The sequence below is a fragment of the Heloderma suspectum genome, chromosome 10 (assembly GCF_057233095.1).
Source record: "Heloderma suspectum isolate Gila_16-S chromosome 10, 16-S_ref, whole genome shotgun sequence".
Taxonomy (NCBI): Eukaryota; Metazoa; Chordata; class Lepidosauria; order Squamata; family Helodermatidae; genus Heloderma; species Heloderma suspectum.
Window position 1 is genome coordinate 37,568,438 of NC_139467.1, and position 123,579 is coordinate 37,692,016.

At 44.4% G+C, this 123,579-nt stretch overlaps 4 protein-coding genes across 12 annotated transcripts; 2 read left to right on the forward strand and 2 right to left on the reverse strand.

Moving 5' to 3' along the window:
* The first annotated feature begins 2,891 nt into the window (after window positions 1-2,891).
* On the forward strand, window positions 2,892-10,999 carry LOC146338148 (interferon alpha-inducible protein 27-like protein 2B). 3 transcript variants are annotated; one of them, XM_084816000.1, is made up of 5 exons: window positions 2,892-2,959; window positions 7,782-7,843; window positions 9,423-9,452; window positions 9,989-10,150; window positions 10,240-10,999. In XM_084816000.1, the coding sequence occupies exons 2-5, from the start codon at window positions 7,840-7,842 to the stop codon at window positions 10,323-10,325; spliced, it is 282 nt and encodes a 93-aa protein (XP_084672126.1). In that variant the 5' UTR covers window positions 2,892-2,959; window positions 7,782-7,839; the 3' UTR covers window positions 10,326-10,999. The 3 variants fall into 3 exon arrangements, with proteins under 3 accessions (XP_084672126.1, XP_084672125.1, XP_084672127.1); XM_084815999.1 differs by lacking the exon at window positions 2,892-2,959 and adding an exon at window positions 4,465-4,507; XM_084816001.1 differs by lacking the exon at window positions 2,892-2,959 and adding an exon at window positions 4,465-4,502 and having other exon boundaries at window positions 7,781-7,843.
* On the reverse strand, window positions 10,317-71,628 carry ZMYM4 (zinc finger MYM-type containing 4). 5 transcript variants are annotated; one of them, XM_084815996.1, is made up of 29 exons: window positions 71,612-71,628; window positions 53,090-53,135; window positions 51,921-52,448; window positions 50,425-50,492; window positions 49,157-49,327; window positions 48,641-48,719; window positions 47,969-48,221; window positions 46,041-46,215; window positions 39,290-39,502; window positions 38,249-38,399; window positions 38,018-38,133; window positions 36,214-36,489; window positions 35,432-35,582; window positions 34,295-34,467; window positions 33,102-33,294; window positions 31,836-31,979; window positions 31,545-31,582; window positions 30,597-30,741; window positions 26,403-26,524; window positions 25,345-25,513; window positions 24,397-24,450; window positions 23,677-23,856; window positions 23,381-23,475; window positions 21,896-22,067; window positions 21,173-21,324; window positions 19,571-19,682; window positions 18,613-18,861; window positions 17,482-17,608; window positions 10,317-15,616 (listed from the first exon to the last, which is right to left on the reverse strand). In XM_084815996.1, exons 3-29 carry the CDS (start codon window positions 52,423-52,425, stop codon window positions 15,409-15,411), a joined length of 4,491 nt encoding a protein of 1,496 aa, XP_084672122.1. In that variant the 5' UTR covers window positions 52,426-52,448; window positions 53,090-53,135; window positions 71,612-71,628; the 3' UTR covers window positions 10,317-15,408. The 5 variants fall into 5 exon arrangements, with proteins under 5 accessions (XP_084672122.1, XP_084672121.1, XP_084672119.1 ...); XM_084815995.1 differs by lacking the exon at window positions 71,612-71,628 and adding an exon at window positions 71,223-71,592; XM_084815993.1 differs by lacking the exon at window positions 71,612-71,628 and adding an exon at window positions 61,023-63,444.
* A 20,000-nt stretch (window positions 71,629-91,628) lies between these two features.
* Window positions 91,629-104,164, reverse strand: LOC146338150 (uncharacterized). The gene is made up of 4 exons (XM_084816014.1): window positions 103,896-104,164; window positions 97,392-97,609; window positions 93,584-93,713; window positions 91,629-92,878 (listed from the first exon to the last, which is right to left on the reverse strand). The coding sequence occupies exons 1-4, from the start codon at window positions 104,116-104,118 to the stop codon at window positions 92,808-92,810; spliced, it is 642 nt and encodes a 213-aa protein (XP_084672140.1). The 5' UTR covers window positions 104,119-104,164; the 3' UTR covers window positions 91,629-92,807.
* Window positions 102,753-121,141, forward strand: SFPQ (splicing factor proline and glutamine rich). 3 transcript variants are annotated; one of them, XM_084816012.1, is made up of 13 exons: window positions 102,785-103,594; window positions 106,024-106,212; window positions 106,338-106,639; window positions 106,753-106,848; window positions 108,032-108,228; window positions 108,798-108,882; window positions 109,285-109,402; window positions 109,652-109,700; window positions 109,790-109,911; window positions 118,616-118,663; window positions 118,817-118,883; window positions 120,046-120,113; window positions 121,022-121,141. In XM_084816012.1, the coding sequence occupies exons 1-10, from the start codon at window positions 102,878-102,880 to the stop codon at window positions 118,637-118,639; spliced, it is 1,899 nt and encodes a 632-aa protein (XP_084672138.1). In that variant the 5' UTR covers window positions 102,785-102,877; the 3' UTR covers window positions 118,640-118,663; window positions 118,817-118,883; window positions 120,046-120,113; window positions 121,022-121,141. The 3 variants fall into 3 exon arrangements, with proteins under 3 accessions (XP_084672139.1, XP_084672137.1, XP_084672138.1); XM_084816013.1 differs by lacking the exon at window positions 118,817-118,883 and having other exon boundaries at window positions 102,753-103,594; window positions 112,740-118,663; XM_084816011.1 differs by lacking the exon at window positions 118,817-118,883 and having other exon boundaries at window positions 102,775-103,594.
* The last annotated feature ends 2,438 nt before the right edge of the window (window positions 121,142-123,579 follow it).

A 123,579-nucleotide genomic window follows, 5' to 3' on the forward strand; every position in this document is an offset into this window, starting at 1 on the left:
TGTCTGGGTTGGGAGTTGGAGGCACTGCACTGCAGTGGTTCCGCTCCAACTTGGATGGCCAATTCCAGAAGGTGGTGCTGGGGGATTATTGCTCTGTGCCATTAGCAATTACATCATGGGGTTCCACAGGGCCCATGCTGTTTAACATTTACATGAAACCACTGGGAGAGGTTATCCAGAGGTGTGGGCTGAGGTGCCATCAATATGCGGATGACACCCAGCTCTACCTCTCTTTCTCATCAAACCCAGGTGAGGCAGTGGCTGTTCTGAATCAGTGCCTGGGCATGGTAATGGACTGGATGAGGGCCAATAAACTGAAACTCAATCCAGACAAGACGGAGGTACTGTTAGTCGTTGGTTCGTCTGCCCGGCTAGGTGATATTCAACCTGTTCTGGAGGGGGTTGCACTCCCTCTGAAGGATCACGTTCGTAGTTTGGGGGTGTTCTTGGATCCAGAACTGTCACTTGAGGCACAGGTGAACTCAGTGGCATGGAGCACTTTTTATCAGCTTAGGCTGGTATACCAACTATGCCCTTATCTGGACAGAGGTAGCCTAGCTACAGTTATCCATGCTCTGGTAACTTCTCGTCTCATTACTGCAATGCGTTATACTTGCGCTGCCTTTGAAAATGGTCTGGAAACTTCAGCTGGTCCAAAATAGGGCAGCAAGATTGTTAACAGGGACTGGCCAACGAGCTGATACTACGCCAGTACTTTTCTAGCTGCACTGGCTGCCAGTCCATTTCCGAGCCCAATTCAAAGTGCTGGTATTAACATTCAAAGCCCTTAACGGCTTGGGGCCAGGTGATCTGAAGGATCACCTCCTCCCATGTGTGCCTGCCTGGACCTTAAGATCATCCTCAACGGCCCTTCTCCGTGAGCCCCTGCCAAAGGAAGTGAGGCAAGTGGCTACTAGGAGCATGGCTTTTTCTGCTGTGACACCCTGGCTGTGAAATGAGCTCCCTAGAGAGGTTTGCCTGGACATTTTATTCTTTCCAGTGCCAGGTGAAGACCTTTTTATTTTCCCAGGCATTATAGCATTTTAGCTTTCTAGACTTTTAGCTTTGGTGTTTTAAACCTGTATTTTAAATCCCTGTATCGCTGCTAGGTTTTATTCTGGTTGTATTGTTATACTGTGGTTTTAATGTTTTATATATTTTATATTGTTTTATTGTGTGCTCTTTGGTTTTAATTTTTTGTGAACTGCCCAGAGAGCTTCAACTATTGGGAGGTATAAAAATGAAACAAACAAACAAATAAATATTCCTCCCAGTCCCACTTCCTTGCTCTTTCTCTCCCTCTCACCCCTCTCTTTCATACTGTTTCTTGCTCCTCCCAGCTCCCCATGCCCCATATAGCATCTTGAACGCCAGGTGGGGAACAGAGGAGGAAAGGTAGGGAAAATGTTTTCTGTCGTTTGTGGGCTAGGGGCATTTTCCTTTCTTTAAGGGCTGGGGAAAGTGTGTGGGGGTGGGGGTAAGATGAGCAGAGCAATCCTAGGCCTCCTCAGGAGTAATCCCCACTGTTCCATGTAAGCATGCATAGGCTTGCAACCTTTAATAGGTATTTGGTTGTGCTTCTGTGGGGTCAAATGTGCAGATTGGCTTTGGGCTACAGACCCTTCTTCTACTTGTAGTGTTCTTGGGTGAATTACTTGTCTTTTGACTTGCCAGGCCTGCATAGCAGCCATGATGTGACTAGCTACATCCTCCATGGTAGTCATTTTGTGGTGGTGCCCACAACAGTTTCTCAAATTCCCAAATGTGCCCATGGCTCCAAAAAGATGAAACCCCCTGATCTAAAGGGTTGACACACAGAAGAGGGCCGCAACCTGTTCTCTGTCATCCAAGACTGTAGGGACACGAAATAATGAGCTTAAGTTACAGGAAGGCAGATTTCTTTTGAACATCAAGAGAACTTCGTAGTGGTCAGAGCAGTCAGACAATGGAACTAACTGCTGGAGGGGCGGCTGGGCTCTCCGCTGCTGGAGGTATTCAAGCAGAGACTGGACCACCAACTGTCAGGGATGCTTTAAACTGGATTCCTGCATGGAGCAGGGGTTGGACCCATGGCCTAAATGGCCCCTTCCAGCTCTATGAATGGTGTCAGAAAACCAAATGCTTAGCTGAAGCTAAGCAGATGTGGATCCCAGCAAGCTGTAGTTAGGAGACCCCTGGGCCACCCTTGTAAACCACCTGAAGCTTCGTCAAAGACAGAAGGAAAAAGGAAGAAAACCAGGGCTGCCAGATGATAGATTCAGAACCCAAGTCTTTCTCACAGCTGGATCCAGACTTAGTCATAATTACAGTTTACCCACTGCCATCAATGGGACTTAAGTTATGGGACTAAATCTGGATGCAACCCTCAAGCTTTTGTTCCACAGATGTTTGTTTATACTTATTTATTTGGACATTTATATTTTGCCTCTCTGTGACAAAATCAAACTCAAGGCAGCTTCCAATGAAAATACATCAATCACATCAAACTTTAAAAACAAATAAACCTAACCAAACTATACGTAGCAGTAAAACTGTCTATCATGAAAACCATATCAACAGCAACAGGCCAGCAGTGTGATCCTGTCCAGGTCTACTGAGAAGAAAGGCCCAAGGTGTAATGACCTTGAGCTCAGTGTATTACATAACTAGTGTGATGCTTTAGGTAAGTGCCATTTTCTTGACGTAAGGCAGCCACGTACTGCTGAGATGGCATAAGTCATGTACTGCTGATCTAGCATAAGGGAGAGGGAAGGAAGGAGCAGAGAGATAAGTGGAAGACATTGTGTCATAAGAGAATGGAATGTGCGACCGATGCCAACTGTATAATGCCCTTTGTGGGCTGTGAGGCGGGGCCCTCTGGTGTGAGGAACCGCTGCAGCGTGCGCGCCTCTGTTTCCTTGAATAAAAGCATTGCGAGCGCATGAGGTGGTAGTGTGGTCCCTGAAATTCCAGCACAAAGGTAAGGTCCCAGGTAAGCAGGCATGCGAGTGGTGCCTAAAAGTCAGAGCAGAGGCTCAACTAAAGAAGCGTTGGTTGTATGGAGTCCTTTCGATCATCGTCTGTGGGCTAGAATTGCGCCAGACTGACAGAGAGTACGCAGAGTCACGGCAAATATCTAACGGCACGTCTCTTCCTGCATGAACCTGCTCTGACCCTTTGGTCATCTTCAGGAGCCCTCCTCTGGCTGCCCCTGCCAAAGGAAGCTAGGTGGGGCGGCTACAAGAGAGAGGGCCTTCTCAACAGTGGCACCCCACTTGTGGAATTCCCCAAAGAGGTTCGCCTGGCACCTACGTTGTTGTCTTTTTAGCACCAGGCAAAGAGCTTCTTTTTTTCTTTTCTCCAGGGCACTTTAGGGACCTCGTTCTGAGTTGTTACGGCTGTTCCATCGATTCCGGTGCTGTTGGTTGCTGTGCTTTGCATTGTATTTTATTCCTTTAAACATTTGTATTTTCTATTTTTAACTGTGTTGTAAAATGGCATTTTAGCTTTTTTAAAGTAGTTATCAGGCAGATTAGACCTGTATTAAATAAATAAATAAATTTTAGAAGAGAGAAACGAAACTGAGGTCGGGCGTCACCGTTTCTTGCCTTTCCATATACTGTAGTAGCAATGTAGAGGGTCAGACTAAGTAGCCTCATGCCTCATGTTTTTGCTGAGCTCCTTCTCCCTCGAATACATTTTGCAAGCTAAAGAGACGCAGGAATTTCTTATCTTGTCAACAGGGCTAAAGTCAGAGTTACCATGTTCTCTGCTTATCATGCCCTATAACCCATTTCCTGGACTATAAACAATGGTGCTAGAAGAGAAAATGCTGAATACTGCAAGACCACACAGAGGGGGGGCGGAGGAGCTTTTTCATATGTGTCATAATGTCTATAAAAACAATTTGCTGATGTACCTCAGGGCTTTTGGCACTTTGGAAGTGATTCCAGCCATAAAGCCCGCGCGTTAATAAAGAACTATTTTTCCTTCTCTCCGTGGTCTCTCTGACTCTTATTTCTGCAACTATCTATCTATCTATCTATCTATCTATCTATCTCCATATATATATATATCCATACATATATATATCCATATATATCCATACATATATATATCCATATATATCCATATATATATATATCCATATCTATCTATATATATATATCTGTCTGTCTGTCTGTCTGTGTCTGTGTCTCTGTCTGTCTCTCTCTCTCTCTCTCATGTACGTATATAGGGAAAGGCAAGAAAAGGTGACGCCCGACCTCAGTTTCGTTTCTCCCTTCCGCCGCGCCGCCGCGGGGAAGCGAGAGCGACCGCGACCGCGGCCCTTGACGCGGCCCAGCCGCAGCCGGGGGCGTCTGCCCGCTCCCCGTCCATTGGCGGAGGCGGCTGCCCGTTACGCGCTCCTCCCGCCCTCCTTCCAGGTCTTCACAAACCACGCCCCCCTCCTGCCTAAAACAAAGATCGCCTCTGGCCAGCTGCGGGTCGGTCGCTGCTTGCAGAAGAGAAACCCAGAGCCCGGAAAGTAAGGGGGGGGGGCGCGCGCATTTGGCAAACGGGGTGGCTTGCTGCCCCTTCTTTCCAGCCCCCCACCTGGCCCCAGGTTCCTTTGTTTCCACGGGGCTGTCCGGGATGGGGATGGGGATGGGGATGGGGGCGGCGGCGGGGGCGGCGGCGGGGCTTGGAAGCCAGACTTGAGCTGGAGGCGATTGTTCGCCTGTAAGAGAAGGGCAAGCGGCGTTGCTTCCCATCTCTCGTTACCCCGGAAGCCAGCTTTCTGTAGCCTGGTTCCCTCTAGGTGGGTTGGGTTGCAACACCCATCATTCCGAGCCAGCGGTGCTGTTTTGGGAATGATGGGCATTGCAGGCTGACACATCTGGAGGGCGCCCAGTTGGGGGAGGGTGCTGTGAGAGGTGAGGTGGTGGCAGAGCAGCCCTGAGCCACTTTTAGGGCCAAACATCTGGAGGGCCACAGCGCCCATCATCTGCAGCCGTTGGCTATGTTGGCTACGGATGATGGGTGTTGTGGCCCTCCCGGTGTTTTCCCCTACAACAACCATCAGCCCTCATCATTGGGGTTTTTTTTTATGAGAATTGTAGCCTAAAACATCTGGGTGGCCAGAAGTTGCCCAGCTGTGTGGTGGAGGAACTGTCTTCCTTGCCCGTTGCTCTCTTCCCTATCCCCCCATCTTGTCTTCAGTGGTGTAGCTCTGGGGGTCCCCGGTCAGCAGCCAAAGGGCACAAGGTGATGAGGGCAGCAGAAGCAAACTCCATTTTATTCCTGTAATCATGATGGTGCCATGATTTGAGGGAGTTTAAAATGCAGAACTACACAGGCTCAGACTGATTTTTTTAAAAATCTGCGTAGGCAAAGGTTTTGTTGTTACTGTTCTCTAACGGATGAGGAGTGTAGAAGGAGCTATGAAGCATGGAGTGTTGGTTGGAGGGTGAGGACAAATATTGATTGTGTGGTTCACAACTGAAACAATACACACAGCCATCTGAAAGGCCCCCCACCCCCCGTAAGACTATTGCATCCAGGGTCTAAAATGACTTAGCTGCACTACTGCTTGTCCTGCCTACTGGCTGAAATCTGGACCTGAAGGCAAACTGAGCATTTATGGTTCTGGAACAACCCATTTTGCTTAGTCAAATGATTGGCACTCAGAACCTTTGAACAGCTGGTTTGATCGATTGTTTTCTGTGTTTCATGTTGGTGGGGTGTCTCTTCTCTTTGGATTTTAGCTTGATCTTGGCCAAAAGGCCAAGAAGCAAATGTTAACATTGGCAACTGCTGTTTAAAGGCAAGCCTCTCCTAGCGCTGCATACACATACAGTATCTACCAGCTTACAGCCAGGTGGTTTCTGTGATGGTTCCCCCATAAAGGGGGTTGGGGGGACTTGCAGTTTAGCAGCAGCAGCTGGAGATGAGCGGGGGCAGGGGGGTGTCTTCTAGATGTCCTCATCTTCTGCTTGTAACCCTCTGGTGTGGTGTTTTCCCACTGCTTTGTCTGGATACCTCCACACAAGGGGGTCCTAGCGCTAATAGAAGGTGTTGTGTGGTTCCTCCAAGTTTTCTTCCTTAACGGATTTTCCACCGCAAGAAAAAAAGATGGAAGAAGCGGTGGGAAAACATGGGTTATGAGTGGAAGACCATGGCAGCTGGACTCCTGCTAAAATTCTGCGAATGAGGCAGGGCTATTGCATGAGAAAAGCTTCATCTGGAAGCACCCTCTTTTTTTTCTTCCCACAGTAAATCCATTCAGTAGGGAAAGACAGAATAGGTGCCTAGCGCCTTTTGATTGGTAGTGCTAGGAGCAGTCCGCCATCTTTATTCATGAGGTGGAAAATATGTTGAAGAAGTTGGAAGAGCTAAACAATGCCTTCTGGCTGTTAGCAGCAAGACCAAGAACTACCACACAATTAAGTAAATAATTGGAATCTTAATTATGGCTTTGATCCTAAAAATGCATAGTTGTCTGTAAACCCTATTGGAGTCAGTGTTGCTGACTTGTAAGTAAACACGTTGAGGAACAAAGGGTTGGATGCAAACTAAGTCATACGTAGAGCAGACCCATTAAAACTGATGGGACTTTAGTCATGCACAGAGCACATGGTAGAAACTGCTTCCCGTGCGTATATTCTGAGTAAAGGTAAAGGTGTCCCCAACCAGTCGTGTCCGACTCTAGGGTGCGGTGCTCATCCCCGTTTCTAAGCCGAAGAGCCAGCGCTGTCCGAAGACGCTTCCGTGGTCATGTGGCCGGCATGACTGAACACCGAGGTGCACGGAACGCTGTTGCCTTTCCCACCGAGGCGGTGCCTATTTATCTACTTGCAATTTCTTGCTTTCGAACTGCTAGGTTGGCAGGAGCTGGGACTGAAGACGGGAGCTCACTCCGTCACGCGGCACTCGGATCTCGAACTGCTGTCCTGCCGACCTTCCGGTCTGCAGTTCAGCATCTTAACCACTAAGCCACCAAGCCACCGCAGCCCCTAATATTCTGAGTAGGGACAGATATTTCCAGGAATATCCTAAAAAATGGATGTTGCCTCCAGAGTTGAGAGCCCCCAAACAGCCACCTTGGAAGCTGTGAAGGATAAGTGGAGTATGGGAACAGGAAAACCTCAGGCTTTCAAATGTCATAATCAAGGATCCCTTTCTACATCCATTGAGCGTGGAACCCCTGGAAACGCATCCTCGACCCTTCCCTGCAGATGCGCTTTGTACAGCAAGCTGACCTCATTCCCCCCTAGAAGCCTCCTCCAAGTCATGCTTTGGAAAGTGCCATTATGCAATTGCCAACACTAGGAGGTGTAGTTGGAAGAGTGAGCTCTGGATGCAGCGAGTGGCTGTGCCTGGAATGTTAAGCCAATCCGTTGTAAATAAAGCTCGAGTTTCTTGTATCTATACACAGGTCACTGAAGTTAGAGGTGGCCATCTCTCCATTTGTCATTTGCTCATCCTTCCCTGGAAATCCCGCAGAGAAAACTTGGGTTATTTCCTGGAGTTCTGTTCTGGCACGTGCATGTGCCAAGTGCCAATGATCAATGAACCAATGACCTAGGGAGGCGGTGGGCTCTCCCACACTGGAGGCATTCAAGATGAGGCTGGACAGCCATCTGTCAGGGATGCTCTGACCTGGATTCCTGCGTTGAGCAGGGGGTTGGACTCGATGGACCCCTTCCAACCCTACTATTCTATGATTCTATGTGGACATGATGGTGCCTTGTGCATGTGCATTGCTGCATGTCCCTTGGGAGCTGTAGCCTGCTTTATAAAATGAATTATTATATATGCAGGACTGCACACACGAGGCGAAAAAGGAGACCACGAAGGTGACAGAGTGAAAAGTGAATCATGGGTGAGTTCTTTTTCTGTCTTTTCCCCCCTGCCCCCACATCTCGTTGTGGGGACTTTGCTGCTTTCCCCTGCAGTTCACATCCTTTTATACTGTGGGTTGGGTCAAGGATAGTTTGTTAGTTATCCCCCACTCCCCACCAAAATCACTGTGATATTTATGATTTGTTTATATTGCACGGGGATCATGGTCCTTCAGGGAGGTCCCCCCCCCCCCCGATGTGTGCATTCATTTCTTTCTCTACCACTTCCCTACCCACTGTGGGTTAGGTACTTCAGTGCAGCCTGCTGTTCCCAGGCCCCTTAAGGGGCAGGTTTGCATCCAACAGCAGTATGAAATTGTGACTCTACCCAGCACTGCTTGGCCAATGTATTTACAGTAGCAGCCCTCAGCTTTGGTGCGAATGGGGGTGTTGGGGCCCATACCAGCTTCTCCCACAGATGGGCGGGACAGGGATGCCTACCTGCCCCCAAAGCATCAGCTGCTAGAGAGAATTCCAGTCCCCAACCAGTACGTAGGAAGCCGTCTCGTACCAAGTCAGAGCACCGCTCAGTATTGTCTTCTGGACTGAGCAGCACCTCTCCAAGTTCTAGGCAGGAATCTTCCCCAAGCTTACCTAGAGATTCCAGGTACGGGAAGTTGTATGTTCTGCATGCAAAACGTGCGCTCTACCATTTGCCTAGACTGACAGGTCCATTGTCAGAATCAGGTTATTCGAAGTGGTAACCACAAAATGTGATTATGGCAGCAATGAACTGAGACACAGACTCTCTTTCTCTCTCTCAGCAAGGACAGTACTAGAAATAGGATATTTGCACCACCAAAAGTTGGTGTTGGGAGCTAAGAAATGCTTGGAACTGGATAGTCTCTTAGCAGCTCCTGAACAACTTAAGTCTGTAGAACTATGCAAAAGTTTTGGCCCCCTGGTTTCTTGCTTAAGCTTCTGGACTTCTTGATCAAGAAGAACGTGTGGTATCTTGTGGGCACCCTCTGAAGCCTCAAAAATCCAAGGTAGCCTGAGATGGATCTTCCAGTAACTATGGGGCTCAATTTTTTTTTACAACTCTAAATGGTCCCAGTCTCGATCACCCATGCCTCCTTCCACTTGAACCTCACAAATGATGGGGGACATCTTGCCCTTTTTCCATTTGGTGGACAAAATTTGCAACATCCAGTCATTTCCAAGGTGGACTCATCTGAATTTCCTGCCATTAGACAGAGCTGCCATATACAGTAACTCTGCTTGTTTTGGGCTTGCTGCCTTGTGGAAATGCAGAAAGGGTCACTCTTACTCCCGAGAGTGCTTTTAAAAAGTAAACCATTTTGCACAGGGGTGGGCAACGTGTGGCCCTCCAGATTTTGTGGAACTGCAACTCCCATCAGCCTTAGCCAGCACAGCCAGTAGCAAAGGGTGATGGCAGTTGCAGTCCAACACCTAGAGGGGTACAAGTTGCCAACCCCTGGCTTTTGAGGGTCAGAGCAATAGCTTCCACATTTCCCTTGGGGTCATAGCTGTGTCGGACCTGCTAGGACTTTTGCTATTTGGAACGTCTTATTAACACAGAGTTCTCTCTTCTGTTAGACACCATAATTGGAGCTGCAGTTGGCTTGGGTAAGTTGCTCATTCCTGCCTCTAAATGGTCTAGGAATTCACGTAGTCATATCATTGTTAATGAGATTACCAACTGGACAGTTCCTGGATTTTTATGGCCTTCATGAATTTGTGTGCAGAGAGATACTCCAGGACAAGCGAGACTTGGCAAGCTGACCTCCCCTGGCAGTCCAGATTGCAACCAAGGGTAGCACTGCCATAACTCAGAGGATTGCCCTGTGCAACCAGCCATTTTAAGGAGGTTCGGGGTCTTAGCACATACTGCTTAGAGGCAAGAAGGGAGTCGAAGCTAGGCCCAACTAATGTTCCAGCAGTAGTAGGAATGTTTGAGATGAGACGTGAGATGTTGCTCAGCAGCATGTGAGGAGTGCATGATGCAGGCTTGTAAAACGACTGGTAGGAACAGTCTCCAGGTGAGCAGGAGTTTGCCAAAAGGGCTTTAGGCTACAAAGTAATAGTACAGCTATGAACTTTGGACTTTCCCCCCAAGATTGCCATATCAGCATGCAGCTAAGTTTGCTGTTCCTGTTTTGCAGGGGTTGCTGTGGTTGGTATCCCTGCAGCAGCTGGAGCCCTGGGTTTCACTGCAGCTGGAATTGCTGCTGGATCAGTGGCTGCCAAGATGATGTCAGCAGCTGCCATTGCCGGTGGTGGAGGAGTGACGGCCGGGGGTGTTGTTGCCACAATGCAGTCAATCGGTATGTCTCCCGCTCCTGGAGAGCCAATCATATCATGGATGCAGACTTGCATCTCAGTAACAGTCTCCTCTCACCTCTTTTCATCCCAGGTGCTGCAGGGGTGTCAGCTACAGCAACAGGTGCTGTGACAGCTGGAGGAGCACTGCTAGGTGCTGCGGCTGACCTCTTGAAGTGAAAGATCAAGGCAGCGTTTTGTTTCAGTTTCAAGAGGAGCTGGACACTTCCATGTTTTCCCACTAAGCTAAGAGAATAAAAGAAAGTTGTGCTCTTCTCCGTTGACAGTAGATGCCCTCCAGATGTTCTGGGCCACAGCTCCCATCCACATGGCTAATGGTCAGGGGTTATGGGAGTTGTAGACTGAAACAGCTGGAGGGCCATAAGCTGCCCCCTTCTGTTTTAAGTACATCCAGTTACAACATGAACATGTATAGCAAATACTATACAGCAGAGGCAGGCTGGCCACAAAGCACTCGGCTAGGGAAACCGTCTGCTTATCCCATGTAACAGCTATATCCTGAACCACTGCTCTTCCCAACAAGCAGAATAAACACTATATTGTTTACACTGGTATACAAGTCACTAGCTAGATGGTCATAGTGACATGCACCCTGTCCTCATGGGTATAATAAATTACAAAAGCCACGACGAGCTGTGGTGTGTTGACTGGATCCAGTCATATGTCCCTGGACACCACTGTAAAATCATCCCTACACTGATTTGTTTTGTCATCATATTGTAAGCATTACACCCGCTATAAGAATCACCTTGAATGCTAAGCAGTCGTATTGCTTCTCTACCTACAGGATTTATTGTAACTTGTTTCAATAAAGCATTAGTCTTACCAGTTGATCAGGTTTTCCATGAGCCTATCATATTCCTATGCCTTGACTAGGTCTTTATCTCCCCTCTACTCTTCCCCCTCTCCACTGTATATGTCCAGAAATCAACATATTTGCTGAGCATTAATGGCAGCAACATTAGCTGTTAATGAGAAAAGGGCTTGGTGACCTTTTGCACCCAAAATGTACAGTACATAATATCCAGCAATGAGAAATCCACCCTACCGGCTCTTTTATCTCCTCCCTCCCGTCTCCACCCATAACAAGCAATTTAAGTTATTTTCAAAAGGATGTGTTCATGGGAACTTCTCTTGCTGTCAGCTCAGTAGCTTGGCACCAGTATGGGAGGAGTTCTGCCCTCTCCAAATAAGACAGGGTTTGGTAATGTTGACCTTCATGATAGCAGCACCTGTGATCAACTGAACCAGGAGTGGGCAACTTTTGGGAACATACTCTTGCCTGTGCCATGCTGCTGATATCCAGCAGCATCGAGGAAATCTAGACTAGGCGCAATTCTGGAGGTGCAATTCCTCCAGAACCGTTTCTGAGCATCCTGGCATTCGATAGCAGCCTAGTCTAAAAGCCCACAGTACAGCTTGCCAGAGTTTTGCTTTAAAATAACCTCCTTGCGCCTCCAATACATTTCAGTGCTGTTGCACTCATGTCCTGCTTGTGGGTTTCCCATGGGCAGCTGGTTGGCCACTGTGTGAACAGAATGCTGGACGAGATGGACCCTTGGTCTGATCCAGCACAGCTCTTATGTTCTCAGCGACAAACTGCCCAAGACTATTTTTCCTCACTGATGCTGCACCACCAAATTTCAGCAGCAAATTGATGGCATAGCAGGGGCAATGGATAAGTTGCAAAAATGGCCAGGGAGGGCTGCATGTTGCCCACCATGGAATGAAACCAAATGCAGCTTCCCAGCCATGTATGTTTGGTCTGCCTGCAGTGTGTTTTGCTACAAAAAGATAAATAAAAATAGGGCTATCCTCCCCCATGGGTGTGTCTACCAATGGTCACTAGACATGATGGCTGACAAGAGCCTCCATGGGCAGTTGCACTATAGCTGCCTCCTACAGCCTAGTGCCCTCCAACTGTTTGAGAGTAGAACTCCCATCATCCCTAAGGTGCTGGGAACTGAGATCCAGCACATTTGGAGGGCACCAGGTAGGGGAAGGCTGGCCTAGGCTTTGCTGGTGAGTGGCTCTTGGCAGCACAGAAGAAGCTGGATCCCCCACAGAACAATCTCTACCTTGGGCACTACCTGAGTAGGGCAGCCTCAGGAGTGCCACTGCCCAGCCATTCTATGTCCCTGCCACGCTGCCGGGAATCTTCTACTTGGTGTGGCTGGGGGATACTGGGCTTTGTACTCCAACAAAAAATGAGGATGAAAAAGACAGCTGTAAAAGCCAAACAACAGCAGCACAGCTGCAAGGTTGGATATCCAATAGATTTGTATGCCGACACTTTGAGAGATTTCTCTTCATCAAGGGTGGGGACCCTTTTCAAAGCTTCCAAATGATATTCGGAACTCTTTGCTTATGGGCTTCCCAATGGTGAGTTAGAAGGAAGAGCTCTGGAGTACCATTTCGAAGCCTTGAAGAATTTAATGACACCTGAGAGAAGCCTCTCGAAACATCAGCCCACAAATATATTGGAAATTAAACATTGCAGCTGTCTGTTTTTGTTTTGTGAGTTGAAAGGCTACACCACAGCTTTGGATATTGTGGGCTGGACCCCAAGAGGAAAGGGTGATTGTCCCCATGTGGTGGTTGTGAGGTTACCTGAAGCTTCTGGCTGGATGGAGCAGGAGCGCGCACTTCATAAGGAGAAGGTCCACTATCCCACTGCTCTAAAAAAGGATCCTGCCCATGCAGAGGAGTCCTATTCTTACCCTGGCACCTTTGGTTAAACCCCCCCATCCCCAGCGCACAAAACAAGAATTCCTCCTGGGTGCTTCGGAGGCAGAAAGAAAACTTGAACTCATCCATCATATACAAATATACTGTTTTTATTCTAAGGGAATTTTTCGGTTAACTTCTATCAAGGGAAAAATCTGGGGAAATATGTTTTTTCTTAAGAAATCAAAGATGGTTTAGATATTTCCCTTGCTGCTTATTATTCCCTGAAGGAAATAAAATTCACACAATTTCTAAGGGGAAAAACAAACAAAACAGTTTCTGACAGACATAAATAGCTGCACTTCTGAGGACTTCCCACCTACTGTGGGCTTCTCAATTACAGATTAGTAGGAGGACGCTGGGCAGACTTACATGCAACCAAGACACCACTTAATTTTTTTTCTTTACAGAGCCATACAGTAAATGGATTGTGTCTGTTAAGAAACCAAAAAAGCTCAATATTTAAAAAAAATGTGAGGGAGTTTATTATTTTTTTTAAGTTCCAGAAAAACGTATTTGCTGTCGAAACCCATAACAGTGTATCTGCTATTCAACTACTTATTCATACAGCTACAGCAGGGAGGGAGGGGAAGAGAGAATTGGGGGGAAATTAGCATTTTAAAACACCTAGAAAAATTCATGTACTTCAAACTGGGCAATTTACTGGAAAGGTCATAGCCCAGTAACAACTTTTCCTCCCCTCTGCTTTCTAATTTTTACCTCAGGATATAAAATGAAATGTGGGATCTCTCTCTGATCAGCAATGACAAATGTGGGTGGGGGGAAAGGAAATTAGATTGTACAGAAAAGTGGGGGTAGGTGCTTTAAAACAAACGTATTTCACACAATTTTCTGTATTTCAAAAATACACCAGTGAACTCCATTACAGGCAGGGGACGGACGATCAAGTACACAACAGCAAAAATGAGAGACTACTTTCTGATTTTATTGTTGTTACCTTCCTTACTGTTAAAAAGAATACCACAAACACACACACACACACACACACACAAGGAGGTTTTGTTCAGCACTGGAGAGATCAACCAGCGGGTTTAAAAAAGAAAAGAAGCCAGAACTCAGCTTTAGAAATTTGGTGACTGGACAAAACGGCCAATAAAAAGATACAATTTTTCTGCTTTTAAAAATAGTTTGGATTTCCAAAGTAAGCTGCAAGACTGAGAAAAAGTCTTAAATTTGAGGGGCATGGTGAAATGGGTTTGACCTAGTTAGGGATAAGCACCCTGCATTTTGGATAAAGTAGAAGGAGGATCCATTTGGGGGGGGAGATACAGGCAACAGGCAAGCCACCCAAACTTCTCTTTCAAATTTGGACCTTATTTTTACATGACTATTTGAATGGAAGTGGCAAAGTAAATAGACAGACAAATAATCCTACTCAAGCATTATGATGTAGTTGGGCTTAAAAAAAAAAAGTGGGAAAATTAAAAACAATCATTTTTGTAAGGCCCCCAAAGGCCCATCCCTCCAGAACGTATAAAAAACAAGAGTTACAGTAGGGAGATGGAGGTGGAGGGGAAGCTGCCACTGAGACAGGTTTAAGAAAAAAAACAGAAGAGTGGGGATGGAGGTGCAATTCCTCCAGAACCGTTTCTGAGCATCCTGGCATTCGATAGCAGCCTAGTGGCTTGGGCAGGAGAAAGGGGCAATTCTGTTCCAAACCCTGTTTGTCTGAGTTGGGAGTGCACGCGTGTGCGTGTCCACGAACACTCTGGAATTACTTGTCTCGTCATAAAGCATTTGTGAGGAGTCTGGGCTTACTCTGCTGCCCAGTGAGGGAAGCAACAGAGTCAGTGTTTCAAAGGAGAGGAAGTTTCACAGCGCCCCACCAGGCTTTCCTGTCCGATGGCGGAGTCCTTTGCCCCAACGTGTGGTGGAATCGGACTTATCAAACGTCCAATCCAAGTTTTAAAAAAAAATTATAAAAGGGCCAAGGGAGGGGAACAGGTGTGTATGTTACAGATGGCGTTTCCACTTGTTTCCACCTTACTACGCTCTGCTTTGCATCCTATGGCAAGTGTTAGGAAACCCCACGTATCTGTGGGCAGCAGCTACATTGCAAAAGCACCCAGGGGTTTAATCTAGCTTTCTTGGCTTCCATGGTTAGGAGGGAAAAATATACGCAACAGGTTTCCTTTCAAGAAAAAACAACAACAGTCCATAATTGGTCTTTATCCCACTACAAGCACCACTTTGGGGTGGGGGTAGAGAAACAGGTCTCAAGTTCATTCTGAGAGAGTGTTTTCGGGATCCATCGCAGCCACCGAGCCCTCCATTTTCCTGCAGCTTCTGTCATTTTGCGTCCTTCAATTCTCATTTTGCAATCTGTTGCAGCGCACGCTGTGCCTTCCGAGGGTTTGTGTGACACAAAAGAGAAGATTTTCCAAAGGCTGGATGCATTCACAGTTTGGTGCTTTTGCAAGGTGTATTGGAAAGGGAAGGAAACAAACAAAAAAACAAAAACAAAAAAAAGAGATAACACCCCCTTTGCCCAACTTTAGTCTGAAAGCTCAGGATCAGAGTCTTCCGGTTTGACTTTGGCAAGTTCTTCGTGCACCTCCCTTACCATAAGGATACGCGTTAACATGATGTCCAAAGTCCCAGGATCTATTGGCATAGTGGAATACCACATGGGGCTATTGGGGACGCACGAACGCTCCGGCTGGAGGTAAAAGACGTCACTTCTCTGCTTCACACTTTCGGAACTGTTTGTGGGAACAAATAGGGGCTTATGTAAGGCACCAGTGTTAAGACAGCTCACAAGAATACAGATTAAAGGAAGTATTTTGGATGTTAACCTAGGCAACAGAGTACTCAGTGTGAGAACTGCTAGCAGAGCAAGAAGGTCAAGAACAGGAAGAGATGCAAGAATGAGAGGGTAGCCAATGACATTAGCAAGTGAATAAAGTAACCATTTCTTCCTCTTCCCACAGCTGACCCAGCAATTCCTTCCATAGTAATAGCATTTGCATTGTGTTTTGGAGTTCCTAAAGTGTTTCCTATACTTTAGAAAACCTTTCAACAAGCCTGCAGTGTTAAGACCTCTTCATATGAAATGTTCGTTGTGCATACATTCAGTGTGCAGACATGTGTTTACTTGAATGCTCGTTGGGTGATTTTCACTGTTCAGTGTATTTGCGCCCATTTTATTTGTTCACACATCCAATTATGCAAGTAGGCGAGTTCTCAGATGATATCCCAGTCAGCATCAGAGCAGGAATGAAGTAGGAAATAGGCATACAGGAAACACTCCAAAATGGTTGTGATCAACAATATAAGGTAGACAAATTTCTACATTACTATCTCGACGGTTTGGAAGACGACTAAGTGCATTGATATGCACTTCTTACACATTCAACAGTTCACACTACTGTATGGGTATACAATGAATGCATGTACAAGTGAGTCCACAATTGCCACCCTGGATTTATTGTGTGTGCATGCGTGCGTGTGTGTGTGTACACTTTGTGCATGAATGAGCACAAAATTCATGTACATTCTTATGACTATTTGTACACACAAACACTCGGCATGAACACACTCAGAATGTAACACTGCGACTGGGGGACTATTGTGATCCATTTACAACATATGCGGGGAGAGGGGAGCTGAAGCTGAAGCTGAGAGGACAGTGGCTTCCTAAAGGCCATCTGCAGAGTTTATGAATGAGCGGAGATTTGGACAGAGGGCTTCTTGGTTCATAGCTCCTCCACTATATTAAGTCTCAAGGGAGGAAGGGCTGGTGGGAGCTCAACAGAAGAGACTAGCCTAGGCAGCTTGATCTGGCATTCAAAGACTTCAGTTAAAAATTTCTTGATATAATTAGGATAGGATGCTTGCTATAATTTTTTTCTGTTTGTATAGGATTTGATAGTTTTGCACTGGGTTTTTTTTTTTAACAATGAATTTTAATTTAATTACTAATTTATTCATTCCATTTTTGTACTGCCAATAGCCGAAGCTCTCTGGGTGGTTCTGGAACTGCTCGTTGGGCGGTTCAGTTTTAATGCACAAAACCACAAAAATACAACAGAAAATACAGTATAAAATATATACTACAGAACTACAGATTAGAACTACAGAATAAAAACGCCAGAGTAAAACCTAGCAGCAGTGCAGATATTTAAAATTCAATAGCAGATTTAAGACAGTGCAGCTAAAAAAAACTGGAATGCTAAAATGCTGAAAATGCCTGGGAAAATAAGAAGGTCTTCACCCGCCCGGCGAACCTATCTAGGGAGTTTGTCCCACACCCAGCTTGGGCTGTAGAAACACGAGGGGACAAGTCCTCTGACAGGCGCGACCAACTGGGCTCAGGGCAACATCTAGTGCTGGGGCACACAAGTGGCTCCCACACCGACTAGTCCATCTGTGTTTGCAATTTGGTTCTTGGACTGCCAAGAGAATTCATGGACACCGTCAAGAGGGACATCTGTAGAGACCTGGGGTGGGAAATGGCCCCCTTTCTTTGTCATCCACTCCAAGCCCTGTCTGCAAGGGAGCCTCTCAGCACCGATCTGTTCGAGAAGGCAAGGGAGGGAAAGTAGCAAAGAAAGGCGACATCACTCACCACTTTGACAAGTAGAATTCATACAGCCGAACTGGGCATCTCAAGGGGTTGTCAGTGTTCTCGACCATCTCCACTGCTGTCGGGACATCTTCGCCCTCGTGGCGTTTTCTTTTGCCTACTAATTTATCTGGAGATGGGGCAGGAAAGGGTGGAAGGAGGAAAGAGGGGAACGGTACAAGGACAAAAATAATTATTCTTCAGCACTGAGAAGTGGTTTGAAGTAGCAGTTCCTTTTGCTATTCTGCCCTGCAAAGCCGTCCTCCTTTGTACAAAAAAAGAGGTCCTGGGAAGAGGCCAACATTCTGCTCCAGAGGACTTGTTCATTAAAACAGCAGATGAAGTGGCAAAACTGGTCCTGGATTGTACCACTTCAGACTGCAGGCGGTGATGGGGAGGCCACATTGCTTCCCCAGTGAAAAACACATTCCCTGTACTATCAAAACTAGCACAGCAGGGAGTAGAAAAGATGCTTTCCCTGACATCTAGTCTTCTACATCCAAGGAGTTTCATTTTTTGATTTACATATGAGAAGTGGTCGATCGTGTGATCTTCCATTGAAGTTTTTCTTTCTATTTCAATCCCACTTGGAACAGTCCAGGAAGGGCTTTATTTTTATTAAATCACAACTGTAGGAACATTAACACCAAGAAACGCCCCCATGGGGAAGGATGGCATACGTAAGCCCTGTACACAGGCAGGACCCAATTTTTTCTGAGCCTCCAGCAAACACATTGCAATCCTGCATACAGTGGGATTTAAGTAACTTAATTATGTGAAGGACGGTAGCCAAGGCCTCTGTATTTCAAAGTTTGCTTAGCCATCATAATGACTAGAAAGAATCCGCAGAACCATGTAGCCACGATGAACCAAAGAGCCCTCTCATTTTTATTTAAAATATGTATGTACTACCTTTCTGTTAATATATCCAAAGAAGTTTACAACAACTTCATATTAAGACACAACAAAACAATTAAAATACCCCGCCACCCCTGGAACAGCATAACATATATATGCTGCCTTATCTGCTAAAAAGCCATCAAGGAGATATACAAAAATTTAAAACAATAAAATCCTGCAAAAATAAAGACAACAATAAAAACAGTAAACCACAAATAATAACAGCCCACCCACCTGATTCTACCTCCTGCTTTTGGAAAGGAGGGAAGAAACGTAAATAAGTCAGCTTGGTGTTGTACTTCAGAGTCCGGGTACGTCGCATGACATGGGCAAAGGACAGCTTCATGTGCTCACTGACATTCTTTAGCTGGAAGTATTTGGTGTTGAAGAAAAGCAGCGTGTTCAGGAGGACGATGGGGGAGTAGGCGCCCAGCTGTTTACACTCCCATAAGTGCTCCTCTTCAATTCTTGAGAACATGTAACCTGGAGATTAGCCGGGGGTGGGGTGAGGGCAGGAAACAGAAACCCATTCAGCCATTTACCACTAGCTAATTACTGGCCAACTTCTATTGCCTAGTAAAACATCTACTGCTAGCTCAAGGAAGTTCTGAATTTTGCTCTGTACAGGTAAAGACACCGTATGTGAGGCCACACAGAGGCCACAAAGAACAGGGAAAGATAAAAATCCAACAAAAATTAACTCAAATTGCATCAGCAGAAGACACATTATCCCTGATCCATCAATTGCTCAGGTGCATAGTAAAGCAGCACATGGTTGGGACTGCGGTGATGTTTCTAGGTGAAGGTGTGCCACAAATGGAGCGTGACCATAGAAACCACCTTGTCCACAATGACTACCTGCCTGACCTCTGGAGACGGGCACCCTAAGCAGACCGCAAAAGCTGATCTGAAGGAACAGACAGGCTTGTCTTGATTAGTAAGAGATCCTGAATATGCATTCTTGCTTTATGAATACAGAATGTGTCAGTGCACCATAGGGAAACTAGTGAAAAAATAATTTTGGTTCTAAAAATATTTGAAACATAAGGTAAAATTATTATGAAAAAGCAGACGAAGCAAGACTGAAGTCAGCCTCACCCCCACCCCAATTTACTAGAAGCCACCATCTCCCCCTAAGGCCTTTCATTATATCCCCAAGCAACAATATGGACAAAACAAATAGCCACTTTACCACTTGGAAGTATTGTAGGCTCCCAGATTTTCAACAGTTTCGTAAGTTCAATCATAAACCTGGAGTAGGGCTCGGTAAAAATGTTATCTATTCTACCATTCTCAAATAGGTACTGCAAGAGAAGAAAGGAAAACAGGACAATGAATCATAACTTGAGGTTTGTGTAGAAGTGTATAGATAAAGCCTGTTGGCTCCAGATTCGGTTCTGTTCTCTTCTCCTAACATGGGGACTTTCTGTATTCTTGGAGGTGGTTCTATTCTTCAGACAGTGGTTGGTTTGGAGGAATGGCCAGAAAATGGGGCTGTTTATGCAAGGGGTTCCAACCTTGTTGGAATTTTGAGAGCATTTTGTGGATGCTCTCATAGAATGGCTGCCATGGGGGGCTTGCCCATTCATAAAAAGTCTGCCGTAGTGGGCACGGCTGGTCACAAAACACTCATTTTGTAGAAGGCAAACTGGTGAAACAAAAAGAAAAATAACTTGCACAAGAACCTCAGTACAAAGCAGAGGTGAGGTCTGAGCTCCAAACACAAAACCACCCTTTTCAACCCAAATTGAGATGGTGCTGGAAGGCAGAGCTTCACTTTATAGCATACTCACCTCCCATTTAAAAATACTTTTAAAACCTTAAGAAACAAGATAAAGGTCAGGAGGGGCAGGGATCGGCACCAAGAGAAGTGTCAGTGGGCCCACTGGTGCCATGGGCACCATGTTGGGAGACCACAGCCTTAGGCAGATAAGATGCCACCATCAGCTGTATTTTACACCATGACCTTGGGTGTGCAGAGGGGTGTCCTCAGTGACTGTTCCTCAACTCTGGAATCCTCTTTCCCTGGAGATCTGCCAAAGCCTGAGCGTGTAGAGCTTCCAGAAGTGATGCGAGAGCTTTTTATTCAAACTGGTTTTGGTGGCCAGGGATAGGTTTGAAGAATGAGCGCAGTTTCCCTCCCTGACTGCTTGAGATGGAGTGTGCAGTAAACCCAATTAAATCAATGACAATGCTTCCCACTCTACGAAAAGGTATCATCAGAACAGACTCAGGAAAAGAACCCTAGCATAACCAAGGTGAAAGGATTTCATGTTACTGTTTTTTATTTGTATAACTTATATCTCGCCACCTATATCAGAATATACTCAGGGTGGCTCACAAAGGTTTAAAATATAACACAACAAAATAACAAAATTCACAGCAGTAAAACAAGAGGAATGATTTAAAAGCAGCAGACAATTCAGAAATCTGGTACGAGCTGGAGCTAAAAAAATAAATAAGAACAAGCCCATCGAAATAAAAATGGGTTTGAAAGCGTGCCTAAAAGCAGGCAAGGAAAAGGCGACATGCGCCAGTTCTGTGCAGGTTCACATGAGGAGAAGCCATTCCTAAGATACTCTGGCCCTAAGCCATTTAGGGCTTTAAAAGATCGAAGCCTGAGCCTTGAATCGAAGCTGGAAACAGACTGAGAATGAGTGAAGTTGACAAGGGACTGGCATAATACAAGCCAATCTGTCTTGACTGCATAAACAAATCGACTTTGCTCACCATCCCACAAAGAACAAATAAAGTAATGTAACATCAGGAAATCTTCCCAAGGAAGAACAATTACCTGCTGAATTCCAAGGCACAGGTATAAGATGCTGTCGGGGTCATACTTCTCACCATTTGGTCGCCGCACCTCCTGGATAAACTGGCACAAGCCAAAACTCAGCTCGGAGAAAGAACAAGAGAGGATGTCCTCTTTGAGCTTCACAGGGCGTACTGCAACAAAGAGAAGCATCTAAAGCAGATCAACCTCTGGTGCAAGTGGAAATAACCAGATACCCAAATCAGTTCTCATGATCAGAGTAACCGACAGCACCATCTCTTTCCCTTTTTTAGTTCCCTGTGCACCTGAACAGCACAACATTAATCATCAATGGAGAAAAGCAAAGGAATGAATGAATGAATATGAAAGGAAGGAAGGAAGGAAGGAAGGAAGGAAGGAAGGAAGGATGGAAGGTTGGTTATAAAACCTAACCTGGACACCAGAAAGCCCAAACGCAACTACTGGAATGATGCGCATTAAACAAACAGATTGTCCCATGTGGACCTTACTACAGCAGCCCACTCAAAAGGACAGAGATTTGGAAGACTTGGGAGCAGGGGAGGATAAGAATTGGACAGCAATTTGATAGAGGATAAGGACACAATGGAAGGTACGGAAGGAAGTATTTGGGGGACAAAATACATACAACTGGCGGGCGTCCTCCTAGAATTATTCTGTGGAAAGACTGAGGACAGTGTTTCTACTTCCATGGTTCAAACCAGATTAAAAACAAGAACACATTACCTCCAAATTTCAGGTCTCCTTGGTCTTCCTGTGCGTTTTTCCATTGGACCCAGTTCTTCCAGGCATTCACCCCGTACATGTACTTGAGACTCATCCCGGAAACGGAACAGCCTGGGTAGGAGCTCTGCACAAGCATCCGGGGTTCCACAGAGACAATGGACTTCTTCCTCCCCTAAGGGAAAGCCAAAGAAAATGCAAGGGCCTCAGCAGAACTGCCCATAAAGGCATCACTAGGCTCGGTCACAGAGGGAGGTGGGTGGCTTGCAGACCAAAACCACCAAAGTCCTCTATCAAACCATCTATATGCAGGATTGGCAAGTGGCTGCTGAATTAGGGCTAGAATCTCTCCATCCCCTGTCCCAAGCTATTAACCCTCGAGTGAGAAGTGTTTGCGCAAAGGAAGCAATGGCTGTGGGACTTGCTGACATTTTGAGGAGTGGTGATTCTGGCCTGCCACTCGCCTTTCTCTCCTCAAAGTGGCTTTCCAATAAAATTAGTTGCTCCCCAGGCATTCATCACAACCCTACTGCCCAATGGCAAAGGGGGCAGGAATACAGGATCTGAAAATGTGATCCAGTGAGTGGTACAGTAAGAATGCACATTCCCTGAAGGCTACATCAGCACCATGGGATTACAGCCAGTGTGGTGTAGTGGCTTGAAGTGTCAGGCTAGGGAGACACAGGTTCAAATCCTCACTTTGCTATGAAGTTCACTGGGTGACCTTGGGCTAACTGCTCTCTCTATCAGCCTAACCTACCTCGAAGGGTTGCTATGAGAACTTAAAGAACGGGGAGTGAAGATCCATGTATGCCACCTTGAGCTCCTTAGAGGGAAGGCAATGTATAAGTGTAATTAATAAATAAACTCCTTCTTGATCACAGAAGGAATTTGGAGGCTTTACCCTAATAGGTTAATGGGAAATGCACATATACCATTTTCCAAGTGTGTGGCAATAATCACCTGGAATGTAATTTTGCAATACTCACCTATCTTATATGGCTGTTAGGATTACTAAGATAATGTGGTGCTCTGACTATTTTAAAATGTCACAGGTGTATACGCATTAGAGTGAGTGCATGTGCATGTGCAACTACTTTTTAATGGATTTTAACAGACTCAAGCACAAGGCAGACGTATATACATGCGTTTCCAACATCCTATTTGTGTTAGACTGAGTGACAAGAAAAAGATGGCAGAGAAATTGGGCAGGGAAAGAGGCAGTGCATCAGATGTAGCTTTGCCTCTTCCTCACTCCCTACCTCAATTGGGACCTGATTTTGTAGTGGGAGATGAAGGATGCTTCTGACCAAAGCCCAGGAGTTTTCTTGAAGTAGGAGCAAATGAAGAGGAAACTTGGGAATCTGACAAGAAGCGAGAGGCACTAGAGGAGGGATGAAGGAGGACCCTACACTCCCAACTGCCATCAATGCCCCAGGCCTTTCTCTAGAAGTAAGAAATAAGCACACAAACCAACAGCATCCTTACCCTTCTTTTTGGCTGTGGAAAACCGTCTCTGTGTCTTCGTCTTGCTCGTGCACGTGAGTGAAGACCTAGCCCTTTGCTGACTGGGTCAAAGGAGTCTAGTTTTGAGAGAAAAGCAGAGATTTAGCAGAAACGTAGCAGCAGCCAGGACAACTGGTATGCAGGATATGAAGCTACTCTCGAAACACTGAGTTGGTTTAAGAGATACTCAGAGCGTGGGTGTAGGGAACACAGGGCCACGGCCCAGGAAAGGCAACACATTCCATACTTGGGCACATTTTCTTCCAACGTTGACAAACCTGAAGGGAAGTCGGCCTCCAGGTCCTGCTCCAGTTCCCCTTTGGAGAACTGCCTTGGTTCGGGCTCAGGCTCGGGCACCGTATTTGAGCGTAAGGCATAGTGGTTCAGCTCATCCTCCCAGCTGTGAGGGGTTGACACTGCTTCAGACTCCAAGTCACCACTGTACGTGCTGCCTTGGTCTGCAAACGAGAGAGGAAACAGATGATGGAGATTGGAGACAGAGAAGGCCAACAGGCACAGACAAAACAAAGCCAGTTAGTAAAACACCAGCTTGTAAGAACCCACATGCCTGGTTGCCCATGGCAAGCACACGTCTCAGAATCACACTCAGAAGGGGCTTTGTAGGCATCTAGTCAGTCCCGCTACTCAATCCAAAAAACCCAGAGCTAGAGCATCCTGAACAGATGGCTGTCCAGCCTCCTGTGAGAAAGAGTCCGCCACTCTTATTATAGGCAGTGGCAAGTTCCAAGGTTGAACTGCTCCTATGATCAAGACGTTTCTCCTAACATTCAACCAATATCTACTCTCCTGTGACTTAAACCCGTTAGATCTTGTTTTGCCCTTTGTGCTGTCTCTGGCTGACCAGGCAGGAAAACATTGTGAAGTCTGGGTGCTTTTTTCTCCCAACAAGTAAGGCAGGGATAGACAGGCAACAGTAAAACCTCTTTGTGGACTATTAACTGTGTGAGCTTATTTGCTATGCTGAGTTGTGTACCAACCTTTTTCAAATATCTTAGGGTCCAGGAACAGCTCATGCTCAGATGTTTGGGAGCCTGAAACAAACAAGGAAGAGAATAAGGATACACCATTGCCACTAAAGGCAAAAGTAAACACCCAATAACAACCCAAAAACATGGTAATTCCATATTGGAATATGAAGCTGACTACTGAGTCAAGATCAGTGGTCTATCTAGGCCACTACTGTCTACTCTGAATGGTGATCGAGCTCTTCCACATCTCCTGCTGCTCAATCCTTTCTAGCTTAGACATGACGGGAATCGAACCTGGGACCTCCTGCATGAAAAACAGGTGCTCCACTACTGAACTATGGTCCCAGACCTGTTCTATCCTGAGCCTATACATCTCGGAGTGTTTGCATATTTATTTAGAATGCTGATTTGTCACCCTTTACCAGTGATTTCAACACAGTTTACATTTAGTTTACTAGTTAAAGGCCTGTGAAATCTCAAGGGGCTCTTGCTCTCCCTCTTTCTCATCACACTTCTACTGCCCTTCTTCCATTCAGTCCATACTGCCCACTTCAGTGGCTCTACTCCCAACATCCTTCAAATAAGTAATCTGTGGAAAAACAGCTTGGCTTGGCTACAGAATTGCTTAAAATCCCCAAACTGGGTGGGGTGAGGAGCTGGGGATGGGTTAGACATGAAGAGCTGTTTTCAAACCTGACCCTTTCTTTGGGAGATTACTACAGCAGCTTTCTGACAAAATAAGAAATAAAAACATGGAATGTATAAATTCACCTATTATTATTATTATTATTATTATTATTATTATTATTATTATTATTATTATTATTATACCCTGCCTTTTCCCCAGTACTTTTCCAGTAAGGTCCTCTCCCCACCACCCTATTGCACATGGTCTCTCTTTCCCTCTCTCCCCCCTTCACCAACTCCTTATGTTTCCTTGAAAGAAAAGCCCTGCACCTCCTTGAGAGTGCTCCTTATCCTTCTCATCCTCGGCAATCATTTCTGCCATCTGTAGGAGATCCGCCTCAAAGGGATTAGCAGAGTTCTTCTCCTTGACATCCGGAATGGTTTCTATTGCCTTGCCAGTATTCTCTGGGGCAGGTGGGATGAACATAGGAACTGGGACCTACACGGGAGGTTTGATGCATGCAGATGGAAAGATTTGGGAGGGAGGGAGGGAGGGAGGGAAAACAACAACATAGTTTATGAGTAGAAAAACACTCCACAAGGCCTTTCCTTTTTTTTGTGAGGAATCTCAGTAACAATACAAGCAACTCCCCTCATTCCTCGCAAGCTTTGCAAAGACACCCATAATCACTCATGTTTCCTTCTTAACCCTCTTCAGGCTAGAACATTTCTTTCTTGCAACAAACCTCTATCAAGATCTGGCCCTTGCAATCTCAAGAGAATCCTATCCCTGATGGGTAACCTTTAAAAATCAAAAACAAAGAATGTTGTGGCACCTTAAAAACTAACAGATTTATTCTGGCATGAGCTTTTGTGAACTCTTGTCCATTCACATGCCTTTTTAAAACAGACATCTTTTAAAAACAGATGCCCTCAGTTACCAACTGACCACTAATTCAACTTCGGCTCACCCCATGATCCCTGGGTGGTGGCCACAGTCTGCTCCCAAAGAAAGGGAGGAGAGAAGGTTTTCAGCTCACCAGTAGACCACTCACGAGTTTCCAGAGGACCATCTAATGCCTGCAAATTGCTGGGATTCCTTCAACAAATGCTGAACAAAGGGAACTTCTTATACTCCTAAGCAAGGGGTACATATTCAGGATCACTCCACAGAAATCAGTTATGCCTTGACTGTTAAAGAGATCTTGAGTACGCTCATCAGTGTGATGCACCAATGCACACTAGGTGTGATGCTCTTCACAAGCATTCACGCTGAGGCACTATTGTTGAGGCTGACCACAACCCAACCCAACATGTTCAACCATCCTTTGGTTATCCCGTCTTTGAAGCCACTATCTTAAAGATAGGGTGCCAAACACATCACTTACAGGTACTGGCATTCCCAATGGAACTGGTGTGTACTGGGTGAAGAGATGAAGAGGGACTGGCACAAACACTGGTACAGGAATAGGCACCATGATGATTTTGGGTGGAATGTCTTCTTCTTTTTCTGCCATGTTAAAAGTAAAAAGCATGATCTTGGAGAAAAGCAGCTGACAGTTCATTCATCTTTCTGAACAGGCTGTGAATTTTTCTTTGCTAACCACAACTGCTGTTCCTAACTCACCATCCCTTTTAATATGGAAAGTGGGTTTGTTTTTTTTACATTTTTTATTTTTAAATATATATTTTTTAATTTTTTAAATTTATTTACAAAATTTATATATTACTCCACACCTAAACAGATTCCAGTGCAGTGAACAATAAGAGATACAATGATAAAAAGAATAAAACACCATATTAAAATTATTCTTTTTAAAAATAGTGCCAGTAAAAACCATGGCTGGTAGGTCAAGGAAGGCTTTTGGAATAGAGCTGTTTTCAGGAGGTGCCGGAAACAACAGCGTATCGATTTGGATGATTGGCAGGGTAAACAACGCAGCGTTGGTTGTTTCCCCTGCCGGTTGCGTGACCGGGATTACCCTGATTACCCACACCATGGGTTGCCATGTTGTCTGAACCCAGCACATTTATTTATTCATTTCATTTCTATACCGCCCAATAGCCGAAGCTCTCTGGGCGGTTCACAAAAATTAAAACCAAACTACACACAATAAAACAATTTAAAATATATAGAACATTAAAACCACAATATAACAATTCAACCACAATAAAACCTAGCAGCAGTGCAGGAGTTTAAAATACAGATTTAAAACAGCAAAGCTAAAAATTTAGAAAGCTAAAATGCCTGGGAAAATAAAAAGGTCTTCACTTGGTGCCGAAAGGAATACAATGTAGGTGCCAGGCGAACCTCACTAGGGAGCTCATTGCAGAGCCGGGGTGCCACAGCAGAAAAAGCCCTCCTCCTAGTAGCCACCCGCCTCACTTCCTTTGGCAGGGGCTCACGGAGAAGGGCCGCTGACGATGATCTTAAGGTCCGGGCAGACACATATGGGAGGAGGCGATCCTTCAGGTAACCTGGCCCCAAGCCGTTAAGGGCTTTGAATGTTAACACCAGCACTTTGAATCGGGTCCAGAAATGGACTAGCAGCCAGTGCAGCTGGAAAAGTACTGGCCTAATAAGAGCTCGCAGGCCAGTCCCTGTTAACAATCTTGCTGCCCTATTTTATCTCACATGGCGAGAGTGTGCTGCATTTTCACCCATCCTACAACCCACGGCTTGCAGTATGAGATGTAGAGTGGGTGAAAATGTACTACGCTCGTGCTGTGTGCTGGGTTCAGACAACACGGCAATCTGCAACGCAGCATGGGTCATTAGGATATTTACTTATTTAAAACATTTGTATCCTGCCTTATATCATTAAGATCTCAGGGCAGCGTACAAATAAAATCCATTTAAACAGTATAAAACAATAAATAGTGTAAACAACTAAAAAACATATTAAACCATTAAAGAAGCTAATACCAATTAAATCTAAAACAATAGAACTGTTAAAAAACAGTGTGCTACTTTAGGGAATGCATTTATCCCTCAAAGGCTTTGGTAAAAAGCCATGTTTTTACTTGGCGCTGAAATGAAACCAATGTACATGCCAATCAGGCCTCCAAGGCGAGGGCATTCCACAACCAGCGTGCCACAGCAGAGTAGGCCCTCTCCCACGTCCCACCATAGTGTATGTCTCGCACTGGTGAGATGCAGAGGAAGGCCCCTCCAACAGATCTCAGTCCTCAGGCAGGCATATATAGGGAGAGGCGCTCCTTCAAATATCGAGCTCTCAAACTGCTTAGAGCTTTAAATGTCATCATCAGAACCTTGAATTCTGACTGGGAGCACATTGGCAGCCAGTGCAATTCCTTTAAAACTGGTGTTATATGATCTTTATGAGATGTTCCGGTCAGCAGTCTAGCTGCTGTATTTTGCACTAGCTGCAACTTCCGAGTCATTTTCAAGGGCAGCCCTATGTAAAGTGCATTGCAGTAGTCTAACTGGGAAGTTACCAGCGCATGTACTACTGTGGCTAGGTTATTCTTGTCCAGGAAAGGCCATAGCTGACAGATCAGCTGAAGCTAGCCCCAAGCACTCTGGGCCACGGAGTCCACCCGGGGCTCTAGTGACAGGAAGGGATCTAGGGGTACTCCCAAGCTATGCACCTGCTCCTTCAGGGGGAGTACAACCCCATCCAGGGCAGGTCGCTTACCCAATTCCTGGACTTGGGAACCACCAATCCACAGAGCTTCCACCTTATCAGGATTTAGTTTCAGTTTACTGGCCCTCATCCAGAGCCAGTGTGCTGTAGTGGTGAGAGCGTTGGACTGGGAGCCAGGAGAACCGGGTTCTAGTCCCCGCTCGGCCATGGAAACTCACTGGGTGACTTTGGGCCAGTCACAGACTCTCGGGCCCAGCCTACCTCATAGGGCTGTTGTTGTGAGGATAAAATGGAGGAGGAGGAGGAGAATGTAAGCCACCTTGTGTTCCTTGCAAGAGGAAAAAAGGCGGGACAGAAATGCAATAAATAAATAATAACCTCCAGGCACTGGTCCAGCACCTTCATCGCCTCAGCCAACTCCAATGACAAGGAGAAATAGAGCTGATTATCATCAGCGTCCCGGTGACACCCCACCCCAAAACTCCTAATGACCTCCTCCAGCAGCTTCATATAGATGTTGAACAGCATGGGGGATAGAATAGAACCCTGTGGCACCCCACAGCTTAACAGCCATGGGGTAGAACAGGAATCCCCCAATACCACTCTTTGGAATCAGCCCTGCAGGTAAGAGCGGAACCACAGCAGCACAGTGCCCCCAACTCTCATCCTACAGAGCCGATCCAGTAAGACACCATGATCAATGGTGTCAAAAGCTGCTGAGAGACCCAGGAAGATCAACAGGGTAGCACTCCCGGTTTTTCACCTGGAGTAAGTCATCAGTCAGAACAACCAAGGCAATTTTAGTGCTGTCTCCTGGCCTGAAACCAGACTGAATAATCCTGGTCATGCGACTGCAATGTGCAGGGGCGGGGAAAACAACCGACGCTGCGTTGTTTTCCCCACTGATCGTCTGAATGAGCCCAGTGTTGGTGCCTGCCTGTCCTCCAGCGGCAGGGAGTTCTCTAGAAAGGGGGCCATCACACTGAAGGCTCTTCAGGTGAACTCCAATCGGGCCAAGTATCCTTATAAATTCCCTATGAGTATCCCTATATGTTCACCAGGACTCATCCATGCATGCAGTTCTTAGATTATTCTAGGCCAGGGAAAACACAACAGATGACCCTATCCCTAGGCCAAGAGACCTCTCTCCTGAAAGGTGGCTCACTGCTGTGCTGGAACTTTTATTTGTTGTAGGAGGCCTTGGAAAGGGCCATAAAAAAAGGTGGAGGGATGAACCAATATTCCACTTGTCTTTGCTAAAGGACTCTGTTGTCTTCTACACTGGGATATGCACTTGCCCACACACTCTACCATACATGAGAAACTCATGCAAAGGATGCAGATGACCTTCTACCACCGCATTATGGGACTTCACCTACTGGGGTAAATATGCCTTCCAGCCACAGGGTAATGCTATCCAAATGGGCTTCTGTAGACTCTTCACTTAGTGCACCAACTAAAATTAATATCCCGCTTTGCTAATGTAAGGATTACAACTTCTTTATTTCTGCTCTGACTTGCAAGGGATCCATGTACTGCAGTTAGCACTGGAGGCAGAAATGAGTAATTGCTAGCTTATATTTTTCCAAAGGGACAACAGCCATTGCTACTTTCCCCCAGTAGCCTTTGGGGCATTACAAGGGCTCCTGTTCATGAAGAGGAACGTTCCTCTTTGGGGGTGGGAATACACTGCAACATCGTGATGTAGGTCCCACTAGTTTATTTTTTTTTAATGATTATGAACAGCAGACTGGAGCTTTTTCATCCCACCCAGCAACATTCCCACCTCCTTCACCACCACTTCATTTGTTTGCTTGCTTAACTTGAAGAAGAGTTCTAATGAACTCCAAAGCCTGCTCAGTACTTTGTGACATTTTAGCTGGTGCTATTAAACGTAAAGGTGAATGATACTTGAGGATTTTTTTCCCCCTAAGGGACCAAAACAGCTACTTGCTATTTCGAAAAATCACATACCTGTTTGGCATTCCTTATGCTGTGTGTGCGGCTTGCAAGAGGTGGCCTTAGTCTGCGTTATGGGCTTGCACAGCAAGGCTTTGTTCTTGAGAAGCCGGGGAGGTTGTGAGGGGGGCAGCTTCAAAGCATCCGTCTGAGTACTTGCCTGGTTTAAAGTCAGAAAACGATATTCAGGAGCTCTTTGCTGCATTTCCTAAAGGAGTGACATCTACACAAACAACACTAACACCAGCTGGTCTTAGGGTGCAATCCTATGCATGTTTAGACAGAAAAAAGTCCTACAACTCCCAGCATGCCCCAGTCAGCATGACTGGCTGGGGCATGCTGGGAATTGTAGGGGCATGCTGGGAATTGTAGGACAGTTGTAGGAACTGAGGTTAACTAATTGATTAGTTAACTAACCCCACTAAACACTCCACCTTTTCCCCTCCCATTACCAGTGTGCGTGTGTTTCTCTCTGCTATAGAGTAGGTTACTAATGAAGTTATGTTCATGGTTTTGCATCTTGCGTCTTCCTATTTAGGAAATGCACTTCTTAGGGAAGCTCCTTCTCTCATGATGTTCAGAAAGCTGGTGATTTTTTTGTAATTGGTTTAGATAAATGCCTGCAGCCTAAGCATAATTTCACTGCTGCTAGCATGGACTGACCTGAGTTAAAACACACAATAAAATCAAAGCACAGCAAAAGCAAAGTGAAACAAAGTATTTGGAAGCTGCCGTGAGTGCCCATTTTTGAATTATGAAGGTGAGATATACTTTTTAAAATCAAGGTATTACCACAAAAAAGTACAAGGAAGCGAGAGAAAGCTCTACATATAGTGCAGAAAACTCAACATATAGTGCAGAAATTTTGAGTATAATATATGAAAAGATGGAATATAAATAAAAATTGATATTCCCATTAAAGGTCTTAAGTAGATGTCTCAGAGGTTTTCCAGGAAAACTTACATCTCCAATGATTTTTGCTGTTACAGTAGGAACTGCACCTGTTAACAGGAAAAAAGTAGGGTATTCGTTTACTTCTCTTCATAATATTGTGATTGGTTCTCTGTGTACATAGAAACAGACACACTTGGAATTACAAAGAGACCACAAATCAGCACTCTTAGATCACTGTCTGCTGTTGCCTTCCACAGCAAAAAAATATTAATTTGCACCCCAAATTTTTTTTAAAAAAACCCAGGACCTAACAGATGAAAGAGAGGAGACATACACATACACTCTTTATAGCTGCCCTACCTTGCAAAACGTTGTTGGAATTGGCTGTGGGCTGAGCGGCGGGAGCACTGGCGAGGGACACCACGTTTGCAATAACTGGGGTGGAATCCTTCCTGAGAGATGGAGGGGGGCCCACTGAGGGAGTTGGTGTCATGGAAAGATTTGCTGGGTAGAGGAAGCAGAAGAAGATTAAGTAGCATGAATGTTAATGACACCAAAGGCCAGTGTTTAATCCATGCACATAACTTAATTACTCTACACCAAATATACCTATGAAACGTCCTGCGGGTTTGAGTGTCACCTACAGTATAGTCCCTGGGTTAACTCACTGTATACTGCTCCAAGTACTCCATTTGAACGGAAAGGCAACCCAAATGTTTGAATAAACAAAATGGTGTTATTGCTTATGGCTTTGGAAGCTATAATGATGATTTAGGTTGAAAAAAAGGCACGTTGAGCAGATATGCAAGACTTGATTTTATGCAGGATAGGCGGCTTTTTCTCTGCAGAAAAAATGCAAACATTAAGGCTGCACTGCTGGATTCTACTCGGGAGTATATCCCACTGAAATCAGTGTGAGTTGCTTCTGAGAAGGTATGCATAAGGACTGTGCTCTAAGCTTATTCCTTCTCTTTGACCTGTCAAGGAAACCACTCCCTTCAGTTTACCTCTTCTCTATTAGTGAAACTAACGTAATTCCTATCTGTCTATTGACTGGATACCAGTCCTGCATCTAAAAGGAGAAAGAGAGCTGGGTGCATGTGTGTGTTTTATTCCAAAATGTTGGATTCCATACCCAACCCTCTATGCATAGCAGTAGCAGGCAACCTTCTGGCAAATAGGTCACAATCCAAAGTGCAAGGTACTGCCACATTATTGCGCACTACTGCACATATGTAGACTCCATCGTCCAATATCCTAGATTGGGTTTGCTTCTAATCTACTGAGTTGGGGACTTACAGCAGTGCATTGTAGAAAACGCAGGCAGGAGTGTAGGCTTGACTATGCTACAGCCAGTTTGGGAGAGGGGGTGGGAGTGTTCCTGCCCCTCTCCAGAGAAACCTCCAACTCACATGGCCTGTGTCACCTGTGCCAAAGATTGGCCGCATTATAGTTCGGTATAAAGAACAGATCCCAGTCCACTCCACTCCACTGCCCAGCACATGGATAGCTGGAGTTTTCAGCAGTCATAGTGCCCATACACACACACACACCTCTCTGCAGCTGGGAACCACTGGAACAGCAACACCCATGGCAACAGCAGCGACATGTTAGACCTTCTTTTACCTGTATTGTTCTGAGGTGGTGGGGGCGGTGGCGGTGGCGGGGGTGGTGGCGGGGGCGGTGGTGGATCTGATGCGCACTGTTGGTTGCAAAACATCAAGATGCAAAGCAAGTTGCAAAAATGCTTGATTTCCCCTCGCCATTTCAGGGACTCACTGAGTTTACCCTGCCTTTTGCACCCATCACATTTAGACATCTATGGAGAAGAAAAAAAGTGGGTTTAGGGAGATTAAAGAAAGAATAAAGGACTGTGTACACAGGTGACTGCTTTCCCCAAACAATTCTTTTGTTGCATTTGGTTTGGTTTTGCAAATGATTTTACTGACACAAATCATGTATGATCATCCTACTAAAAACAGGCAAAAGATAACAAGCAGCCCTGTTGGTACAGAGGGGCATCTGGTTGGTCTCTGTTGCTGACCAAGTGCAGGACCTTTGGTCTAGTCTAGTATGGCAATTCATATGTGGTACTGTGAATTCTATATTCAATACTTCCAGTATACTTTGCAATCTTTACTTTGTGCTCCATGCAAAAAAAGTCATTCACATTATTCGTACTTCCCCCCACCCCAATTTTTAAAGATTTTATTAATTTGCTAAATACAGAGATAAACAAGCAAATATAAAGAAAAGAAAATTACATCAAGTTTAAGTCTAACTGTTGGCAGGTGGTGGTACGGTTAACATATCCACCCACCCTTTACTTTATAAGCAAAAATACGAGTACGATCCATTGACTGCTTCATAACAGCAAATTACATTAAGTCTTTTCCCCCCATAATCTCAGGAAAGGCTTTGACAGATGTTGCTGCACATGTCCCTGGTTTGTGTATGAAATAAAACCATGCCATATTCTATAAAATTAGGTATTTTAACTTTGCCTTGAGCTAATTTAAGTTGTTATGGCATGGTTATGGCAATTTTTCTGGCATGGTTATTCGCCAACACTCCATATACCTACATTTCAATGTTAAAGGTTCTGAAATTTTCCAACTTTTTATCCTATTTACAAGAGGAGGAACTTACGGAGAAGTATTGCTCCAAGACCCACCAACCAGGCTGAAGCAGGCTTTGAAGCCAGATACCCCAGTTCTTCATCCAGTCATCCATACAACAGATGACACAAGACTCCCTGCTGTTGCTTTTCAGAGGGCTAGAATCAAGAAAAGACAGATACGAACCCCAGAGTGGCTTACCTGATAAAACAGAACTGTGAACTTTGACATGCAGTCTTCCGAGCAGAATTCTTCCACCTTGCCCCCAAAGTGATTCTGAACTAGCTTGGGAGATGTCTGCAAACAGTAGCTACACATCTTACAGTGGTTCCCCCAACGTTTGGCTAAGTCGTGCTTATACAGTAGCTTGCAGCCTAGGATAGCACCGGAGAAGAACAAATGACAACCAAGAAAAAAAATCTACCTCTGCTCTTAAAAGTAGTCTTTTAGTCCTCTACTCTTAAAAATCTACTCTTAAAAGTAAGGCAGTATTATTTCAGGAGCAAATTCTCCTGGTAACACAAAGACTAAACAATATTTTTTAAAAGAAAGAAAGCCAGCATCAATGAGCAGCAGCAAAGAAGGGCTTTCGCACTGTATGTGAATGCATAAGAACTTTGTCAACCCATGGACTACTGAATTTCAATGATATTTTAAGGCAAATTTCTAGTCCTCATGGTTTGAGAAATAAGTTTGAGAATCTGAGGGCAAACATGCTCAAGAGCTATAAACAAAGCGTACATTCAGACACTGTTTTCAGCTACTGCCTTCATCCACAGAAGCTGCCCACTCGCATGAGCAATATCACCTATGAGCTTGGAGCTCACAAATCCAAGTCACAGCAGTTTCTGTAAACTCTGAAACCTCAAGTCTCCAAGGTCACAAAATCTGCCATGAGTTCATATATTCTGCTGTTCATACAAGTTAACCACTCCTGCAACCAAGAAGAGGCAAGCAGTAATAGATGACTACGGCCAAAAGAGATCATTACATTTTGCAGTCCTCTTGGTTTGCAATACGGAATGTTTTGCAAGGGTTAACTTAAGAAACAACTAACAAGTGGTGATTTTTCCTTGAATATCATTAACTAGCCCCTGAAAAAGCTGGCTTTATCTATATCTTGAAACAAGGGATTTTACTGCCAAAATCTGCCCTCAAATTCTTGATATCCATTACTGTGCTGTGCTACTCCCTTCCTGAATGATTCTAAATTTTCAATACAGCCTCATTCCTGTGGCAATTGAGTACAGCCTCATACCTCTTGGCCTTCATTTCTACCACAAAATGCCTTAGGATTGGTTTTCAGCAAACATACAATCCAGCCTCATCCTTTCTTACCCTCGCTACAGAATGACTTGTCGATGCCCGAGAACCGCACCGTCTCTTTGATAATCTTCTCAATCTTGCAATATTCACACATGGACATCACACAGTTTATCTTCTTGTAATCGTCACAGCAGGTCTTGCCACAGAACTGGAACATTTTGCCCTGCAATTAAGCAAGAATGGTTTGGTCAAGCTGAAACCTCTGACGCCTGCATGGCTGATTTGGCAGAGGACATGCTACCCCCCACCCTTCTTTAGATGGATGTAACCCACTTCCCACTAAAGAACGGTGGCAAGGCCATGCCAACAACTTGCCAAGACCTATAATTAGGGATGGGTGTAAACTGCCATTCCAGAGGAGTGCAGGTAAAGCCTAAACCGAAAAGTGCCTGGAAAATCTCAGCTTTCTTTAAAAAAGACGAGAGAACCAATGTCTAGGTCCTCAAAATTGTGTGGCCGATGCCTGCTGAAATCTCAGAAACCAGAAAGGTGGCTGAATAAGATTGCCAGTGGCTGGGGAAAAGGAGCAGCTGTGCTTGCCAGTCCCTTGAGTAGAAAGAAAGAAAAAAGAACACCCCCCTCCCAAGAATTGTAGAACAAATTATGCAAATAGGATCAATTTGCATTATTTATACACCTCCAAATTAAGATTTCCTTGGTGCAGATTTTTTTTTTTTAATTAAGCATGGAATACACACAGCCTTGCCTGTCACAGGGCATCTGGTCCACAATTACAGCACTCGTGTGTCCAACTTCAAGGGGTCTGTGAACAACAACAGGCAGGTGCCAATTACCCTGTAGTCGAGCAGTTCAGGCTTGGTTGCAAACAGGCGGTTACAGTGTTGACACTTGAGCTTGACAACAGTGCGGGCGAAGGTGACTTGCTGGGACTGGGCGGCGAGCCTCTGGAGGCCAGCTGCGGCCGAACTGCTGACAGAACTAGGGGAGACCGTTGAGGTAGTGCTGCCCGCTGCCGAAACCGTTGCTCCGGAGGGGATACTGACAATCACTTGGCCCTGCGACAAGGGTACCACAGAGGAGTTCATTCCTGCGGGCTTGTTGAACAGGTTCTGTAGAAGCAGCAAGGAGAGAAGAAAACGCATGTCAGGAGTTTATAAGAATAAGCCTATCCCTGTCCACTCACTGCCGCACTCAGCTTCAAAATTAGCATTCCAGAAATACTAACTGGCTGCAGTGGCCGCATCTGTCTATAGGCCAGAAAAGCGTCACTGCTTACGCACTCTAAGTTGCTTTGAATACTTTTAGCAGAAAAGCAATTAAAAAAATTATACATAGCAAGCAAACAAAAGGAATGGCTAAAGACAGTGAGGGAAGATGTAGAAACATATATCCTTGCTGGATCAGATCAACGGACCATCTTCTAGATCAGCACTCTGTCTCCAGTGCTGGGTGGGCAGATCTTAAGCAGCCCATAATATCTACCCCAGCATCTGGTAATCTAAAATACAACATGGATGAGTTCTCATCTCCCCCTCCATAAACTCATATTTCCTGCCCTGATAGTCCACCTATCAACAATCTCCATGCCTCACCTTTCTTTCAATTGTTCTCAGTCAATGTAAAACAAAATTCTAAATTCTTAGAACACAGACCACACGCTCACACAAAAATGAAAAATCATGCAAAGCAAGCAAAGACTCAGAAGTGTGCATAATGCATAACACGTGCGTGTGTACCGATCCTCTCAAGTTTTTGGTGGGCAGTGCAGACTCCTGGTCATGCATTTGGAACAGGAAGAGAAAGAATCAGTCTTGGCATGGCCTGGGGCAAAGCTCCTCCACAGACAGGCCACAGACCACAAGCCTACCACAGTTCTGCTTCTGCCTTTCCTCTTTTTTTCCAGTTCTCCCCACCCCTTTCATTTCCTTATGGTTGCCACCAGCTCCTGAATATCAGCCACCATGTTGCCTTGTGGTGCAGCCCATCCTCAGTGTAGAAAATGACCACCAAGTGCAATGCGAAGGATACCCTTATGCAGGGGTTCCCAACTTTTTTGGGCCGGTGAGTACATTTGGAATTTGGGGAGTGTTTTGGGTGCTCTCACAAAATGGTTGCCATGGGGGAGGGGCTTGCCCATTTATAAAATGGCTGCCATGGTGGCATGGCCGGTTAAAAAAACTCTCATTGCCCAAAAGGCACACTTTTGAGACTAAAAGAAAAGTTATTTGCCCAAGAACTAAGCGCAAGCCACAGGTGGGGTCTGAGCTTCAAAACCATTCTTTTGAAGTCAAATAAAGATGGCTCTGGAGGGCAGCACTTTGCTTTGCAGCATGTCAGCACACTGGTTAAAAATATTTTTTTTGGAAGTTTAGGAAATAAGTCAGGAGGCCAGGGAGCCAGGCAGGTATCAACAGAGGGGTCTGGAGGCACACTGGGGCCTACAAGCACTTAGGTATCACCTGTGTTTATAACTCTTTATCGCATTCTGTATGCATTCTATCATGATGAAACCTATCAGCTCGGTCACCAGAAGAAAGAGGAAACAGGGAGGCGATACTGGTGAAGGGCCCAAGTCAGAGGATAAGACTGGCCCATCTGACAATTTGATTAAGTAACTGGACTGAAAATAAGACGTACCTGAAAAGCTACCACACAGCTGTAGCTGCAAAAATTGCGTATGCTCCCATCAGACATAGCTAGGTGATACTGAGGGATGGCTGAGGTCTTACAGCTGTTACACTGGACCTGGACACCTGACAGAATAAACAAACACAGACATACAGAAAAGCATAACAGCAAAAAAATTTAATGCATTTCAACCCTTTTGCTTTCAGAACAACATACATGAAAAGGCAAAGTAACGGTTACCTGAAGATGTGACCATTTTAACTCTGTGTGCCGATAGGCAGTTCACGGAACAAAAGAGCTCTGTTTTCCCCACATTATTTGTGCTTTCAATCATCTCAGCTGAAGATCTCAGAGATTTACACATTGCGCAGGGAGTGATTTTTGCTGACTTCTGCAGGAAGAGGAATAATACAGGTTTTTCCCCTCCTCTGGGAGCAGAAACAGTTCATTTAATGTACAAATGGCTATCTTGACAAGTTATGAGGCATGTCACAAAAAGTAAAAACAGCACGCATGGGGAAGGGCTGTGGCTCAGTAGTAGACCGCATGTTCTGCATGCAGAAGGCCCCACATTCGATCCCTGGCATCTCCAGGTAGGGCTGGGGAAAAATTCCTGTCTGAAACCCTGGAGAGCTGCTGCCAGTCAGAGTCAACGATGCCAATCGTCTGACTCAGTATAAGGCAGCTTCCTATGTTCCTATATGTGAAGCTCGCTATGATAGCATGTTCAACAAGAATAGAGTACAGCCCTAATTCTCTCCATGTTATGTGAATGGGGTTAGAACTATACTACTGATTGAGACTCGGATCTCCACTGAACAGCTGGAAAGTGACCGTGCAAGGGGGTGATTTGTTGTGGACAAATGGCAGATGGGATCAGAGTGCATAATTCTTTCCCCACCCTGTAACGCCAGCTCTTTTTCTATGTGATGTGGCAAAGACACACATCTGGAATGCTGGCATGGATAAAAGCAGTTGGCAGGAGGGGTTTGCAGGAGAAAAGTTAAGCTCCCCTTTCCTGCCACAAATCACCCCATCATCCCACCATTTTGTAGCCTTTGGGCAGACATGGAGGTAAAGTCTTGGCCTCTGTTACAGTGCTCCCCCTTATTTGAGCAGTTTCTCCCCACAGATGCAGCTTTAAGACTGCCTCTTTTATTGTTAGAGGGGTACATTTGAGGCTCTCCTCCCCGCTCCTACAATAGCCTAATATGTAAACTCATATTTCAAAGTAATGATTAAAAAAAAAAAAAAGAGCTACCAAAGAAAGAAAGCCCAGACCTGCTTGTATGCAGTGACGCACGCCGAGCTGCAAAACTTTTTGGACTGCCCCTCTATCTGAAGCATGTGGCACTGGCCTGAAGCACTGTAACAGTAACCACCACAGTTTTCACAGCAGTTCATGGTCAAATTGTTTGCTGAGCGGAACTTGGAGAAGCAGGCATCACTGCAGAGCTTGTGCACAACGTTCTGGTAATTCACTTCATGCCGAATCTGAATGCAAAGCAAGAGTACAAGGGCTGTCATAAGGAGAATCCAAGGCTTTTCTTCTCAGAAGGAGACATGCAGAAAAACATCTCACATTGACCATCTCTGCTCTACATTAACGGCTCTCAAATGCTAAGGGACACCATAGGCCTGGTTCAGGTATGCTAAACCCTAGCTTAGTATTAGTAAAATAGCTGGCTTAGACTAATTCTGGTTAGTCTAAAACAGGAATCTTCTTTTCCAGACTATGCTAAGGGAGCAGAGGGAAGGGGCAAGTGCAGGAGCCAGAGGCTTGAGCAGGTCACTCACATAACGCTATGTGATTGTGGTGATTAGGTCAACATTCAAAAGGTTTGGAGACAGAGGAAGCCATCGCTCTATAGAACACTCCTTCAGTTATCTTATGTTAATTGGAAGTAAACAGGGATTCCAGCTTAAAAACAAGGAGATAACAGAGGATGGGACCTGACCTCTCATTCACGCTGCAACTTTTTTTTTTATTTATAAAAGGATTTCTGAGTTCCAAACTCAAAAAGGGCCCCCAGGTCAACTTATAATTAAAAACTTAAAAAGCAATTTAAGGCACAATCCTAAGCATATTTAGACAGAAAAACGTCCTACAACTCACAGCATACAACTCCTAAACATGCATAGGATAGCACCCTTAGAAACTTAGGAAAAGGGAGGGCTGTAGCTCAGTGGTAGAGCAGATGCTTTGCATTCAGAAGGTCCTAGGTTTGATCTCCCGAATCTACAGGCAGGGGAGAAAACATTCCTGCCTGAAATCCTGGAGAGCTGCTGCTGCCAGTTAGTATTGACAATACTGGGCTAGATGGACCAACGGTCTGACTCAGTACAACACAGCTTCCTATGTTCCCAACTTTAAAAAATCACACACAAGAAGGAGAAAAACAATCTTTTAAAAAACAAGAGCAGAATTAATACATTAAAAATCACTCGAAAGCCATGCAGAACAAAGACGTTTTAATACCTCAGCTACACCTAAACAAAGAAGGGGCCAGTCCAACCTCCTTAGGAAGAGAGTTCCACAGATGTGCTGCAGCGAAGGCCCTGTCGCATGTTTCCACCAACCAAGTTTCTCTTGGTGGTGGGACACATAAAACAGCCTCTGAATCAGATCTTAAACTACAGGCAGGCTCATACAGGAGGAGGCAGTTCTTCAGATATCCTGGCCCCCCAAAGTTTAGGGCCTTAAAGGCAAGGACCAGCAGCCTGAATTGTGCTCAGAAACAAACTGGCAGCCAGCTTACCCTATGAAGTTGATTGGTGGGAGATTCAGGACAGATAAAAGGAAGGACGTCTTCACATACCGCATAGTTAAACTATGGAATTCGCTACCACAGGATGTAGTGATGGCCAACAATTTGGATGGCTTTTAAAGGGGGGTGGACAAATTCCTGGAGGAAAAGGCTATCAATGGCTACTAGTCCTGATGGCTGTGTGCTGCCTCCAGTACCAGAGGAATGAACCTGTGTACAACAGTTGCTGGGGAACATGAGCGGGAGGGTGCTGTTGCGCTCATACCCTGCTTGTGGGCTCCCAGTCGACAGCCGGTTGGCTGCTGTGTGAACAGAATGCTGGACTAGATGGACCCTTGGTCTGATCCAGCAGGGCTCTTCTTATGTTCTTAGTAGCTGATGCAAGTCCTGTGTAATATGGGCAACAAAATGTGTACCAGGAAGCAATCTGGCAGCTGCATTTTGCTCTAGCTGCAGTTTCTGAACTTGAGTCAAGGGCAGCCCAACACAGAGCATGTTGCAGGAATCTAAATGGGAGGTGATTAAGGCATGGATCACTGCAGCAGCCAGATCTTCTTTCTCCAGAAAGAGGTGCAACTGGCACACCAAGCTGGGCAAAGGTGTTCCCAGCCTCCTGACCTTCCAGGACCAATGCTGGGTCCAGAAGTACCCCCAATCTGTGTGGTGTAGTGGTTAGAGTGTTGGACTAGGACTCCGGGGATGTGGGTTCTAGTCCCCATTCAGCCATGGAGCTGACTGGGTGACTTTGGGTCAGTCACTGACTCTCAGCCTAACCTATCTAACAGGGTTGTTGTGAGGATAATATGAAGAGGAGGAGGATAACTATGCGAGACGTCTTGGGTACCTTGTGAGAGGAGCAAAGGCAGGATATAAATGCAAGCACCATCATCATCTGATCCTTCCAATGAAGTGCAACACCATTCAAAACAGACTGTACCTCCAAGCCCAGATTAGCTTGTCTAGCGACCAACTGTACCTCCGTCTCTAGATTGAGCCTCAGTTTGTTAATCCACATCCAGTCCATCATCATGTCCAAACAATGGTTCAGGACTGCTTCAGCCTCCTTGGCACCAGTCAACAAAAAGGGATAGAGCTGGATATCATCAGTACCCAAAACTCTGGATGACTTCTCCCAGTAGCATCATGCATATGGGACAAAACAGAGCCTTGAGGAACCTCCCATAGGCCAGTAGTCTCTGGGCTGAGCAACAGTCCCCCTGGGACCACCTTCTGGGAATGCTCAACCAAGTAGGATCAGAACCACTGCAAAATAGTGGCCCCAAGTCCTATACTGGCCAAATGCCCCAGAAGGATACCATCGTCAATGATACTGAATGCTGTTGGGAGGTCCAGGGAAACTAGCATGGATGTACTTCCCGCCTAGTTGCTGGCACAGGTCATCCACCAAGGCAACCAATGCTGTTTCTGTTCCAAAACCCAGTCTGAACCCAGACTGGAAAGGATACAAAGGCACTGAGTCACTTGCTCCGTTCTATCATTTTGAACTAGTAGTCTGAACTGCATGGGACCAGATACCAAAAATAAACAGACAGAAGTAAGAGAGAGGGGAGGAGAAAGAATCCAAGCAGAAACTGGATACATCTCTCCTTTACTTTGACAAAGTTCCTACTTCTTTGTAAGATTGTTTGTATTTCTAATTAAAGGCTAAAGGTTGTACATCAGCTGGCTGAAGAGCCTTTAATAAACAAATGCTCAATGGGCTGGGTCTAGACTTAGGGTGCCTCCCAACAGAGGATTTAGCTTGCAATTGCCACACTTTGTTAACTCACTTTTTACAGGGGGTCAACACGAGGTAGTTATTTAAACAAAAGCATCCTGTGTTTTCTCAGTACCTCTTCTGCCTTTTCTCAGACCTCCAAAAATCTGACTTTTCTTGTAAGGAAGTGCAATCTTCCCAGGTGTAGACAACAAAAAGCACAGTTGACACAGGAGGAGGACTGGTCTACTGATGAAGTGATTTCTGATGCCCCAGCCTTTCCTGTTTGCAATGCCACTCTACAATGTCCATTACTTTTTAATGGCAAATCTGAGGTGCTGCTGAGGGAAGGAGCAGCTGGAAGCTCTTTTAGCAAATGTGAGAACACACAAACCTCTCTCACTGAAGTCGGGGGAGGGAGATTTCCCCCAGGGAATGGAAAGAGCATGCCTATGAGAATGTGCAGATTGCATTTCCCTAATTAGCCACAGTCAGCCCTCCAAGCAATGGGGATTAAGGAGAAAGCTTGCAAGGCAGAGGATAGCTTTAGGAATTAAAAGAGTCTTCCTCCACTTTGCCTAGCAGAGAAGTGAGGCAGAGGGGAGGTTCACATGACTATGGAGGGAAAATAAGCCACAGTGGCTTATTTTCCCACCCTGCACATGCAGGTTGCGGGCCACCTAATTAGCGTAATTACCCACGCCAGGTTGTTGTGATATCTGAACCCAGTGAGGGTGGGTGGCTGGGGTGGTTTACATATCACACTGAAACCCATGGGTTGTTCTAGGGTTTCAGGGTAGTTTGTAAACCACCCCAGCTACCCACCCTCACCAGGTTCAGACATCACCACAACCTGTGCCCAGCAAGGGTAATTATGCTAATTAGGCAGCTTGCAATCAGCATGCATGGGGAGGGAAAATTATTTTCCCTCCATGATTGTGCAAACCCAGTCAGTGATTAATATGGCACTGAACACCCTGCCCTAGGTCAGAGAGGGAAACTCAGTAGAGCCACAAAATCTCACTTCTTAAAAACAGCAACTCTGGACAATTCAAAGCCTTACAGCACATGGAAGCAGGGGGCAGGATTGTGCCCACCCCCACAAGGGGCGATTTGCAATAGAATGACCTGGTTTGCATGATCGCAGGGTGGTTAATAAGCTAAAATGGCTTGCTAACCACCTTGCATGTGCCGGTCTCGTGCCGCGTGGATTAGCATAATTACTCTCAGCAGCACAGCTTGTTGTGTCATGCGAACCCGGCCAGGATGGCTTCTTGGTGTGGGTAACAAGCCACCTAGGGTTCTGGGTGGCTTGTTATCCATGGCAGTAAGCCATCCTGGCTGGGTTCATATAACCTGACAAGTTGTGCTGCCAGGGGTAATTACGTTAATCCCCCCACAGCACACACAGCAGGAGAAATAAGTCATCATGGCTTCTTTTCCAAGCTGTGATCATGCAAACCGGGCCAGTGATTGGCTCAAAACATTTGTCATGGAGGCTGCTGAATTGGAGAAATCACTATCCTGAGGACACTAAATGAAGGCGCTTCCATGCCAAAAATTTGAATTCAATAGGACTTGAGTAAAAATAAACAAGCCCCTTTGTAGCTTTTCAAAATCCTGTGGGAAGCGAGTTTCAGTGATTCCGCTTGGAAAACACGGAGTAGTAGACTCTAGCCCATGAAAACTCATGTCACACGAGTTTAGCCTCTGAGGCGCTACAGAACCCCTGAAAACCTTGCCAACAGTCCTTCATTTTTGTAACAACATGTCTTAGACAGAAAATTAAAATGAGCATCTTACTGGCCAAAGTTCACACTTCCCCCACGTCTTGTGGCTGTACCAGAAAACAGCACTGTACATGTTTAATGTCTGAACACATATAATACATATATTTGTGTATGGGGTGAGAGAACAGTCTCAGAAAGTTGTAAGGGAAAAGAACCCTGAAAGTTGTGAAATTAATATGATGTTAAATTTTTTTTTTTAATTCAACCTACATAAAGCCTGAGTTACACAACTTAAGACAACATCTGTTTTGACAAATCCAGAGCACACTGCAGTAGCCCATTTGTGATGTAACAAAGGCATATGTAACCATATCCAGGTCACTTTTTTCCAGGAATGGGCACAGCTAGCACATCAGCTGACACTGGGCAAAGAACTCCATGCACCTGCCACCACCTGAGGATTCAGAAGTTGCACCAGATCCAGGAGCACCCTTGGCTGCAAACCCAATTTTTCAAGATAAGTGCTACCCTATTCAAAACAGGCTGAACTCTCAGCAGTGGATCAGCCAACATACTGCCTAGGAGTACTTCTGTCTTGTCTGGATTAAGCCATAGTTTGTTTGCCCACATCTAACGATCCCAGATCCACGGTCAAATGGCCTCCTTGGTTCAGGAGGGAAAGGAGAATAAGAACTGAATGTCATTGCATACTGATGACATCAAACGCCAAATCTCCAGACAACACCCCCACCCCCAAAATTTCATGTAGATTTTAAAAGAGCAGAAAGAAGGGGGGAAAGATGGAGCTGCGTGGGACAGCACAAACCAAAGGGCTGAGTAGGAGTCCCCCAGCACCAGCTTCTGGAATTAACCCTCCAGGAAAGACCAGAACCGCTGTAAAACAGGGCCTCTCAGATCCAACCAGAAAAGCAATCCAAAGGGGTTTCCCTTGTGCTGATTTTTTAAAAAGCTGGAGTTATACAGGGGACTCTTTTAGTTGTAAGAAATTTGCTTGCAAAAATTAACACAGCCAAGCAAACTTCACTCTCCCCGACCCAACTTCCAACGAAGCTCAGACATGGAGATTATTCCATGCTGCGTACAACTGTTCTCGTTTCTTTAGCGCTTGTGAATGTACAAAGTGCCTTACAATTCGCTTCTCAGAAACTGACTCATGAGATTAGGCAGGCTTAAGGAGCAATTCTATGGCCACCAGACAATGGATTGCTCCCGAAGTCTGCCTAATTGTCTAGACACTGTCTAGAGGGCCATAGGATTTTGGGGTTTCTGGAACCAGGGTTGGAGCCAGGGAACTGACCTTGGTTACCAGAAACCGCACTCTCTGCCCCCTTGTAGCCGGCACGGTTCTCTCCACTCCAGCTACGTCTCCGCACTCAGAAACAGAGCGCAGAGATGGGGAAAAGGGGGCAGTTCTGGGGGCAGGGCAGGGACCATGGAAGTTGTGTCACAAAACTTCCTCTGTGTTGCGTGGTCTCCCCCCTCCCCCTCCGAAGCTCCCCGGATAGACAGGTGAAATTGCCTGTCTAGCCAAAAATGCAGGGCAGCCAGAGCACACAGGCGAGGATCAACTCCGTGCTTTGGCTGCCCTGCATTGGATAGTCGTCAGCCTCTGAGTTCAGATGCTGACAACTATTTTCACAGGATTGCGCCCTTAGTGACTTGACCAAAGCAATACGAGGAGCTTCGTGGCTGAATGGGCATTGAACGTGGAGTCTCCTACACGCAACGCTACCCACCCCAGCCGCCTGGCCCACCCCCAACTTTCAGAGCAAGGAATGAGTTGCAAATTTCATTACCACTGCATTCTTCTGGCACATGCTGCACTTCGTGGAAATACTGTTTGTATGGATGGTGACAACAGGCTTCCTTTTCAGCTCATACATGGAAAGACATGACTGGCTGCAGAAATCTTTGCTGGAGTTTGTATTGTCAAACTGAGCAGTAATCACATCCTTTGGATTCAGAATGTCCCTAAAGAGAGAGAACCAAAGTATTCAGCATTCACAGCCTCAAAACACCACCCTCCACAGAACACTCAGGTTCTCTGCAACAGCGGTGCACATAGCGGTGATGTTCGCTCTAGACAACCCACTTTACAGATTTGGCAACCAGTGCCAAGAGTGTGACCTGCCCAGTGCCAACCAATAGTGAGTAAGAATCTGCCCTGAGTGCACTAGAATCACAGAAGCAAAGTGAAGATGGCAAGCAGGAAAAGGTCTATATCAGGAGTAGGCAACCTCGTAGCCACCAGATGTATTGGACTACAAGTCCCATAATCCTTGCCCACTAGCCATTTTGGCTGGGGCTTACCAGGCGTATGTAGCCCAAAATACCCAAGGCCACCAGGCTGCCTATCCCTGTTCTAGTTACTTAGTTGGTAATTCTAGGAATGCACAGTCTTCATATTGATGCTTTCACAACTAGCCTGTGTCTTTAAATTTACCAAGAAGCAGATGTCAAAATGCTATTATTTATTTGAAGTATTTTTATACCACCCCTCCATTAGATTCCCAGGGCAGTTTACAACAACAAATCCTTCCTTCCCTTTCCAAATAATAAAACTGATGCAAACGACAGAACAAGAAAACTAAAATTTCCCCAACCTTTGTGCTTACTATCAGTGCCAATAAGTCAACGCAGTAGCCCTCTCTTTTGCAAGCATTTTGTTTCCCTAGATTTGACCATGTGGTCTCAAGCCATTTGCAGGCCAACACTGCCCATTTCTACCCCCTTTCCCAACCTCTTTTTAAACTATTGATATACTTGCCTCCAGACAAACCATATTTGCTAGGTCTTGGTTACATTTGGGCAGGTTCAAAAAGCCATTCACCGTTCACAAATTTTACACGTTTCCTCATCAGAAAGCCCCACGGAGTTTAACGTTTCTTACTCCCCAGTAAGCACACCTAGGGTTGCAGCTACACAGAAGTTCATGGATACAAAAGCTGAGGACTCTTTAGATCTCAAGTTGGCAACACAAAGCTTGTAGGCCTTCCAAGTGGAATTCAAGGTGCTGTCGTGACCCATGTAGCTGTAGGCAGACTGTTCCCTACCTCTTTCCCCTGGAGGTCTACCACATTTATTCCTTTTTATATAAGCAGGCATTTAGTGGCCAATAGTTTTAATTAACATACCACCTGCCCTGAGCCTCCAGGATAGGGTAGCATATTCATTCATTCTGCTTTTTTGTAACAAGATGAAAATGCAGAAGTTGTGCAAATCTCAAAACAGAGCAGTAAAATGGAGGTGCTATTATTGCTGCTGCTGTTTCTATTGTCTATTGTATTTTTAATGTTTTTAATCTTTGTAAACTGCCCAGAGAGCTTCAGCTATTGGAAGGTATAGAAATGTAATAAATAATAATATATCAGAGCAAAACAACCACACAATAAAACTACCAATACCATTGAAAACCAAGCCTAACCTTGAATAATAAAAGCTGGTAATAATGTTGCCTTCTGGGCTCAACCTCAGTGGAAGGCTGGCCCTTTCACCCAACATAGACCATAATGTGAGTTCAGAGGTGGGGAAGACTTGTGAGGAATCCAGTGCTACAGGTTCAGAGTACAAGACAATCTTTGGTCCACAGTCCTCTGCTTACAATGTTTCCCCATCTCTCTCTCCCTCCCCAACTAGACCCATTTGGACCAGCCCATGTTTACGGAGGTGTTTTTTTTTTCATTTATTTAAACTGCAATAGCAGACTCAAAGCCACTGCCCTTACTTTGAGCAGCTGGAACAGGTTTTCTTGGTAGAAGCTGGTGGTCGGGTGGCTGGTACAGTATATCCCGTGAGGCACAATGTGGAACAGAAGAGTTGAGTGGAGCCTTTCCTCTGATAGGCTGTTTGCCCCTTCTGCAGGATCTTCTTACAGCCTGAACAGGAAACCCGAACAGCCGCACTTGGGACTGAAGGAAGCAGTTTGTTCATGCCAGAGGATGGTGCGTTTGGTGGGAAACCTGAAGTCAGCTGAGGAGCTTACCAAAAAGGGAGAAGAAACACACAGTTATTGAGGTTATCTTGAGGTTCTCCTCCATCTGAGGAAAGGCAGATGGTAACTAGAGAGAGGGCTTTTATCAGTCTTTGGCATTTCCTCCTCAGAAACGTATGTGTAGTGCCAACATTACTATCTTTTCAGCACCAGACAACGACATTTTAAATCTCCCCCAGTTTTTTTTTTAACTGTACTGCTATTTTAATCATATAATTTATTATATTTTGTTTCAATTTTTGCATTTCATCTTGCTTTTGTAAACTACCCTTGAATCATTGCTGAAGGGCAGCAAACGTATATTTTAAATTCATTAAATATTGCCATGCGAAAGGGAAAAGCATGTCCCCCTTCCCAACACAAGCAGTTTCTCCATTCTCATCCACCCCAAATCCTGCTCCTTACCAAGAGGGCTGCCACTGACTGAAAACACAGCACTGATCTTCAGTTCGCCTTCCTGAGTTTTTGGCTGCTGGCCATATTCCTGAAACAAACAGCTGCAGGTGAAATTCCAGTTACTGCAATCAGTGGTACTCAACCCACCTTAGATCCTGGGCTGAGTTTGGAATACTCACACCCTAATTCCAGTGCAAGCAGGGGGGTGAAAGCTCCTGACTTACAAATCCTCCCCAGTATTGGATGCCATGACAGGCGCCTTTCCCTGTGTAATGTGATGCTGTCTGCCACGTTTGATAAGAGTGGCTCAACACACTCTCTGACAGCTTTAACCTTTTGCCCACATTCACATGTATCCACCTGGAAAACTGTGCTGAGCGACCCAGAATGCAACAACAACAGCCACAAAAGAGAGCCAAAACGACTGGCGTACCCCTTACAGCCTCTTCACCATACAGTTTTAACCCAGCAGCCAATGCAAGACCAGGATACAGGACAAGGCTAGGCAGTTTAGGTCCATCTTACCTCAGTATTATCTGGTTCATCCTTAATTTTGTTCAGCAGCCCTTGCTGAGGTGCCATAGCTTTATCATAATCATTGTCCAAGGGCTCTTCCTTAATTCTAATATTTGGTGTGTACGAATTCCCTAGCTCTTGACCAACAGATTCCTTATTAGCAAACAGGTAGCTAGACTCCTAGCACACAAGAACAACAAAGAATTTCATTAGCATACACATTTGGGAGACCATTTCTCCAAATACCTCAGAACTTGGCTCTATGCTCTTCAAATATTTTCTAAGATGTTCCAGAGGGACATCTACTTTTGCTCACACAGAAAATCAAAAGAAAAAACCTTATTTCAGGAGTAGGCAACCTGATGCCCTCCTTATGTTTTGAGCTACAACTCAGCCCCAGTTGGTATGGCCAATGGTCAGGGATTATGGGAGCTGTAGTCCAAAACATCTGAAGCGGACTTGGTTGCCTGCCTGCCTACCCCTGGGTTATTTCATTAGCTTCCACTTTTCAGTAGTTATGGTTGATCTTTAGAATGGAATCCTTCCTCTATGAAGTTTTGAATTTCCCTCTTGAAAAGTTTAAAAAGGGGGGAAATGGCATATATTTTACCTGTTGCAGGCCTGTTTCACACATTGGCGGCTCTGCTATTCTAGTTCTTTCTCCCAAATTTTATTCTTTCTTCCAACTCTTTCCTTGACCTTTGTTTTCTCTTTGGCACCAAATTAAACATTCCTCTCCCCCCGTGCATTTTAATATTTTTAAATTAAATTTTTCATTATGATTCTGTTTCGTTTGCTGATTGCTACTGTTTTAAATTGACTTTTAAAGTGTAATCGTATGGTTTTTATATTGGATTTGCTTGTTTTTAATATTGCGTATACTGCCCTGGGATCCCTCGAGGATGGTGGGTGGTTTGTATAATTTAGAAATAAATTAAACAATTTACTCTGGGCCACTCCCATGTTCCAACTCTCCAGTCCTAGGAACTCCATCCACCCGCCTTCCCCTGCCCCAATTTCCATCTTGGGCACCTGCTTCTTCATTCTTCCCTAGGTCCTTCTGCCTTCCCCAACTCCTCCTTAAGATCAGAGTAGTTCAGCCAATGGCAGCCAGGGACCTTCTACTTGCCCCACCCTTCTATGACACTAGGGCGACTTGATCAAACACTATCAGAGGGGTTGCCAACAGCATAATAAAACTCCTACAGTAATCTTACTCCAAAAAAATACACCTTAATATGCAATAAATTAAAATAAATGCCAGGCCCATAACTTACCCTGAAGTTAGTTTCTGGAGTTTGTGGTGCTAACTGTGTCCGCAATGTTTCTTCTACTTGATTAGTAACTGAGGAAAACACAGATTCAGTTAGCAACATTTTGGAGAGAAATTCCCTAGAAGCTATATGGACTAATGAACCTCCTGTACAAGTTACACCATCATTTTCCAAGAAGTTAGTTATTTCAGGCAAGCACAATGCATCACACTGAGCATCCTCTGCTCACTTCAAAGAGGCTCATATGGGCTCCCTGCAGATGCCTGTTGAAATGAAAGCAGCAGTGTTTGATGGCTTGTGCCCTTTGTTCTTCAGTTTTTCCCAAGTGGATGGAACTGAGTGCATCTACCAGAGGCAGCCCAACCATGAGCAAAGGGAGGTAGCTGCCACAGGCAGAAGAACATAGATGCACTGAGGATAGCAGAGTGGGAGTCAAATCCTTGGACTTCACCCATGGGGCACCCCCATCCACTAGGAAGGTCCCTGCAAAAGCCTCACTGAAATATAGGCAGGGACTAGGGATGTCAGAGAATTCTGCCACGGATATCGGGGAGGCTGAATGCCAGCGCATTCAGCCCCCCGAAATCGGTGGCGGAACAGTCTGCCCCCCCCCCCCGGGACGAGACTTACCTGGGGAGGATCTTCCTGGCGGCGACTGCGGTTCAGTGGTGGCGGCCAGTCTTCCAACCGGCTGCCGCCGCCGCCATTTCCAGGTTAAAACAAAAACAAAAAAAACGTGATAGGCTATGTAAAGATTTACGTAGCCTATCACAGCTAGATTTTAAAAAAACACCGTGATAGGCTACGTAAATGTTTACGTAGCCTATCATGGCTGACTTAAAAAAACAAAACAAAAACGCGCGTACGCAAATGGCGGCGGCCATGGCTGCCGCCATTTGCGTTCCTTATTTTGGCACGTCTCAGTCTACGTAAACATTTACGTAGACTAAAACGGCAAAAATAACGGGAACGCAAATAGCGTAGACGCTACGCTATTTGCGTTCCCCTTATTTTCGCCGTCATAGTCTATGTAAATGTTTACGTAGACTAAGACGTGCCAAAATAAAGAACGCAAATGGCGGTGGCCATGGCCGCCGCCATTTGCGTACGCGCATTGTTGTTTTTTAAATCAGCCGTGAAAGGCTACATAAACATTTACGTAGCCTATCACGGCTGACTGCAGGGACGCAAACGGTGGCGGCTATGGCCACCGCCATTTGCGTCCCTGCTAGCCAGCGGCCGGATGTCCGGCTGCTGGCGGAGCCGGCCGGCGGCTCCGCAGAATTGCTGTGGAGCACAGCCGGCCGGCCAGGATTCCGGGGGGGGGAGGAACGGGGCGCCTCCCCCCCCCAGTCAGGATTCAGGGGGGAGGGACGGAACGCCTCTCCCCCACCATCAACATAATCCGCGGAAAGGTAAGTCACTTTCGTACATCCCTAGCAGGGACTGACAAACGCTCCGGTTTTCTCTCTGCCTAGTCTTATCAAACAAAGCATTACCTGATTTATCGAGGAAGCTGCTTTTCAATCTGGAATCCAACTCCTTCGGCATTTTTTCCAAACGTTTGTCACGCTCCTGAAAAGGTCCATCTCTGGCTTTTTCCTTCGTCAAAAAAGTCTCTTTACCATCATCTCTTGCTATGCTAAAATCTTTCCGAATGGACTTAAATACAGCAGGTCCTTTGTCAAAAGGCGGAGAGAGATCCTTCTGGATCACGTTTTGCATCTGCGTGTCTTTCTCATTGTCCGTTGCATGATCCCGAACCCTCCGCACATCTCCCCGGGTATCCTCAGGGCGAATGGCAGAAGGGAGACCATCCTTAGGAGCAAAGGTTTGCTCATCTTCATTGTCACTCCCAACGACAGGAATCCCTGTGAGATCCCCAGAGTTCAGGAAGTAATCACCGTCATCCAGCAAGGAGTTTGTAGATCCTGTTCGGTTCTGCATTCTGTAGGGGATGCTGTCAAACGCAGGGGTTAGGTTGTGGACAGTTTTCTCAGACATTTCTTTATGGACAAGGTCACCACCTGGAGAGGAGAGAATCAGACACCTTCAGAAATCACCTCATTTGGAATCTGGAGGCAAACATAAGGTTGAATACATTCAAAATATGCACATATGTATTCGGCATCTAATTTCTGTGTCCCAAAGCGATTTTGCATTTGTGATGGTACTTGCTTTTATCTCTCCTGAACATATTACCAATCAAGTTGTTTGAAGAAGCCCAAGTTCCAGTATTTTGATATTCAATAATTAACATGTTCATACCATTAATAAAGATAACAACCCAGAGTTTGAACCCAGAGTTTAGTGTTTGAGAAACCAGATGCAAAGTGGAAGTGGCAAGCAGGCGAGAGGCAGTGCACTCACTCGCACTGGCGCAAACCCAACAATTCATGGGTTGAACAACCCATGAATTGCATTACATGAGAACCAGGTCACTATGCATTAGATTGGATTAGGAAGGAACTTTTAGATTAGTTAATGATCTCAGAAGGTTTCTGGTTACCCTGTAGTATGTGCATGGACTCACTTTCTTGAGCCACCTGGAACTAAGATTTTGCAATCTTTTAACATGGGGGCAGGAAATGAAACTCACAAAGAACTAGGGATTTTTTGAGAGGGGGAGGGGATCTTGTGTGAGCAAACAAATAAGACAAGTGCTTACGTTTTTCTGCTATGTTACCAAAAACTGCATCAGTTTTGTCTTCAAACTGCAAATAGGGAAAAAAATCACATCATTACTCTGGTTGGTTTATGTAAGAGAACACTTCCCTCCTCCCCCATTGCCCAACTCCCAGTACAAAACAACTTTTATAATGTAGGATTGTTCAAGAATATGGCCTGCTATGCCAGAAAGAAATATATTTTCTTACCAAGGCTGCCTTATTTTATATTCAATGATAAAAAAACCTGCCAGTTTAAGACCAGAGCGAAGGCTATCTCACCTTGGCTCAAGCTCCACAGAGCCAGGAAATTGGATGCTGAGGCTGATACCTTAACAGAAGGGCTCCGTGATGAGTAACGATGTAGTGCAATGACACAGATTGTGCTTGCTTGCAACTTATCCTCCATGAACCCAGTTTCCTTGTTCTTTAAGGCCCAAAACCAGATGGGGAGGATGGAGTGCCTGGGACCAGCAAAGAAGCCCTATACTGCCCTGGTCCTGTATTGCCTTATTTATTGTATTGCTAGAAGGATCTCCCTATGAGGTGAGCTATGTCTGTTTGGTGGTTTGGGGGATATTTTTATAATTACAGACATGCCACCCATTAGATGATTTCAGCCTCACAGTACAGTGATCAGAGGTAATTAATTTTCCATGGTGAAATATCACTGCATACCTTTTATTTCTATTTTATACTGTAGTTTTAAATTGTAAAACTTTTATATTGTATCTTATCGTGTTATATTTTATGGTTTTAACTGTTGTGAACCAACCACAGAGCTTTGGCTATTGGGCGATATATATTTATAATAAATAAATAAAGATGGTGTAAATGTAATTTCACAGCTTACAAAGCAAGGGCAAAATGTAGTGATTTGCAAGTTTCTCTTTCTGGTACAATTCATAAAAACAGATATAAAACACAGAGATACAAGGGAGCTCTGTTCAAAAGAATGCATTCAGTGACCTCTATTGAGTACATTCAATACTAAACAATGCTGAAGACCTAAGATTTTATCAGTCTGTGACACCTGAGGAACATGTAAAAGTATAAACTACTCACTAAATGAATGTCCCAAAGTAACACCTTCTGCAAATGAGGGATACAGTATAAAATACTATGAACAGGTCGTCAACGCCTTGATCGTTTAATTGCAAGCAGTTCAAAATCCACATTAGAAAGTCACCTGTGTCCTGTTGAACTCTTTGGGAAATAAATTTTGCTTCAAATTGCTGCCTACTATTGCACACAAGTCAAAGGTACTCAGCACATTATGAGTATGGCTTCACTTTAACGAGAGCACGTTATTCAAAGTGCTGCTAACATTCCCTTCAGGTGAATTTTTAATTTATTTTAATTTATTATTTATTATTGCATTTATTTATTATTGCATTTATATCCCGCCTTTTTTCCTCTTGCAAGGCACCCAAGGCGGCTTACATTATCCTCCTCACCGTTGTATCCTCACAACAACAACCCTGTGAGGTAGGTTGGGCTGAGAGTGTGTGACTGGCCCAAAGTCACCCAGTGAGCTTCCATGGCTGAGTGGGGACTAGAACCCGGATCTCCCAGCTCCCAGTCCAACACTCTTGCCACTACACCACACTGGCTCTTTCATTCAGGTATTCTAATTCAGGTATATTGAGCAACACTTGACAAATAACATGAGAATAGCAGTTTATTCCAATGTCATTATGAAAACCCATAGGAAAGTCACCACACACTGTTCTGTTAGCATCTATTTATTTATTTCATTTCTATTCCGCCCAATAGCCAAAGCTCTCTGGGTGATTCACAAAAATTAAAACCAAAGAGCACAAAATAAAACAATATAAAATGTATAAAACATTAAAACCACGGTATAACAATACAACCAGAATAAAACCAGAATAAAACCTAGCAGCAATGCAGGGATTTAAAATACAGATTTGGGGGCTGATTTTCTCTGCTATGGCTGACAGTGTATCAATCTTTCTCTCTTTTCTCTGGTGGCCTTTCTAGAAAAGGCAGATGAGGCTGAAATAAACTGCATGTTCTATTATACTCATCTATACAGACAGTGTCACAGATTGCTTTTCAAGGATAAAAATGCCAGTAAGTGTAGACCAGTTAATTTTTGTTCTCTAGACAGAGCTACATAACTCATGCCTTCCTTGAAAAGCGCCTTTCCAATAACCATGGTAATACTGTTAAAAGAAAGTCCTTGAGACTTATCATCACAGCATATGACGTTGAGAGGAAGCAGTTTCCTCAAAGCACACATACCCCTTATTAATGAAAATGTTAAATCAATCCTATAAATATTTTCTAGTTCAGAATCTTATCAGATTTGACTATTATCTGTTCCGCCTGCTTTTGGTACATATCATATTTTAAACCCACAGCATGTCCCATAGCATCATTAAGTAATAGAATTTCAATGTGTAAATTTCTCCTGATCATAACACAAGCATTTATGCACACTTCTGTAACAGTCTTTAAACTAGCAGTTCTAGAAACATCATGTCCCAATTCACGTAATTTCTTTATCAGTTTTTCAAACATACATTGTAGGATATTAGGGCTATCTAAAGCATCTGTTGCTGCCATTTCAATTATGTCTTCCTTTAATCTACTTAACATCATTTGATTAAATTGATCACATTCGTTCAAAGTTGCCATTAAACACACAAGGAATGTTCTTCATTTATGAATGAGACAAAAAGGTCTTCTGTACTCTTCAAAGGTTTGCTGACTGTACTGAAAGTCAATCAGTGCAACAATTTTATTTCTCTTCTCAAGTCAATTTACCTGCCCTCAAGTTATTGAACAACTTAGGGTGCAATCCTATGCAATCCAAGAAAAAGTCCTACAACTCCCAGCATTCCCCAGCCAGTATGGGGGAGGAATTTTAAAGAAAAAACTTTTGTAGTATTGCTTGTTTACTATATAGTGTATGTCGGTTTTTTGGTATGATCCCTGCAGTATTTCTCCTCATCCCTTTTCGACTTTTGAGGTAGTATTTATGACTCTTCTGTTGTTTTTGTTGCTTTGTTGGCATTTTTCCTTACTTTGCATTTTATTCCAGATGCTACAAAAGTAATATTTGGGTCTGGCTAAAAACCATTTAATGTTGATTCTAAAGAGACAGTGTACTACATTATACTTTATATAGTTCTAAAACAGTTGTAATATATTTTGCATTATAGCAGAGACAATCATCTTTGTGATATGCAGCAGTATACTTAAGGCAAAAAAGTAATAATACATTCAAGAAACTGACTTGATGGTGTAAAAAATCTGATTTGAAGAAAGAAAAAAATTAACTTGTTATTGTCTGGCTGCATAGTTTAAATAGTGTATACTGTAACATTTCAGCAGTTTCATAGCTCTTTGAAATTACTTTTAGAAAGGTAATAATTTTAAGAACTGCTTTTAGTCTGCTGCTGATTTTAATCTGGTTTTATGATGCTGCAATTTTATTCTTTGCCGCTGGTTTTATTCTGTGCCGTTTTTTCTTTTAATATTTGTACTGTATGTTTTTAATGTATTGTACACCGCCCAAAGAATTTTGGTTACTGGGTGGTTTAGAAGTACAGAAAATAAATAAATAATAGCATTAATAAGTCAATTAAAAATAGAGAACCAATGCATACATGCACCCCAACTCACAAGGTTGTTTCATGTGTGAAGATCAAATAAAGTAATTCCCAGCAACCTTTGCTGTTTGAAAAACTATTAATTAAATATAAACAAAATTATTAAGATTGTGTAAATAAGGACAATTAGGGCGCAACCCTATGGTCGCTAGACAGCGGCCAGACGGCCATAGGATTGGTCAGTTCCCGGAGAACTGCCTCCACACCCCCACCCAGATCGCCCCTGCACTCCACACTCGTAACAGTAGCACAGAGTGGGGCAAAAGGGGGCATTCCCGGGGGTGGGGCGGACGGAAGTGCCAGTACACTTCCTATGTGTCGTCCGGCCTCGCTGACCCCCTGTTCCGACATCCCGCAGCTAGCCGAAATCGGCCGTCTAGCCGAAAATGCGGGACAGCTGAAGTACACAGGAGAAGATCCCCTCCGCGCTCCTCCCACCATGCACTGGATAGGCGGTCACCTCCGAGCTCGGAGGCAGCCGCCTATCTGCACAGGATTGCTCCCTTAAACTTTAAAAAAATTAGTGTCTGTTAAATATGAAATCAGTTATTCTATAAATATTTAGTTTTCAATGTAATTGGTAGATCTCAATTACAGGTGCACTTCCATTCACACTCCATACTCTACATGGCACCACAGCATGAACTTACACAAAGTTTGGTCTAGAGTCTAGAGCCTAGAGCCTAATCATAATGTCATACAGTTACTAGCTTTAAACAGACATCTCATTTCGGAAAGTAAAAACAAAAAATAATTAAGGGCACAATCCTATGCATGTTTAGACAGAAAAAAAGCCCTGGTTTTTGTAGGACTTTTTTCTCTCTAAAAATGTATAGGATTGTACCCTAAGACAACTTTAAATCCTATTATGTTCAGTAGGCAGGCATAAACAAATCTGTTTCAGATCCAGGAGCCACCTCCAGAACTTAGGAGCCAGAGCCAATAATCAACAATCTTATGTACCCAAACTTCAGGTACCAGAAAACAAAATCGACTTACTATTGTGAGGTGGCTCCAGGAACTTGTCCAGCCCTGTCAGTAGGGCTTCATTCTGAGTAACCTGCACTGGATTATAGTGTATAGCTGCTGCAGTTCCAACCTCCCATCCCCTTTCCCTCACAAGGACATAGGGCTTGCTTCTGAGTATGGTTCACATCAAGAAGTTAGTTCTCTTTCCTTTCCCTTTCTCTCTCTTCCCTTCAGTGTTTCTGTCTGTGAGCAGGAAGTCAACCGGTGCCATTTGCTAGCTCTCCTGATATGTTAGAAAGGCTCCACAGAAAGAAACAGCAGGGACTGGAGCCCTTGTGCTACATTTTTACCTTCAGAAAGGAACTGCAAGGCCTCAGTCCACACTTTCTTTTCCTTCCGTGTGATCGGAGGTATGAAAATGAAGCACAAGGATCAGGGCCTTTGTGCTGTGTTTCTGCTTTCAGAAATGTGGTGCAAGTCCCAGATTCCTTTGCTCCAGATAACTGTGCCTTCCATGCCCATTACCCACAATCTGTATTTCCTCCTGTCCTTGCCTTCTGCTACCATATTTCTTGTCAAAACATTTGAACTTTGATGAAATCCTCACTCTCTGGTGCAAAATAAATGATGCAACACACTTGTCCTTTGCATAATTACAACGTACAGGACACTTTACAGAGCAAAAGCGAAGCGAAGAAGAAGACTGCCTCCCATCCCAATGAGCTTACAATCAGATGCCCAAAACAGAATTTAATCTGGAGATCCCTGATCAGAACTCCAAACCTTTCTGCAGCCACTCTGGTTATGGTGGTGGTTGGGGGGAAGGATTAACCCTTTCTCTCTGTACCATATTCCAGATATTAAGTGCACCCATCTTAAGTTGCTTTGAACCCCTCCCCCATGGAAAAAAATACAGGCTGCGGCATTGTGCCTTTTAAAAAAAGGTATTATTTTATCCTGCAAGGACCTCAAGACACCATACTTGGTTCCCCTCCCATTTTCTCCTAACAACAGCCTGGTAAGTTAGATTATGCTGAAAGAACATGATTTGACCATGCCGATTCAGTGGGCTACATAGCAGTGGCGGGGGTGCACGCTGAACACAGGTCTCCTGAGTACTAGTCCAACAGGGCTAATATCAGCTGTGTGGGTGGGGATGCAACATTCCTGGAGGAAAGGCAAGCGAGGGGGAGCACGACAGAGGTGTGTAAAATTATCCGCAGTGCAGAGAATCTGGGGTCATCCAATGATATTAAACGGTGAGAGATTCAGGACAGATAAAAGGAAGCACTTCTTCACACAGTGCATAATTAAACTATAGAATTTGCTACCAGAAGATACAGTGATGGCCACCAACTCAGATGGCTTTAAAAGCAGATTGTACAAATTCAGGGTGGATAAGACTAGCAATGGCTGCTAGTCATTACCTCCAGTTATCAGCTGTAATTTTGATTTCCATAGAAAAAAATGCATGCAGTCCAGGCTTTACAGTAAAATTTGAATCCTATCCCCACAGAACTACCAGTAAGCTCCATCCCGATGAAAATGCCCTGACAAAGATAAGATATTAAAGTTTTTACTGGAAAATGCACGTAGAAAGCACCCCTAACATCCCATAACTGATATTAAAACTGCTTTGAAATCTAAAAGATAAGGTGAAACATGTGCAGCTTTGAACACTAAAAATGCTAAGTATTAATACCATCACTAATATTATTTTCTATTACTACTACTAATAGTAACATTTTTTTTAAAGTTAAACATGTTTTCATACTGGCCATAAGCCACAAAAAAATTAACAACAGTGCCCTAGAAATACCATTTATACTAAAGCAGGGCAGGATGGGATGGTTTATTTCCTATTATAAAGCCAATTATCTCTCCCAGACTGGCCCCTTTCCCATGTCCCATAACCAGAAATAAAATCTACCCCTTTATAACACCTTTTGGTTACATGTCTACATGCATCAAGAACCTTCTACAAGGTATCTTGGCAGTTGTCCCACAATGGTGGAAAACCGATTCCCAAATGTCCATGCTTGATCATTCCTCAAGGTCAGGGTAAAACTCTTTGATAACTGAAGGTTAAGCTAGCTGGCTAGTGTGGTGTGACATTAAAGGGAACCAGTGTGGAGATCGGGGTTCTAGTCCCCACTCAGCCATGAAGCTCACTGGGTGACTTTGGACCAGTCATGGACTCTCAGCCTAACCTACATCACAGGGTTGTTGTGAGGATAAAATGGAAAGGAGGAGGGTCATGCAAGCCACCTTGGGTTTTGCAAGAGGAAATAAAGGTGGGATATGGAAGGAAGGAAGGAAGGAAGGAAGGAAGGAAGGAAGGAAGGGAACAAGCTATAAGTGGGGAAGTTCTTGATTTAAATCTACCTCAACCATCAAGTTATTAGGTAGCCTTAGGGTAAACCATTGGGTAAACCATTGTCTCTCAGCCTCAGTCCCTCATCTGCAATATGAGGACAATACTGGCTTATTGTACAAGAGTCTTCTAAGAACTACTGAGATTATGCTCTGAATACTTAGGAAAAGCAATATATAAGCACTACACATATTATCGTAGGCAGCTATATGTAATTGACTTTTTCAATGTATTATATTTCCTGTCTAGTTTTACACACTTTACCTACCTTGAATACCTTAAAATAGAACAAGATACAAATTTTAAAACAAATCTGTAAATGTTATTACAACATACAGATATCACACATTTAATTCAATTGTCTTGCTTTCTGCAATATGAGCAGACAAGCAGCCTGGTTCAATTCATCATAAAATACTGAGATGGTACTTTCTTTTAAAACAATCATCATCCAATTGCTATCAACTTCCTCCACTATAACAAGTTCTCAGAAGTTTTAAAGAACCATATGCCTTCCTGGATTTGCTTTCAACCCATTATATTACAAGGTTTTATTTTGGGTTGGCGTAGGGTGGGGATGGTTCTTCAAGAAACTATATAACTGTGACAACCCCAAAAACAATTTTTTCCCAACTTCTGTTTAGAGTGCCTCTAAGCACACCATCCCCTTGGAAAATAAATGTGCGGAGTATACAAATTATTTTTTGCAACAGAATCAAAATTTCAGATATCCTTGAGCCTTGGAAAAATAAGGTGATGGAAATAGTTCACACCCCTTGGACACACTGATGGGCGGGGGGAGGGGAAAGTATTAAACACTCAAGACAATTTCACTGCCCCTCCCAGGCTTAGAAAACCTTGTTTATCATTAAAAAAACCGTGGCTATTCCATCTGTGAGCCCCTTCCAGGATTATGTTGGCAGATCACAAAAGCAATTCATTGATTCTTACCTTCGAAGCATCTAGGGAGAGATAAGTGCAGTGGGTAACAAAGAGCCAGCCTGCTGCATATACCTGCTGCAGGAAAAGAAGCATTTCCAACAGGAAGTGAACCCCTAGAGGTCAGGAGAGCCATAGAGAGCAGCTAAGGAGAGAGCTTGCAGGAGTTGTGAACTCAGAAGAGCTTTGCTGGAACTGTAGAGCCCCCTAGCAGTGTCAGCAGTTGCAGCCATCTGTGTCTAACATCTGCCATTGAGACTGCAAGGGGAGAGTGGTTATATGTTCATCCTGCCTCAATGAAGTTGGTCACATGTTCTTCAGGATTTCTTTTCAAGAACATTCCCAGTATGTTCAGACAGAAGTATGTTGGGAAACACGGCCAATGCAAAACTCAGCTCAAACAAGATCCTAATGTTTCCCACTTGAAGAATCATTAAAGGGAAATAAAATACATTTTCTCCTGTTTTGTGCCCTTGTTTAAAGATGAAAGAATACTGCAATGCCAAATAGGTTGAGGGGATGGATGTTGATAGTTGGGAACATTTAACAAATATGATCTATTGCAAGTGTTGGATGGTGATGTCAAACATTTAATACCTAAGATGAGCAACATTTTTACTGGCCCTGCTCCTGTACTGTTAATAGCAGCTTCACAAACAGAAATTAATCTGGTGAAATTTTTCCCATCACTTTATCCCCATGCTAAGAAAATAGCTGCACACTGGCATAGGAGCAGCGCCAAAAAACAACAACTGGTAACTCTATGAACCACCATACCATTTCTCAAGGTAATTCATGGCTCTACCTACATTGTATCATTATTATCGTCATCATTGTCATATCCCACCTTTTTTTTCCTCTTGCAAGGAACCCAAGGTGTTTTACATGGTCCTCCTCCTCTCCATTTTATCCTCACAACAACTCTATGAGGTAGGTTAGGTGGAGAGTCAGTGACTAGCCCAAAATCACCCAGTGAGCTTTCATGACTGAGTGAGGAGTAGAACCTGGCTTTCCCGAGTCCTAGTCCAACACTATAACACACTGGAACCACTAACCACTGCACCACACTGGAACGAACACACACAATTAGGTTCATGCTAAATAAAACTTTTAGATATGTCTTCAAGTACTTTTTACAAGGGGCAAACTAAATATCCTACTGTCTTTGCCTGAGAAAATAAAGATAAACCAGTGAAGTATCTCATGTTATGCCCAATACTGGATTAGAAACAATGTTTGGGAAGTGGGCAGGCTAGGGTATTTCCTGTGCTAACCAACATTTTTGTGTATTTACTTATACTATTTTGCTAATAGATTTTTATCCCACTTCCTCCAACTATGTTCATGGCAGCTCACAGAATTAGACACAAAAATACCAAGCAAGACTATGGGAGTATAGGATCAAGCCTTTGGTCCAGCTAGCTCATTACTGTCTATGCTCTCCAGGGTATCAGGCAAGAGTCTTCCCACCCCTATCTGGAGAAGCTGATGTGCTCAACTACTGAGCTGCAGCTGTTCCAAAGAGTGACTTCAGGCATGTCCAAGAGCTTGGGATTTTTGAATTTTTCCTTTCAGCAGCACGGCCCTGTCTAATATCACAAAAGGTTTTGGAAGTCCCCTCAGTTTGTGGCATGGACAGCTGCTGTATGAGAAACAAAGGTTCAAAAGCCCCTTGGATGTGAGGAACTAGTTGGGACAGCTTGTTGGATCTTGGCCACAAGTTTAAATTCTTTTCAAATTAATCAATATTCCTAATCTGCTTCCAAGGAAAACATTCCACAAATTCACTCCCACAGAATATGTGCAGCAGTGGGGAGAAGCTTGTCACCCAATACACATCAGCAGTACAGGTATTATCCCTATAGCAACATGGAATCTGTGAGCTTGAGGGTTCAGCCCCTATAGTGTTTGTCCTGGTGAATTTGCCAGTGATGGATGTCATAATGTCCCAATAATGTTGCTGTGACAGCGCAGACTTGCACTACAGCAGTTACAGATACAGTGCATTCTTAGCACTTTAGTGTCTTTGACTCTTCTGAGTTACTATGGACCAGTTGATACATACCTGTTTATCACTTGAGGACCACAACAAAACAATGAGGGAAAAACTAGCCAGTGTGAGAGACACATGAACAGGATCTCCCATGGATTTTTCTTAAGGGTTAGTACCAGGAGAGGAAGTTCAGATCTGGACCATGGATCTAGGGGATGGAGGTTAACTCTGCCCTTCCCACTTGCTTTTCCTCCCCAATAAAAACTGCATACACATACACACTCAAGCTGGTATTTCCCTATACAATACCTGCATGTTTTGCACACAAGGTAAACAGCAGCTTCATGTGGAGGCAATTCTCATCAAGCAAGTGTCACAGAAAGGAAGTGTTACCCCCCTCCCTCCAGTACAACAGGTTGGATGCATATCTGCACCACCACCACCACCTCGAGGCTGCTATTAACCCTTTAAAAACACAGACATCTCAGAGATCTCCTGTACCATATGTAGTTTGGCTGTATCAGATGGATCTTTGGGAAATGCTGTAACTCAGTGGTAAAACACAGCTTTGCATGCAAAAGGTCCCATTCAACTGCCAGCTTCTCCAGGTAGGGCTGGGAAAGACCTGCCTGAAATACTGGAGATGCTACCAGTCAGCGCAAATGATACTGAGCCAGATGGACCAATGGCGTGGCTATTCATAAGGCAGCTTTCTGTGTTCATATCAACACAAGCACCACGCTTTCAATGGAGTCAAGTTCAAACATTCAGCTGGCAGTCTTGTAGTGTGAAAGAATCAAGGTATGGTCTTATAGTGTGGAAGAATCAAGCATTCAGTAAGCAAACCAATATTGTTTTAAAAAGGACTCTGCCCCCAATTACACAGGCTTAGATCAGGGGTGGGGAACCTTTTTCAGACTGAGGGACAGATTCCAATCTGGGAAGGGTCTCAGGGACAACATTCTATATGTGGGCAGGGCCAGAATGTGATTATTACTGATTTTAAACATACTCAGAAGTAAGCAAGATAACCCTTCTGCACTTCTACTCAGAATAAAGCAGGACTGAATCACTCCGCAGCACTATCCTATAGCATCCCAAGTATTAAGCCTCTGCATGTCTACTCACAAGAAAGCGTGAGCTGCATGTCTACTCACAGGTAAGCAGGGCAAGATTCTGTAGGACATATATCAGAGGCAAGCAGGTCTGAATCTCTCAGCAATTTCCCCTCCCCTGCAGGGAAAAGCTCATCTCATTTTTCCCTGCTGGGAAAAGGTGCAGGGCCTGGGGGAAAAGCTGGCAGGCCTGATGGGGAACCCCCATGGGCCAGAGGTTCCCCATCCCTGGCTTAGATGTAAACCTTTACTTAAAACACACAGAAGCATAAGAAATGTTGATTAAATTACCTACTGCTTCAAAAACAACTGCATGATTAAAACTATATTGCTTCTAGCATACGCTCTAACTCAATGTTGGGTGACCTCCAACTATCACCCATTCAGCTCACTAATGAACAAGTCTGCTGGAGACACTTGGTGACTGACCATGTGAAACTCAGGCCTGTTGTAGACATTTATATTTATATAAATATAGTATTGAAAATGCAAACTCGGGACAGCTGGGAAAAATATTTCAAATTCCATGATGCCCAAGCAGCTGGGATATTTAGATCCTGAAAACTGGACAATTTTACTGGTTACATTTATATTTGCTATGTACAAAAGAGTGAAGAGATTTTAAAGCTACTCACTAACACAAATCCTGGCAGTCACTTTAAGTAAACAGTGACTAAACATACCCTTTCCATTTCAGACACATATAATATGCTTTAACCATTATTTTCCCTCTAACCACCCTGTCCTTTTTGTATTAAATTAATTAAATTATAAACCATTACTTCAAACTGCCTTGAGTGCACTGGCAGAAAGGTGGTATATAAATGTTGTAAATTAATAAAAACAAATGAGTGAAGGGTTACAAAAGCAATTATTTTTAGAAGAGCACCAAAATGCATCACTTCTTACTTTTGCTTAGCCACTTGCTTCTAACCCCAACAGCCACACCATCATCAGTGCCTGTCCTAGAAGTGGGACAGCTGCGGTTGTTGAGTGCTACAACAGTATATAACAGTTGCTCAAAAAGAGATACTGCAAAGCTGCTACTTCTCAAGCTGAGTGCAGGCAGGGCTGTTTAGACTTTCATATTTTTCCATGGAATCCCTCCCTCCATTTTTAGAAATGCATTGTTTCATAAAGTTAATTAGTAACATAATGAATGAACACAAGCCATGCTGTGCAATTGGAATGGATACAATACTAGATCAAATCTAAAATCAGAGTGACTATATTCAAGTGACTATCCCAAAGAAGCACAGAGCTCTTCAGGCACACTAAAAACAGTGTACTAATTTTTGAATGCCTTCATTTTTTCCTTAAAACATAAATAATGTAAAGGGAAGTATATGCTATTGAGTTGTTGTCATGTCCGTAAAATATTTACAAGATTTCTAATTAATATAATTTCAAACTAAAGCTTTGAATTTGTTTAAATAGAAGATTTAAACCACACTCCTGTGAGGACACTACAAAAGCTGCTTCACAGCACAATCCCATACAGGTCTACTCAGAAGTAAGCCCCATTCAATTCAATGGGACTTACACTCAGGTGAGTGTGTATAGTATTGCAGTCTAACAGTGCAATCCTAAACGTGCTTAGTCAGAAGTAAGTCCCATTGAGTTTAATGGAATTTACACTTAAGTGCATATAGGATTGCAACCTAAGTACGCTTTATTTCATCTTTCCCCCTCATCAAATATTTCAGTTCAAATACTTTGGGCTATTAGAAAATCAGAATTTATACAGCATAAAAATGGCATACTTCTTTAGATTTATTTACAAAATACAAAAACAAACAAGCACACTAAATCAGATCTTAGTGGATTTAAGGCAGAATTTTCTGATTCAAACATTTTTCAGACAACCCATATCACTGTATATTTTGCATTACAAAGATAAAACTTCTGAAGTAAAAATAAGATACTGCAACCTTTATGAATTGTACAAATGAAGATTTGCATAAGCTTTCATAGTTAGCAAAAAAAATGCAAGTATACATATGTTTACTATTTTGCATAATTTCTTCTGATTTTGCTATCGTGGGGAGGAGTACGGAGCCTACAAGGCAATGATGGCCCTACTCCTGTACAACAGAGTCCTACATTAAATGTTCTAGGTAGACAGACATGCAACTGTCTCTCTCAAGTTCACTGTAGCACTGTGAAGTGCAGGACCAGCCTCTGAGGCACTTCTGCGTAGCCCCGACCTCCCGTTTGGATCACTTTTTCAAATAAATTTTGAACTCTCATGTTTGCAGAGAGCACTTTGAAAACATTACTTTCCACACGAAGCTGAAGGATAAGCTCCCAAAATTTATTATGTTTTCACACTCTGTGATTTTGGATCCCGTCCAGATCTTAATTTTATGGGGATGAAATTATTATTTTGAACATATGGGATGCCAAGTCTCTTGGCCACTCTAATTGGCAGATGTCCTCAGCTGATACAACAGGGCTTGCTCCTAACAATTATTTGGTAACTGCCACATTTGTGCAAATTATGTTAACTAAGTTATCTAAAATAGCTGAGGTTCTCCAGGTTATGATGGAGGACTACAGTTAATTTTCAGCTCCGATTTGGTCCTCGGTGGTGAACAAATTACTTGTTCTTGCAAAAACATGGCCCAGATAATAAAGTGCCTGCTTCACAAGTGGATTTCCTTGATACAAGAAACTTGCATCGAATAAAAGATTTTGGAAAATGTAAGTTAATTTCAACACTAAGGTGTTTGTGTAGAACAGGCGTTATCACCACAACCATCATCGTTACAATTATTCATTTCTATCACAATTTTAGCATGCAAACTTTAGTCTTTACAATTCTCATCTCATTCATTCTCACGGTATCTCCTGTCAGATGAATAATTAATTATTTTACAGATGAGGGGCAGAAGCTTTCTAGAACAGGTTTGGAAAGGATATGAGAAGTGGTTGGTGACTACAACAGAGCAGATCTATTCTGTGGTGGCACTCTGACCTTGGAATGCTCTCCTCAGAGAGGCTCATCTGGCACCCACTCTGATGTCTTTGGGCACCAAGACCTATTTTCTCAAGTGTTAAAATTTTATTGATCTGTTTTACTTGGATTATGTTAATGCTGCTTTTATAGATATGCTGGTTTTAGTTTATTTTAATGCATTAGTTTATTTATGTTTTCACTTTTTTATTGTATGCTGCCCCAATAATGTATTTAAAGGGTGGAATATCAATCTAAATAATAAAATAAATAAGTAATGCTACATGAAAGAGCCTTGGGTTGATGCACTCCTCCCTCCACTCTTTTCCTCCAGGACAGCCACAGTTTGTCATTTTGCTAGAACCAAGATAAACTGTGGTTAGTTTAAACCAGCCTTGTTCAACCTGGCTGAACACATCTGGAGAGTACCAGTTTGAGGAAGGCTGGTGGTAGACTATGGTTTGTCCAAACAAACCAACTTTAAACTGTGGTTTCTGATCCTAGCTTGTTCAGGTAAACCACAGTTTAACTAACCACAGTTACCAATCTGATGAATGAAGTGAACTTTATTGAATCCCCTCACCACTGATCAAATCCTTTAATTCAACTACTATTGGCTACTTGGGGCAGAGTGGGGGCCAACACACCATATTACAACCTATAAAATTAACATGACATACTGTGTTTTAGTTTTGTTTACTAGATGCAAGTCAAATAAAAATACTAAATCACATCTCCATAAATTTAGGGTAGTAAAAAAATTTCTGATTGAAACCTTTCTGGAAAATCCACATCACTCGTGAAATGATGGTTTGGGGGATGGCGCCTAAGGATGCAATCCTATGCATGTTTAGACAGAAAGAAGCCCTACAAGATGTAGGACTTTTTTCTAACTAAACATGTATAAGATCACACCCCAAATCACTAGAATGGAATTCCTATTCTCAGCATTTCAAACTCACTACTGTGTTTTTCAATGAAAGTTTCACAAGAATACTGAAGGGAAGATTTCTCTATGTTTCAGGCAGCACTGCCTTAAGGAATAAAGTGTCTAGTATAAAACTCCATTTCTACTGGAAAAATAAATCTGCTAAATTAATATTCAAAATTATTTGGATATACTACCAAAGTACTAAACTAGAAGTTCCATCATTCTAATATAATTTATATCCACAGTAACATGGTTAGAATTATGGCCCAGAACACCCAAATCTAAGCCTGAAGACATTACACTGAGCACAAAATATATATTAACTAAAAGAAATTTCCATCTTGTGAAGTTACTCCAGTTCAGCTACAGCTATGCTAATCATCCTGATAGGTAATCTAATAAGGTCTAATCGTGTTCCTTGAGAATGTGTAACTGTTATGTACATGTAAATGGTAGCAGGCAGAAGATTAAATTGCTTCTAGAAAAAACTATTTATTGCAAGCTGCATTAATTAAAAGGCACACCATCCAACATCTCAGCGATACAAAATAACTAAAAATATATTTTAACTTTCTGCTGCCATACAGATAGCTTTTGGTTGCAGACTTCTCTGCAACACTCAAGAGCTTCTACAACAACAGTTAATCCAATTGGACGGTAATCCTATGCACACTTACCTGGGAGTACACTGCACTCATTGAACTCTTTGGGACTTATTTCCAAGTAAACACAGACTGGATTGGACTATAAAGACATTGGCTTAAATCCTAAATTATTTCTGAACTCACATTAGTGGGATTTCTGCTGATTTTCCCCACCATCTGCAGCTCTCTGCAGTATATCCCATATCATCTCTAAGGGTCCCCCAATACTCAAGAACAGATTTGGGGGGAGGGGAGAAAAGCCCCATTCCATGAATGGAACTCTGTTTCATTTGTAGATATTAGACTCAAAATCATTACATCACCATCAGAAATTTCATGCAAGACCTACTAGAAGAATATTATAAGCCACTCACACAGAACTCTGTTCCTTTTTAAAAATAGTAATTATTTTAATATGGTGTTTTTATTCTTTTATCCTATCTGCTGTTCACCGCTCCGAAATCTTTGGATGTGGAGCGGTATACAAATATAAATAAATAAATCTAACATCCAAAGGCTTGTGCATGTCATCTATTCTATACAGTGCCATCTAGCCTATACAGCAAGCCCCACCCCACAGTGCTAAAGAGGCTGCAGCTCCTGTGGAAGCAGCTTTGGAATAGGCCATAGCAAAGAAGCACTGCTCTATACTCATCAGTAGTTAACCTTCAGTAGCAACTTTGCAAAAAGCAAATGGATTTGGATTATTAGAACAAGGAAGATTCACAACTATGAATGACTTTACTACTGACAACCCCCATTCTGGAGCTCTAATCTGTGATTTCTAATGCAGAATTCTCCCCCCTCCCTTCTTAAGCTGTTTTTCAAAGCTGATCTTCTGTATGTCATATTTTGAGTGATTTCAGAATTTGCAGCTATAGCTGCAACCATCACTCTCAGCCAGAATTGGAAGAATATTCAAATTCCTAAGAGCCATCATAGAATAGTTTCTAAATACTGAGGAAGTATTTAAATACAGATTGACCAGTATCAAGTTTAGGAAGGGCCCAGGATTTTTCTACCCCTACAGAACAGCATCCCATAACAAGTTGGGCCAGGTTTTAATGTTAGACCCTCCAAACTGATTGCAGACCACCAAAAGCTTGAGAAGCCTCCTGTTTTTTCTGTCCATTTGGACTGGAAAAAAGTAAAAGTTGTCAAGCATTTGGCAAGTCACAATACAGGGCTAGTAGGCTGCATTCAGTTTGGTAGGCCATGTTATGTAGGCCTAATCTTAAAACTTTAATCCATTATAGGTCCAAAAGGAAAGATGTAACAATGATAATAGTAATCAATCTTGTTCTTGATGCAGTTTTAATAGCTTCTATAGGCTAGATACTCTAACACACATGCTCTAATTTATTTATTTGTGATACTTATGTACTGCCAAATATAATAAAATCCCTAAGCACTTCCAAATTTACAAAAGAAAGACTTATGATAGGTAAAATCTTGATGATGGCTCCAGCAGCAATTCTGCCTTAGTGGTCAACGGCAGGGATTGATGAAAATTAACCAAGGGTGCAAAATCATTACCCATTGGAATTTGTCTTTTTTAAACGTTTTAACCTGGTGTTTTATTCTTTTATGTTGTTGTTCACCGCTCTGAAATCTTTTGATGTGGAGCAGTATATAAATAACGTAAATAAATAAACAATAAAATTACCGCCAGGACTCCATGAATTTGCCATTCATAACCTCACCTCTCATGTCCCTAAAGTCATCATCTTAATACTCAACTTTCTTTTTCACACACATATACAGATGCTCCAGCTTCCTAAACCATCCATCACCTTTTATTTGTACCTTTCCTTCCCCCCACCCACATACACATGTACCATTCCCAGACTCCCATCATCTTTTAGCTGTGCAACTTTAATTTTCTTCTTTTGCACTCACAGGTACAAACCCACCATCACAGTCCTTGCAATGCTTCCACATATTTCCCAGCTCCATGCCTGCTGCACTTAAGAAACCCCTAAACAGCTCCCCTCAAAAACCACCCCTTCACATGCCTCCTTTTCAGCCCCCAAAGCCTTTCCAACTCTAACCAACCCCACCAGGCTATCTTTCAGGTCTCCACGCTCATTACATTTCCCACCAATTTTTCCAAGTCCAGAACAGCAACAATTTCCCTCCTCCCCAAGACATTTATTCTGAAAAATCCCCACCACATCAACCTACTACTTCAAACACCCATCCATAGTCCATCCAGGTTCCCAACATCTCTTAGCACCACAAAGTGCCCCCCACACTCCACCCCAACCCACTGAACCCCAAACACCCCAAACCCCTTAATGTAAAATCCCCACTCCTCACACTCGGGCTACCCTGCCAACATCTTAGCCCCCCAATGGCCCATCACCCCAAATCACTGACCCTCCAGTAGCCCCCCACCCAGGTGGCCCCCTGCCCTCTGAACCCGGCCACCCCCAGGCCTGACAGCCATCATCTCTCCAGCTCCCCCACGCCCCCGAGTCTCCAAGGGGCCCTCTTATCTGAACCCGCCTTGGCCCCGCCCACGCCCGCCTTGGCCCCGCCCACGCCCGCCTTGGCCCCGCCCACTCACTCACTCTGGCGCGCGGTCCTGGCCCCTCCTCCTTGGCCGCCGCCATATTGGGGGGCCGCCGCCTCAGAGGAGGGGGAGGGGGGCTCCTCTTTCCCGGCCCCTGGCTGAGGCGAGGGGAGGGGGGCGTTGCAGGCCCAAGGGGCGCTCCAAGGGGGATCCAGCAGCCCTGAGGAGGCGAGCAAGGCGGGGAGTGGGGCGGGGGGGCGCGTCTCCCTCAGAAGTTCGAGGGGTCGCCCCTCGGGGGGGGAACCCCAAACAGCACCACAACTGAGGCGACGGGCGCAATGGACCCTCCAGGCCGCGCGACCCTCTTAAAGCTGCAAAGACCTGCCCAAGCGGCGAGGGGCGGGGAGAAGGCCAGCGCGCATGCGCCCGGCGCAGGCGCACACCTACCTCATCGACGCCCTGCCCTTTTCTCTTTTTCCCCTCCCCTTCGCGCAGGCGCGCTGGAGACGCAGCCTCTCGCGGGCAGGAATGTGTTAGGACGGGTCCCAGAATGGCGCCCTCTTAAAGGGCCACGCGTCTATTTCTGGGGTGGGAGAGCGAAGGAAGCCTTTGGGGAGAGGGCATGGGGTGGGGGTTAATTAAAACAAGGCTGGGCGGGGAGCCCACAGCAGAGATGGCTAAAAAGCTGGGGGGGGGGCTGCATTAGGAGCAGTTAGAAGGAACAGGGCCACATCACCATTCCACATGGATGCTCAAGTCCCGCAATGCGCCAGTGCTCGTGAGCGGATGCGCGCAGTGGCCTGCCTCATGCTGTCGTGACCCTCCACAATCATTCTCTTTGTTGACCGCTGTTTTCCTTTTCCTTTTTTACCTTAAGTCTTGCTAATTACTTTTTCTGGAATATGAAAACCGCACATGTCAAGCACATGGTCACATATGGTATCCACTGCACACAGACATCGAATACAGCACAACTTAAAATAAATGATGACAGCAACTGGAGGGTGAATTAATAACAAAATTACATACGCAAAAGGCCAGAAAAAACTTGCAGTCTATTTATCACATGTGAAAGTTGCAAACTATTAAAATTTTAATGGACTGCTCGCAAAAAAAAAAGGCGTACATGCAGCAGCTTCATAAAGTTATTAACGGAATAATCCTGTGCATGTTTAGGCAGAAATGTCGTACAACTCCCAGCATTCCCCGGGGAACATTTTTCTGTCTAAACATGCATAGGATTATGCCTTAAAGTGTGAAGTGGCATTATGTCTAACAACATCAATCTGCAGAGATACATTTAAATCTTTGGGGAGTATTGGTCACAGGTTTTTCCTACTACATTCAATATAATCTCTGATTCTTACAACTGCGGGTGCTCCTCAGGCTCATGGCATACCTAGTACTCAAAGCAGCCACACGCTTCACATGAGACGAGCTGCATACAGATGCCGTGGGTGGCTCTATCTTTACTTCATGCCCAAGTTCCTGTACCACATGACACATATTGCCTCCCCACTCTCCTGACATATGCCACAGCGCCCACACCTTTACATGACATGGGTGCTCACACCTAATGACACAGCATCTGTTCCATATGCTCTGGCTTCCAGACCTCCTGCCATTTTGGCACCAACATTATGGCACCTCTGGCTCATATCACATGGCTCTGTATGTAACACTTCCAACCTCAAAACAGGATATCTTCCAGAATGGTAGCTATGTTAGCCTGTTGCAGAAAAATTAACAGAGTCTTGTGGCACCTTAAAGACCAACAAATGTAATATGAAAGAAACAAGATGGCATTCTCTTCTGATGACGCTGCAGATCATGACTTCAGTACAAATGCTTTATGCTGTAGGCAACATTCTTTCTCATGGTTCCGACAAACAGTATCTAGGCATGCCTTGCATTCCAAGGAAGCTATTGATTTTTTTCATTATTATTTTAATAACCAATAGATTAAAATAGATATTGTAATAAAGATGTTCCTACCTTAGGTAGAGAAAAAATAATATCAAATCCCTTGCAGAGGATAATGTATCCAATGAGTTCTTAGAATGCTTTGATTTTAATAATTATAATCCCTAATGATTGCTAATGCCTAACACTGAGCTATGTTTTGTCGGTGCATCTAGTTTGTCCCATATTTAGTATATCATGCATAGGTTTCAGTGCTATTCTTTTATTCACCCCTGCCCTCTACTTCCTCTTCATATACTCATTTTCTTCTCTCTTCTTCAAATACCCTGTTTAGAAAAATAAGGCTGCAATCCTATACATAGTTACCTCTGAATAATGCCCATGGAACTCGTTAGGCCTTGCTTCTAAGTAGACATGCATAGGGTTGTGAACTGCCCAGAGAGCTTTGGCTATTGGGCGGTATAGAAATGAAATAAATAAATAAAATAGGGTTATGCTGTAAAGCAATTTTTATATTGTCCTTGCAGGAGTGTTTACACTCCTTTTGCTTATCATTTTATTTATACTGCTTGTTATATTTATCATATATTAAAACCAATAAACATTGTTGGTTTTAAAAATCTTTCAGTGCAAACTAATGTATGTCTAATCAGAAGCAAGTCTTACTCCCAGGTAAGTGTTTTAAGACTGCAGCCTCAAACACACTTCAACTACAGTGTAATATTGCCAGTGTCTAAGAGATTAAGGGCATAATCCTATGCATGTTTAGACAGAAATAAGTCCTACAACTCCCAGTATCCCCCAGCCAGCCATGGGAGTTGTAGGATTTATTTTTGTCTAAACATGAATAGGATTGTGCCCTAAAGTGACGATGATGTCATGGAATGTCTTACAAGGTTATTTTCAAGATAGGCCTGCAAATATTAGATTTTCAGATAAGTCACTTTTAAACCTGCAGTTGTAGCCTCTGATGGATGCATGTCCCACAAGACCACCATCAGAGCCTGAGCCCAAAGCCGCCTTCTTCTCAATCATGTGAATGAATGACTAAGTATATAAACTGAATGCCAGAATGAGTACATGAGAAGCGACTGGAGATAAACACACTGTATTCAAGTAGTTCCTTAACAGAGTTGTGCAAAATTACAAGGATGTAGATGCAGTTAACCTTAATTTGTATGATATTAAAACAGAAGTTAAATCTACTAAATGATAATGACTGGAAACCATTTATCATGTTTTTACTATTAAATCATACACTGGCATTACCTATCTATATCCTACGCATGACCTAACTGCTATTCCCTGAACCTGTTTCACAAGAAACCAAGCCCAAGACATTTTTGTCATCTAGGCCATTAAGGATACAATCTTTTACCCTGGAAAATTATGATCTATCTGGCCTTTCATCACATCAGTAGAACAAGAAAAGCAGGACCTCGAGGGGACATAGCATACGAACTTCTTTGTTTGAGGCGCTGCAATATTCAAAGACTCCTGCAGAAAACAGATTCAAATTTCCCTGGATCTTTTCCCCCCATTTCTGAATTGAATCAGGTATTTTAATCAATTTAGAGAGCAATCCTATGGCTGCTAGACACTGTCTAGCGGGCCACAGGATATGGTTTATTCCGGGAACCGACCTCGGAGCCTGCCCTGAAAAGGGGGGGCTGGGGGGGCATTCTGAGGTGGGGAGAGCGAAGCTGCGCGTACAACACATCCTGTGTCATACAGCAGCTTCCTCTCCGCCCCCCCTCCGCCACTAGAAAGCCAAAAACAGCTGTCTAGCGAAAAAGAGCAAGGCAGGTCAGGTGCAGAGAGAACGATCCCCCCCGTGCCTCTCTTGCCTTGCTTCGAATAGGCAGTTGCCTCCGAGGTCGGAGGCAGCTGCCTGTCTACTTAGGATTGCGCCCTTAATCAATTAATTTAATCAATGGATAGAATGCTAGGTTTAACCCAGGCCTGCAAAGTTTAGTTGAGTTAGGGTGCAATCCTATGCATGTTTAGACAGAAAAAAAGTCCTACAACTCCCAGCATTCCCAGCTAGCATGGCTGGTTGGGGAATGCTGGGAGTTGTAGGACTTTCTTCTGTCTAAACATGCATAGGATTGCACCCTAAATCAGCTTAGATCAGCCTTCCCCAACCTGGTGCCTTCCAGATGTGTTGGACTTCAACTGCCATTGTCCTCAGCCTATATATGGGAGTTGTAGCCCCACAAAACTGGAGGTCACCAGGTGATGAACTAGGCTGAACTAGATAATGCATTCTCCAATATCTCTCACACAGGAGAAAATACCTTATCTAAGATGGTACTAGGTAATGGGGCACCTTTTTATAGTAGTTCAAAAATATTTTAATCACTAAAAATATGAAAAACAAAACACATTCACCAAGGGGTAAGCCCCATTAAACACAGTGGAACATCCAAGTAAAAATGCATTGGAATGTGCTATCATTCTAAACTGATGTCTGCTTCAACACAAGCATATACATCATCTTAAAAGTATGCTTTATGCATCAGAACCTTTTTTTTACATGTGCATTCATCCAGATGTGCACTGCAATCCTATACATGTCTACTCAGAAGTAACCCCCTTTGAGTTCAAAGGGATGTACTCCCAGGTAAGTATGTACGGGATCACTGCCTTATTCCTGCAACTATCTGGAGAAGTTAGAATGCAGGTTGATGTGCCCTCACTATTCACTTAACCTTAGATAACATAAGCGTGCGCTTGTTTCCAAGTGTGTCTGTGAAAGTTGAAGGCCTACCAAGGCAAGGAAAAAGGTCAGGCCTAGAGGCCTGGAGTTTTTTTTTCAGAGGGGGTATCCCTGAGAGGAGTAGTTTCATTTCCCTGGTTAAGTTTCATTTTCATTTCCTCAGTTCTCATTTCTTCTTGTTTGAAGCAGTACTTTCAGTTTTAGTGGAGGAGGGTATAAAAAGAGAGAGTCAGAAAGACCAGAGTGGTAAGCGCAGAGCTGGGGAGACCAGAGCCTGAAGAGAGAGCAGGAAGAAGCAGCCTGGAGTACTCTAAGTGCAGCGAAGAGGAACTTGCGTTTTTGTAGCTTGTATTTTCTCTTAATGCCTTTTGTAACACTCAGCTCTATTCTGTAAATACTTTTTGTTTTTTTGCTTGCTTTAATTTACCAGTAAACTGCTGTGGTTTAAACCCAGTTTCTGGAGTGTAAATCCCCCACATCTACAGGCTAAACCCCACGTTATTGGGAAGGGGAAGTTTAAAAGAAGGAAGATGGGACTCTTAAGGAGGCAAGAGATCCTTAAGGAATTGGTCAAGGGCTCCAGGTCATAAGGGGAACCTTGACAGTGTCATACAAATCTACCACTACCTTTTCAGATTTCCAGAATACAATATATAGCTGTTTATACTGCAGAAATACAACATATAAAAGAATGGTTTGATCTGATACAAGAGCACGAGAGGAACCTGCAATGTAGAGAACCGGCAATGCAGTTGTTGTTTCTGTTGTTACATCACTGTATATGGTGTTTTATATGGTAACATAAGTAAGACCAGAGGAACACAGGAAGCTGCTTTATACTGAATCAGACAGCTGGTCCATCAAGCCCAGTATTGTTGACATTGACTGGCTGCAGCTCTCCAGGGTTTCAGGCAGGATTCTTTCCTAGCGCTACTTGAAGATGCCGGTATTTAAACCTTCCGCATGCAACACATATGATCTACCAATGAGCTATGGCCCCTCCCAAACTCAATGGGGCTTACTTCTAAGTAGACATATAGAGGATTACACTGGCAGCTACATGTACATACAGTTTAATCTTATGCTTACTCAGAAGTAAGTCTTCCTGAGCTCAAGGGGATTTATTCCTACAGAAGTGTCCACAGAATTGCAACCTTACAGCACAATCCTATGCATGTTTACTTACAGTTCACGGAGTTCAACAGGGCTTTTTAGTGCGCAGAGAACTATAGCCTTAGACTTCATTTCAGTCAGCAATGAGAACTAGCACCACAACTCTATACTAATGTCTGCACAGTAAGTAAGCTCCGTTGAATTAAACGGGATATACCTGAGTAAGCGCGTATAGGATTGTTGTCTCGGGGGTTAAGTCAGAAGGTCCTAATGTGGAATATTTTATTTTAAGAATGTATATACCATCCTTCAGCCATATAGGGCTGTTTACATCAAGGTAAAACAGTAAAAATACAAAATGCAAACACAACTTCAAAAATATAATAAAAACCACAGCAGCAGCTAAACACCATTTCAGCTTTCAGGGAGAATAAAAATGCCTTTGCCTGGTGCTGAAAGGATGACACTGTTGGTCCCCAGCAGGCTCCCCTGGGGAGGGAATTCTATACGAAGGGGGCCATCACCGAGAAGGTTCTCTCCCTGGTTGCCGCCACCTGTTGTACTTTGGATGGCAGAGGCAACCGTAGGCAAGACTCCCAAGGTGGCCCAAGTACACAGGCAGGCTGATATGGAAGCAGACCTTCTTCAGAAACGGAGGTCCAAGCTGTATATGGCTTGATAAACACCAGCACTTTGAACTGTGCTCAGAAACAGAACAGGGCCCAGTTCTTTTAAGTACTGGCGAGCAGTGGTGTAGAGGTAAATGCTGAAGTGTAGAAGGGGCTCAGCATGACAGCCCCCAGAGCCATTTTGGAGAGTCCAGCAATGCAGGCAGCTGTGTTGATCCTATATTTCTAAAATAAAATTAAACATTTACATTGTCGTTTTCTGGAAGAAACCTCAAAATGTAGGAAAATGTAGATTTTTGCCAGAAAGATGTCTATTTTAATAATATATTTAAGAAATGTTACTACAAAAATAAAGGAAGAATGACTACTTTTTCAAAAAGGAGCCTTGTGGCACCATAAAAACTACATTTGGTATGGTATCACTGCCATCTTATGAGCAGTTATCTGGAAATAAATACCACTGAGCTCAGTGGTGCTTACTTCTAACTATATAGATTCAACTTTTAAAACACACTGAGCTTTAACGAAAGATCTTCGGCCAGCTGAAATGCAACCTTTTAACTAGAGATGAAAAGAATCTTGCAAAGAAATGTCATCATTTTAACTGCTAGCTGTGAACACCATAAAAGAGAAGGAAAGAAATATTTAGACACTGCTTGATTATTTTCCTGATTCTCTGATTTCCTCTAGGCTAATTGGTCACAAACAATAGCAAAACTTGAAAGCCTCATTATCACCTCATTCACTTGCCTAAGCAAGGATGGTCCATCAATTACCCTGACATTCCCGAAAGGAACCCTACATGGTTCCGGCCCAGCCTATCTTAAGGAGCGCCTCCAGCAACCCCAGACAGGCCGCTCAACAAGATCAGCCTCAGATGGCCTTCTCTCTGTCCCATCAGCCAGGACAGCTAGGCTGGTGAGGACGAGAGAGAGGGCCTTCTCTATGGTGGCCCCCACTCTGTGGAACTCCTTCCCTGGGGAACTCCGCCATGGCCCCTCTTTAATGAGCTTCCGCCATGCGTTGAAAACTTGGTTGTTCAGGCAGGCATTTGGAGTGGGCTAGGGAAATTTTAGAAAACGATGTTTTAATGTGTAATTTTATTGTTTTTAAACTGTTTGCATTATTGTACATCTCCCAGAGTGGCCGGGTGACCAGCCAGATGGGCGATTAAGACATTTAATAAATAAATAAATGAGTGAGTGAGTGAGTGAGTGAGTCCTGGAGCTGTGCTCCCCTGCTTCCCCGCTCCAGTACACCTCTGCTGGTGACCTATGTCCCTAGCAAGTCGTCCCAGTTAACAGCCTAGCGGCTGTATTTTGAATCAGCTGCAGTTTCTGAACAGTGTTCAGAGGCAGCCAGACAATCCTGGAGGTTACCAGAGCGTGGAAAACTGGCTGGGCTGTCGCTGTCCAAGAGAAGCCACCAGCAGCACACGCGCCTACACTGATAAAAGGCCACCCTTGCCACAGAGGCCACCCGGGCTTCAAAAGACAACAGTGAGTTTTCTCTTTCTCTTACAGCCAGACCCCTCTCCTTTCCTCCCTCTTCCTTCCCATGCAGTGGGCTGCTAGGCAGGGTGGCGTCAAGGGTGGGTATGGTTGGGCAGGGGCTGAGGACCCACACCCCAGCAGGGGCCCACTGGCAAGAGCCACCAGGAGTTGCTCCTCCTCTTCGCCATGGCAACCTCCGTGTTCACCTGCTTCTCGCTCTGGCCCAGGCCATGGAGGTAGTGAGGAGGAGGAGGAGCAATAGATTTATTACATTATTACATTTATTACATTACATTTACATCCCGCCTTTTTTCCTCCTCAAGGAACCCAAGGCGGCACACATAATCCTCCTCCTCCTCCATTTTATCCTCACAACAACAACCCTGTGAGGTGGGTTGGGCTGAGAGTCTGTGACTGGCCCAACGTCACCCAGTGAGCTTCCATGGCCGAGTGGGGACTAGAACCCGAATCTCCCGACTCCCAGGCCAACACTCTCGCCACTACACCACACTGGCTCTCGATGCCTTGGCCTGCTTGTTCACTGCCCCTCTGCCCGTCAAGCAAGCAAGTGGTAGCAAAGCTGAGAAAGAGGAGGAGGAGCAAGAGCGGCTGGTGACAATGACGGTGAGAAGGCAGACTCACGCAGAGAGGCGGGCAGGGTGCGTTGCCCGCGGGCCCTCCAAAACCTGGACACAGCCCTGCAGCCAGGGGAAGGAGGAATTGCTTTTGCCAGAGCTCTGCTGATCACAGGCAGAGGGCTTATAATCTTAGGCCCAGGGATGCATAAATTTAAAGTTGCCCACCTCTGCTTTTGGGCCGGTGCAACCCCCTCTGGAAGAGTTTGGACTCCACCTCCCTGAGCAGGCAAACCGCCAAGCCACAGAACATCTGTCTTGTCAGGAATGCATTGCAGTGTATTGGTCCTCGTCCATGCCATGACTGATTCCAGGCTTCCGTTCAGCACTTCCTCTGCCTCACCCGAGTCTGATGAAAAACAGAAATACTGTTGGGCGCCATCAGCATTTTTCTCAGGTGACCTCTCCCTGCAATTCCACGGAGATATTTAGAATCACGGGGGGCATGACAGAGCCCTGTGGAACTCCACAGCATAAATGCAATGGGACTGAGCAGAGGTTCCTCAGCACAGTCTTCAGAACTGGCCCTCCAAGTATGTATAAGCAGAACCGTGGGAACACTGAACCTCCAACTCCCGAAGTCTTCTCAGAAGACTGTTATGGCTGATGGTATCGAAAGCCAAGTGCAGAGAATGAAAAGGGTTGTGCTCATTCAAGGCCCAAATCCTTTGCATTACAACAGGGATAGCTCACAACAATATATTGTTGCTGGGAAAATCCAGCAACTGCAAGGATTGCAGCTCAACTCAGAGGGAACAGGGAATTTTGGGGAGGTGGCAGACGATGCCATCGTCGCTGCTAATCAAAGGGGTCCAGCACTGCAACCCCACAAAGCCTGGCTCCGCAGTGGGAATTTCTACACCAGCCTAAAATCCCGCTTTTAAAACGAGGCTTTCTGCTTCCGTTTTAATGCAGGATCACAACTCCCTTTTTCACCCGCTTGCTTTCCCCCCACCCCCTTCCCCCTCCTTCTCCCAGTATCTGAGTCTTCCATTATCTTTCATTGATCTCGCTCCTCTTCTTGCCGCTTTAACTCTTTTCACGGAGGGAACTCAAGCAGAACAACAGGGTAATTTGACAGCTCATTATCTGCGATCTATTTAAACATAGAACAAAGGGCATTTAGTGCAGGAGAGACATGTAAAGAGCCCACAAGCTTCCATGAAGGAGCAATCTCAACAGCACGATAAAAGCTCTGTGTGATGAAGTCCAATGAGCTATCAAATTACCCCGCTGTGTTCCGCTTCAGTTTCTTCCATGAAAAGAGCTAAAGCAGCAAGAAGAGGAACGAGATCAATGAAAGATATGGAAGACTCAGATACCGGGGGCGGGGCGGGGCGGGGCGGGAAGTGTGTATAAAGGGAGTCAGTTGTGATCCTGCATTTAAAACTGAAGCAGAAAGCCCTGTTTTAAATGCAGGATTTAAGGACATTTCTACACCAGCCTAAAATCCTGCATTTAAAATGGGGCTTTCTGCTTCCATTTTAAATGCAGGATCACAACTGACTCCCTTTACACGTGCTCCCTTTCCCCCCACCCCCTTCCTTCTCCTTCTCCCCCTCCCCATAGCTGAGTCTTCCATTATCTTTCATTGATCTCGCTCCTCTTCTTGCCGCTTTAACACTTTTCACGGAGGAAACTGAAGCGGAACACAATGGGGTAATTTGACAGCTCATTATCTGTGATCTATTTAAAAACGGAAGAAAGGGCATTTAGTGCAGAAGGGTCATGGCGTCATGTAAAGAGCCTGAAAACCTCCATGAAGGAGCAATCTCAGTTGCAGGATAAATGCTCTGTGTGATGACGCCCTATATCACTAGATTGCATCGGCCTCTGGGAGTGGATCCATTTAAGTGTTCCCCCCACCATTGCCAGAGAGGGAGGACGCCGCTGTGTACCTAACCTCACCAGGACACAATCTTACTACAACAATGGGGTAAAACACTACCCCACAACCTGATCACCAGTTTCCTGCCCAGCTGGAAACACCCCATCAGGAGTGTGACTTGTGACATGTGTTGGCCTGATGACATTTTGGGATAGTGACATGGTTATCATAATGGCCCTAAATTCCTGAGCCACCCCAGGCAAGGCAGCCTCAACATGAATGTTGAGGTCTGACAGAACTATTATTTCTTTATTTCATTTCATTCTGTACCGTCCAATAGCTGAAGCTCTCTGGATAGTTCACAGAAATTAAAACCACAAAGTACAATGTAAAACAAAATGAAATATGAAAGCTTAAAACTACAATATAAAAGTACAACCAGAATAAAAGCCAGCACCAATGCAGAGATTTATAATACAGATTTAAAACAGCGGAGCTAAAAGACTAAAGTGCTCAAATGCTGGGAAAATAAAAAGGTCTTCCCCTGGTGCTGAAAGGAGTAGAACCTTAGGCATCAGGCGAACCTCTGTAGGGAGCTCATTCCACAGCCAGGGTGCCACAGCAGAAAAGGCCCTCTTCCTGGTAGCTACCCGCCTCACTTCCTTTGACAGGGGCTCCTGGAGAAGGACCCTGATGATGATCTTAGGGTCCAGGCAACTACATTATTCTGGGAGTCCACACCATCAAGTACTTGAAGGACCGCCTGTCTCCATATGTACTTGCCCATACATTAAAATCTTAAATGAAGGGCTTCTTCTAAGTGGCCCCTGCCATCTGAAGTGGGCCAGGTGGCTACTAAAGGGATGGTCTTCTTGGTGGTGGTGCCCAAATTGTGAACAGTTCTCCCCAGGGAGGTTCCTTACTGTGTTTTTTGTGCCTGGCAAATATCCCTAGAAGGATAGCTAGTCTGTTGCAGCAAAAGCAACAAAGAGCCTTGTGCCACCTTGAAGACTAAGGGCGCAATCCTATGGGGATGCTCGTCAGCCTCCGAACTTGGAAGGTTACAGCCATCCAGTGCAGAGTGGGAGGACTGGTGGAGGCGATCTTCACCTCCACCCTCCTCCTGCTCTGCATTTTGGCTAGATGGGCTTTTTCCCCCATCTAGCTGAGGCCGTGGGGAGGGGAAGGAATGAGGCTGGGGAAGCTGGAGGATTCCTCATAAGCCAGCCTCCGCAGTCCCCTCCCCTCCCTGCCCCCTTTACCTTCCCCCCAAGGTTGCTTTTGCGATCTCAGAGAGGCAGCTAGGGCAGTTCTCTTTGTGTTGGCTGAGACGAGGGGAGGTCGGATGCCTGGATCTAAGGTCAGAGCACTGACTCTGACCTTGAATCCAGACTATCCTATCCCCCCTGCCCCCCCCCCCCGGGTCACAGGATTACTCTTTTACACATTTATTCTGGCATAAGCTTTCGTGTCTATGTTTCCAAGTTTTTTGGATACAATGTAAAGCTTGCTGACTGTTTTGTGTCGCCTTTGTGATCTGGCGGTCTTTTTGTTTCTGTTTGTATTTACATTTTAATGATTTTATTATTTCTCACCAACAGTTCTGGCTAGAATACGATCAAAGGGCGGTATTGGTATAGCTTTAATAAATAATAACTCCAAGACCACCTCTGCCAGCTCACACTGATGGGCACCAGAGGGGTCGGTACACCAACAGATTTCCCAGTCTGCCCCTAGTGCACAAACATATCCAGGGAAAACAGATAGCCTTTCTTACTTATTATTTATTTAAGATATTTCTTGGACATCTTTCAGGGAAGGAGTCCTCCCAAGGTGGCATAAAGCAATAAAAGTCACATAATAAAAACTAATATGGTAATAAAAACAGTGAGAACAGCAACAGCAGCAAACATTCTGAAAGACAACAAGCACCAGCATAAAAAAAACCCCAAAACGACAACACACAACTGCAGCTGCAACCCAGTCCGATAAAACATCATCGGGGTAAGGCCAGAGTAAAGTGGTACATTTTCAGGGCCACAGGTATACACGCCAGTGGACAATAAGCTACATCTCTGCAATACTCGAATTCCTTATGTGTTTATACAACAGATGCAGATGGAGAGCGCGAAAGAAAGCTCACAAAGATGATAAACCATTATACAAAATCGGGAGGAAGGCTGCATCTTCCAGCCAGCCAAGACTTTTGCTGGCCAAGCAGTCTTCTTGTTTTCTCTGTGGTTCAATGTGTCAGGCTGGGGTGGGGGTGGGATAGAGGGGTGGCGGTGGAACGCTTTCCAGAAAGCCTCGGAGACAAGAGGCTGGCAGAAAGAGCAATCCGTTCAACCGTGGGGCGTCTCCTTTCACTTCCTCTGTGCAAAACGCAGTGGAGGAGGCAGGGAATGAAAACAACAGTAGTGTGTGTGTGGAGGCAGGAGTGGAGGGGGCGATTTCCATTTCCATGGCATTCGTGATGTCATTGGGATGGACTCTGCAGGGAGGAGGACCAAGGCTGCGCTGAGGACAAAAGGCTCACAGGCAGATTGCTGAAACCACGCGGATGCTTTCGTCTGGACCCTTTCTTATTATGAACGCATATAATCTCCGCAAATATGCATCTGCTAGGTCTTTTGTGTCTCACACACCTACATTTCACCGTAAAACAACGTCATGGCCATTCAGTAGCCCCAGTTGCACTCCTACAGGAGAGGTCCTGGGAACACGCCATCAGCCAGCCTTCTCCAACCTGGTGCTTGTCAGATGTGTTGGACTATGACTCCCAGCATCCCCCTGCCAGCCTGGCTGGGGGATGCTAGGAGTTGTAGTCAAACGATCTGGAGTTGGGGAAGGGTGCTAAGCTATCATAATCCAGAGTGGGTCAGGTGCTTCCAGATGAAGGACATTTCAGGAGTCAAGGTACCTGTGGTGGCTCACCAGCCGCACAGGGATGGTCCCTAAAATTTTAGGAGCATGAAGGAGCGGCAGCCTTGACTAACCTCTCCCTCTCCTTCCAGTCAGCGGGGCCCCAGAGGGAGTGGGCAAGCGAATGAGCAGCGGCCACAACAGCATGGAGGAGGGCCCCCCACTCAGGGCATCTTGCTCAAGGTTCCCCCAAATCCTGTAGCCAATCCTGGAAGTGGGGAGCATGGCCAGGCCATGCAATCCCACAACTTTCTCTCTCTGCATTCATTATTCCTAGATTTCACAGCCAGCCCTGCCATTAGGCAGGGTGAGGCAAAGCTGCATCAGGCAGAAAGTGGGAGTGGCCGTGAGATGTTGGAGTATAGAGCTGTGCATGCCATGTGGCCTGCCCTGAGCCCCCTAAGCTGGTCTGTTGCCCTCAGGTGCAGTGGAAGACGCTGTCCCATTGCCAGTGTTGAAGTCAGATTCAACCACCAGAACTGTACATGGAATGGGAGAGGCGCCATCTTGTCCTTTGCCTCAGGCAGCAAAATGTCTTGGGCCAGCCCTGCTAGATTTCATGACATCTGGGTAGGGCTGTAGTAAGCGTTCAAACTATTTGTCAACCATAGGTCCTTGGGTGTGGGGGGAGAAATTGTATATATAATTTATAATCATGATTTATTATTTTATTTTGCTGTTACACTGTCATATTGTCAGAGAGCTTTGGCTATTGGACGGTATAGAAATGAAATAATAATAATAATAATAATAATAATAATAATAATAATAATAATAAAATAATATTGTATTTTTCATGTGAACCGCATAGGGATTTTATTAAGTGGTATAAAAATATTATACATAAATAAAACACATTGTATAAAATACCTTGGGATGGGGGAAAATTATATTATATTATATTATATTTATTATATTACATTATATTATATTAATTATGGCTGATGGGAACCCAGCTGTATCTCATGCTCTTGGAATAAAGGTGATGCTACATCAAGTAGGTCATACAATCCATTGGGAAATCCACCCACCCATCCCCCAAAATTGATTTCAGTGTTACTTGTGTGCAGGAGAATATCCTGGTAGGTTGAGTCCATAGACTCTTAAGTGCCATAGTTCTTTTCTTCTAGGAACAGACCTGTGAAGGTTTTAGCGTCAAGCTGTCCCTCACAGGCCAGACAGACACACAGGCCCAGATCTTGGGTTAAAATTAACATTCCCTTCCCACAAACTCCCTTGACTGTGAAATCAGTCAGCAGCTGCTCTACACCACCGTCCTCCCCCCGCCCCCAGTTCCCAGATGGACGCAGTCCAGGAAGTGTCTACCAATAGGTGGGACAAAAGAAGGAAGCTGAACTAAAGAAGGTCTAATGTTTCATCGAGCTCCTCCTTTCCATGCTATGCCTTCATGCATTTTAGCAAACAGAAGGGCCTGGCAGCTGCAGAATTATTTCTCTGGCAAATGCAGCCAGAGCCTTATTGCTGACACAAAACGGAAACTGCCGTCTCAATGGATGTATTTAATAGCCAAACAGTATGGGGATTTTCTAGGCACAGTGTTCCTTCTCTGCTTGAACTCAACAATGCATATCTTATTGAAGGTTTAAAATAATGTAGACTGAACTTTAATTCATATTTACAACATCGTTGAAACAATGTACCACATTAGAGATGAGATGCTTTATGTTTCAGGATGTGTTGTGTCTGTCCGCTCCTCCAGAGGAAAAAAAAAAGGTATCCAGTTCTTCTCTTGTTTTCCTAACATGTATATCATTGCTCATGTCGACATTAAAGCATATTCCCATCTTTTAATCCTGATGCAACAGTTCTGCAGTAGCTAGAACTGCATGCACCTAAACTTATGCACATGGGTTTGCTTTTTTTATTCCCACCCCAGCCAACAGTTTAGTGGTTATGGGGAGAGAGGACCAGGGACCAAATCCAGTTCCCCTTCTCAAACAACTCAGTGTAGGGATTTTCCAGCTTTTTAAAAAGATTGACATGTGACAGAAGAACAACTTATGAAATGCTTTACCAAAAAAGAGGACAAAAGAGGATAGTGGTTTGCATAAACGGGTTCCCAATGTGGTGCCTGCAGGGACCTCCAATGGCGTCCACAAAGCTTTCCAGTCCCTGCCCCCCTTCAAAAGTTTATTTTAAATAAAAAGAACCTTGAAAAATGTTAGGGTGCCAGGTTCTCCTTTGAATTCTTGAACCTGACGCTGATCAGCTGTTTGGCAGGCCGGAAGAGAAAGAAAAAGTTGCTTTCTGGCCTATCCAATTTACTTCTGCCCACTAAGACCTTTCTCCTTTGCTCGCTTCCTCTCATACTCTCTCTTTCTCCTCCCAGGGCTTCTTCACATGGAGCTTTTATCCTGCTATTAAGATTGGTTACTCATGGAAGTTCGTGGGGCCTTTAGATGATGTCATCAACCTGCAGGGCATCTCTAGCACTAAATGACCTTTACTCCATTTTTTAAAAGATTGGAGATAATGAGCTAGCAAGTTACAGCACCCCAGTTCCCTCCTGAAGAGGGAAAGTCGCAATAAGAGGCGCTAGACCACAGTGCCATCTAGTGGCTGTATAATGAAACATATCGAAGTCTCAGATAAGGGGGAAAAGAAGGGAGAAAGTGGGGTGGGGAAGCACGTGTAAAGGGAGCCCATTGTGATCCTGCATTTAAAACAGAAGCAGAAAGCCCCATTTTAAATGTGGGATTTCAGGATGGTGTAGAGATGCTCCCAGCCTCCAGCCTTGCTATTTCTCTCCTCAAACCCCTTTCCTCAATCTTTCTCTCCCCTCTACCTCTTTGCCTTGTCATTTTCTCCTCTCTCCCAGCCTCTAACCTCGCTCTTTCTCTCCCCCACCTCTTTGCCTTGGTATTTCCCCCTCCCTCCCAGTCCTAGCCTTGCTCTTTCGTTCCCCACACCACTTTACCTCACTGTTCCCCCCCAGCCTCAAGCCTTGTTCTTTCTCTCCCTCTCACCCTCTTCTCTCACTGTTTCTCCCTCCCAGCCCCTACCCTTGCTCTTTCTCTCTCTCTTCCCATCCCCTTCTCTCATTTTTCACAAACACGCACACTCAGTGGGAAATGGAGTGGCTGGGCCTGGGGTTGAGGTAGGGAAAACATTTTTCTTTCCTTTAGGACTGGGCAAAGTATGTGCGTGTGTAGATAGGATGAGCAGAGCAATTCTATGTAGGTCTACTCAGAAGTAATTCCCATTGGGTTCCATGTAAGCATGTATACGACTGCAACCTTAAATGGGTATTTTGTTGTGCTTCTGTGGGGTCAAATATGTGGATTGGCTTTGGAGTTCAGACCCTTTCTCTTCTTGTACTCAGTTTCTTGGGTGAATTACTTGTCATTTTGCTAGCCAGGCCTCCACGACAGCCCTTATGTGACTAACCACATCCTCTGTGGGAGCCATTTTGTGGTGGTGCCCACAGCAGTTTCTCAAATTTCCAAATGTGCCCATGGGTCCAAAAAGGCCGGGCAACCCATGTGCATATTTCATTCATTTCATTTCATTTATGTCATTTCTATACCACCCAACAGCCAAATCTCTCCGGGAAGTTCACAAAAATTACAAAACGAAACAAAACAATAATATAAAAAACTTTAACATAATTTTTAAAGCAGTTTTTTATATGTGTAGATGCAAATCTAGAAATAATAATGATAATTTAAATAGAAATACAGTCCATCTCACCATTGTGTGGAACAACAGTAGATAGGCAACAATTCTTCTGGTTCTTTAGCTTTAAACTGGAATTGGACAGGATACTCCTTCAAACAGACGATGTCGTCAAATAGAGGATGGTTCTTTTTTTTAAATGACCCTATATATACATCTATCTATCTATCTATCTATCTATCTATCAATCAATCATCTATCTATCTATCTATCAATCAATCATCTATCTATCTATCTATATATATATAATTTTGCATATTTATTTCATTTCTAATCCACCCAATAATTAATGTTCTCTTTATTACAACCAGTTAAAAAACTAAAATGCCTAGGACAGTTAAAAATATAAAGTACAATACAAATATTTAAAACAATAAAATACAACATAATGCAAAGCAATAAACAGTAGAGGGATCAATCAAACAGCCATAATAACCTAGAACTAGGTCTCTAAAATGCCTGGGAGAGAAGAAAGGTCTTTGCCTGGCACCAAAAAGACAACAGTGTAGGTGCCAGGCAAACCTCTGGGGGGGGGCTTATTCCATAAGTGGGGTGCCACCGCTGAGAAGGCCTTCTCTCTTGTAGCTGCCCACCTAGCTTCCTTGGCAGGGTCACCCAGAGGCGGGCCCCTGAAGATGACCAAAGGGTCCGAGCAGGTACATTCAGGAGGAGACTTGCAGTTAGATGCAAATATTATGCAAATTGGTGTCCTCCTTTGTCCTCTATTTTGGTGATGCATAAGTGGCCACCCTAAAAATGACGCCACTCCCTCAGCTTCAGTGGAACAGCCAGTAAAAACTCTGCTACTGCAAGTCCCCAGGCCTACCTCCAGGCAGGGCTCTGGATTCCCCTGTGCTCTTCAGAACTGCTGTTTCATGAGCACAGCTCACACAAAGGGGAGGAAGGAGAAGATACGTACAACACAGCACCCACCTAGTTCCCTAAGCAGGATTCCTGCACAGAGCACCCACAGCCCCCCTGAGCAAGGGTTGAAGGACTACTGGGCGGAGGGGAGACGCTTTTGCCAAGCAAAGGGAGGACCCGGATACAGCTGCAGACACCCACGGACAGTAGCAGACTCCAGTAGCACACTGGAGGGCTGGCATCAGAAGTTGGCATGGTGGGGTACCTGCCGAGGGCCCGGGGGCACAGAAGGGTCCATTCCCAATCCTGCCACAAGACTCCTGCCTGGTGTCATGCTGGCCTCAGGGCTACAGTGTGGTGCAGCAGTTATTCATGTCCCCATTCCTGCAGACATGTTTTTTTTTTACTAGTGCCTGTTATGGGAGTGGAGTCGCTGTTTGGCTCAGTTCCATGGTGGGTGCCATTCGGGGCGTTACATCTTGGGGGATATAACCTGGTGCAGAACAAACTGAGTGCCAGTTCCACTTCCATAATGAGTGCTGCGGCCAGGTAAACACATCCAGGGGGAGAGGAGAGAGACTGGCATTGGCAGTAAGCTGCCAGTGCGCCATGCAGGGCCTCTGATGGTAAGAAGAGTGGTGTGGTCGGCAGCAATGTCAGTGGCAAGTTGATGGTAGGCGGGGAACCATCTGCAGCCCCAAGCCAAGGGCCTTCTAAAGTCTGGCATTGGTGCTGGCACACTAGATGGGGGATGGGGCAGGGAAGCAGGAGATGAAAGTTCAAGCCCCACAGAGTATCCAGCCCCACTCACCTTTCTCATGCCCCGCTTAAAAGAAGAAGAAAAAGAAGTCGTGTTAGGGGCAAAAGAGAAGGAGCTTGCAGAATTTGATCCCCCTCATGCTGACTCTCCAGAGCGGCTTCCTAACCAGCAACAGCGCCAATAGGGACCAGAAAAAAACAGCTGTAAGGCTGGAAACCAAAGTCAAAAAAGAAACAGCTGCACCAACTGAATTCCCAACGTGTTTCCACATTTGGTCTTTATCAAGGGAAAAACTCTTTGAAGAGGGAATCCTCCAAAAGAATCTCCAAGAGTTTTCCCCTTGATACAAGGATACCCCTCAAAACATGTTGGGAATTCAACTGGTGCAGCTGTTCCTTTTTTCGCTTTGGTTTCCAGCTTCCTAACCACCCAGCCACAGAAGCAGGCCGAGAAGCACAGGGGCTCCAGGAGCAGCCCTACCTGGGTGAAGCAGCTAGCATTTTACACGTAGGGAGTAAATCCAGGTTCAGATCCATGGCAGAGCCCCACAATAGGAAAGAAGGAAGGCCCTGGGGTGGCCACTTCTGAATCACCCCCCCCCAAAGAGCGGAAATGCATCATGCCCAAAAAGAGAGCACCGCGATTCTCATAAATTGCACAAATGCAAATCTATAAATAATTATTATAATTTCAATAGACATACCGTTCATCTCACCAGAGTGTGGAGGACTGTGACCAGGTGACCTGTTCAGGCTGCTGTTCAGGTGCTAACTCTGGATGGACAACAGTTAGCCCTTTATAGTCCTTTATCTTTAAAACACATGGACCTGTGGCCTGATTGGAGTCCACCCAGAGAAGGGCCTTCTGTGTGGTGGCCCCCTTTCTTTGGAACTCCCTACCCCTGGAGGTCAGGCAGGCGCCAACATTGGGTTGCTTCTGGAGCCTCCTGAAAACAGCACTGTTCCAGGAGGCATTCCTTAATCGATCAGCCACGGTTTTTATTGGCATTTTGTTTTTTAATAAATTTTATATGGTGTGTTAATCTTTCATATTTTTTTTACTGTTGTACTACTTGTGTTCACCGCACCTGAATCTGCTTGGATGGGGAGCGGTATACATATGTTGTAAATAGAACAAATGAATAAATACATAAAAATAAACCATAATTGGACAGGAGACCCCTTCAAATAGAGGACGGTCCTCTGTAGCGTAGGAGACAAGGCACAGGGTGGCCTCATATGCTCTGGCAGGGCCAGCACCCTTCCCACTTGTCCACCTTGAAAGGCCTGTGGGTAGACAGCAGAGGAGAACTGACAGAACACAGAGAGGAGTGGCTGAGTTCCCATCAAGGTCCCTGCCCACCTCCTTCAGAGTTCTATCCTAAGGCCCGCTGAAGCCAGTTCCTACTCAGGTGTGGGAAAGGGATCTTAGTCCGTCCCAGGCAACAAAGAAACCACATACATGGCACAGTCAACACTGTTATTGATCAGCATATGGGAAAGAGGAAATGCTGATCCTTTCCATACGGCAGCCTCCCCCAATGGTGTGCCCTCCAGATGTCTTGGAGTAGAACTCCCAGCCACATCTGGAGGGAACCAGGTTGCGGGGAAGCTGCTGTATGGGAAGGAGGAGATGCTGAAAGGAAAAGATACGTCTGTGAAGTTGTCCACCTGGCAACCCAGCAGGGCTCCTGTGTCTTGCTCTATAGTGCCCTAGCTTGTTGCCTTCCAGATGTCATCATGGCCATCTTTCTTTTTCTTTCTTTCTTTCTTTCTTTCTTTCTTTCTTTCTTTCTTTCTTCCTTCCTTCCTTCCTTCCTTCCTTCTTTCTATGCTGCCTTCCCAAAAAATTGTGCCCAAAGTGGCTCAGAACATATCAAATGAACAGCAGAAAATGTAATGAAATGTATTTCAAAAATACAATAGGAACAATTACAAATAGTCATAGTGCTGGGAGATAAATACATACTGTATCCAATAGAACAGTACAAATAAACTAACAATCCAATGGCTAAGCACTAAGCAAGAGAGAGAATAATGTATAATACAACATTTAGTCAGCCTTTTTTTCTTCCACAATTCCCCCCCCCGCCACCCTCTTCCTCACCAACCTGCTTTTTGTAACAGCTTGCCTGATGAAGAGACCTGGAGATTTCAAAAGCTTGCACATTTCTTGTGATCTTTATGACCTAATAAAGGTAGTACACTATATGAATTTTAGGTTATAACTGTTGGTTAATGTGGTCTGATCCTGAGTGGCAGTGAAGGAATCCTTCCCACCTCTGGCACCTAAGATCTTTTCAGCTGGAGGTGCCAGCAACTGAACACAGGACCTTTTGCACTGGAGCACATACCACTGAGCTCTGTTTTCTCTATATCCATCTCCCGCCCTAGTTGATCAGACTTTGCCGAGTTGTGTTTGTGTGATGAGACGTGCTGGCGCAACCCCCTCTCCATTTCAGCTCAAACGATGCAGGTTAGGACCTGCTGATGAATGGGAGCCACTTGAGATGATGTTTAAATGGATGCAGGGATAGAGCAAGAAGCCTTTACGAACTGTTTAGACTGTCCCAGTGTAAGGAATAGTTAACCATCGTTTCCTGCAGCTGTGCTTCAAGACACCTAGCGGACGAAAAGCTTACTGCTGTTGGCAAATGCAACCTCCCCTCTGAAAGGACCGTCCATTTTGTTCAAGCATGGCCATCAGACTTATTCTGATAATCCTAGCGCCCCCCCAGCTCCACAGTACGTGGGCTGAAATTCCCAGGTTGAAATTTCCTCTCCTTCTGGTGCAAATTCCAGTCAGGACAACTCAAGGGCTCACAAATGTTTGGAGGACATCTGCCCATTGGTGACTGATCATTTTCACGCTTGCGGTCCACCTCTGAGCAATGAGGCCTAATTATTTTCAGGACAAGTCTACATGCTATCAGCTTTACACCAGTTTAATTGTGACGGTTTCCGTCCCAAGGAACTGCGTATACTGTAATTTTGTCAAAGGGGTGAGGGATTGCAACTGAAATACCAAGCTAAGAAAAAGAAAAGAAAGTATCTTAAAACTTTTATTGTTTTATGGGTGGTGCTTTTATAACCGTTCTGTAGTCGTTTGTGCTGTTGGCTGCCTTGAATTGTCCTGTAAAAGAAAGGCAAGATACATATTTCAAAAAACAAACAAATAAGGGTGCAACCCTAAGCATGTTTGGACAAAAAAAAGTCCCACAACTCCCAGCATTCCCAAGCCAGCCATGCTGCCTGGAATATGCTGGGAGTTTGTGGGACTTTTTTTCCTGTCTAAATATGCATAGGGTCGCACCCCAAATAAATAAATAAATAAATAAATAAATTAATTAATAAATAACCAACCAACCAACCAACCAACCAAAAGACAATTGCTGGTGATTCTTGGGGGAAGTTGTGATGGTTAAATAGTTTGAAGCAGAAAAGTACTTTCAATCTTACATGAAATGCAAACTTGGAGTCAACTGCTGCTGGAACCTGCTTCATAGATGCAACAGAATAGCTCCCTTCACAGGGGCTTCATGCAAGTGGCTCTGCCTCCCCCCTCCCATCCCTCCAATGTTGCACCGCTTCTTGGCAAGGCGGCCGCTTACGAATCGCCAAAAAAGAGGAAATGCATCACCAAGAAAGGGGGAACCGTGTTTTACATAAAATTTGCATAATTTATGAAGCTAAAAAGACTAACAACAGAGTATTCCAAAAATATATTTAAGCTAAATGTTTTCGCTTCTGCGCCCATCAGTAGCTGTGCTGTTGCTTTCATATGCAAATTTAGAAATAATTATAATTACAATGTAAATAGAAGTACAGTACATCTCACCATAGCGTGGAAAGTTGTGACCCGTGCTTATTCTGCTGTTCAGGCACTTCCCTTTTGATGGGCTACAGTCCTTATGGTTTTCCATCTTCAAACTGGAATTAGTGCAGTGTTTCAAACAGAAAACTGTTTTCTATAAGAAAAGGACATATGGCCACTCTGTCATCTCAGCCCTGTTCCTGACATCCAAACATCAAGCATGGATGCTGCCTGGGAATTATGAGAGTTGCAGCCCAACACTTCTGGAGGGGGACAGGTGAGGGAAGGCTGGTCTAGGCATATAGCTCCCCGACCACAGAAGTCCATGCTGCACACGTGGGCACTGGGGGCGGGGAAGCTGTGCAATGCCAGTGTGGCGGTGTGGAGGCCACCGGTGTGGTCCTGCTGCCCCCTTCGTAACGTGGAGGCCCTGCATGCAATGATTATTTTATTGTTTTAAGGTGCATTCCTATGCATGTTTAGACAGAAAAGAAGTCCCAAAAAGTTGTAGGACATTTTTCTGTCTAAATATGCATATTAAGGATTGTGCCCTTAATCAGTCTGAATTGTTTCTGTAAGCCACCTTGAGTGCCATTTTTGGCAGAAAGGCGGGGTACGAATGAAATGATGATGGTGATGATGATGACATACCTGAAGGGGGGAGAATGGGGTGCCAGGAGCGTGAGGTGTCAGAATGGACTGTCCCATTTCAGACTGCAAGGGGGAGTTAGCATTTTGGAATACTTCATCACACTGAGAGAGACCCCTGCCCCAACTTGGATATGGAAAGCTAGCATACCATCCTGCTATGCTACATTTTAGTTGTAATGTGTTTTTTGTTTAACTTTGGGGTGCATTTGGAAGCAGCCCCAAGCAGAAGTGTCCAGGCTGCTCTCCCGCATTAGGAGTCCCCCATGTCCTGCTGCATGCATGGACCTGGCTTGAAACAGGCTCATGTGTGTGGTAGCACTGACACATCATGTCACTGGGCCTACATGTGCCTACAATTATATGGAAGAAGGATTGTTATGTAGCTTATTCCTGGTAGGGGCAGATTTGAAACACACGAATTTGGGCCAGTCATTTATCACTCAGCTTCTTTAGGATCTTCCAGCCGTCCCCTACCTGGTGCACGACAGGGGTGTTGAACTACAACTCCCAGCTTTCCCTAGCCATCATGGGACTTGTAGTCCAACACATCTGGAGAGCACCAGGCTGGGGAAGGCTGTGCAGTCCTCCTTTCTCTGCCTTCCACTTCGTTTTTCTCTTCCCATGGTATTGATCTGGGGTCCTGATTCTGTCGGATCCCAGTCATCAATCAGATTCTTTTGGCTATCAAGATGAAACAAGCCACTTGTGCAAAAGATGACAGCTTATTGCTAGAGACGGATGTAGAATATATGCATACAAAGCAAGTTCACACCTCCCCTCAGCTGACAAAGCAGGCACTCTTGTCACAAGCTGATAGGTCTGTCTGAGTCCCCAAGACAGATGGGGAAGCCGTGGGCCAAAGCTTCTCCCATCTGATAACATGTATTTCCCGTTGAAGCAAGACCAGAGATGGTGAGCCTGGGAGCCTGATCTTATAGCCTTCTCCCCCTCAACTTAGGAGCTGGCAAGAAGCACCTCTTCCCCCGCCCAACAGCGCCTCGGGAGGAGGGGGGGCTTCCTTTACCCAAAACATCCCGGCCTGAGAACTTAATTGGCTTCCCAGAGCCGAGGGTGACGGGGAGGACTTCTCGGTGCAGGAGTGAGATGAGAGACTACTCCCTATCTCAGACTGGTGAGGTAACTAGGCATCTTGCTCAATGCCAATTAAAAATATGTGAGAAGCTCACTCTAGAAGGGCTCCCCCCCATCAAGGGCCCTGCTTTTGTTAGCTAAAGCTTGCTAAACTCTACTGTGTTAAACTGCACAGGTCTCTATGCATTCAGGGACTCTGTGCAGTCCACATTTTCTGCTCACTAACCAGCTCACTACATCCCCCCTTTCCCTGAGCATCTTGGGAAATACAGTCTTTGAGCACCAGACTACAGACGCTCTAGGGCAGGAGTGGCAGAAAGTAGATCTTCAAATGTTTTGGACTTCCAGCTCCCAGCATTCCTGACCACTGGCCATGCTGGCAGGGGCTTCTGGGAGATGAAATCCAAAATATACCTGCTGCCCATCCCTGCTCTAGGACAGCAGGAGGCTGACTTCACCTGCATGGTCCACTTTTAATTGTTTTAAATTAGAACTGCCAATGGCCCACTGATGTATTGTACATTTGCAAATGGACAGTGCTTACTTAGGAACTCTTAAAAGTTAGGAGCGTTGGAAGCTGCCTTCGACCATCAGGGTATTTAGTCCATTTAGTTCTGTACCATCTGCAGCTGGCAGCAGCAATCCTAGTTTTTCAGACAGGGAACCTTCCCAGCCCTACCTGGGATGGGATGCCGGCAATTGAACCGGGGGCCTTTTGCATGGGTTCTATTATGGAGCGACAGCCCTCACCTTCAGGCACAGCCGCATGATTTGTACACATCCCAGATGGTCTACTGCAGGAGTGGGGAACCTGTGGCCCTCCAGATGTTGTTGGACTACAACTCCCATTACCCCAATCACTGGCCAAAGCTGGCTATGGCTAGAGATGTGAAGGCCCGGAAAAAAAATGGAAACATTCAGAATTCTCCCCGCCCCCCCCCCCCCCCGGACCATTTTTGTTTTTTTCTGAAAAATTGAACAGCTTTGGATTATGAAATAATTGCTTTTAGAATTTAAGACAAGGTATTTATATATTGTTACCCAGCCTTCCCCCCCCCCATGATGTCTGAAAACTATGTAAGAAAAACACTTTTATAGAAAGACTAGAGATGTAAAATGTCTGGAAATAATGAAGCCATGGGGAAAAATATATTTTTAATCCTCTCCGTAAGATTCCCAGCATAGTTAGTTCTTTTGTTCCTTATTAACATTATTGATCTAAAGTATATTTTACCGATAGACATTTATGCTCAGTTTCCCAGTGTCAGCAGTGTCACCATTGCACATTCTTGACAGCTTGGGTTTTGTTCTATAGAGTCCTGTGCTTCTGATGCTGTAGGAGTCATTTAATATACTTCTAATCTAGTCAGACAATAATTACAACTCTACTGAATTTACTTTTAAAAGCTTTAAAATATGATAATTTTATGAGCAAACTAAGTCATCCATAAAATAACTTTAGGAACAGAAAGGCTGCTTTATGTTCCTAAAGCAGCCCTCCCCAACCTGGTGCCCTCTGGCTGTTTTGGACTACAGTGCCCAGCATTCCTGACCATTGGCCATGCTGCCTGAGGCTGATGGGAGCTGAAGTCCAAAATATCTGGAGTGCACCAGGTTGGAGAAGGCTGTCTTAAGGCAAGAAAGTAACTATAGATCTGTCAAGAGTGCTAAAAAAATGAGTATTGCTTATTTTCCATTTATTCCAAGATTTCCAATTTTCCTGACCCCGCCCCCCCAGAAAAAAACCCTGTTTTTTTCCCATGGTCTCAAACTTCCTGGAAATTTTTACCTCTCTAGCTGTGGCTGATGGGAGCTGAGGTCCGACATGCAGAGGGCCACAGGCTGCATACCTCTGATCTACTGGAAACTAGTCAGTGGTGTATCGGTAGGCCCCAGTATGCTTGTCCCTGCTCTAACAGAGAAGTATTATTTATTTATTTATTTGATTTGTGTCCCGCCTTTCTAGCAAAAATGGCACTCAGGGTGGCTTACAACTGCTGATAAAAACAATAAGGAAATGCATTAAAACACAATTAGAAAGAATTAGAAACCCAACAACAGAATAACAACAGTATCCAGCTCAACAGACCTGCTTACGCACAAAGCAATCTTTGCCTGCTGGCGGAAGGACAGCAAAGAGGGAGTGAACCTCATTCCCTCGGCAGGGAGTTCCACAGCTGGGGAGTGGCCACCAAACCACCTTTGCGCTCTCACCAGATGTGTCTCTGCAGGCGGCAGTCTCGAAGGAAGGGCCTCTCCAGAAGATCTTAAGGCCCGGGCAGTCATTAACAGCTCTTTGAATTCTGCCTGGAAATAGACAGTATCCAGTGAAGCTGCTGTAACAAGGGTTTGAGAAGGAAAAAAAAAATCCCAAAGCACCTCTGAGTATGGACTGTAATAATAATTTATTTATTATGCAGATCTCTAAAATACCCATGGAGTATAAAAATCTTTGATGAGCAGATCTCTACAATGCTAAAAAAATGCTCAACGTGTTTCGAGACGAGGTCTCTTCCTCAGGAGCAATTGATCTCTTAGACGAGCCTGTTTTTGTTTCTGTTGGAATTCATCTGTTCTATCACATTTTTTAGCATTTTAGAGATCTGCATAATAAACATTGTTATAATCCACGAGTATTTTAGAGATCTGCATACTAAATAAATAATTATTACAGTCCATACTCAGAGGCGCTTCAGGATTTTTTTTAATGTTTTGTGTGCACAGCGCCTTCCCTCTTGGTTTTCTAATTGTTGTAACAAGGGAGTCATGTGCTCCCTGTAACCAGCCCCGGTCAACAGCCTGACCACAGCATTCTGGCCCAGCTGAAGTTTCTGAGCAGGTTTTGAAGGCAGCCCCAAGCAGAGCATGAAGTAGTGTGCAGTCATTGGGATATAACCCTCCATGAAGTGGAAACACACGCACATACACAAGATTGTACAGATAATCCTGATAGTAGCAGGTCCAAACAGGTCATGGGAATGGTTTCCCATCTAGTTCATGCACCATGTTCCGATTCATACATTGGTACATCTTGGAATGTGGTCAGGGCTGCTTTCCCCCAGGGGCAGTGGTAGGTATCTTCTGGACACAGGTATCAGCTAGCCTAGAGGCTTGAGACTACTAGTCATTTTTGTGCCATGCTTGCCATGCCACTGGCGTTGATCCTACTGGCTTGTTTGGAGTGGCAACGCTCATTGACATGGGAAGCAGCAAGGACTGCGGTGGTTCAGTGGTAAACTCTTGACAGGCAGACACCCATCACAACAGTCCCCAAATGTAGGCAACTGTGTTGATCTATACCAGCCTTCTCCAACCAGTGCCCTCCAGATGTGTTGGACTACAGCTCCCAGCATTCCTGACCATTGGTCATGATGGGAGTTGGAGACTGAAACATCTGGAGGGCACCAGGTTGGGGAAGGCATCTCTCTCTCTCTCTGCACACAGACATACCCTAAAGAGCATCAGTACATAGCATAATGCCCAATTTATTACGATCAACTGACAGTCATAGATGAGCTGGCAAAGGGCAGAGTTATGGTTAGCTCATTGGACTTTAGCTGGAGAGATCTGATGTTGAACGAGAAAGGAAAAAAGACGGATACAGCATGTCCCCAAACAGCCCCAGGCTACCAGCTCAAGATTTTCCAGGAGTTTATTTCTCTCAGCAACAGGGATAATTTTTTTCATCTCAAACTCAACAAACCAGTTCTAATTTCCAGAGGGGTAGCCATGTTGGTCTTGTGTCACCTTAAAGACCAAAAAATGTATTCTGGCATGAGCTTGATTTTGGGGGGGCATCTGGTGAAGTGGATAATGTCCAGTGAACCTTATGTCAAATTAAACCAGTCCTAGCAGTTTTAAAAATGACCGGGTCTTAAGTGCCCATTCAAGACGAAGCCCAGACTGCATTACAACAGGGATCACTCACAACAATATATTGTTGCTAGGAAAATCCATCCCCCACCCCCACCCCCACCCCACAGCTACTGTAGGAATTGTAGCTAAGCTAAGAGGGAACGGGAAACCCTGAGGGGATGCCAGATGATGTCAGCTTTCTTCTGGATGCTCCACTACCCCATGCCAGTTATAGTCAAAAGCCTTTACCACAGTCTTATTGGGCTAACAGCACTGGGTAGGTATGGGACAGGTGTTCAAATTCTTTAAGATTGGGTTTCACTGTTAATAGGGGCAACAACAGCCAGCGACCTGGTTCTCACTTAACCAGTGAGAAGCCACTGTGGGTGAATTTCCCCAAAGGGCTTCTTGTTGTGGCGGCAGCCACCATATTCATGCCATGGTGGGGGCATGCCGTAGCTTGTTGTAGCTTGTCATCATGGAATCATAGAATAGTAGGGTTGGAAGGGGCCTACAAGGCCATCGAGTCCACCCCCTGCTCAATGCAGGAATCCAAGTCAGAGCATCCCTGACAGATGGCTGTCCAGCCTCGTCTTGAATGCCTCCAGTGTGGGAGAGCCCACCACCTCCCTGGGTAATTGGTTCCATTGTCGTATTGCTCTAACAGTCAGGAGGTTTTTCCTGAAGTTTATTTATTTATTTATTGCATTTATATCCCGCCTTTTTTCCTCTTGCAAGGCACCCAAGGCGGCTTACATTATCCTCCTCTCCGTTTTATCCTCACAACAACAACCCTGTGAGGTAGGTTGGGCTGAGAGTCTGTGACTGATCCAAAGTCACCCAGTGAGCTTCCATGGTCAAGTGGGGACTAGAACCCGGATCTCCCGGTTCCCAGTCCGCCACTCTCACCACTATACTACACTGGCTCCAGTTCAGTTCTATTCCAGTTCAGCTGGAATCTGGCTTCCTGTCACTTGAGCCCATTCTTCTGTGTCCTGCACTCTGGGATGATGGAGAAGAGATCCTGGCCTTCCTCTCTGTGACAACCTCTCAAGTACTTGAAGAGCACTATCATATCTCCCCTCAATCTTCACTGAGGGGAGATATCACATGCAAAACCATTGAGGGTGGGTTGTTGGGGTGATTGACAAGCTGTCCAGAACCCATGGGCTGTTTTAGGGTTGCGGGTGGCTTAACAATCCACCCTAGCCAGGTTTGCATGTAACGAGAAGCTACAGCATTCCCCTACCATGCCCTGAATATTCAAAATGGCAGCTGCCACTGTGATCAAAACCCCCCATGATTATGTCTGAACCGGGCCACTGTGTTTATTTGCGGAACAATGACCAAACTCACTGTAAGAGGTAGGCAGTCAGAGGCTCTCCAGATTTTTGGGAATACAACTCCTATAATCCCTGACCATTGGTCATGCTGATTGTGATTGTGGTTGCCTACCCATCCTCTAACCTCTTCCCAAATGTCAACTGACCAAATTCTCATCACCACCCCAAATTTCATTCTTCGCTTCCTTTGTCTCCTTCCTCCTACTTTAACATTCCACACTGCAAGCAATCAGATCCCCCCCTCCTCCCCTCCCCACACAAACCCCGAAGCATGGCCTGTTACACCTTTATTTAGAATGACTTTGTGAAAATAGATACAGTATTTATCTAACTGATACAGCTGTAAAAACGTAATGGCTAAAGAAAGAAAAATCGCAATAGAAACCTTCTATTTCATAGTGGCTTTTGTGTTCCATCCAGCATGGTGTAGTGGATAGCGTTGGACGAGTACTGTGGAGACACTGGTTCAAATCCCTGCTCAGCCATAAAGCTGTTTATCTCTCAACCTAACAGGGTTGTTGTGAGGATAAAAGGTGGCGAGGAGGATTATGTACACTGCCCTGAGTTTCTTGGAGGAAGCGTGGGATATAAGTCTCATCTGGTAATTAAAAAAAAAAGTAATTTGAGCTAAGGCTCACTGGGATATAACTATGGAAAGTGTTGGCAGTCCCAAAACCCATTAATACCACAATATATAAGACAAAACAGAGATCCCCTGAGCATATGCAGGATACATTTCTCTCACATTACCAATAGGTAGCTATAGGTTTCCCAGGGATATCTATAGGTATCCCAGGATAAAGAGTATAGCTGTCTGGCCAACATGTACCTCAGCACCCCTTTTTTTGTAAACTGATGCTCTTTATATGTCAAAGCATGTGCTAAAAAAGATAGTTTGCATTGCAAGTTTCAACTGAATGGTTTTACTGGTTTGGATACTAAAACTAACGAACAAATAAATGTATTGTATTGTCTGACATAAAATATTTTGGGGATCCTCCTGGATCCACAGGGAGAGTAGTATTTAAATAAACTACTATCAAATACATTTATTATATGTTTTCCTCTTTTCCTTCTGTGTCTCCATCCCATTTTCTTTTATGTTATGTCTATTAGACTGTAGGCGTCTAGTTGGGGACTATCTTGCTTTTTAATCTCTGTACAACACTTTGCTAAGTATCCATAATAATAATTCCTTCTAGTAGGAAACTCAGGTTGTCAGTGCCGACTGAAACAGAACCAAGATGAGACCGCTGAGAAACAGGCAGGATGTATCAGCAGAACCCTGAGATTTGCAGAACATATGAAAAATCCTAAACCCAACCCAAGAGGGACTGAGAAGGCCCAGTAGCCAGGGAAGATGGAGTGTTGGTTGAGAAAGGAAAACAAACAAAACAGAAAATTGGGTGGAAGGCGTGATATGTCCTGCTGGAGTTACGTAGGGTGTGATCCTACGCATGTGTAGACAGAAAAAAGTCGTACAATTCCCAGGATACTCCAGTCAGCATGACTTGCTGGAGGGATGCTGGGAGTTGCAGGACTTTTTTCTGTCTAAACATGCATAGGATTGTGCCCTTAATTTATGGTACCCTGGAGGGAGGCATAGCCGGCAACACCCTGCACAGGAGCATGTACTGCCACAATTCGTTGAAGGTCTCATTTGTAGCAGCAGCAGCACTAATAATAGTAGTCTTTGGTTTAAATGATGGCTATCGCAACCCTATCATCACAGCAATTATAGGAACATAATGGCTTTTAGCAGAGCAGCTATAATACAGCTGCTATAGGATACCCATGGTAAGGAAAACTAGGTGACACCCTTGCAGCACACGTGGCAGCCATATCTACGACTCCATCTGCATCAAGCCTCTCCGTCTATGCGCATAATCTGGGCTCCTCTGATTAGTCCGATCTAAATTAAACCCCGCCTTCTGCTGACCAAACAATCCAATCAGTACAGAGGTAAGTTAACGGGCCTCTCCCATCTTCTATCCACATACTCAGATATCTATTGTAACAATTCCCTGTCACTCTTTCTCGGACTGCGGCTCGCTATTGGCTTAACGACGAGCAAAGAGGGCGGAGGCGGGTTTCCTCCCCACCCCCTCCTTTCTAGGTGGCTAGCAGTTTGAAAACGGATTGGTTACAGTCTCTATCAATCCGGCCACAGTCGGCTTCTATTGGATCACTGGAGGAGGGGGAAAAAGGGAGGCGGGGTCTGCGCCTGTACGGCGAAGCTATATAAAGGTGGGACAAAGGCAGCGGCGGGGCCGTTTTTACCTCAGCGCGGTCGCCATTTTGTCCTCAGTCGGACGCTGAGGAGGGGAAGAGCGCCGTGTCGCTGCCAGGCACCACCCCAGCCGCCACCATTTTCGCCATGTCGAGAGACCGCTTTCGCAGCCGTGGAGGCGGCTTCCACCGGCGCGGGGGCGGCGGGGGCCGCGGCGGCCTCCCGGGGACCCACGACTTCCGTTCGCCGCCGCCGGGCATGGCGGGCGGGATAGGGCAGTCCCGCGGCAGCCACCACCACCTGGGCGGCGGCCTCGGGGGCGCCCCCAAGCCGGAGCCCGCCAAGCCGCCCAGCTCGGCCTCCACGCCGCCTTCCTCCGCAGCCTCCGTCTCCTCCAGCCCGGCGGGCTCGTCGCCTGCTGTGGGGGGCCCCACGCAGAACCAGGTCGGGCCGCCGCCCCCGGCCTCCTCCTCCGGCACCACCCCGAGCTCGGCCTCGGCTCCCGCCGCCTCCTCGGGGCTCCAGAGCGGAGGTCGAGGCGGGGATCCGCCGCCGCCGCAGCAGACCGCCGCGCCGCCCAGCCAGAGCTCCGTCCAAGGGGCTTCCAAAAAAGGGCCGGGCCAGTCTCCCGGAGGAGGGTCCGTCGGCGGCCTGAAGGGAGGCCCGGGCGGCTCCCAGCAAGGAGGCGGCGGCGGCGGCCCCAAGGGCGGCGGAGGGCCCGGACAGCACCGCGGTGGCGGGGAGCGGCGAGGGGGGCAGAGCCAGCACCAGCACGCGTCGCAGCAGCAGCACGCGTCGCAGCAGCAGCAGCACCCGTCGCAGCAGCAGCAAGGCGCCGGCGGGGAGAAAATGTCGGATGCGGAGGTGAGTGGAGCCGCCGCCTTCCCCTCACCCCCGGCGCCGACATCGCGGGCAGGCGGGACAAGATGGCGCCGGGGCTCGCTCGCGCGCGCTCCCTCCCCCCGGCCGTGCGGCGCTCCTCGGCGCCATCTTGATGGGCTGGAGTGCGCGTGCGCAGGGGTGGTGGGGAATGAAGAGGCTCCCGGTGTTGGCGGGTGGGCGTGGCGATGATTCATACCCCGTGGTGGTAGTGGTGGAGGAAGAGGCATAGAATTCGTAGGGGGCAGCACGAAGGAAACCTCAGTTCTGTGGCCCCTTTACTTACTCCAAAAGGCGGCCGGCGTGGTGATTCCCCGTGCCCCAAAGCGGTGTGGGTTTTTCTTGGCATGGTCGCTTGAAGGTCTTGCGGCTGTTCCATCATGGAGGTCGGGGGCATTCGCACAGGGCGGGGGGCGGGGGGCGGGGGGCGGGGCTCGCAAAAGCCCTGAGAGGTAGCTTAGGCTGAGCGCGCGCGCGTGTGTGTGTGTGTGTGTGGCCGGGGCAATCATATCTCCAGACGTGGAGTGCTCCTACGTGAGAGCCTCAGCCATATCCAAAGCCTGGTGGGGCTCGTGCCCGCAGGGTGGAAGTGAAGGAGGAGCAGCATTTCCTTCCTGTTCCAGGGAGGGAGGGGTAAATCCCTCCCCCGATTGGTGTGGTTGAAGACTGGCCCGATCTGGCCACCTTTTACTTTTCCTGTTGGGGATGTTTCTGCGGGAGCTTGAGGGACTTGAGGTTGGATCTTTGCTTCCTAAGGTGAACCTTTCTTTCCATCCTTGGAGGAGATCTGAACAATCTCATGGCCACTGGAGTGACCTTTAGGCTGCAGTCCTATACACATTTACCTGGGTTTAAGCGCCACTGAATTCAAGAGGAATTACTTAGGAATAGCCATACATAGGATTTTGCTGACGGTGAGCTTTGTGGTTGACTGAAGGTCTGAATCCTGGTGTGTTCTTCACCTTTTCTTATTTGGGAGCAGCTTTGCTCTAGGTGAGTGGCTGGTGGTAGTAAGGCTGATACAATAGATTAAACATATATCTTCCTTTGACGTTCCAGTGTAGATATATAGTCATGTATTGAGTTCTGAAGAATGGGGTTATAAGGTTGTGTGGGGGTATGATACCTTTGGATGATGGGTAAATTTTAAATGGCCTTGTGATGGACTGCAGTTGTAAAGAGCTATCCAGCCTTGATCTGGAGGTTGAAATAAAAAAAGTTCTAAAGCAATATATTTGGTCCTAGATTGAGGCTTGGGGAATTGGATAGGATAGACCAGGCTGAGAGTGGTGGTGGTACAAAGCTAGCTTGCAGTGCACGTGCACACCAATAAACGCAACGTGGAATATGTGGCTGTGTTAGCAACAGTGGTCTAATATATTGTGTATACAACTTTCCTAAGGTGAAGTGTTTTAGTAGCGTATGATGCCGTTGGTGGAATTCCAATTTATGATTGGCCGTAGTACTTCAGGTAGTGGTACTGAAAATGTAACTTTTTTTGTAAGGGCGTCCTTTGAGAAAGAAATGAATGTTAAGAATTCAGTTCCTTGAGTTTGGAATACTTCTTGGCATAGAACTTTCTCAAGTTGGGAAAATGTTACTTGTGGTCCTGTAGTGAAGCATGATCTGGGAATAGTCACGGGTAACGACTTCACTTAGGAAGTTTGAGGGGTGCTGACATTAGTCTTGTTGTCAGATCGAGACATGTTTACTTGCCCAGGCATTTAACTGGTTATATTACATCTGCTTTTTTTATAATTTGCCTCTCATATTTACTGCTTGTATGAAGGTGCTTTGTTCATAGTATTATAAATATGTCCTGTACAGTGTAGTGAAATCTGTTTGGATGAAGGGCAGTTTAGAAAGTTTTTTTTTAAAAAAACTGGAGAATCTAGAGAAATGCTATTGAATAAGGAAACAGCTTTAAAACAGATGCTAACAATGAACAGTGGGAAATATTTTTTGTTCCTTAAAGAGGGGCATTTGAGGCAGTAGCTCTTGTGAGATGCATAGGGTTAGGGTAGTGGTGATTTATGGTGAAGCATAACTGCAAAGAAAATTATAAAGTTGTTGAGTAGGGCCATTTCTCTAAAAGGAAAGCTTGTTTAAGAGTTGGTTATGTATTGAGTGTGGAAGATGAACAATAGTTTCTAGGAGTAGGAGAGTAGAACTGCTCATTCTTCATTGGTGTGCTAGCCTGAAATATGCATGTAATGAGGTAGGATTGCGTGTGTGTGTGAGGGGGGATGCACATGCGTACATATGTATAAGCTATGTAAAATTAATGGGAGTGCCCTCTAGAGGAGAGTTTGGTATCATATTTGACTTCCTTTGCAGAATCACCAGTATATGATACACTTTGCATACCTAGCAATTCTTGAAGTCTTAGCAAATTAAGTCTCAATTTCTTTTAGGGCTTTAAAGCTAATTTGTCGCTTTTGAGACGGCCTGGAGAGAAGACCTACACTCAGCGATGCCGTCTCTTCGTTGGGAATTTGCCTGCTGATATCACCGAGGAGGAGTTTAAGAGGTTATTTTCTAAATATGGTGAACCTGGTGAAGTCTTCATCAACAAGGGAAAAGGCTTTGGCTTTATTAAACTGGTGAGCATTATTTCTATGTTTCAGTACATAATCTCTACGGAAGAGGTTAACCTTGTACTCTGTGTACAGTTTGAAGATTAAGAGTTAAAAGATGTTTAACAATTCTGTTATTAACCTGTCCACAGGAATCCCGAGCTCTGGCTGAAATTGCAAAGGCAGAACTTGATGATATTCCCATGAGAGGAAGGCAGCTTCGTGTGCGTTTTGCCACCCATGCTGCTGCTCTTTCTGTGCGTAATCTTTCTCCATATGTATCGAATGAACTGCTAGAGGAAGCCTTCTCTCAGTTTGGCCCAATTGAAAGAGCTATTGTGATTGTAGATGATCGTGGCAGATCCACAGGAAAAGGCATTGTTGAATTTGCATCTAAGCCTGCAGCACGAAAAGCATTTGAACGTTGCACCGAAGGTGTCTTTCTTTTGACAACGTGAGTAGATTTCACAGTTTTGTCTAGTTATATGCAGTGGGTGGAATGCTTAAATAACTTTAAATTTATAAATCAGTATTTAAAAGTGAGTATATTTTGCTTTGACTTTTTAGTACACCCAGGCCAGTTATTGTGGAGCCACTTGAACAACTGGATGATGAAGATGGTCTTCCAGAAAAGCTTGCTCAGAAAAATCCGATGTATCAAAAGTAAGATTTAAGCACGTATAAACAGCATAAGGGTTTAATTGTGGTTGGAAGCTAGTATTGCCTAAGGTCTACATTCTTTTTTTCACTGGTGAATCTCATAGTCCATCAGGGTGTATAATAGATTATTAAATGGTGTCTTTGCCATATTGAGGAAACCTTTCCATTTCCTTAAATTGGGGGAAAAATTTTGACATGTTCATTTGACTGTATCCTAAATGCTTTTCCAGTAACCAAACATAATTGAACTATGAAATAATTGGCTATTGGGAACTATTTAATACAATGCATTTAGGGAGCAATTCTATGGCCCCTAGACATTGTCTAGAGGGCTGTAGGATTTTTTGGTTTATGGGAACGAAGGTTGGAGCAAGGTTCCGAACATGTTTCCCAGGAACCATGCTCCCCTTGTAGCTGGCACTGTTCTTTCTTTCCATGCTGACTACATCTCCTTGCTTGGAAACGGAGTGTGGAGATGGGGAAGAGGGGGCAGTCCTGGGGGCAGGTAGGGGAGGAAACCATGGAAGCTGCTTTATGCAGCTTCCTATGCGCCACATGGCCTGCTTCCCTCCCCAAAGGTGAGGCTAGACAGCCAAAATTGGCTTTCTAGCCAAAAATACAGGGCAGCCAGAGCAAGGATCGCCTCCATGCTCTGGCCACCCTGCATTGGATACTTGGCAGGCTCCGACTTCGGGGGTTGCTGACTATCTCAATAGGATTGTGCCCTGAGTGTATTTTAAATGTTATAAACGAGACAAATCCAAAGCCTTACTTGGAAATATTTAAAGCAGCTCAATAGCATGCTTCCCTTGTGCTGTTTAGATTTTTTTTAAAAAGCATCTGTCTGGGAGGAGGGCAAGGCTGGAACCTCGAACTAAGCACTGTGCTAGATGAGGGGACACAGCACCATAATTTAGTTGCAGGTTCATTTTATCGTTGCAGTTGCTCAATTTGATTTGTATTGTGCTCATTCATTAATAACATTAATAATTCTGTGGCTAACAGTGAAATTCTAGCATTATACAGATCAAGTTGTTAGATTTCCATGTTGTAGCATGCATGTGTTTGTGTATAGACTTCTTGTACTACTGAAAATTTTGTCTGATTTGATACCTATCTCTGCCATTATTGCTGCTGACCATTGACAGTATGCCAGTGTTAACTGGATTTTCAACTGGGTTTCTAGGGAGAGAGAGACTCCTCCACGGTTTGCACAGCCTGGAAGTTTTGAATATGAATACTCCCAGCGGTGGAAATCTTTGGATGAAATGGAGAAACAGCAGAGAGATCAGGTGGAGAAAAACATGAAAGATGCCAAGGATAAACTGGAAAGCGAGATGGAAGATGCCTATCATGAGCATCAGGCAAACCTTTTACGTCAAGGTATTGGGCACAGATTCTTGGCTGTTGGTCCATATCAGTCTGACTCTGCTTGACTTTCCCCATCTTTCCCTCTTTATTCGTATTCTGGCCGATTTAATCAAATGCAGATACACTAAGCTTAGCAAATTTTTGCAGATTTGTTACTTTAAATCAAACTGGTTTGTTCTTGCTAGAGCCACCTGATGAAATTTGCTCTAAAGTATTACATACATAATGTTGCTGAAGGAGTGCTTGGAGAGGCAGTGAGGTGTGAAATATTGTCCAGTTTCCAGCCACTGCCCAGATGGGGTTAGACCATTGCTAAACAGTACTTGCCCAATGTACGCATGACATTGGCTTAAAAAAAATTGTTGGGAGTCACGGATTTTTAAGCATAAGAACTGAGACTGTTCAGAGCTAGTTGATTTATGTATTGGATTTTGCTACTGAAACATAGTTGTTAGGTGAACTTAACTTCAGACATATGACTTGAGAAGGACTTGGTTTATTTTGGTAGATAACGGATAGGATACTGATTACTTAGGATTATTAAAATGTTTGATGTAGTGGTGGTTTAAACAATTTTTCAGATCTCATGAGGCGACAAGAAGAACTGAGGCGTATGGAAGAACTTCACAATCAAGAGATGCAGAAACGCAAGGAAATTCAGTTGAGGTACATTATAACCTCCAAAAACTTTATTTAGCCTTGCATTTAAGCACTAGATGGCCTGGCAGCCATAGGTGAGCAGGAATTTCAGGCAGGTGAGGTTGGCCGGCAGAGGAGCAGTGCAGTGTTCCATCCCTTCTCTGTGTCCAGCTTAGAAATACAGTTCTCTGTCCCTCCTCCGTCAGCTCCCAGCAGGCTAATAAAAATGTTTGTGGGCTTATTTACAAGGCCATCTTTACTACTTTTTTGTGTCCATTAATTGACTATTAAGTATGTCTTGTATGTATTGTGGAGGCTATCAATTTTTGTTAGCAATATAAAAATATGAATGTTAACAAGTGCACTGAGGAGACTCAGATGTGTAAGTCAATGATGCTCTGAAATCTAATAGGTAACCTGAATTTTCAGGCAGGAAGAAGAGCGCCGTCGGCGGGAAGAGGAGATGATGATCCGCCAACGTGAGATGGAAGAACAAATGAGAAGGCAGAGGGAAGAAAGTTACAGTAGAATGGGTTACATGGACCCTGTAAGTCAGGAATCTTAGTAGTCTGTTTGCCCAGGTTCCTGCGTCACATGCTGATCTCAAGGAATTCAGAATTTATTTCTGTATTTGGAGCTTTTAACTACTCTTAGAGGTTTGTCTGTGTAAATCTGGGACATAGTGAATTGGTTGTGTTTGTGTGGACTTTCTTTAGCTTGTACTGTTCTGTATATCAGGAGTATACGATTTTGAAATGGTTTACCTGTCCCTAAAATGCTGCTATTGCCTTTGCAGAGGGAGAGAGACATGAGAATGGGTGGGACCACCACAATGAACATGGGAGGTAAATAAGTTTTTTTCCCCCAGTTAAGCTATGACACAAGAACGATTGTAATCTACCCTGAGTGTAATCTCTTGGATTTTTTTTTATAGATCCCTATGTTACAGCTGCTCAGAAATTCCCACCTTTAGGTGGTGGTACTGGCCTTGGCTATGAAACCAGTCCTGGAGTTGGACAAACATCTATGAGTGGCTCTATGATGGGAAGCGATATGGTAATGTATTCTGTGGCAGCTTGACTTCAGTACCAAACAAATTTTGCAGATGTGAAACACCTCTTACTTGCGTTGATCCCAGGTGACCTACACTGAGTTAGGCTTCCTTTTTCCAGCAGTATGTATAACAGCAATAGCAAGGGGCTTGTTGAGCAGTGTAAAACTGAGAGTGTTTGCCATTATGGTGCTCAGACACGTTTGCTATGGATATTAGCAGACTTTCTGTGGCTAGTTGGCTTTGGAGTTCTTTGGTTAAGCTTGGAAGGAACTCTTTAATTTTGTGATAATCAAAGCATCTGTTGGGGAGAATCACTAGTTCTTGGTGAGTTAGCTTAATGAGCAGAAGTCCTGGTCACATTCTGAACTTGAGTTAACTGTGGCGCATAGAAATGAAACACTTTCAAAGTAGATGGATTAGGCTTCCAAGCCTAATTTTAAGATCAGTGCACCTTGTGAAAACTATACCATTACTTCTTGCAGATGCAGCTGATTAGTCATAGGTAAACAGTAGTGAGTGTTCAGATCCAAACAGTATACCATACCATATATATGTTGGCTTTTGCCATAGGATGTGAAGAGAGAATCAGTTCTTACTCTAGGTAGATGAGTCCTTTATGTTCTGTACTTCTTGATTAAGTTGCTTGTTGATTCTCAAAGGAAAATATATAAATAAGTTGGTCATGATGTTTAGTTACTGCTTAAATTACCTGACATAAGAAGAGCCCTGCTGGATAAGACCAGAGGTCCATCCTGTTCCCCACATTAGCCCAAACTAGATGCCTCTGGAATGCCCACAAGCAAGGTATGAAGGCGATAGCTCTCTTCTGTTAGTTGCTGCTCTCCAGCAGTCGGTATTCAGTGACATAGTACCTCTGAACTTGGAGGTCCTGTATAGCTATCATGACTAGTAGCTATTGATAATAGACTTGTCCTTCATGAACTTTGAATTTGAATTCATACCCCTGTACTTGTAGGCTTTGGAGAAATTCTTGTATTCACACTATATGTGTGGCATGGTCTCTGGGCCTGCTTGGAGTAATTAATGGCAGTGCAGCAGTGCTCACATCTGGTAAATAATCCTTTTGCAAGCCAAGTGTAGTCAGTGCTTGTGTTGGTGGTACACATTCACTTTAAGAGTGCGCTGTAACACATGATATAAAATCATGGCCAATGGTGGGGATGGGGCTTATCTGTGCATTGAAACTTTTGCTTCCTAAGGCGAGCTACTTGTCGCTCATGTGTCACTTTTGTAGAAACAAATCTCTCATTTTTTTCCAGGTATTAATTCTTAAGAAGTTGTCCTATGGCTGTGATCCTACAGTTTAAGGGAGTCAGCAGTTAGTCATAGGTTTTCATTGAACTAGGTAGCCTGGTAATCCTGGATGTATGTTTTCAAAATTAACAGTATACACACAACATATGAAATAATTGAAAACCTCAGTCACTCGGAATGGTGATACTGAAACTGCTTGAAGTTCTAGTGGATAGTACTTTGCACATAGCAGTGTACTGTATTCACCTGCTCAGTATGTAACCTTAGAAGCTGATAAGCAAATTTATCTCCGCCCAGGATTTGTTCATTCTTGATACTTGGCCTTTGGGAGGTTAAATTGGCAGTCTAATAACTGTAAGCCAGTTGTTAGAAGAAATTTGATTGTTTATATGGTAGGAATTCCAGACTCTTTGTGACTCCATGATTGGATACCTATGCAAATCTGTGAAGGGCTCATGCATCTGATTTGTCATTAGTGATTTTTGTGGTGGAAGCACTCTGGAATCTAGGTTTTGGTTTGTGGGATTATTGGGGAGAAAACTTAGTATGAGCCTTTCACATAATAAATCTGCATGTGTATCTGGTTAAGGGATTCATACAGTTAGTCTGAGGAGTCACTGAGTGAATTGGCTCTGTAGTAAGCTTTAGTGCATTTGAAAACTTACTTGTATAAAACTAGTTCTAAGCTGACCTCACAGCACTAATAACAGTCTTTGATCCATTACACTCTTCTTCGTGCCTAATAGCTCAATAAAATAAGGTACAGTAGATAAATTGGCAAGTTTACTGGTCTGCTTTATTGCAGTCTGGTTGAGCTTTTGTGGGTCCATGGGAGACCAGCTGAAGATGTTCAGTAACTGCAAAGTTATAGTGGACGTTTTGCTAACTTCATGATGTTAGGGCCTCCAGGGGCACGTTAGTGCAGTGGAACAACTTAAAAGCACAAGTTCGTTTTCTGATTTTTTTTGTCTTTGCTAGAGAAATCATTAGGATAATGTTGTTCCTTGTACTTCATTAGTGTCTTAACAACTGATGCTGTCAAGACTTCTGCATTTAAATAAGCAGACTGTAATCTTTAGTCATCCCAAAAAGAGATGGTCTCATGCCTTTTTAACTGGTGAGTAGTCATTTGCTTTACATGAGACAGCTAATGCTTCAGGGAGCAGAACCTGGCCTCTTGCTAAGTTTATTTGACTGACAACTTTGCACTGTAGTACAGATGAGCAAGTAATTGTGGCAGATTACCAGAATTCCTTTCTGAGAGGATTCTTGGTTCAAGCCTCTACTAATGCTTGCATTTCTAGCACTTCAGGGAGTATCTGTTTGCTGAAACAGACATTTGAGAATGGATCAAGTTGGGAACATACCTCAAGGCATGTATTAAATTAAACTAATTATTAAATTACCCTTTTTTCCTTTCTATGTTCCCGGTACCTGTGGATCGACTCAATGGTGATTGTATCGACGAACGTTGACTACGGAACCTTCTAAAATATATACTTAACACACATGGACATCAACTACACATAATGAACTCTTAATACTGTTCTAATAGCGCCCTGAGCGATTTGGGCAGGGAGGTGCGGGGCCTGTAGGTGGCCAGGGCCCTAGAGGAATGGGGCCTGGAACTCCAACAACTTATGGGAGAGGGAGAGAAGAATATGAAGGCCCAAACAAAAAACCCCGATTTTAGATGTGACTTCTAGATTTTCATTCCAGTTTTGTTTGTCTTGTTTAGACACTACTTTTTTTTTTAATTCTTGCATTTTAGTAAGAAAGCTACGTTTTTATGGATGTTAGAAACTTAATAACCTAGAATTTGTAAGTGGTCTGGGCAAGAAAAATCTAATTATGTAATGCAGTGTTCAAAACATAGCTTTTTTGATGTATAACGTCCCTACCTTGATGGCAGTGTACCGTGTGCCATTTGAATTCCCAAGTGTAAACTTTTTTTACTGTGCTTAAAATAAATAGACTAAATGTAGCAATGATTCTTATATCGTAAACTTTTGCCGTCCGTGGTTCCAAATACACAGGGCAAACATGCTGTACGTTCCAACATGCAATACATTGCTTGAAATCTAATCAGGTGTATTGCGCAATATGGCTTAAATGCTGCCATGCCATAAAATGTCTTAACTGACCTACTTGCCTACATGTATTCAATGTTGAGACCTAATTAGGCTTGAATATGAAATAACTTTACAGGGAAATCTTGCCCTTAGAAAAGCCTCTAGCATTAGTTCTATAGAAATTGCAGCATAGTACTTAAGTTTGAGTTCAGGACTTAAATTGCCCTGCAGTAAGAGAGCAAAGGGGAAATGTGTAAAACAATCCAGAATTAACTTTCAAATGATAAAGTCAGATGGGGTAGATCTTAACCCTGAGTAACAAGGTGGGATTTGCTGCTGGGTAAGAAGGTGCTATTGTGTAAGATGGGGGGATCTGGTAGCATTTGCTGCTGGGTATCTTAAGAGCATCTCCATTCCACGTTCCATAAGTCATGACATGGCTTGTATATACTGATCTCCTTTTAAAGGATTGTTCAGTGTGATATTCCCCCCAACATGGCTCAGTGTATAGGATCTGGCTGGCCGATTTTACAGTTAACATTTAACCAGTATGCCTGGCACAAAAGCACTGAGTATGGGAGGGCACTTGTATTTTTATAACTTGTATCATAATTTGGGACCTGGAGCGCAAAAATGAAAGTATCCTTTGAAACTTCTGGGTTAAATATCTCAGTATTCAGCATCGTAGTAACTTGCCAGATAAAATTTGACACTTGGAAACCTAAATACAAGGGCTACATAGTTCAAAGTTGTGTTGACCCTGGTAGAAGAGTTGTGAATCTTTGAACCTTAACTTATTAAAAAGACATGTATGAATTCAAGGTTCCTGGACTCCATACCCTGATAGCACCTAAAATACTGGGAGCAGAGTTACCCAGTGTAAAAAGTACTAAGGGTTGATGAAATGAAGATCAACCTGATTGGAGACCACTCTGCATTTAATTCTGGATGTATTTTCATTGAACAATTCTTGAGTGCTACATAGCTTTTCATCCTTTAAATCAGGGGTGGGGAACCTTTTTTCTGTTGAGGACACATGCGCTCGGAGTTAATCTGTTGGGGAGCTACATGCCAGGGGTGGGCAGGTCTGGAGCCAAAGGTGGGTGGGGCTACCCCTTTTCTCTTCATGCTTTCTTCCTTGCTGGGGGGAGAACAGAATAGCTTTTGTCAGAGCTCTGAATTGATCTCCCCTGCTTCCATTACTCTGTTGATTTTGGCTGTCCCCCCTCCTTTCTTTTGGCTCTCCGCAGCTGCATGACATTATGCTGAGGGCTGCATACTGCCCTCAGTCACAGGTTCCCCACCCCTACTTTAAATGTCGTACTCTGTTTTGGGAAGAATGGACTACCTTAAAAGTGTTTGCAACATGAGTGGATAAAGCCTTGGTGCCATCAGTTATTAAGCACTTTGACTATGCAAACTTATTAGTACAAAGGTATGTGCTAAGCAAACAATTTAAATGCAAAAATGCTGGTAAACTGTTGATGGTCAAGGTTGCTGGATGATTGCCTCTAGTGTTGTGGTTGGATTGAGCTACATTCCCAGATGCATTCAAGAATGTACAACATGAAGCCAGTTGCTATTTAAACTATGGGGGGGGGGGGAATTAATCTACAGTTTTTGCACTGGATACAATGTAGAGAAGCCCTTATAATACAATTCAGTGAAATTTGGAAATTCAACTTAAATGTCATTGGCTGTTAGGGGCTCAGCCATTTGCAGGTCATTTTTTAAAGGGGTGTTCATGAGACACCCACTGTAGGAAATTCTGAGACTGACAGTGGTGGGGGCCTCTGGACACGGACACTAATTTTCAGTTTATTTTTCAGATTACATGCCATTTTTCCTTAGGATGCTGGCACATATCCTAAACCATGCTCTTTTGTAGTACTGTAATCTTGAAGAGTGAAGGAGGCTGATGGTCCCATTACCTTCCTAAGGTTCATCTCTTGTTTCATTCTGTCTAAAAGTAGGCTGATGTTAAATCTGGAAGGAAATAGTGAGAGCTGCAGTAGTTTCTTATATCTTATCTGACAAGTGCTGTTGTCAACTGCACATATTTTATACCTGTTGAGAGTACTCTAACTTCAAAGTACATTAAGCAGGACAGTCCCCAAGTACTAGCAAATTAATTGATTATGAGTTTTCACTGATTTGGATATTCCATTTAGTTAGTAGCTTTTTCCAAAAGGGTTTTCAACACTTGTTTAGGCTTACTTACCAGTGCATTTTGAGCAGAAGAGTGACTTTTAAACTTCTGCATGCCCATTAAGCCTTTAGTCCATTTATAAAGGGCATCAGTGCACATTCCAGGGTCTTCCCATGTTTTGACACCCCTAGCATGCTATAACCGCATCTTTGCCAGTTATAATGAAAAACTGAATTTCTGTTTCTGTGCGTATTCTGTGGTATCTCCGTTTTTAAAAAAGTTCTTGGCATCTCCTTGGCAACCACTTGTGGCAGCATGCTTTTTTTCTGGAGTTTGAGACTGCAATTTGACACTGTTTAAAAGTAGTGGCCTGCTACGTAACAGCACTTAGACAGCATTTCTGCAGTGCATAACTGTGAGGAACGTAGTACCACAAGTGGCAATGGACATTAGGACCTGGATGTAGTATTCCTGCTTGCTCCGAGATTCTCATTGTCGCCTGCATACAGGTAGGTAAAAAGCACTATAATTAACTTGGTGACTTTCTGTGTAATCTTGCTGTGGGGGTACTCTGGCATCACACTCCTGACCATGGAATCTCAGTGCAGCACTACGCATACTGTATGATGCTTAGATTTGAGGCCTAACCTGCAATCAGCATTAGGCAAGCTAACTGTGATGCTGAGATGTGTGCCTCAGACCCGTGATTTCTTCGTGCATATGACTTGTTTCCATCTTTACTGTGTACAAAAGACCTTCTTAGAGCTCAGTGGGGCGGGGGGGAAGGGGATACAACTTGTATATATTCTAAATACTCAAGGTCCTGTTTGCTGCTCATAGGAATAAGTACTCTTAATACATACTAGACTCATGGCAAAAGTCACATTGCAGCCCTTTCTTGGCTAGACAGATAAATGCATTGGTAACTTGCCCTGGGCAATAAGTGGTTACTGTGTTAAGCTTGAAGGTTGGGGAGTGGTATATTGTAATTGTAGTGGTCAGTTATGTAATGCGTTTGGGGGGCTGTGGGGTGATGGCTATGGTATTTGTTCAAATAGAACACTGAATTGATAGCTCCCACTTTTCATATTTCATACATCTTACCAAGCTTCCTTTGCTTCACTGGTTGTAAAAAATACATAATGGGGTTACATACCTAACATGTATTGCCCTCCAGGTTGGCTCTGTTGTGCTAGCTAGTTCAATATTATGTGTCTCTTACAGTATTTCTCATCTGGTTCTTGGCCAATGCACAAGAATTAGCAATATTTTACTCAGGGCTGAAGTATGCTTCCGTCATATCTAGGTATTGTATTGCAAGAAAAGTCACTAATGAGTAGGATTCAGCAATGAATCTTAAAGATAACCAGGCCGTGGGCTAGATAAGCCAAGTCTTATCCAGTTTGCAAGAGGAAAGGTATGCTCGAAATCCTATCAGTATGAACAGTATATGCATTGCAAGACTAGATGTCTTCAAACCAAGTTTAGTTCTCAAATGCTAGTGATCACAGCTCCACTATGAAAAGTTAAAAAGCAGTATGTTTGCTGTGTTAACTGGGTTGCAAATATGTCCAACCACAGTAGGTCTGCTTGGTTTTGACCAGTATGCCAAAGGTTTACTTGATGTGTGGGATTATACCAATAATAGTTGCTTTCCGCATAATTGGATTTAGTATATATTTCTCAGTTAGAGCAGGTGAGTTGGAATAAGTATGGGGTAGATACTTAACTAGAGACAACAGGAATATAGTAGATACCTTTACAGGCAGTAACTCTTGTCTGCTCAAAATACCACTTCATGTAAGTGGCATGAGAAATAACTAAAGTGCTTGCATTGTGTTCCATTTTTAATTTTCATCCTGTTACATGAATTGTCTTGATTTCTTGCAAAAGCTGACTTCAGAGCTCAGAAGTGTGGTGCCAGAATACATTATGCGTAATCTGCTAGGCCCTCGGTTCCGATTTACTGGTGCTGTCAGGAGAGAAGCACTTCATAACCTTGTGGGGGAGGGAGGCTAATTTACCATATTGAGTATGCAAAGCTTCTATTGGCTTCAGTCCCCCATTCCCACCCCAATAGCTCAAAAGCCTGAGGCTAATTATGCACCCAAGCAACAAGGGGTCTGAGCTAATAATTTCCTGCTGATCAGGAAGGCCTGTTGTCACTTTCTAAAATGGAGCCCAACGTGAAGAGATTGTGCTTTTTTAGGTTTGTTTGGACCATTGGTTGTTTTCCACCATCACAGCTAGCAAGGTTGGAATCAACAGGTCAGTTGCAGATCTGTCTTTATGCCACTCGGCGGGGTTAAGCAAATGCTGCAAGGGTGGTGGATGGGTGGGGGGAGGAGACTGCTTCTCCCACTCTGGATGGTTATATTAGCATGTGCCTGTGAAAGCCCATGGTGGGTGTATATAAATCCCCATCAGGTAACTATGGCATTGAACACCAGTGCAATGAGATGCGGGAAGGGATGGCTGCAAATAAATAGCTAGTGACTGAGAAGAACATGATTTGTGTTACTATATCCTAAAATGTGTTTGTTCCTTCTGTTTTGCAAAAATATTAAGCCAAGATGTGGACTTGAGGAAACTGGCACATTGGCTGGCTTGGCAGTGTCTCTTACCTTCTTAAGGGCCACTAAGAGTTAGTTGCAGGTGGAAAGGTTGCCCTTTCACTCACTGTACGCCCTTAATGAGGCCATCTGAAAAGGGGCTTGTGGGATAGAGGGACAACTGCAGGGGAAAAAGCTAGTAGAAAGTTTAAGGAACAAATCCCTATCTGTATTGTGAAGATTTAGCAGACATTTGGACTGGCGTTCAATTACTTCAGAGGATGATTTGGTTCATGGGGAGGGGGGTGTATGGCAGCAATTCAGAGAGGCAACCAGGTAGTTGAATGCAATGGCTTTGCATCTGCACATAAGGGGTAACATACCTCTGGCTGCAAATATCCTTATGCATAGGCTGGCAGTTGAGGGTTAAGAAGTAATTAGGACTAGCTGCATTTGTTCACTATCCTGTGTTTCAGTCTTTGAATTAAAGCATTCACCTTCTACTTGTGCCCCATGCTACTTCCCAATGACTGTATTGGCAGAATCTGTGAACTCCCCTCAGTTTACCAATCCATAAGTTAACTCTGATGTTTAAACTTTTGTTTTCAGAAATTCTGCAGTCTGTATTCCCCTGCTAACTTCATTTCTTACCCTTTAGGTGAAGGTAATACCCGCTGGATGAAACCAGAGTGCTGTTCCATATGAGGTAAGAATCTCAGTTTCATACAGTCAGGGAGTGACCAGATGCTAAACATTTGGAATGGGGAAGAGTAAACTGCTAAGCTAAACTGCCTTGGGCCATGTCCATCAACAGCCTTGAGCATCTTCATCATGTACTTACCTTAAACATCTTTTCTAGCCCTTCTAGCGTGAGGCCCCTTCCATTGCCCCATCTGGCTTCTCTCCTTGACTCCGGCAGTGGCCAGGTACTGTGCAGGAGGAGAGACAATAAGGCTGTCTTCACTGACCTGATTTGACCCTTTTGTGTGTACTCTACTGCTTGTGTTAATAAAATGCTTGCTTGTATATACAAAATAAATTGCTTTCAGTTGACCTGGCTTGGATGACATGCTGCAACTCATTGTGGGTTATTTAACCCACAGTGAGTGGGTGCCACATTGCACATCTAGCTCAGGGGCTGTTGTGTCTTGCAAACCTGGCAAGCATGGGTTATGTGAGGGTTAAACTTCACATAATCCTAAAACATCATGGATTATGTGAGGGAGGGTGGTTAAGTGGGAGTTGCATTTTCAAAATGGCAGCCACATGGCCCCACACATGTCATGGCCTCACCATGGGTTATTTAACTGCAGTGGGCCGTCATGCGAACAGCCCCTTGGTCTCAGATGTTTTACTTTACCTGATATGCTTGAGTCCATTTCTTAAATTAGCCTTCCCCCAACCCTGGTCCCTTCAGAAGTCTTAGACCAGAACCCTCATCACCTTCAGCCAACATGGTCATAGGTCAGCACATCTGGAAGGCACCAGGTTGTGGAGGGCTGCTTTATAGTAATTTTCCAACTCTGGCAGAAATAGGCCCAGTCGAAGTCAGTGGAAATGGCTCACAGTTAAGCATCTAGGATTTCTACCTTAATGATAAACTGCAGAAAGCTTTTAGGTTTATTTTCATGATAAATGATATGCTTACCTTTGAACCAGATAATGTGTGGCTTTAAGTGTTAAAAGGTGGCTTTTACCCTTATATCCTTCAATATCAGACCAATTTGTTACTTGATTTTCCAGAAGAATTTTACCAGAGATTTTTTTCCAGTCTTTTCTTATACATGAAATATTATTTGATTACTCCTTAGAAGAAGGGATTATACTATCCTTATCCAAAACTTACTGAATTTCCAGGCAGCGTAAGGGGTATTCTTGATCTTTGGCAGCATGTCCTTTAGATTTTTCTAGAATTAACTGAAAACCTGGTTCAAGATGTCTTAATTGAAGTAGTTTCTTGCCTAAACAGGCATTCCACAGTAACCAGTTTTAACAAAAAAGCCACCTACCCTTAAGTACCTTCACTGGTAAACCAATAAGCCTATCTACATTTTGTATTAATGTTACAATTCAAGCTTCTTCTTGCAGTAGAACTAGCCAGCAGATGCCAGCATAGTTGAATGATGGGGAAGTGGAAAGCCCTACATCATGAATGGGTAAGTAGCGGAGTGGTTTGGGCTGAGCATGGGGCAATGCCACTGTCCCAGTGCTGATTTTGCGTTTGCAGACAAGCAGTTCCTTAAACCCATCTGACCTTTCCATTACATTACAATGCTTTTAAGTTCTAAACATAGGAGATGCATAAGATTATAGCAATTTGAAAACATACCTGTCAAAATGCTGAAAATCTTCTGTTTCCCTGTAGTGGAGGACGATATCTTCATGTGGGTTGCTCCTCCTACTTGCTCCGATTGACAGAGACAAGTAAATTAGTAGAATTGCCCTCTCATGTGAGAGAGCAACTTCCCCCTTCAAATTTTGATTCCCGTTGCAGTTCTGAGCGGGTTGCTGGAGACTATTATCATGTCTTCAGCCTCTTTTTACTGATAACATGTTGTGCGATTTCCTCATGGGGCTGGGCATTACTATCCACTAGTGAGTCAGTCTGTGAGTGACTCACAGGAGTGAGTCAGTCTGTGGCTGGACAGGATCTCTGCTGGAGTAGTGTTCATTGGGCAGTCCTGAAGTTGTCCTCCCCAATGCAGGCAGGCCTAAATGGGTTACGTTTCATGTTAATAAGGCTTCTGTTGAACATGAGTAAGACTTCTTTGGATCTCTGCTGTAGTCTGCTATGTTAGGGAGGAAATTCAGATTTTTAAAATTTGAAAATGTATCCCACATACGTGTTTCTGCTTATGCACTAGCAGTATTAACTTGTATCTAATCTGTCAAATTCTAATTTAGGATTCAGTTTGCTTCATTCTAAATACATTGCTGTAGAAACACGTACTGACCAACACTAACATTCAGCTGTTCAAAACTTCATGTTTTGCCCATGTTGCAGCAGATGAATGTATATCGTTCCTTAAGGGTAAGGTTCTAACTTTGTATATTGTTTCTGTAGGAGAAAGAAGCTGGTCCTGTAGGAGAAAGAAGCTAGTCCTGAATGCAGAAGAGAGATGTCCAGGGACTCAGCGGCAGCAGCTTCAAATCTTCAATAAACATACATGAACTTTTAAACCTATGGTGTCTGTTCTTTTAAAACTCAGAGTGCCTTAGCTTAATTGGAACTGGTTGGAAAATGCCAGATCTGGAGAAAGCTGATGGGGCTATAACCTTGAAACAACAAACCTTCCAGTTGCCTTATCTCCTGAGTTGTGTTCCTTATAACCTGCTCCAAAAATATTGTTAGGGAAACGTGCTTAAGATCACATTAATAGAGCAAGCTCTGCTGAATTAATAGGACTTGGTCCCTGGGAAGTGTGCTTGAGATCTCAGCTTTAGTACCTGATTTGTGCACAGATTACAGTTTACCCAATGTAATGTTCCTATCAGGTTAAATTGTGGCCAGCCAGTGGACACAGGTGTTTTGTGTGCACGTGTTAATGCTTTATAGCCCTCGGGATGATTGAAACCTTGCGGTGGGAGCAGGATTTCCATGCTTCTTGTATCTCCTGTTGTCTAGTGTTCAAATGGCCTCTTTTTTTAATAGCCCTGTAATTTATGATCTAGCATGAGGAGTGGAGCAGGATTTAAATCCGCTACTTGACAACACACTCCCTGCCTCTGGCATGTTGCATACAAGCCTGGGGTTCCTATCTAACATAATGAAGGAAGAAAAACACTAAAAACCAACCACCTGAACTATATTAAGCTTGTAGTATGGACTAGTTTTTGATCCAAATCATTGGAAACAGAAAATCTACACATAGCAGTTACACTGTTATCATACCTATGCATTGGTACATGTGACACAATGGGCACCAATAATTATGATAAAGGAATGATAACAGTATAACGTGTGTGTAGATTTAGCCACGTACTAATACTGTGAACAAAACTATAGATTCCTTAAATCACTTGGAACTGGTTGATGTGCACAAACAGGTAACTCGCACAAGTGATTGTCTTGTGTGTGAGCTTAGAAGTTAGATGATACTGTGCCTATGGCAGGGATCCCTGGGCCACGGACCGGTAGCGGTCTATGGCCTGTCAGCAACTGGGCCGCAGGGGTCTGCGAAACCCCCCCCCATGGAACCAAGGTGAGGGGGATGGTGATCCATCCCTCCCCCCCCCCCCCCGAATCCTCGCCGACCCTGGCGGGCTCTGCTCCACAGCAAGTCCAGAGAGCTACTGGCTGTCTCCGGCCGCTGGTTGACTTCCAGCTGCTGGTACACACATGGCAACCGCTATGCGGACGCCATTTGCGTTCTTGTTCTACGAGTAATAGGCTATGTAAATCTTTATGTAGCCGATTATTGCAAAGAATAGGGATGCAAATGGCGTCGCATAGTGGACGCCATTTGCATCCTGGTGGTTGGAAGTCTGCCAGCGGAACCCTCCCAGTCTGGAAAAATTGGACCGGTCCCTGGCGCCAAAAAGGTTGGGGACTGCTGGCCTATGGGATACTTCATATGCTGGAGGCTGCTTGTGTGATTAGTTGTTGGCGTAGATACAGTAATACCTGCATGTGCTCCAAAGAACAAACCTGTGGTTTGAAATGTGACTGTGATCTTGAATTCAAGGGATCTACACGTTTAGTCCTTAAGTATCTGTTCTAGTTCTGAATACTGGTGGGGGAAATGTATGGTTGAATGCTCCCCCAGTACCCTTTATCCAAAAAGCACATTAGAGAAATAACTCCCAGTATTTAGCACACAGGGGAAACGCAATCTTGAATTAAGAGGCAATTCTTGCTGGAGGTCAATATGAGTTCTGAACATTCAGATCTGCTCTTGAGTATGATTAGATGGAGTTTGCTTCCACATATGTGCCATAAGATTTAGAGTCCTGAAAATGCACTGGACAGAACATGGATACATGAAATAGCTTAACTTGAGCTATTGGCAAGTCAGGTTGTTTATATCTTGCTTGTGTTCATACAATCAATTGGCAGTGCTTGTAAAGGTTCTGCCTTTGCGCTCAACTTCTTTCATCAACAGAAAATAGTTTTCTACATACGTGAGCAGGACCTATAGAGGTTGTTGAATTAGTCCCACAGCATCTTTTGGTTTTACCAAAACTTAGTGCGCGAGTCTGGGTTTTGGAAAGCAAGATACAAATTCCTAATAAAATGGATATCGGGATAGCTTGGTGTGATACCCTTTAACACCGCTGAGTGTCACAGTATGAAGTTTTAATTAATACTAATTGTATTAGCATTAAGAGTATTACAATTAGTATAAACGCTTTAAACTAGGAGTATTGCTGTCAGGCCCTTCCACTTCAAATCTTGCATTCACTTCGTGCTCCTGCTGCTGCTATTTCCCTACAAAGGAAAGGACTTGGGTTACAAAGCTGTCAATGAGATTAACCTCAACCCTGCTGCTAATGAATATTGCATAGAATTCAGGTTTGAATTACTGATCTGTAAGCTTAGAATCTCTACGGACAGAGGAAAAGCACCAGGAGGCCATTCGCAAATGAGGCTTCCAACAAAATTTTTCCTGTTATCGTTAAGGA

Coding starts and splice junctions, on each gene's coding strand:
- LOC146338148 (XM_084816000.1), top strand. Junction 9,453..9,988: donor TGGAGCTGCAGTTGGCTTGG/GTAAGTTGCTCA, acceptor CCTGTTTTGCAG/GGGTTGCTGTGGTTGGTATC. Junction 10,151..10,239: donor TGCCACAATGCAGTCAATCG/GTATGTCTCCCG, acceptor TTTTCATCCCAG/GTGCTGCAGGGGTGTCAGCT.
- ZMYM4 (XM_084815993.1), bottom strand. CDS start 61,106: ATGCTTCTTTTCCTGCAGCAGGTATATGCAGCAGGCTGGCTCTTTGTT. Junction 50,493..51,920: donor CAGCTTCCTCGATAAATCAG/GTAATGCTTTGT, acceptor TGTTTTCCTCAG/TTACTAATCAAGTAGAAGAA. Junction 21,325..21,895: donor AGGAGACCTGAAATTTGGAG/GTAATGTGTTCT, acceptor TCTTTGTTGCAG/TACGCCCTGTGAAGCTCAAA.
- SFPQ (XM_084816013.1), top strand. CDS start 102,878: ATGTCGAGAGACCGCTTTCGCAGCCGTGGAGGCGGCTTCCACCGGCGC. Junction 106,640..106,752: donor GGTGTCTTTCTTTTGACAAC/GTGAGTAGATTT, acceptor TTGACTTTTTAG/TACACCCAGGCCAGTTATTG. Junction 108,883..109,284: donor CGCAAGGAAATTCAGTTGAG/GTACATTATAAC, acceptor CTGAATTTTCAG/GCAGGAAGAAGAGCGCCGTC.
- LOC146338150 (XM_084816014.1), bottom strand. CDS start 104,118: ATGATTGCCCCGGCCACACACACACACACACACGCGCGCGCGCTCAGC. Junction 97,610..103,895: donor CACGCCGGCCGCCTTTTGGA/GTAAGTAAAGGG, acceptor GTCTATTTCCAG/GCAGAATTCAAAGAGCTGTT. Junction 93,714..97,391: donor ATTGCTTTGTGCGTAAGCAG/GTCTGTTGAGCT, acceptor CTTTTCTTATAG/AAAACAGTTTTCTGTTTGAA.